The following is a 144,179-nucleotide window of genomic DNA, read 5'->3' on the forward strand; positions in this document are numbered from 1 at the left end:
TATGGATCATCTTTCACAAAAAAATACCGAAAGAATTGAGTATAATTTTACAATATATTCATCATGTCTAGTGCAAAAAATATTTAACCACATCTACATCATTGTGTCATCTTTTATCCCAATTTAATATTGTTACTTGGGAATTATTTTAAAGTGTAATGGCAACTTAAATTAAGCGGTATCCTTACCAATGGAAAAAGCTAGGAAAGCATGTTTTAAGATTAAGAAAACAATTGGATTGGATAATCCTTGTAAACTTTTAGAAAAACTATTTGATTCATTAGTAAATCCGATACTGCTGTATTGTAGTGAGATTTTGTGGTGTTTTTGATAATTCGGGAGACAATTCCATTTTTTGAAAAAATCCATATGAAATCATAAAAGAAATTCTAGGTGTTCATTGCAAAGCAATCAATACTGCTTTATTGTAGAGCCGAACTTTGCAGGCTACCGTTGTATTTCGTTGTTTATTCTATTTTAAACAATCTAGGATTTTCACCAAGTATTAAAGAACGAATTATTGATCAGTGCACACAGGATCAATCATCAAAAATGCACGATTCATCCAAACTAAAACTTTATCAACAATTTCATTATTCAAATCAGCGTAGTTCTTATGTTGATGTTCTAAGTAATAAATTAGAAAGGTCATCTCTGTGTAAAATAAGATTGAGTGCACACAATCCTGCTATTGAAAAAGATCGTCATTAAGGTTTACCCACCGATGAACGAGTTTGTAATGTATGTAAATCGGGTGAGGGTGAGAAGATGAAAATCACTTTTTACTGAAATGTGAAAAAAAATTTAACAACAGAATAAACTTTAAAACTATTATATTAAATATACTTCCTACATGTTGTAGTGAAAATCAGCTTAATATTAAAAGGTGCATTAATAGTAATTCTTTAAAAGTCCTGAAAGTGACAAGTTCTTATCTACATAAATATCTGGTATATAGAAATGTGAATTTGGCTTCTTTTAAAACTATAACATATTTAATTATGTTATAATGTACTGAAATATGGGCCTTTGCCAATTATTGTAATTGTGTTTGTGCCAATAAAGTATTTGTATTTGAATTTATTCTGATATATAAGAGCAAAGTCCTGTAAGACCCCTTTTAATATTTTAAAGAGTGATGATATTTGCGTTAAACCCCAAAAGTGACTCAGGAACATGCAGAAATATGATCACTTTTGTCTTTGAACCGACAGTAAAGTCCCTGTGAATGTATGGCGTTCTTTGGATGAACAAATACGCAGCCACGTCTAGTCAGAAAGGAGATTTTGCATCCTTTGTCTAGTGATGAGATAGAGTGCCAGGCTCTCTGCACGTTAATAACCCTTGGAAGAACTTCTCCTTGCAGGGTCTGGAGGTTGGCTGTTACAAGGCTAAATTTCAATTTCTCTATCCAATATACATAAATTTCTTTTCGTTATAAGGCGTAACGAATACCGTTATGCGTAGTAATTTGCACTGGTGGATTCACCCGTGCATACCTTAGCGGGAATTTAATCATTCGACGGTTTGCATTCAATCAGTCTACACGTTTATTTCAATTGCTGTTGAGATCTGTTTGACTTTTATTTTTTGTTTGTTTAAAAAGCAATTTTTGTTCTATAGGTACTGTCTTTCACACGTATAAGATTATTCTTATAGAATTGTACAATTCAATAGATGCACATGTATACTGTCCAAAGTTACAGTATTCATTCATTTACATGTAGTTGTGAATTGTTTCTAATTTTTGTAATAATATTTTGTAGATTGTTCAGGCTGTTGATCTTACTTCTAGGGAAGAGAATGTGATAAGGACTGTTTTTTTGCGTAACACCTGCCATTCTAATTTTTTATTCACATGTTGTTATTATGTTCCGAATGTATTATTAAAAGACTGGATGCTGCAAACCTACATCCCATAGTATATTTGTGTTTTGTGTTATTAAGCCTTGTATAAAAAAGAAATACTTTATGTTCGGTTGAACCCGTGAAAAAGAACATAACCTCATTTTCCAGTGTTATTTCAAATTTGTCGACATTGATTTCGATTAAAGACCTTCCCGTTGTATTAAATTATATAATGATTATTGATTTGATATCATCATGAGCATGCATGAAATATTTGATGCTGAACGTAAAACAAACCCCAATCAATTAATTTAATATTACTGTATCAGTGTAAATTAAATATACTTCTTCAAGTTCTGCTAGTGTTGTGTATGGCAAGCCGTTCTCGTCAAAACTATGTTTAAACCATTTTTCGAAAAATTTACACACTGAGATTTAAAAACTTCAAAACGCACATTGAGAATTGAGAATTACACACTGAGAATTTAAAATTACACACTGAGAATTAAAAATTACACACTGAGATTTCATAAAGACGCACTGAGATTACAAAAATGAAAAACGCACACTGAGAATTGAAAATTACACAATGAGAATTGAAAATTACACACTGAGATTTCAAAAAGACACACTGAGAATAAATAAACTGAAAACACACACTGAGAATTTGGAATTACACACTGAGAATTTAAAATTACACACTGAGAATTTAAAATTGCACACTGAGATTTGTGCGCACTTTTTATGCGCACATATCTAATTAGCATACTTAATCTGAATCTATTACAAGCTTAAAACAACAAGGGGACAAAACTCGTTAGTCCTTCGATTTGGTTCCAAATTATCAATAAAAAAAACTTTAGAAATACAAGAACAAGAAAAATACCCACTTACTCTTATTACAAAATATAACCAAATGGTGAAAAACCTAAAATTATAAGAAAACATTGGAACAATCTGCAAAAGAATGCAGTGAAATTTTTACTCAAGTGTCTATTATAGCATATAAACGTAACAAAAATATAAAAGATTAACTAGCGAAATCAGGGAAACAGTTGGAAAACTTTGAAAAGGGACACATGTTTAATTACTGGTAGTAATGCTCTGAATTATAGGCAACAAACTTATGAATATGAGCGATGTTAAGTCTTGAAATTTACTACGAATGTTGGTTGAAGGAATCGCGTTTCATTATATTGACAAGAGTTCTTGAGATCAAGATATAAATCTCATGAATATTCATTAGTAATTTGCATATTAATCTCAGTGCGTATTTTTGAAATCTCAGTGTGTAATTAACAATTCTCAGTGTGTGTTTTTCAATTTATTTCATCTCAGTGTGTAATTTTGAATTCTCAGTGTGTGTTTTTTATCTTTTTAAATCTCAGTGTGTAATTTCGATTTCTCAGTGTGTTATTTTAGGTTTTTAATTCTCAGTGTGTATTTTTTTCGAAAAAAGGGTTTAAACATAGTTTTGACGAGAACGGCTTGCCATAGTTGTGGGGGTATTTAATACAACAATACAATAATAATTTATTAACGTCTCACCATCAATATTACAGTATACACAATTTACATAATAAAAGGAAACCTTTTAAAATTATTAGTGCCATTCTTTTTAGAATTATGAGAGACGGATTAAAAAGGAACTATAGTATTTACAAGTTAAAAAAAACCAGCCATTATAAAACAAAAGTTAAATATTAAAACATATTTACATCAATTATCGGTATAAAACACGTCTTCTACGATCTTGTTAAATAAGTTTGCAGGTTTTGGCACATTTTTGTATCACATTAATATTGTCACTCGTTAAAATAAATGAAAGTTTCAAGGAATTCGGCATTAGACTAAAATTTTCGTTTTCAAAGTTTAAAATCTTATACAGTTCGTCTCTAAGATCGTCGTACAACGGACATTCAGTCAATACATGCTCCTCCGTTTCAACTATATCGTCACAAACAAAACAAGTTCTTTGATCTATTGGAAGACTCTCGTAGCGTCCTGTCTCAACCCGTATTGGGACAACACCACAGCGAAACTGAGAGTCAGTATATGTTGAACAATTGAAAAAATGAGTAATTACTAATTAATGAAGCAAATCTTGAAACACAAGAAAAAAAGATTAACACTAGTGATATTAAGGTTCCTCTATAAAAATATATGTGAATAAAATGCATAATGATTTTATGTATTGATACAAATTATAAAATACATTTACACCATGATTACATTGAAAGTATAAGGATACCCTACATTTATCATGATAATCATGTTCACTGTGAACGAAGTCAAATTTTAGAATGACCATCCTCCCCCTTATTACATCTCGTAAATTACTCAAATCATCGTTTTGCATTCATTATAAAATCATAGATAAAATTATATTAATTGTGTGGTTAACTTCTTTTAGTGGTGTCCAAACAATAAAATTTTAAGAAAAAAATAACCTAACAGTCATATATTTTAAAGAAATATAAGTTAATTTCCTACTTAGTTTAAATAATTTCATTTCACTTGTTTTTTATCGTTGCAAGATTAATACAATTTATTGTTTCCCAAATCAATATTTTATGCACTATCATTGAAAAAAGACAAAACTTTTAAAAGTGAATTCAAATTTTACAAACCATTTAAATCATACTTTCCTGCAATCTTACATAATTAATGTTAGCTGTTATTTAACTTAATTAATAAAGTAACATGGCATTAATTTTTAATTTAAAACCCGTTAGTGTACAAAGAGAAGCAACTTTAGTTGTTCTACGTAGGGGTAAAATCGGCAGGTTAATGGTGCAAAATCAGCAGGTGCCATATCAGCAGATGAGTGATCTAGACCCGTCTCAGTCTAACACGATTTTCTAATATAACATCTAGCAAACGTGAAATAAGGCAGAAGTGTCAACACATTTGAAACAATGCCAAATTTGCAAGAAACATGTTTCATTTATGTCCAATGTAAGTCCATTGAATTCATATCTTATCTTTGTTTATAACAAAGAATATCAAACATTGCTGCTGATATATATGATAACGTTTAAATTCGTACAGGTGTTTTTCATTTCTATCTAGACATACGGTTAACTTTTGTTTAAATGTTTCGATACTTGATTTTTATTTCATTTTTTGGTTCTGGTTTATGCTGTTGTTTCCCAAAGCAATGGGAAGGATGGACATACCAAACATCTTCTCACACACTAAACAATGGATCTGTCATGTATGAAGAGGTTCGTATATATATATATCATATATTTGTTGTTTATTCAACTGCTGGATAATTGAATGGCTGAATTTGATTTTTGGAAAGAGGACTGGGAGAATTCAAAAAACGAATATCCTGACATTAAAAGAGAAAACTAATATTCTGCAATTCGTAATGCATGACACAGATGTGTACAATAGTTAAAATTGTTTTTTAACAAAAGAAATAAGTGTGCGTAGCAACAAATGAAAGTGAATCAATGTCGAAAATGTCGAATTCTTATTATTTCGGCCTTAAGTGGCTATGTATAAAATAAAATTGAGAATTGAAAATGGGAGTGTGTCAAAGACACAAAATCCAGAACAAAGAGCAAAAACATCCGAAGGCCACCAATGGGTCTTCAACACAGCGAGAAAATCCAGCACCTGGAGGCGGGCTTCAACCGGCCCCTATAAAATAAAAAAATGTGTACTAGTCAATGTAGAATAAAGAAACACACAGCATTACTCACAGTAAAACTCAATTTAAAAGACATCCGAGTCCGATGTCAGAATAGGTAACAAAAGTAGCTAAGCAAAATGACAATGATACACAAACTTACAAACTAACAAAGGACTACTAGCAGTTACTGACATACCAGCAAATCTACTTCTTAAATTAGATTTCGAAAGATTTCTGCCACGGTTGCTTAAGATTTAAAGCGCAAAGTAAGTTTCAATAACTGCGAATACACTTAGATGAGTACATTGTGTCTTTATTATTTTGTTAGTTTGTTTGTGCTTTGTGTCGATCTAATGAGGCAAACCTTTTCAACCATGTTTTCAAATTGGAGTCTTGCTCATTGTCGATGGCCGTACTATGAGGAACACTTGCTTACATCTAAATAATTTGGTCTATGATGGAAGGTTGTCCAATCTTCAATCGAACCACATCATTTTTTTTTTAATTCTATATTAATGCTGTCTATTTCTACTAAGAGAGATATTCTGTTCCTGGAGCGTATTGTTTTAGTCAACTGTAAAGATATTTGCTTGACTATTCTTGATAAATTCTGCAGATAAAAATATAACTGATGTTGATGATTTTTCTTTTTTCTGCAGGAATCTAGGTCGGTGTGTATGAGAGGCCGATCATGTCAAAAACCCGATAAAGTAACGCGTTAAAATTTAACGCGATAAAATCACATTTGACGCGATAAATACAGTTTTAACGCGTTAAAACAAGATTTTAACGCGAAAATAAATCAAAATATCTAACGCGTTAAACTTTGCAATTATCAAGTTTGGGATTTATCCCGTAAGTGAAAATATAAGTTTATCGCGATAAAATATCCGTCGCATTGGCCACATGTGTCATAATAAATCACATTAACGCGTTAAATTCAACACAATAACGTTGCTACGATTCATTATTTCAACGCGTTAAAACATCATTTAACGTGTTAAAACATCATTTAACGTGTTAAAATATAATTTAACATGTTAAAATATCATTTAACGCGTTAAAACTTCATTTAACGCGTTAAAACATCGTGTCACGCGATTAAACATGGTTGGTTGGCGTTATGGAGTAATGTTGATAACGAATACTATATGATCTGTTCGCATTTTGTTGAGTAGCGTGTTGTCCTGCCTTAGGGTCATACACTTTCGAGTCAATAGTTATCAAAGGTACCAGGATTATAATGGATTATAAGGATTATATTTATAAAGCCAAACAAGTACAAAGTTGAAGAGCATTGAGGATCCAAAATTCCAAAAAGTTGTGCCAAATACGGCTAAGGTTATCTATGCCTGGGATAAAAAAAATCCTTAGTTTTTCGTAAAATTCAATGTTTTGTAAACAGGAAATTTATAAAAATGACCACATTATTGAAATTCATGTCAACACCGAATTGTTGACTACTGGGCTGGTGATACCCTCGGGGACGAAACGTCCACCAGCAGTGGCATCGACCCAGTGGTGTAAATAGTTATCAAAGGTACCAGGATCCAAATTTTGTACTCGTTCTCGAAAATCAACAAATTGAAATGCTGGATTTCTTGTTTCGAGCACGATTTTTATGCTCCGAGCACTTGGCAAAGTTGTATGACTTCAACCCCAGGACATTTCAGACGAGGAGGATAATGAAGATATTACATTTCGTCTTCCTCTCACGATTAAACCACTCTCCTTAACAAACCAGATTTCAAAAAAGAAAACACGGTTTGTTAACTGAAAACCATACAAGTTCTAATATCCTATTTGTAACAGGTATCTTGAACAATATACTATCAAAAACAAGTGCTGCAAATGAAAACATACCACCACAAACTAGAAACAATAGTGTAATATCACAACGTAGAAAAAAACACTTTCAATATCAACTGAAATGGTTTTCATCAATCAAATGACATATTACAAAAACTAATGAAGATACACTGAACGAATAAAGTTGCATTTAACGCGTTAAAGTTGTATTTAACGCATTAGAAGTGCATTCAACGCGATAAAGCTGCTTTTAACGCGTTAAAGTTGCATGTTACGCGTTAAAGTAACTTTTAACGCGTTAAAATAGTTTTAAACGGGTTCCTACGGAAGCGTATATTACCCTCGTTTTAATACTTATAATCCAAGATGGCGATATAACTTTTAGCGAGAAAATGCTTTATTTCTCATTACTGCGATTTATTTTTTTCGACAAAATGCCTAACAAGGCATTTAGGCGCTTTGTTTTTTATCGCCTTAAAAATAAATCGTTTTAAATAACGCGACATATTATTAAAACGAGAAAAAAAATTACGATTAATTTATAAGTCAATAAAAATATCATGCAATAATAATAAATTGCCTTTTTTTTCTTATTACTGCGATTTATTTTTTTCGACAAAATGCCTAACAAGGCATTTAGCCGATTTGTTTTTTATCGCCATAAAAATAAATCGTTTTAAATAACGCGACAAATTATCAAAACGAGAAAACATTTTAAGATTAATTCATAAGTCAATAAAAATATCATGCAATAATAATAAATTGCCTTTTTTTCTTCGATATATTGTTTTATAAAGCAACAAATTGGTTTAAATTAAGGCGAGCAACGGGAAAGTTTTCAGCTAAATCGAGATAAATATGGCACGATTTTAACCTGTTCATTTTCATTTTGATTTTGGAAGGACCAGGTCGCCATCACATTTGGGCATTTTATTTCAAGCAAATGGAGGTAAGATAAGAAACAATTTATTAAATGAAATATCGCCGCGATATAGCCTTGTTGTGCTCATGTGGCGTTAAACAAACAACAATCAATCAATCAATCAATCTTTAAGTTATTGTTGTAAAAAAACTTCTATAAAAAGGCTTTTACACGTGTCTGCCGTAGTATACACACGTTAGGGGAATTAAGTTTTTGGTGCATAAAAAACCCAACCCTTTTTCCCCAGCTGTGAAAGTATAATGGTCGCTTTAAAAAATAATCAGGTTTGACTATAAATTAACATAGGGTGTCACGAAATTTACGTTGAAGAGAGCCAGTCGAGTTCTAATTTTTTTAATTCACAGTTGCGGCAAAATAAGATCCTTTGATGTTTTAACTCTGAGACACCACAAATTCATTTGAACTATATAGACCCCCTCCCCCCTATATAAAGTTCCAATGACTGTTCTTGTGACTATTGTTACTTTGAAGTTTTCAGTGAGAAAAAAAATCTCGTGCAGTACTAAAAAAATGACGGGGCAGATTAATTATTGTTCGGTTAATATAAAAAAGAAGATGTGGTGTAATTGCCAATGAGACAACTCTTCACAAGAGACCAAATGACACAGAAATTAACAACTATAATAGGTCACCGTACGACCTTTAACAATGATCAAAGCCCATACCGCAATGTTTTTGTATGTGCAATACACAGTACAAAGACGACAAATTTTATCAGTGTTTCGGCTGTTTTCTGTTCTTTAGTCAGGTTGTTGTCTCTTTGACACATTCCCAATTTCCATTCTCAGATTAAGTAAACAAAAATTTCCCTCTATGATATATATAAAAAAGAAGATTTGGTGTAATTGCCAATGAGACAACTCTAAACAAGAGACCAAATGACACAGAAATTAACAACTATAGGTAACCGTACGGCCTTCAACAATGAGCAAAGCCCATACCGCATAGTCAGCTATAAAAGGCCCCGAAATAACAAATGTAAAACAATTCAAACGAGAAAACTAACGGCCAAATTAATGTACAAATAAATGAACGAAAAACAAATACTTGTAACACAGCAACAAACGACAACCACTGAATTACAGGCTCCTGACTTGGGACAGGCACATACATACATAATGTGGCGGGGTTAAACATGTTAGCGGGATCCCAACCCTCCCCCTAACCTGGGACAGTGGTGAAACAGTACAACATAAGAACGAAAGAACATGACACAGAAATTACCAATTATAGGTCACCGTACGCGTACGGTACAAAACCAATACCGCATAGTCAGCTATAAAAGGCCCTAAATGACAAATGTAACACAATGAACAAAACATAAATATGTAACACAACAACAAACGACAACCACTGAATTACAGGCTCCTGACTTAGGACAGGCACATACATACATTATGTGGCGGGGTTAAACATGTTAGCGGGATCCCAACCCTCCCCCTAACCTTGGACAGTGGTGTAACAGTACAACATATAGGAACGAACTATAAAAATCAGTTGAAAAAGGCTTAACACATCAGATGGATAGAAATACATCTAACAAAAACAGAGTGGCTCAGCACTTATATATCCCAACAACAAAAAGACTATTGGGGAATATTGTCCCTTGTACACTCACAAGCTCGTGCAATAATATTAAATTCTACTCCGGACAATTCCCCAATATTCATACAATAACCCTACATAATATAGGATTCGTTTTCTGAGACAAGTGCCTGTGCCGCCATATATACATGTCTGGATCACAGGGGCCGGTAACATACTGTTTGAAAAAAAAAATGTTTACACTGATATGTAATAATACGTATTATTATACTTTACTATAGTAACCACTATAATAAAATAACCTTCACAAATAACCCCTCTTTCCCGCGGGTAACTGCGCATAGGCAGAATAACTGTTAGGGAATATGCACGTTGTCAAAATAACCCCATATTTCCCGCGGGCAACTGCGCGTATGCAAAATAACTGTGTGGGAATGAGCGCGTAGGCAAAATAACTCATTTGGTGGCAATTTGCACGACGTCTTTCAAATAACAACTTAACGTTCAGTCCAGTATAATAATACAGTTATGGCCTTTATAAAAGTTAATATCCAAAATTATTAAATCTCGAAAAAGATTATTTTCCCTCGGTCCTACGGACCTCGAGGAAAATAACTCTTTTCTCGATTTAATAATTTTGGATATTAAAACTTTTGATGAAGGCCATAATTGTATATTATTACATATCAGTGTAATTTTTTTTTCAAACAGTATGTTACCGGCCCCTATGATATGGATCATGTGGATGATCGTACCTGGGGACAGTCAATACAGATCGTTTCATTCCCCTTTCACCGAATATTCCTCTGTGAGTTCCATCAAATGCGCTACAGTAGATATGTATAATCAGGTATATTTTAGTTACTATAAAAATAACAAAATAAATAACATATGTATATAAATTGAATATCCGAATATTTTGTTTTGTGAAGGAGGGCGCACAAGAGAATATATATATATATATATATAGTAGTATGATTTCTGTCTTTGGGGGCCACGGGGGGTAACTTCGATTTTATTTGGTAGGAGTGTGCCATTTTTGCCATTAAAAACTGTACCCATTCTTATATAGCATACACTGAAATTGGGAAAAAACGAATGTAAGGAAAAAAATCACAGGAAAAAAGTCACATACAAAAAAATCAGGGATAAAAAGTCAGAGGAAAAAAAGTCACAACTTTATTTTGAGATATTTTGTCTGCTTTTTCTTACAAAACTTATTTTATTTAAATTTCTTTTTGATTTTATTAATAAATAAGATGTTGTTCAACTTTGTATTCTTTTGTAAAGGGAAAAATTATCTTAAACTGAATAATTATAGCTCTTTATCATTTAAGCATTGTGATAAAGATTGAACTGAATTTTCTGCAATATAAACACTTGAAACTGCTTGAGAGAGGGAATTTATTTGCATCCCAAAAAATACAGAATAAGAAAAAAAGAATCACATGTAAAGAGAATAAATAATAATACATTGTGGCCTTTACATGTAGATGATTTCCAACCTTTTGAAATGAAGAAATACAAAAATTCTATTTCAATCTTTAAACAAAACTTATACACATGTAGACAACTTCAATGGGAAAAAAAACAATTCACCTGTACAGGTAAAGTACTGATGCAGGATAACATTTACACACCTTTTAAATAAATAGATAAAAAATAATGAAACTGATTAGCTTGACCACCAGTCCATGGTTTATGACCCCAATAAATGGCCAACATCCCAGGTTTTATGACCCCTCAAATAAATGGTCACCATTTGATGCGACTATAGCAGATGTTGACCATATACTAAGAGTTTGTTCCAGGTTGTACTCTGGGTTGTACTGTAAGAGGGAGGTAGGGGGTCTCAAGAATTTTTTGGGATGAGTTTTTTATTTTCACTTTTTGCGTGGTGGTTTATTTTTTGTGCACACGACCATTTATTTTCAACCTCATTTAAAACTAATTCCCCTCTTGTCATGCCAGATTATTTTTTTCCTGACAATTGGGGTCAAGTTATTAGGGCTACGCCAAAGGCGGGTCGCCCTATAGTGATCAGTCCGTCTGTCCGTCGTACCGTCCGTCCGTCCATAACAAAATCTTGTCCGCTCCATATCTTGAAAACCGTTATTTTTTCAAAGTTTATACTTCACATTTATATTGACCAACACCAGAGGGTGTGTCATAATGTATGTTCAACTTTGTAGGTCAAAGGTCAAGGACAAAAACTTAGGTTTTAGTATAGAACCCCATGTCCTATGGGAAAGATCCTGTCCGCTCCATATCTCAAGAACTGTTATGATTTCAAAATTATACTTCACATGTATATTGACCAATACCAGAGAGTGTGTCATAATGTATGTTCAACTGTGTAGGTCAAAGGTCAAGGTCAAATACTTAGGTTTTGGTATAGAACCCCATGTCCTATGGGAAAGATCCTGTCCGCTCCATATCTTGAGAACCATTATGATTTCAAAGTTTATACTTAACATGTATATTAACCAACACAAGAGTTGTGTCATAATGTTTGTTCAAATTTGTAGGTCAACGGTCAAGGTCAAAAATTTAGATTTTATTAAGGAACCCCATGACCTATGGGAAAGATCCTGTCCGTTCCATACCTTGAGAACCATTAGGATAAGTTTGTACTTGACATGTTTATGAAGCAACAATTTTGTAGGTCAAAGGTCAAGGTAAAACACTTACAGTTGGGAATCCCATGTCCTATGGTAAAGATTGTGTCTGTTATTGACAGCGGGCCCACAGTGATGGCTCCCAATGGCCATCTCACTGATATCTAGTTATTTTCAGCTTTTTTTCAGGACAAGTTATTTATTATTCAAAATCCTCCTGGCCCTCAACATGGTCGTCCCCTTAAATAGTGTTTGAAGGTAGAATTTGCTAGATATTTTAATTTTTCTAATTTTGCCTTTTATAAAGAACTTCTAATATGAAGCCTACATACTTTTAAGCATTTTATCAAATTACTTTGAACTCATTTTCAACTTAGTAAAAAAGCTTGAAAAGTTGTATCCCTGTGTTTAAAAGTAATAAAAACTTTTTAAATGCATTTTTAGCTCACCTAGCCTAAAAGAGGGACGAAAGATACCAAAGGGACAGTCAAACTCATAAATCTAAAACAAACTGACAACGCCATGGCTAAAAATGAAAAAGACAAACAGAAAAACAATAGTACACATGACACAACATAGAAAACTAAAGAATAAACAACACGAACCCCATCAAAAACTAGGGGTGATCTCAGGTGCTCCGGAAGGGTAAGCAGATCCTGCTCCACATGTGGCACCCGTCGTGTTGCTTATGTGATTACAAAGTCGGTAAATAGTCTTAATTCGGTAGGTCACATTCATGAAAGGGAAGGGGATTGTAGTTACGACGTAAGGAACATATCCGATATCATTTGTGAAACGGTTATTCCATAACGGTCAACCAACTCGTGATGGCGTCCGTAAAATTTACGAAGGGATGATTTCAACTTCACCATTTGGAACTCTTGGTTTAATAGCTTCCTTGTGAGCAGTAACCCTCTATCAAGAAAATCATGATAGGAAACGCAAGCACGGGAATAGCGTATCAATTGGGAGATATATACCCCGTATGCAGGTGCTGCTGGAATGTTGCTACTTAGAAATGGAAAGTTCACAATTGGAAAGCTGAAATCATCTCTTTTGTCGTAAAGTTTTGTTTTCAACCGACCCTCATTGTCAATTTCTAGATGTAAGTCAAGATATGAAGCCGACTTAACTGTATCTGTAGTATCCTTTATCTCCAATTCGATGGGATAGATAAGTTCCACATAGTCACCAAATTTTGAATTGTTTAGTGAAAGAACGTCATCTATATAGCGGAAAGTAGAGTTAAAGGATATTGCTAACTTCTTATCTTTCTTCCTAAGAAGTTCCTGCATGAAGTCAGCCTCATAATAATAAAGAAACAAGTCGGCAAGTAGAGGGGCACAGTTTGTTCCCATTGGGATGCCGACAGTCTGTTGAAAAACACGTCCTCCGAACGTTACAAATATGTTGTCAATCAAGAAATCAAGCATCTTGATAATATCGGTTTCAGAGAATTTTTTGTTTGAATCAGAGTGATTCTTTACAAAGTATGATTTATCCCTCCCTAAGACAAGATACTTGTATCTACGTTGGCCATTCTTTTTTATGAAGCAAAGTAATACCAACTCTTTCAATTTGTCTTTAAGTTTGGAATGTGGAATACTTGTATAAAGAGTAGAAAAGTCAAATGTTTTAATACTGTTACAAGATGAAAGAGAGTTAGATTGTATGTACTCTAAAAGATTAAAGGCCATGTGAGCTTATGCCATCACTTGGCGTCGTCTGTCATCCGTTGTCCGTCGTCGTAAACTATTTCAAAGATCTTGGATCTTCTCTGAATCGCATTTATCCATACTCATAGTTGACTAAAGACTATATTATCATACAAAAATCACGTTTCTATACATAGAAGTCCATACAAAAAGTATACCTGAGTTTGATTGCATTTTTTTAAGGACACAGAGAAGACAAAAATACCGTTAAAGATTTTTACGCATGACAGGAGGATAAGAAAAGGTGTATTTGCCTCTTCATTTGCAGATATGGTCAATAAATGTAAGTTTATACTGCTATGGTTTGAATTTGAATAGTAATAATAAACAAAACAAGAAGCTGGACATCCAGGGTGATGTATTGCCATCAACTTTGTCCTCTGTCCAACTGTCTCATCTGTTGCAAATTTTCCTTTAAAGAATTCTTCTTTTGTGAAACCTCTGAGTCCATTAAAAATACCTAAATGTAAAAATGCCCTACCCTACTAGTGAGGCTACCTAGCTAGAAAATAGCTGCCTACTCAAAATCTTTTATTGTCCTGATGTGAAAAAGTACACAATGCTTATTACCATTAAACACAGATCAGGTTCGAAATTGGAGAGTGTCACTTTAACTGTTACTGAGTTATGCCCCTTTTTAACATAAAAATTGCTAAATCTGTGGTTTCCAATCTCTAACGTTCTGTAGTTTGCCTCAACCAAATATTATGAAACTTACATACAATGCTTATTACCATAATACACAGATCAAGTAGTGCCACTTCTATCGTTCTTGGGTTATACCCACTTATAAACATAAAAATAGCTATAACTTTACAGTTTCCGATCTCTAACTTAAGTTTGCTTCAATCAAATATTATGAAACTTATACACAATACTCATTATCATAACACACAGATAAACACACAGATAAAGTTCCAAATATGTCAGTGTCAAATTTACTGGTTGGTTAGTTATGCCCCTTTATAAACATAAAAAAAACAAAAACAAATATATTTACATGTGGGGGCATCTGTGGCCAATGGACACATTCTTCCATTTTTTACAACTCTGTTAGAAAGAAAAAGGACACAATATATATAAAGATTGTCTTAAATTCTAATGAAACAATTATCAAAATCCATCTAGGATAAAGATTGTTCATGAAGTAAGTAAATTGGTAGGAGCAACACAGGTCCTGTAGCAGTCTGTCAAACTTAAATTACTAAATATTAAATGAGCATGTCATTTGTTTAATTTTTGGAATTGGGATCATTTGCTGTAATTTACATAATATAATCACATTTATATGAATAAAGTCATTTCTGTTTAGGTAAGGAAAAGTTTACTATTGCAGAGGGCAACCATATAACATTTGTTCTAAATGAAGATGGTGTGGAAATAGATGACGAATTTTTTTCAACTCTCACACCAAACACAATCCTCATGATTTTGAACGAGGGTGAAACATGGAACAAGCAGTTTGGTATGATTTTTAAGTTTTGTTGTAAATTTGCATCAAGATGGTTAAAAGGTTCAAAATGGATGTTATAATTGCTTCCAATGTGCTTAATTATAGCATGGAGTTGTTGTAAAGATGAACAAACACTAAAAGCATCCAATTCTTTATTTTGTACGACCATAAACAAATGTCCTTAGCATTGTTTATAGACTTAGGGGATAACATTATTGTATTGTATTTTAACATCAATTCTCTATAAGAATCAACCAACAGGTGGCCACCAAAAAAAATTGAGAAAACTTGAAAATGTATTTTTCCATGCAATATAGTTGTGTTATCACTAGAAATAAAGAAGAAAATTTGATTCTATCATGATTTCTTTGTTGTTGCTAGGGACAAATTTTACCTTAGCAACCAGCTAAAATATTTTACTCAAAACTGATATTCTAAATATGGTCAAACTATTTTTTAATTGCAATTAAGGTTAAAAACAGATAATCAGTGATGAACAACATGGTATTATTCGTAATAAAACATACAGATACTTTGATATTTGTGAAATCTTAACTAAGTATACATGACACAAAGTCAGGTCTAAACCGATAAGTTTAATTTGGCCGAAAATGGGCATGTTTTGACCCTTAAATATTTTTTTGCAGAAATGTAGACCATAAAGGACTTTAACTTCATTTGGAATCACCTTTTATTTACACATTTATTTAGAAAAATATTGCTAAAAAAGGTATCACAACCCCCCTTTTTCACACAAACATGATGTTATTATTAACACACTGTTTCACAGAGATCTGTAATTCACCAAATATTACTTCATGCTACTAACATTAATGAATTAATGGTTTAATTGTTGCATTAGTATGGGACTCTGGCCTAAGACAATGATATATTGCTAAATTTTAAAGGGCAGGCGGGCCAATGGTCGCCCTTAAAAGACCAGTATGTCCATCCTTGCCTATGTCCATAACACATCATGTCCACACGTATAATTACAAATTTTATACATTGCATATATATTTATTTCCACTAGAAAATGTTTTTTAATGTATGTACAACTCTGTGGATCAAAGGTGAAGGTCTAAAACTTCGATCAGATAAGAAGAATGAAACTAAATTACTGCATTTATGTTGCGATTAAACGTCGAGGGTTTTCATTAATGTCCATTTTCAGATTTTTAGTTTATTACCGTTATTTGTAAACATAAAATTTGTAATCAATTCTAATAGGTATTGATTGCGTTTTTAAGAATGTGATAGGGGGTAACCTGGTATATCCAGCTTAAAAATGAGCCCCAAATACCCTATGTTACAATTAAACTTTGGGGTATTTAAAAAATTTCAAGTTTTAAGCAATTTTGGTTAAAAAATATACTTTTACCTCCAAAATAACAAAAAATGACTACCAAGATTAGTGTAGCAATTTTAGTATATATATGATAGTGGGCAATTTCAGCTGTAAAATGAGCCAAAAAAACATTATGTTGCAATTAAACTTAGAGGAATTTCATAAATTTCCGGTTTTCAGCGATTTTGGGTGAAAAACCAGACTTTTACCCCAAAAATAACCAAAATAAAAGACAACTTGGCTAAATGGGGATTTTTACTATGTGATAGTAGGCACTGCCATCTTAAAAAAAAGCCCAAAATACATTATGTTGCCATTTTTTCTTTGTTCGGTCAGCTTTGGCATAAATTGACAGGACAGAAAGGATTGTTTTTGCCTGTAGGGCGTTATTAATAAGCACCATGTAGTTGGTTTCAGGGGTATTTACCCAAAAAATGTTTTGGTGAATTTGATAAGAAAACAACCTTTTCTTCATTTTTCATAATGATATTTGAGGGGAATTCTGCATTTGCAGTTAATCCCATATTCAAAATTATCAAAATTATCAAAATTCAACTATTTCTTCAGTTAGAAAAATATAGAGAACGGGCCTTAAATCTTATAATTAGACAGAAAATTTTATCAAATATGGTTTTAAGGATATATTACACCAATATTATCCACAACCCAACTTCTGTCGAGGAATTTCTTGTTTGTTTTAATTGTCTGATTTTATTCCTCAAATAGGTCAATTACTAGAATATATGCAAAAATACCTTTGAAACCAAGGAAAGTCTTGTTACCATGGCAACGAGACCACAGGGATGAAAATTTTGGTCAGATTCATGACCTTATTTATGGTTGAATACTTTAATTTGAACCCAAAAAGTATAATAATGAAAAAAAAAATGTGGCCAACATTTTTCATATTTGGGTGATTCTTACAGAGAATTATAAGATGTTTAAAAGCTCTGACAGCATCAATTGGGATTGGGAGTTTACTGGCAACATGTTAGCAGAGACATCCCCAATTGATGCCGTCGAGCATTAAAATACAATATTGTTATCTCCATTCTAATGAAACTGACAGAAATTAGCAATGTTAAATCAAACACTAAAAACTGTCAAATGCCGTCTGCACTTGCGTGACGTTTTCATAGCATCAATTTGACACTTTCTCATAATCTTTATTTTTTTTTGGGGGGGGGGAGGGGCAGCATGACATTAATGTTGGACGATATAATACGTTAAAGACCCCTGCATATACAGGTATATGTTTAAAAAACTGTTTTATCCTTATGCTACAATTAAAGCTTGTCCATATTTCATAACTTCAACAGATGTGTTGCACCAATAATCTGTCAGACTTAATTGAGCTGTGAGAATGTTGTGATTGTCAACTGTGTCACCACACAGATATATATATATATAGATAATAAGATAGAGTGGATAAGTTTATTCTCTAAAACCAAATAACAATTAAAGGAACAGAGAGGTACATACTGACTTTGTGGGAGTCTAAGCAGACAAAATTTTAATTAATATTTATTTTAAGCATTAAAAATGCAACTTTGTACTGATTGATTGAGAAACTCAGTTCATAACTGAAAATGTGTTAAATGTCATTACTGAAGTTGCCAGCTCCTGGGTACAGTTCTTGAAACTAAAAAGATAAAAAAACAAAACACGAACATCTTTGTCCTAAAACACAGTTGACGGGAAACATTCAATTTATTGTAGAATCCAGTGGTAGAGAGCAAGACACATCAGCACCAGGCATGGAAGGTTAGTGAAATATTTTTATACCCCCGCTTAAGGAGTTATTGCCCTTTAAAGAGAATTTTACACAATTTTGTCATCATGTTTGCTAACATTTAAAAATCTTCTGCTCTGAAACAACTTGGCTAAATACTTTGAAACTTTAACTGAATTTTCCTTAGGTTATTGAGTTTATGAACTATATCTGAAGTTTTGCTCATCGACAAACATGGCTGCCATGTCTAAAAAAAGAATATAAGGGTCAAATGCAGTTTTTGTGGCTTGTTAATGATTTAACATGTTTAAGGGAAATTATGCAGTTTTTGGTTATTGTCTAGAATATTGTTATAGATAAAGATATAAACATCAAATATAATCATGATAAAATATTTAAGCAAAAAATTACAGGTGAGCGACTCAGGCTCTTGAGAGCCTCTTGTTTCTTAAAATCCTAAAATATTTCAACAAAGAACCAATTGTAGTGCATTTGAATTAAAAATGTCAAAATATTGACCATTTTGAGCTGCTTTTTGGTTTACAAAATATGTCATTTTTTGCAAATATGGTCATTTTAATAGCCACTATATATTTTGAGAATACTTTTTAGCTCACATCTCCAAAAGAACATGTGATTCTGATGCATGTGGTTGAAATTATTAGTGTGCACCATGATCCGCAGAATTTTATTTATTCATTAAAAGAAGAGATGCTCCAACTAAAGTAAATGTTATACTTAGTTATTGTGATTTGTAATTAAATCACATTTTTAACTCCATTTCGTTTCTATTTCAGTGTCTACCTCAAAAATAATGGGTTTCATTGAACAAGCCAGAGCTTCAAAAAGAAAATGTGTAAGTTCTACTATATACTTCCGTCTGTCAGTCCTGTTCTTGTAATAAGGACATACTATGTAGATGTGCATATTGACAGCAAATTATGATCAAATTTTATTTCTATGAGTTATGCCCCCTTGAACCTTTTACCTCAATATACTACAGTCTGTCAGTCCTGTAATTGTCATCGTAACTCTTCTGAAACTACAATACAGAATTTCATGAACCTTTGTAGATAATAATAAGGACTTACTATGTAGATGTGCATATCGACAGGAAATTATGATTCATTTTTTTTATGATTATGCCCCTTTGAACTTATTGGCTTCAATATACTAGCTACTGCAACAGTTTGTCATGGCAACTTTTCATGAAACCACACAACCGAATTTTATGAAATTTTGTATATAATAAGGACATACTATGTAGGTGTACATATCGACAGAAAAAACAAAGTTTTGTGGAGTATATAGAAATAATTCTGTACAACCGTCCTCCCTTCTGCCTGTCCGTCTGTCTATCTGCCTGTCTATCTGTCTGTCTGTCTGTCTGTCTGTCTGTCTGTCTGTCTGTCTGTCTGTCTATATTTCCTAAACGGATGGACCAATATTGATGAAACTTTACACAGTTGTAGTACACAATGTAACAATGTGCTTAAAGTAAAAAATTTCTGGTCGAAATTGTTTTAAGGGAGATAATTAAATTAACTTTGTTTTTATATAGCCATAAATGGCAACAGGTCTTTTAAGCGCAACTACTCCTTAACAGATCTATCAGGGCCGTAACTGCCTATGAGGCAGGGGAGGCAACTGCCTCCCCTGAATTTTCTACACCAAATTTTTTTTATATAAATATTAATATAATGATATATATGTAATAAAATGAAATATTGACAATATGTACACGAAGAACTTGAATTTATATTATAAACAACACAAGTTTACAGTTTTAACAGTGTTATCATGATACGTGATATATCTGTCATTTTCTGGATTTTTTACCGAAAGTGAACCGTTTCAGTATTTTATTTTTCGTGTGGCCGTCCGTCTGTTTTCAGTATTCGAACGAGAACACATTTGAAACTTTGCTTTCGACAATTTTGAATAAAACTTAACTATTCACATTTATTTAGGGGCTCCATTAAGCAGAAGAAGTTCCCTTTGTATTGTGAATCTTTTATGATATTGGAAATTCGTTACCGGCTGAATCAGCTGTTGTGTCATTTTTTTAAAGTCTCCCGGCCGATCGTACGAGAACATTATGGTCCATACCTTAGTAGTTAAACACTCCCATTTTTTGAAGCAGAGACTTTCTAAACTAAGTATATACTAGTTTAGAAAGTTATACTAGTTTAGAAAGTCCCTGGTTGTAGTTATATACATGTCTGTTCAGCTTTCAACAATATTAAAAGTCAAGGTCCTCGACAAAAAATATCTTGCTTTCTATGATCTTGCTTTATATGTTTTTTTTAACTTACCAGTTTGATTTCTAACAAAAATATCTTTAAATACAGATAATAATTGTTTTTATAATAAATTGCTTCAAGGATCAATTGAGAACAAAATCCGCGGTCACAATGTATTTAATGTTAATAATTGTACGTCAAAGTACGGCCTTCAAGACGGAGCCTTGGCTTACCCCGAACAGCAATCTCAGTTTGTTTTTGCATAAAAATTGCTTCCAGATTCAAGCAATACTGATGTTTCTTAAAGTAAGTAAATCGAAGGAAAACGGGTCTTTTTTAGCCATTTTACTGCGAGAAAAAAATCTCTAAGGGGCCTCAATCGGCGGTCCTAAACCCCTGCCTCCCCTGAATTCGAACCCTAGTTACGGCTCTGTCTATCAATATTGAAATAACTTTACACTGTTGTTGTATACAACCTGAAGATGTGCATGAAAGAAGATATTTCTTGTCAGATGTTTACAAGGGAGATAATTGCGATTTCTTAGTTTAAATTTCACAGTATTTGGCAATAGGTCTTGTAAGCACAACTCCTCCTAAATAGCTGTAGCAATATTAATGACACTTTACACAGTTGAATACATGACCAGAGAATATGCATAAAGGAAGATTTTCTTTGTCTGAAGTATTTAAAGGGAGATAATTGAACTTACTTTATATAGATGTAGTTATATTTATTTCCACACACTACTTAAAATATGCAAAGATAGATTACTCTAATCATTATTAATTTTAAATGTTCTGTCAGTTTAATATAGCTATATGTAAATGTATGCATATTCCCTTTATTTAAAGTCATTAATAGTAGTGACACATTCATTGTGTGTCAGAAATCAATGATGTATTAATTATTTAATCTCAATCCAAATTCAGAGCTGTATCAAGCTTGAATATAGTGTAGTAAATATGCAATAATGGCATGGGGAGTATCCTTAGTGAGTTGACTAACAGTTTTATGCAATACCCGGGTACTCTCATAATGCATAATACTTTCCACACTCATCTGTGTCCACTCTTGTTTTTCTATGAGTTATGACCCTTTGAACTTAGAGTTTTGGCCTAAATATACAACTGCAACAATTTGTAAGTGCAACTCCTCTGAAACCACATAACAGAATTTCATGAAACTTTGAAGTTAATGCGGACATGATATGTTAATGTGCATATCCAGAAAAATTTTATCAGTTGACTTTTGTAGAGTTGTGAGGCTTAGTACTTAGGATTCTTGTGAGATTTTGTTTTTCCAGTTACAATGTAGGCTTGCTTTAAATTATAAATAATATAATGCCTTTGTAAAAAATCTTTCTTCTTTTTACATGATTGTTGATTGAATGTTTCATAAATGTTAATACACATTTTTATCCGGATTTTTGAGGAAAATAACGTTATTGATTTTGGGATGTAAGGCATGTGGTAAGGCTGGTTGCAGTGAAATGTTGTCCGTGCATTTACTCATAAACTGTTCAACCAAGTCTTTTGAATTTTAATATGTTGTTACTGACATAATGGAGGTAAAGTTCAATTATGACGATTTTGCTTTTACCGTTAAGGATCGAGTTACAGTTCTTGAAATATTGAAAAAATGGCGTTTCCTGTTGTGTGTGTGTTCATTAACTCTTGAACTGTTCAACCAATGTTTATCTAATTTTAATATGTTGTTACTGATGACTAAATTGAGGTCAAGTTTGATATTGGTGATTGTAACTTTTACCATTTAGGAGTTTTGGTCCTTGTGATATTGATAATTGCCAGGACACAAATACATGTAAAAAATCTGGTTTACCTGTCATTCTGATAGCTCTTGTTAAGTATAAATTTGCCAGATAAACATTTACCATTACTTTACACAAAACAAAGCTTAAGTACTAAAATTCTGTTAGACTGATATATTTTCCATTTATACTGAGTAAGGTAAGAATGGACAGTATATTGTTAACTCTTCTGCTTTTTAGCTCACTTGACTAAAAGCCAGTGTGAGCTTTTGCCATCATTTAGATTAGAAAAAAAATAGTATTCTCTATAACCACTGAGCCAAATGTTTTGAAACTTTAAAGTGATGATCTTTTTCATATCCTTTGCAAAATTTCCTAATTTCAATTCTGTAAAAAAAAAAACAATTGGTCACAAGGGCTAAAAGTAGAACATTGAGGTAAAATTAAGTTTTTTGCTTATAGCTCAATAAAACTGAATCGGATATAGTAAATCTGGCCTAGGTAAAAATGATTGGAAATTGAAGATCGGTCTACTTTGAAATTTTCAGAAAAATCGTATACTAAATGTTTGAGTTATTGTCCCTTTTAAAAATTTAAATTTTGACAAATGTTTGAAGTGTTTTTCTATTATCTGGAAAACCATAGAAGATAGATGAAAGCTATGAAATGCAAAAATGACCAGAAGGATACAATCTATCAACCCACTATCTTTCCTACAAATCAGACAACCCATTTAAGAGTTATTGCTCTTGAAATCACATTATTTGAGGCTTTTGGCTTTTATGTCCAAATCTATGGAAGATACATGAAATGTATGATCAACACAAAATTATCTGAAGGAAAAATTTATTTCCCTGCTTTATAATAGAACAATCTGTCAACCCCTTCAGGAGTTGTGCCTCTTGAAATGACATTTTCGTTTAGGTTTTTGGCTTTTATCGCCAAATCCATAGCAGATGAAAGATTGGATATTAAAACAAAAATGATAAGTTGGACAAAATTTTTCTACCTGCCAAATTGGAATTTAACAGTGAATGGCCCTGAACAGCCCTGAAAATAATGTTCAGTTTATCTTAAAAGGTGACATAAGAGCAAATTTACTTCGGATTACCCCCCAGTAGATGTAAAACCTATATCCCATATGTAGTAATGTCACATCATAAGCAGGTAAAAAATCTCTTAATAGTGTCAGTTAGTATTTATCTGAACTAAGTATCTGCACCTTTTGTCAGTATGAATAAGATGGACTAGTTTTACGCTGTTTGTTTTGGTATGAGATTAAAATTTGATAAAGCTAAATTCATGGTATGCCAGATTGCTTGTACTAAATCTACAATTTCTTTCCTGATGGTGTAATGTCCTGTAGCGTAATTATTGGCGGCATCTTCTTTTCCTGTAACCAGTTGCTCTGGGTGGAAAAGTTGACGGTAGGTACCAGTACGAACTGTGCAATGTTCATAATTTAACTTTTCAAACTGTTGTATTATCTATATTGTTTCAGACCAATTTACCAGGAACATCTGCACAGAAACTGCCAAAACCAGATATAGTTAAACTAGGTATCGGTTGGCAGCATTATTCCTATAACACTTCATCTTATCACCAAGTAAGAAGCTCCCGAAATAAGCAGATTCCATCACATGATATTAACCTGGCATATAATAAAGACTACGAAGAAACTCTTCAATGTTTACAAGACATTTTTTTCAAAAATGGCAGAAACTTTAAAGGCAGAATTAGTGAAATGGAGTTGAGGATTGGTAATAGTGCAGGGAGAGAAATCAGTAGGGATGGGTTCACTGCAAAACAATATTTTGAAAGTTGTCAGACACAAAAGAAACGAATCTACTTATTGACAAAAATCAAGGTAAAAAATATATAATTGTCCATCTTTTTAACAGGAATACAACATTGAATTATCACTTAACCATAATCAACGAGTGTTCAGTTTTATAGCAGTATTTGTAATTTTAATTTGCTGCAGAATATTGTCATAGACACATTTCAGAAAATTTATGACAATGTGATTACTACACTAGTTATTGTAAATACAAAATTTAATTATTATGAGCTCACTTCTTGATTCCAAAAACATCTATTTGTAGCTCACCTGAATAAAGATCAGGGTGAGCTGTTGCATGATCATTTGCTTTCAGATTCTGTCCGTTGTAAACTTTACTTTAAAGGTCTTCTTTTCTGAAACCACTTAAGAGATTGCTTTCAAACTCAATACACATCATCTTTAGGTTGGTGTATACTAATTTTGGTAAATTGATTACCACCAACTGTCATCTGACCTTGACCTGATTTCATGGTTCACTGGTTAAAGTTAATTTTTTGTGTTTTGGTTATTTTTTTCAAATACTGTATGCAATATGTCAACTATTTGTAGTGTAATAATATTTTACAATGTACATGTCAGTCTGGCATATTTTATGTGACCTTGACCTCATTTTATTGTTCATTGCTCAATGTTAAGTTGGTTTTTTTTGTGTCTGTTTTTTTAATACTATAGGCAATAGGTCAACTATATTTGGTGTATGGAATGATTGTAAGGTTTATATGTGTGTCTGGCAATTATCATCTCACCATGACTTCATTTCATGGTTCCTTGGTCAATCTTAAATTTTTCTGGTTATGTTAGTTTCTAAGATACTAAATGCAAAAGGTTAATTATATTTATAGCATGTAAAGTGTTGTAAGGTGCACATGTCTGCCTTGCAGGGTTCATCTGACCTTGGCCTCATTTTCATGGTTTATTGATCAAAGATAAGTTTTCCTGGTAAAGTTAAAATTGTTTCTTGGATGTGAAAAAGTTCAACTATATTTCAAGCATATTTGGTGTATGGACTATGATTGTAGGGTGTATATGTATTTCAAATTTGGTTTATCTGACCTTGACCTCAATTTCTTGGATCATATTTAGTTAATGTGATAGTATATATTTAGGACTATCAACATAATATCAATTAGTAGTAAAGAAGGCAAGACATTTCAGCGTGTGCACTCTTATAACAATTTCCCAAATTTTCGAAATGATTTTGGGAATATCATGACATCTGGTAGAGTAAGAGCCATAATTTTCATTGCAAATTGTTAAGCTAATCATGATTTACAAAGTGATTTAAATGTCAGATTTCTTTTTATTTAAGAAATCTTATTAGGGACTGACTTGATATCTGCTCAGATATTCCAGTTACAAAATGATATTAAACTTGTCAAGAAAATTACATAACTTGTGCAGTTATGCTTAAATATTGATGAATCAGCTGCATTTTTCTCAATCTAAAGAATTGAACTAGTGGTATTGAAAAAAAAATCATTTAATCAATAGGCATTTGTATACTTTATGCAAGCAATGTTTGCTGTAAATAAGATGAATATAACTTCCTATTTGTCAAAAAATAACTAGTGTGGCCAAAAGTATTCATCATTTTCAATTTTCACTATCTTTTTCATATATAAAACCATGTTTTTTAAAAAATCTGTTTCAAAGTAATTTCTGCACAGCAATAAACACATTCAATTCATTTCAAGAAATTTATAACAAACATATAGAAGAAAGTTAATGCATATTGTTATCTACTTTTTATCAAGTATCTTCCCTGAAACCATGGAAAACAATATGAAACCAAATTAATCCACAATCACTCCTGCTATACTGGATTTTCCTATCTGAGAGAAGATGTGCTGCATGATTATCCTAAATATGTGTAAAACTCTCAATTTTTATGACTGTAAACTAAGCTATAAGTATACAGATATAACAAATGAATCATGATCATGACAATAAGAGTGAAAAGGCTATGTTTCTTCCATAAAACAAGTAACCACTGAATTACATTTTTTTTTATAAGTTACAGGAAATTAAATTTTTTGGTAAACAAATAATTTGTTGAGAGAAAAATCAAGAATATTTGTTTTCAAACATTTTTTTTTTTTTTAAATGTTTATAAAGGAGCGACTTATTTGTGTATCTTTCACTTTTCCCATAGGCTCAGCACATAACAAGTCTAGATTTTTCTATTACTTCTGATTCTGAGGAATCATTGCCAGATCTTGGTTCCCAGTTTACAGAAAACCTACTTTCATCTACCCTGCCTACAGTAACATGTTCCACTCCTTCGAATTCTGCACCACAGTTCACAGCACATGTAACCTCACCTGCAACATCCACACCTATTTCTCAGACAAGCTCTAATATTTTTGTTCATGCAGGTACACCAACAGTAAGTATTTGTTACAATCACAAGAATAAATTCAATGTTTGTATGTTCTGCATCATTGCATGTTGCTTGGTGTTTTTATAGGCCTGTCTTAGACGGAACATATTATGGTATACCGTTGTTCATCATTTAATTTCATATTATGTGTTTTGGATTAATGGGACTTTATCGGACTATAGCTCAAATTCCTTTTAACCTTATATTTCCTCACATTATAATAACACAACATTAGGAATTACAGAAGAAAGCTCCCTTTTGATTTAGAAAAAGCAATTGCCGTGTTGTTTCAGAGTAATTAGAATTTTTAACAATTTGAATTCAGGCAATTTTCCCCATTTTTGTCGAGCCTGCAACTTTTGTTGCAGAAAGCTCGACATAGGGATAGTGATCCGGCGGCGGCGGCGGCGGCTACGGCGGCGGCGTTAGCTCACTTCTTAAAAGCTTTATATTTTAGAAGGTGGAAGACCTGGATGCTTCATACTTTGTATATAGATGCTTCATGTTACGAAGTTTCCGTCAGTCACATGTCCAATGTCCTTGACCTCATTTTCATGGTTCAGTGACCACTTGAAAAAAAAGTTCAAATTTTTTGTAATGTTGAATTCTCTCTTATCATAAGTAATAGGATAACTATATTTGATATGTGCGTACCTTGCAAGGTCCTCGTGTCTGTCAGACAGTTTTCACTTGACCTCGACCTCATTTCATGGATCAGTGAACAAGGTTAAGTTTTGGTGGTCAAGTCCATATCTCAGATACTATAAGCAATAGGGCTAGTATATTCGGTGTATGGAAGGACTGTAAGGTGTACATGTCCAACTGGTAGGTGTCATCTGACCTTGACCTCATTTTCATGGTTCAGTGGTTATAGTTAAATTTTTGTGTTTTGGTCTGTTTTTCTCATACCATATGCAATAGGTCTACTATATTTGTTGTATGGAATGATTGTTAAGTGTACATGTCTTGCGGGCTGATGTCATGTGACCTTGACCTCATTTTCATGGTTCAGTGGTCAAAGTTAAGTTTTTGAGTTTTGGTCTTTTTATCTTATGCAATATGCCATAGGTCAACTATATTTGGTGTATGGAAATATTTTATGATCTTTATGTCAGTCGAGCAGGTTTTATTTAACCGTGACCTTATGTTCACGGTTCATTGCACAGTGTTAAGTTTTTGTGTTTTGGTCTATTTTTCTTAAACTATAAGTAATGTGTCAACTATATATGTTGTATAGAAGCATTGTTAGCTGTACCTGTTTGCCTGGCATGGTTCATCTGACCTGGACCTCTTTTTCAAGGTTCATTGGTCTTTGTTTAGTTATCTTGGTTAATGTTAAGTTTATGTGACAGTTGTAATAAAGCTTAGCTTTATACTTAGGACTATCAACATAATATCAATGATGAGTATAGAAGGCGAGACATTTCAGCGTGTGCACTCTTGTTCACACTTTCTGTAGTGTTTCTAAATTTCCTGATTTCCTTGAAACTTTACATTACTGTTGGGATTGATATAATGAAGCTCCCTTTTGATTTTTTATTATTTATTTGTTGTTCTGGAGTTACAGGACTTAAACAATGTGAATTAAAGGAAATTATTAATGCTGTCTTTTCCAATTTCTATATGCGCAATACAGGTGTATCATGCACTGTAGGCACAGCTGTTTATTTTATTTACCTTATCATATGTAGTTATACACAAAAATAACATGTGTTTCTGTATTCTGTTTTGGTAATAGAAGATACATTTTGGTTGAATGCATTAGAAATGAACAGATAAGGGGAAATAACTCTGTAATTTCAACTTATTTGCTGTCCTTCTAACCAATTTTATAACTTATTTAATTATTATTACCAGACACTTCCAAACAAAAGACTTAACATTTCTAACTCAGGAGGTTATTTACTATAAAATAGTATACTTTTTTTCATCATGTTTCAATTTTTGAATTATTTGCCTGATTCTTCATAGACTGGCACTTAACATCATTTTTAATCTTATTTTAACAGGTAACCATGCAACTACCTAATACGGCGAGAAAATGTATCATATGTGCTGATCGGGAAATTGATGCCGTCATACAGCCATGTTTCCACAGCCTGTGTCTGGTATGTGGACTACAGATACAAGAACATGGCAGGAAATGCCCAATATGCAGAGGCAACATTGAAAATGTCCGCTCAATATTTTATTGTTAAATTCTAGATATTGGACACAAAACAATGTTTTTGAGAAATAATAATATGTAGTTTAAAGAGACCGGTCAAATTTCTCAAGGCATGGGACCGGTGCAAATTAGCATGGGACATGGACTTTTTAAAAGCAAAATTTCAATGGGACCAAGATTTTTTTCATCTAAGATCTGCATGGGACATTGACTTTTCTTTTATTAAATCAAATTAAAAAAAGTTCTGACTGTAAACTATGTATAATCGACTGCACAGCCACAAGGTTAAGGATAGTTCCACATATTTCTTTGCAAGGAAATGATAATCATGAAAACTCTCCCAATAAAATTCCTGTCTGGTTGAATTTTCAGTTTGCACAAAATTCAGATAGTAATTTTTTTTTAATTTTATAACTTTTTCAAATCAGTTTGGAATTCCATTTAACTTGACAGCTATAATCCCAATTATATACTGTCAAAGTAATTTGGTATTTGGTTTATTGCTGTCAAATCTATTATCATGTTTTAAGAAATAGTAAAAAAAACTTCAATTTTCAGTTCGGATTAAATACAGATGGTCACCTTTAAAAATATCCACAACTATGTCAAATCAACTTTAATTGTCATAAAACTTGCCTTTTTTCTATATTATATACTGTTCTTACAAATTACAAAGTTATTTGGAATTTGGTTTATTGCTGTCAAACCTATAATGTTTTAAGAAATAGGTAAAAAAAAGCTATAATTTTCAGTTCGGATTAAATACAGATGGTCACCTTTAAAAATTTCCATAACTATTTCAAATCAACACTGATCGTCTTAAAACTTGATACTGTTCTTACAAATTACAAAGTTATTTGCTTACATACTGTCAAATCTACAATATTGTAATAAATAGTTAAAAAAGCAAAAATATTAACTTCAAGTACCAACTAAATATAGATGTCACCTTTAAATATTTTTATAACTTTTTTAAATCAACTTTGATTTTCAACAAGCTTTACAGTTATTTTTTTTTATATGCTGTTCTTACAATTTACAAAGTTATTTAATATTTGGTTAACTTAATTACTGTCAAACCTATAATGCTTTAATAAATAGTTAAAAAAGCTAAAAAAAAGTACTGACTAAACACAAATGGTCACCTTTAAAAAATTCCATAACTTTGTCAAATTAAATTTGACTTTCATAAAATTTGATTGTTATCTTAATTATATACTGTTCTTACAAATTATAAAGTTATTTAGTATTTGGTTAATTACTGTCAAAACTATAAGGCTTTAATAAATAGCTAAAAAAGCTTAAATTTTCATTACAGACTAAATACAGATGGTCACCTTTAAAAAATCAATAACTTTGTCAAATCAACTTTGATTTTCATTAAACTTGAAAGTTATCTTTATCATATACTGTTCTTACAAGTAACAAAGTTATTTAATATTTGTTTAATTACTGTCAAACCTATAATGTTTTAATAAATAGTTAAAAATCTAAAACAAAATTAGTATGGACTAAATACAGATGGTCACCTGTAAAAAAATCCATAACTTTGTCAAATCAACTTTGATTTTCATAAACTTGATTATTATCTTAATTATATACTGTTCTTACAAATAACAAAGTTATTTAGTATTTTGTCAAATACTGTCAAACCTATAAGGTTTTAATAAATGGTTAAGAAAAGCAACAATTTTCAATACAGACTAAATACAGATGGTCACCTTAAAGAATTTCTATAACTTTTTCAAATAAAACTTGACATCAATGTTTTAATTGATAGATTAAAAAAAAGGTACAGTTTTCAGTTCAGACTTTATAATTCAGATTGTTACCTTTAAAAATTTCTATAACTTTTTAAAATTAACTTGGAGTTTCATTAATCCTTACAAAATATGAAGTTAGTTAACCTGTTAAACATGGCTGTCTTAAACAATTTTGCAACACATTTTAACAGCACTGTCATCACATCACATGTCAGTTTTATTTGAATGATGTATGCTGTCTGGAGCAAAAGACATCTTTGATATACTTTATGAATTAACATGGGACACCAAGTTTTTTTGTTGCAAAAAAGAATGGGACATCAACATTTTTTCATCTGTATAACCATGGGACTTCAACTTTTATTATAGCTCATTTTAATTTTGCACCAGTCCCATGCCTTGAGAAATTTTTACCAGTCCATAACTTCAAATTTGATTGTCATATTTTTCCTCATACCAAATACAAAGGCCTTTGTATTCATTTGAAACAAAACACCTTTAAACTTATTTTGTTGATTTTAAAAGGCTTCTTATTTGTATATGATTAATTTCTAGGTAATTTATCTAGTATAACATATCAGGAGATATTCTTTATTAATATCTTAGTCTCCCAAACAAAGTTTGATGACTTATTGTTTTTGCCCATAAAATGTTAGACTAATATGTCTAGGGGAGCTTCGTTTGTGTATTGGGGTCTATTTAGGGGTATTTCGAGGGGCCAAAAGATGGGTCCTTGTCTGTCAGGTATTTTAGCTCTCCTGGCCCAAAGGGCCATGTGAGCTTATGCCATCACTTGGCGTCAGTCGTCGTCCGTCGTGGTCCATCGTTGTCTGTGGTCGTCAGTTGTAAACTATTTCAAAGATCTTCTCCTGTGAAACTACTGGGCCAAATACTTCCAACTTTAATTGAATGTTCCTTGGAGTATCTAGTTAATTAATTGTATCCGAAGTTTTGATCCATGAACAAACATGGCCGCCATGGCTAAAAATAGAACATAGGGGTCAAATGCAGTTTTTGGCTTATATCTCAAAAACTTAAGCATTTAGAGCAAATTTGTCAAGGGTATAAATGTTCAATAGGTCCAGATCTATCAGCCCTGAAATTTTCAGAATAATCAAACAACCCATTGTTGGGTTGCTGCCACTTTTAATAATTGGTCATTTTAATGAAATTTTGCAGTTTTTGGTCATTATCTTGAATATTATTGAAGATAAAGATAAACTGTAACAGCAAAAATGTTCAGCAAAGTAAAATCTACCAAAAAGTAATTTGACCAAAATTGTCAATTGACCCCTTAAGGAGTTGTTGCCCTTTAAAGACAATTTTACACAATTTGTTCATCTTATTTGTGAACATTTTAAAATCATCTTCTCTGAAACTACTGGGCCAAATGCTTCCAAACTTAAAATGAATGTTCCTTAGAGTATCTAGTTTATAAATTATATCCGAAATTTTGATCTTTCTACAAACATGGCCGCTATGGCTAAAAATAAAACATAGGGGTCAAATGCAGTTTTTTGCTTAAAATTGAAGAAAATATGAAAGATACAAACTGTTATGTGTCAATTTTAAGCACTCATTGATATATATTGAAATTCAAAAATAATCATTGATGAAAGATTTAAGCCAAAATTTACAGGTGAGCGATACAGGCTCTTGAGAGCCTCTTGTTATTAGTTGTTTTAAGAATATTAATGATATTTAACTAATTCATTTGCACAACATATTCACTGACCGTTTATTTTGACATGTCACTTTCATCTAAATTTCATTTTTCATCAGATTCATTATATATGTACCTCTTCGATTTTGGACTTTTTTCACATAACTTTTTGAACTAATACATTATATTTTGCATAATTATTAGATAGCATAATGCTATTTACCAATATTAAACCATCCTTATCTATATTTCACACATGGTTATGTTTCAAATATTAGTTTGAACTTGTAAGACCCAATAAAATGTCTGAACAGTTATCAAAAATTTATTTAAAGCTGTGTATCATAACAACCACACATTTTGGTTTAATGAATGTTTTGTTCCTGATGAGCATAAGACAATTAGATTGACAGTTGGTATATATAAAATTAAAATCTAAAACAATTGTACACTAGGTTTTGATATCTACCAATATTCATGTCAAGTTTCTATTTGTAAGTTAATGTTATTGCTCCTCAAGCAGTCTCTGAATGAAAAAATGTTTTAAAATGTTTAGGGGATCATTTCTGGTTTCTTTTTTAAATTAGAAGTTTATTCATGTATTGAAAGACATTTTTGCAATATTTTATATTGTTCTCTGTTAATGCTTTGACTTTTTTGAGTTTTTAAAAGAAAAACTCCCCTTAGTGCAAGGAGAAATTGTCATTTATTTTATTGTTTTGAGACCACGATAATAAAGATATTATTTGTGTAATTTTATTTAATATGTATGTATTTCTTTCACTTAACAGGGTATTAATACTGAATTAAACTAAAGTCCCCATTCAGTTGATAGTACAATGGTTTATGTCTCGCCTACAATACATAGGACTGTTTTACTGACGATGGTGGTATAACTGTTGCATCTAATTTTATTGCTAAGGTCCATATCTCGTGAAGTATGAGGCATGGTCTTTAATATTTGGTATACAGATGCTCCACTAGTTCACATTAGTCTGACATGTGTCATTAATCCTTGACCTTTTTTCATAAAAAGAAGATGTGGTATGAGTGCCATTGAGACAATTCACCATCCAAGTAACAATGTATTAAAAGACCGACCATCTTACTTTAAGGGGGGGACAGGGGTATGGTATTTTCTTTATAAAAGATTCTGAGAAAATATTGAAAATATTGTGGTTAAGCAAGTGACAAACAGTAAATTCTGAGATCCTTATTTTCCCCAAAATAGGTGGGAAACTCGAGTTATTTGCAAAAATCTCAAACAATTGCATATAAAGGAAAATTGAGGAGACCTTTCTTTTTAAGCTTTACAATCTTTATTTGGGCCCGGTTCTATGATAACCCTTGTAGGAGTTATTAATCCGTAAACGTCAACTTTCAGGAAGTGATAAATATTTACTACAACTAGAGAACACTTATTTAGATGACTAAAACATAACGTCTCTATATATTACTTTATTAAGAGGTTATTATTTGACCATGATGTAGAAGGTTAAGGTTACACAAAGGTCATTTAAAGATGTCACACATCGCCTTATAGTCATGCAGCCGCACATTAAGAAGAAAGAAAAGAAGTTAGCTGTATCCTTCAACTTTACTTTCCGCTATATAGATGATGTTCTCTCACTAAATAATTCAAAATTTGGTGACTATGTTGGACGCATCTATCCCATTGAACTTGAGATAAAGGATACAACAGATACAGTAAAGTCTGCCTCATATCTTGACTTACATCTAGAAATTAACAATGAGGGTCGGTTGAAAACAAAACTTTACGATAAAAGAGATGATTTCAGCTTTCCAATTGTGAACTTTCCATTTCTATGTAGCAACATTCCAGCAGCACCTGCGTACGGAGTATATATCTCCCAGTTGATACGCTAGTCCAGGGCTGATGTTTCCTATCATGATTTTCTTGATAGAGGGTTGCTGCTAACAAGGAAACTATTAAATCAAGGGTTCCAAGTGGTGAAGTTGAGGTCATCTCTTCGTAAGTTTTACGGACGCCATCACGAGATGGTTGACCGTTATGGAATAGGCACTGGCTACGGTTACCTCCAGGGAGTATACTTTGAACATACATGTATATACTACGAATAAAGTGTATTTTCTATCTGATATCATTTCCACGGCGGTCACAGAGTTAATTAAATAGACAGGGTCTGTGAAATGTATCAATGACCGCCGTAGATCGATTAGTAAACTGAGAATTGAAAGTAAAAAGCAAATACACTTTATATTTATAGTAATATGAATGTTCATAATACACAGATATGCGCTAAAATTATTCATGTGATAGAATGCCCGCGAAGTCGCGGGTGTGTTCTAGTATTTCATTATAATACGTTAATTTGATCAGCAAACAGCAATCTCGTGTTTTTATAGCTGACAGGCTATGCGGTATGGGCTTGCTCATGGTTGAAGGCCGTACGGTGACCTATAGTTGTTAATTTCTGTGTCATTTGGTCTCTTGTGAAGAGTTGTCTCATTGGAAATTACACCAAAATCTTCTTTTTTTATAATTATTCTGAAATTAACCTTCATTTCAAAATGAAATGTAACATTCATGATGTCATGACCTTCCACATGAATGTATATGTAGGCTATTGGCTTCCACAATAAAGTGCACAGATAAATAAAAGAAAGAACCTGATAGAAATTGTACTTTCATGATCCGAGCAAAAAAAATGTAATAAGAAGTATTGAATGCTTTTTTTAGTAGTTCTATAGAGTTGTAAAAGCGTTGACCGTGCGCACATTTTTATAGAAGGAAGCGTGCTTCATACAAAATATACGCATTTTACAATCCAATGCATTTACAAATAGAAGCATTCAATCGTTAAGTATATTTATGGAAAGAGCATCGTCCATAGATTTCCAATAGTTATACACGTGTATAATAGTTACGCTGAAAGGTGCCCACAGGTCACCTCTGAAAAAGTGCTATTTGCGTAGTAATATTAAGGTTCTAAAAATAGAATTCTGCCGTAAGGTGACCAGAGGTAACCGATGTCAATATCGGTGTATTAGCAAGGGCAATGTAAAAAATAATCGGTGTTTGGAGATAACAGATAACCAGTCAATGTCTGTATATCCCTTTAAACGATAACCATTTTATCATACGAGAAAGGTATAACCAAATGATGTTTCAAAGTATTGATTACAAAGCGTCAACTAACACATACAGACTATGGTTACCTCTGGCCACCTTACACAGCTATATATTTATTTTCTTTAATTTCATCATATAAACAGCAAATTATTTTAAAACAACCATTTAACTTAACAATAAAGGGGGGGACTGGCAACATCTGGGCATCTGACACAGAAACAGACGATATATTGTTATGTCTGGTCTTATATCAAAACATCTTATCAAAATCTGGTTAAGTGATACATATATAAAATAAGATAAACCCTGGTTACTCAATACAGATATATACTTAGGTTACCTGTGGTCACCTTACACAGATATATACAAGGGTTACCTCTGATCACCTTTAACATATATATACTTAGTTAGCCCTGGTCACCTTACATGTATATCGACTATGGTTACATCAGGTAACCTTACACAAGTATAGACTTGGGTTACCTCTGGTCACCTAACACAAGTATAGACTTTGGTCACCTCTGGTCACCTTACACAGATCTAGTTAAAGAATCAGATATATACTAGGTTAACCTCTGGTCACGGTTCATAGAAATAGACTGTGGTAACCTCTGGTCACCTTACACATATATAGACTTGGTTACCTCTGGTCAACATACACATATAAAGACCTGGTTACCTCTTGTCACCTAACACGTATCTAGATAAAGACACAAGTATAGACTTGGATTCAATCTGGTCACATTACACCGATATAGACCTTGATTACTTGTGGTCTCCTTATTTGTATATAGATTTGGGTGACCAATGGTCATCTAACATATATATAGAAGGATTACCTCTGGTCACCTTACACTTATTTAGACTTGGGTGACCTCTGGTCACCTTACACAGGGTGTGTTTGGATATAAACCTGAGGCGGCCTATGGTTACCCATATATACCTATGGTTTGATATTTTGTGTATAAAATATCAAACCATAGGTACCAATGGGTAACCATAGGCCGCCTCAGGCGTATATCCAAACACACCCACAGATTTAAATATCGTTCATAGATATAGACTGTGGTTACCTCTGGTCACCTTACATATATATAGACTTGGGGTGTGTTTGGATATACGCCTGAGGCGGCCTATGGTTACCCATAGGTACCTATGGTTGGATATTTTATACACAGGGTGTGTTTGGATATACACCTGAGGCGGCCTATGGTTACCCATAGGTACCTATGGTTTGATATTTTGTGTATAAAATATCAAACTAAAGGTACTTATTGGTAACCATAGGCCGCCTCAGGTGTATATCCAAACACACCCATAAAGGCCATAGGCCGCCTCAGGTGTATATCCAAACACACCCTTGGTTACCTCTGGCCACCTTACACATTTCTAGATATAGACTTGAGGTGTATCCGGTCACATTACAGAGATAATGGGTGTGTTTGGATATACGCCTGAGGCAGCCTATGGTTACCCATAGGTACCTATGGTTTGATATTTTACATATAAAATATCAAACCATAGGTACCTATGGGTAACCATAGTCTGCCTTAGGCGTATATCCAAACACCCCCATTGACATAAGTTACCTATCGCAACCTTACATGTATATAGACTGGTTACATCTGGTCACCTTACACTGATATAGAATGGGGTTGCCTATGGTCACCTTACATAGATCTCGATACAGACACAGATAAATACTAGGTAACGTCTAGTCACCGTTCATATGTACCTTACACATATATAAACTGAGTGACCTCTGGTCATCTTGGTACGCTGACCAGAGGTAACCCAAGACTATATTTGTGTTAGGTGACCACAGGTCACCAAAGGTCACCAAAGACTGATATATGTGTACGGTGAGCAAAGGTCACTCAAGACTTATATCTGTAACCAGAGGTAACCCAAGTCTATATATGTGTAAGATGACCACAGGTCATCTAAGACTGATATATGTGTATGGTGACAAGAGATAACCCAAGTCTATATATGTGTACGGTGACAAGAGGTAACCCAAGACTATATATATTTGTAAGGTGACCAGAGGTAAAGCAAGACTATATATGTGTTTTGTGACCAGAGATAACCCAGGACTATCTATGTGTAAGGTTACAGAGATAACCCAAGTCTATATTACTGTAAGGTGACCAGATGTTACCCATGTCTATATCTGTGTGCAGTAAACAGAGGTAACCCAAGACTATATCTCTGTGAGGTGTTATCATGTGTTTATCTGTGTAAGGTGACCAAACGTAACCCATGTCTTTTATCAGTGTAAGGTGACCAGATGTTACCATGAGTATATCTGTGTACGGTGATTAGAGATAACCCAGGTATATATCTGTATAATTTGACGAGAGGTATCCCCAAACTATAGCTGTGTTAGATGACCAGATTTAACTAAAGTCTATATATGTGTAAGGTGACCACAAATTACCAAAGTATATATATATATATAAATAGGTTTGAACGTTGTTTTCAATTTAGACTTGTTTATATTTTTTCGTTTGGGCTTGTATTATATTTGCCTTCGGGTTTATATGATCCGTTCATCCTATTTTGACTCTTTCAAAATTCAAGAGTCTATCCTAAATTGAGGTAAGTTTTATGGCCTTCCAAATACCGTTTCGATTCCTAACATCACTGAAGAGACATCAATTGTCTAAATCCGGATATGGTGTACAAATTTTTGCACCTTATGTTTGCGGTATACCATCTTTTCCGCAAGTTTGTTGTTTTCTGTTTGATAATAAATTAATAATAAGATCCATTTTGTAACACCTGGTGATCCGTTTATTTGGAAATCGCCAATGGCAGTCAACAGAGTTTAAGAACATCAGTTGTTCGACCTGCTAGTCAAATGCGTTTTGTTAAAATATTCTTTCTCACTTTTTTGGTCTTTTGGAAAATGTTGTTTGTGCTGTATTTAGACCCCTCTACCAAGAAATTGTTTTACATGCACACGTATAAAAATTGCGGTTTTTATCCAACGCAATCATAGGTTTGAACGTTGTTTTCAATTTAGACTTGTTTATATATTATATATGTGTATAAGGTGACCAGATGTAACCCAATGCAATTGTAAGCGGATAGCAGATTTCAAAGTTTTCTAATTTTTACATTTTTTTCTTTGCAGTTTGAAACAATGATAACAATGTTTTTTAAAATGTTTTATGCACGAATATTGCAAAAATATCACTTTTATTCTGTTTACCCTGTATCAACTATATGTAACGTTCGTGAAATAATGTACTTTTTTCGCTTAGATATACATTTTCAACCGTTTCTGTTGGATGACCTAGCGTAACTATTATTCTTATGCATAGTTATAATGGTGAAATGTAATCTCTTTTTGGTGATACTATGGCAACAATCTACATCTATTTAATACAAAATATTGCAAAAAGGGGATGAACAAGTCTCCAAAGTGTGGTTCAAAGTTGAATTTCAATCCATTATTTAGTGATACCTTTCCTGAAACTATAGACATTTATTTACAGACGTGTAAAAAAAACTATACCTTTTTCCCCGTTTTTACATAAAATTGAATTGAAAAGATCGAGGGTCAAATTTTTGTTGAAAAATACTACAGTAATTTCCGGACCTATGGGCGGTACGGATGTGAAAATCAAAATAGCATATAAAACATGCTAAAACATTCTAGACATATAAACCTACTGTCAGTTACTGTGAGTACTCTCAGATCTTTACTAATGGCCTTTTTGTTTTTGGGATGTATAAGTGCCCAGCCACTATCACTCTTTTTTTGTTTTTTCTATGTGTATCCATCTGACGAGTTAAGCCTTTGTCAACTGATTTTTATTTTTACTGTTACACCACTGTCCCAGGTTCGGGAGAGGGTTTGGATCCCGCTAACATATTTAACGCCGCCACATTATGTATGTATGTTCCTGTCTTAAGTCAGGAGCCTGTAATTCAGTGGTTGTCGTTGGTTGCTGTGTTACATATATGTTTCTTGTACATTTATTTGTAGGTCGTTAGTTTTCTCGTTTGAATTTTTTACATTTGTCATTCCAGGACCGTTTATAGCTGACTATGATGTATGGGATTTGCTCATTGTTGAAGGCCGTACGGTGACAAATAGTTGTTAATTTCTGTGTCATTTGGTCTCTTGTGAAGAGTTGTCTCATTGGCAATTACACCATATATTCTTTTTTATATTGGAAGGCTATATTATTCTTCAACTATCTAAATTCAATTTTATTGTACAAAATCTTTTATGCTTACACATGGCCAAAATGCGAAACTAATCTTCTAACTGTGTATTGTTACCTTCACTGTTTAGTTAATTTTTGATAATGGCCATTTGACGTGGCTCGGTACTTATACATCCCGTCATATAGTGTTGTTGTGCTTTGGTGAAATTTGTATGCTTGTCTTTTTTGCTGGTGTGCTGTGTCTGTATGTCTTTTCCCGCTTCTTTGATGACATAGTTGTTTGTTTTTATAGTGATTAAGATTATAACACAATAATGACTGCTGTACCCCTATTTTGGACATTTTTTTCTTTTATCTCTGTTTGTTTTGATCACACATCGTTATCAATATAATGTAATTTCATGCGACTGTCATACAAGTGGGAGGTTAAGCAAGCTATAAAACCAGGTTTAGTTCACACCATTTTCTACATAAGAAAATGCCTGTACCAATTCAGGAATATGACAGGTGGTATCCATTCATTTAATGTGTTTTAGCTTATTATTTTGCTATTTGATTAGGGACTTTCCGATTTGAATTTTACTCTTAATTACACCTTATGTAAGAATCCCTGGGTATTGATTGTTTTTTGGACAATTGAAAAGTCTATGGTTTTGCAGGGGAAAACCCAAAAATTATTTTGAGCAAAAACAAAATAGGAGGTGCTCAATAGCATTACATCATGAAGAATCTGAGAAAGTTTTATCAAATAATATTAAGTGGTTCAGGAGAAGTTGCGGATACAACATTGGTACCCTCATTTTTAGGCAATGGCAAAGTCCATGTTTTTTAAATAGAAATCCCAAAAATTATATTGAACTAAAACGAAATAAGAAAAAGAGTGGCAAAAGATACCAAAGGGACGTTGAATCTCATAATTAATTAAAAAAAAAAAAACTGACAAAGCCATGGTTAAAAAAGAAGCAGACACAGACAAACAGACAAACAACACTTAACACAACATAGAAAAATAAAGATTGAGACACACGAACCCCACCAAAAACTGGGGGTGATCTCAGGTGCTCCGGAAGGATAAGCAGATCCAATAAGAGGTGCACAATGGTTCAAGTCTACGAAGTCTCATTCATGTTTTTTTTAACCATTTCATTGTCTTCTCTTCTCTTGGTATACAGTTTCAGCGTCATTTGATATTGAAGATTACGTCAACATTAATATATTACCTTTACAATAGCTTCACTGAGGAGTTACATTTCAGCGGAGGAAATGTATTTATATGTATCTTTGTGAATATTTGGGATCACGACAGATCAACCAATCAGCTGAATTTCAAGTATTGGAATTGTGTATTTTTAACGCTGTTTTTGCATACTTAATAGGATAAAAATGTAATGCTGTTAGTATACATAAAACAGGCAATAACTCTCGTTACTCCTGGGAAAATTGCCGGGATTTTGCAACCTAAATGGGTAATTTAAAATTAATATTTTTGTTTCGTCGAACTTTTACCTTACGTTCATGGTTCATATGCCAATGTTGGATTTCTTTGAATTGGTCTGTTTTTCAGATACTTTAGGATAGTCAAACTATGTATGGCGTATTTAATAATTGTAGGGTGTACCAATCTGTCCGGCATGTGTCATTTTACCTTGACATCATTTCATGGTTCATTTTTTTCTATGAGGTTTGTTTCTGAGAAAATTTTAGCAATATGCTAACGGAATTCGATGTTAGGAATGATTGTAAAGCCTACATGTCTGTGTGAAAGGGTTTAGTTCGACTTTAATGCATTACATTTATCACTTACATGTTAATTTAAAGTAATGCTTGAAGAAAAAAATCTTTTTTGTATTATCAACATAAATTAAAATGAGAATATTAGAACAGGCGACAAATATAAGTGTGTCCACTCTTGTTGCTTTTCGGTCAATTCCTGCAAATTGATATATATATATATATATATATATATATATAGCTATTAAAACCAGGTTAGCGATTCAGGCTCCTATGAGTAAAGTTAGATTACCGGAAATCGTTAAAGTGTGACCTTATCTTGGCCTCAATTTCACAGCCCAATAACAGAGATTCATCGAATGAGCGATTTAGACACCTAGTATATTGTTTAATTATATAACAATTTGTACATTATGGAATGTATTAGGCTGTCGTCATCACGGTCTGTGGCATAACGATAACTGTTTTGTTATATATTTATATGTCTTTATTAAATTGATTGCTGTTTTACTTACAGCGGCAAATAACAAATAATTTTCATAACGATAATATAAGTTTACTTAATTCTTCACTATTGAAAACAGAAATGTGGGTTGGTTAACAATTTTCCAAAATAAACTGATTTCTGATAGAATAATAAAAGTCGATACCCATGAATTCATATATATCTCGAACATTTTCACACGTTGATGAGAAATAAACTAAAATCAATAATCAAAAACCTAGCAAAACACAGCTTTCATAAACACTTTTTTTCAAAATAGTAAAGGTTTATGATTCGTATCTCAAGGGAGAACAGAAGTAAGCATACAAAATAGTGTTTTTGCTTCCTGTGGTGTGTCCACGACGTTGAAATCATCCAGATTCACACTTGTAATTTGCTGGATGAATTGACAGAACTCTTCTGAACAGCCTCTGGGCAGCATTGGTTTGGTGTAGAGCCTAGTAATGTCATCAAAGATACTTTCGTCACATGGTATGTCATAGGAATAGTCGACAGCGTCATAAAGTAGTGGCTGGTTGTACATAACATCCGGGACGCCATAGTTTTGATCAACTTGACGTTGTGACCGAATTCTATGACTATTCCACATATTTTTGAAAATATCTAAATGTTGTTGTATAACTGGCAGGAAACAAAAACGTACACACTCTAGATGAACTGGATTTGTGTTATTGAGCTCTCCGTTATCTATCATGTCTTTAAACATATTTCTCCAGAATGTGGTGAAGTAAGGACACAGAAAACTCCACAGCATCTCAATCCTTTGATTCCCAGTTGATCGCCCCTCAGAAAAACTTCTGTACCCTGACATGTTATCATTGTGAACTGCACGTAACGCTATTTGTATCGACCTTATAATAACGTTCTCCGTACCAGCATCTGACCGAACCAATCGTGGAACACGCTTGGATTGTCTAAGGAATTCTACAAAATTAAGCGCAACATTACGTGGGTTTTTATTCGTATGACTTGCAGTTAGCCAAATGATTTTTCGAGAAAAGCCATCGATTGCTCCATGCACTGATATTCCAAAGGGTTTGAGTTTATCATATCCATCTATGTGAATACAAAAATTTGGTCCTAGATTACAATATCTTCTTCGCACAAGTCGACGTCGAGATCTTGCAACTACACCATCATAATGTATAGCTTTCAGTGCAATTCTCACCGTTTCCTGAGTAGCATTGATGCCACAGCAAGAATTAAGTATTTTCCACATTGCTCTATATCCAATATTAGAGTATCCTTGTTTGTGCAGTTGAATTATCTTTTGAACGATATTAATCAATGGACTCTCTGCACCATATCTTCTCAGTCGAAGTCTTTTCATCATTCTGTAGACTGTCTTAACACTAACAAATTTATTATGAACGAAAAGTAAAAATCCAGCTATTTCTTTAGCCGTATATGAAGAAGTAAAATAATAAGCAACTAACTCATCCGTTGAAGCAGTGTCACCTGGGTAACGCAAAGGATTTACAGTGTCAGCCATTTTATAATATGTTCTGAAAAAAAAAGTAAACGGTTATATACTTCAAAAGCAAAATCGTAACTAAAACATGCTTATAATGAGGCAAGCATGTTGGAGGTCACAGATTGAGAATAAAGCCAGTTTTAAGTTCAACTTTTCATTCTATTTAAATTAGGGGTTCATATTGTATTGTACATTTCATGATGACTTTTTGTTGACGCAACTGCACGTACTTAAATACTTTCGTTATGACCTTGTTAATTTATCAGTTCCTTCTACATTACTATTTTCTGAATATGTTGCAGATTTCGCAAATTCACAACTTTTTTTGCAGAAAACAAAATATGAGCCAACGAACATGGAAGTTACCTTTTTGGTTTATTTACAAATTCAGCAAACATATCTACATACATCTTACAAACATATAGAAAAAATCCCTGAAGTTTAATACTACCAGTAAATGCAGTTGTAACTAATAAAGGAGAAACAATATCTTGAAAATCTGAATTTTAGATTATCATTCCCAATCCTACTCTGAGCAGCACTTTCATAATTTATTTCACGCTTTCAAAAATTGCCGTGAATTCTTTCAAACAATGCATTTTTGTTAATAAAATTAAAAAATAAGAGATTTCCTCTCTCCAAATACACACTATACACATATATATCTTTATCGTAGTGACCACAGATAAATACCCATATAAAAATATTTTCAAATAATTTGAACTTCGACAATTAAAAAAAAATATAAATGCAAAAAATGATATTTGATTCATATCATATGATTTTAGTATTTTGGTAAACATAAAAATATTGTTTGAACCATTCAAGTATCTGTATTTGCAGTTTTAGGACAAAACGACCAGCACTAAATGCTAGGATTTGAAGTAAGAACATAGGGTTGATACGTTTTAAAAGATAAACTTGTATCAACTGGTGCAAGAAGATATGTGTCTAAAAACGTCATAAAAAACATATTTTTCTACTTGAACCGAGTAGTGGCGTAGTTTTACTTATTTGTTGTCAAAATATGTCTATACACTGTACATATATAAACTTAAAGTTCATACCCTATATATGCGACAATATATAACTTAAAATACAGTCAGCTTCAATTGTCTTTCAATTGAAAGCTGTTGATTTACATACTGAACAGCTTGATCTATGTCAAACTGTGAAAAGAATGAAACATGTAAAAATCTAAGTTGCTCACATGATGATACAATCAAACAAATATCAGTAAACATAAAATAAATTTGGCATGCATCAAAAATGACAAGAAATTTGAAATTTCGAGACAAATCTGCAATGGTTGCAGCAGTAACCTTAGTGAATGAAATATAAAGGTGTCTCAGTTGTGAAGCATGTGACAATATTACTACTTGGTTATCATTTATTGATGTCCCACTTATATCAAGGGTGGTTAAATTTCGCAAGGACATTACAAATGCAAGATTGTTTAGCGGTGTTTCTGCTACATACAATTCTTGAATAGTAGGAGTAAGCTTTAGCATCAATTTGGTAAATCTGTGTGACCCAAAAGTAATATTTTGGTTACTTAGATTGAGACATACAAGCTGATTATTTTTCACGATCATTTCCATCATTGCAATGTCTATAGTATAGGAATCGTCAAATTCTACAATAGTCCACAAGCTTTGCATTTTTCGCACAACATCCTTTAGACCTCTGCATATTTTACAGACTGTATAAAGTAACTCCGACACAGGAATATAACTAAGTACCATTATCACTAATTCTTCAGGAAGGTCTAATAGACTAGCTGAAAATATTAAACAAGTGAATTATTGCAAACACCTATATTTTATAAATGTCATACTTATTTTTTCAAGAATCTAATATACTTTTATTCTATATGTACGAGTGCTCAGGTGAAGACCGAAGAGCGTTGTTTTGTTATATTTGCCATTTTATAAATTAAAACAAAATTAAAATGTATCAATAGCTTCAAAAGTTATAGATATATTTTGCCATTTTAACTGAGTTTACAAATGGAAAATATAACATAATAAAACCTCCAATGATGTTGACTTGAGTCTTTTTGTCGCTGTTTTTAAAAGAAGTAGAAGCTAGATATCTGCACTGAAATATATATCAAGCCACTCAGTGACTCACATAAAGTTTCAAGACACTTTATGTTAAAAAACTCCAATGATTGGAGACCATGGTTCAAAGGTAAATTACTCAGAAATGAGTATGCAACATTCACCAATTTTAGATATTGATAAATTAATTATGTATATTTTTCATGTTAATTAATTTTACTAATATTCCACGTTTGATATGGAAACAAGGTATGGGATACCCATAATTGCCACGTTTATTGCAAGCCGTTCACGTCAAAACTCAGTATGTTTAAACCATTTTTCGAAAAATTTACACACTGAGAATTAGAAAGAAAATTACTGAGATGAAATAAACTGAAAAACACATCCTGAGAATTGAAAATTACACAATGAGATTTGTGCGCACTTTTTCTGCGCACAGATCTAATTTGCATATCTAATCTGTATCTATTACAATCTTAAACAACTAGGAGACAGAACTCGCTTTTAATTTGTAGCCTGAGTTCATGGCTCAAATTGTTATTTCGATTAAGTTTATGTCATCAGCAGTCCAAGGTCTGTTTAAGTTACGATTAGTAAAGATGTGAAGAATTTCCCTAAATCTCCTGTATCTTTAATTGACATTATTAGGAAACTCGAGAGTTCTAATGCATCTGTATGTATTTAAAACTTTAAAAACAGGTTTAATCCACATTTTTTTACATTATAAAATGCCTGTACCAAGTCAGGAATATGACAGTTGCTCTCCATTCGTTTGATGTGTTTGAGCCATCCCCTTGTTTTTGCCATGTGATAATAAGGACTTTCTCTTTAGAATTGTCCTTGGAATTCGGATTTTTTGTTATTTTACTTTTTACAACTTGCACACAACATGTACATAAATCTCATTGTGTAATTTTTGAAGTCTCAGTGTGTAATTTTCAAAGCTCACTGTGTGTTATTTATATTTTTGTAATCTCAGTGCGTCTTTTTGATATCTCAATGTGTATGTTTTTATTCTTAGTGTGTGTTTTCAGGTTTTTTAATCTGTGGTTTGTTTTAATTCTCAGTGTGTTAATTTTTCGAAAAATGTTTTAAACATAGTTTTGACGAGAACTGCTTGCCATATACGATGATATAACGTTACCACATCTCTGTTCATACACATATTATACTTACAGTAATTGCAAGGGATCTCTAAGCTGACCTGTAAAATACAAGAACAGATCAAAAGATTTAATCACATTATAAAGTGCCATAGTTTGTCAGCTTGGCGTGTGACATCAAATTTCCCTCATTTTTTAAACTAGCTTATAATACAGACATTACAGCAATCGGACTTGAGTATGTACAGGTTCAAACAAAATCTTTTGTTAGCAACCTTGCTAGCTGAAGCGTAAAGTCGTTATTAGCTTATAAGGTTTACCTTTATTACCCTTATTTTGAAGTAGTTTAGTCCAAAAGACGATAAATTGATTAGTCCACTCTCAAATTAGGGTAGTAAAGGTAAACCTAAGAACGATGTTACGCTTCAGCTAGCAAGAAAGGTAATCAAAGTTTTTGATTGAACGTACATAGTCAAATCCGATGGCTGTAATGTTCAACATGATTAGACAGTCATTTATTTATTCCTGGTATGGCGGACTAAAACAGCTTATTTTTAATACGAAGTTAACAATACGTCATGTCAGTATTTATTGTAAAAAAAATATGGAAAATAAGGATAGATCATAGAGGGAAATTTTTGTTTACTAAATTTGAGAATGGAAATTGGGAATGTGCTAAAGAGACAACAACCTGACTAAAGAACAGAAAACAGTTGACAAAATTTGTCGTCTTTGTACTGTTTATTGCACACACAAAAACATTGCGGTAGGGGCTTTGCCCATTGTTAAAGGCCGTACGGTGACCTATAATAGTTGTTAATTTCTGTGTCATTTGGTCTCTTGTGAAGAGTTGTCTCATTGGCAATTACACCACATCTTCTTTTTTATATTAACCGAACAATTATAATTAATCTGCCCCGTCATTTTTTCAGTACTGCACGAGATTTTTTTTCTCGCTGAACACTTCGAAGTAACAAGAGTCACAAGAACAGTCATTGGAACTTTATATAGGGGGAGGGGGTCTATATAGTTCAAATGAACTCGTAGTGACTCAGTATTAAAACATCAAAGGATCTTATTTTGCCGCAACTGTGAATTAAAAAAATCAGAACTCGACTGGCTCTCTCCAACGTAAATTTCGTGACACTATGTTAATTTATAGTTAAACCTGATTATTTTATGAGGCGACCATTTTACTTTCACAGCTGGAGAAAAAGGGTTGTGTTTTTTTTTGCATCAAAAACAAAATTCCCCTAACGTGTGTATACTACGGCAGACACGTGGAAAAGCCTTTTTATAGAAGTTTTTTTACAACAATAACTTAATGATTGATTGATTGATTGTTGTTTGTTTAACGCCACATGAGCACAACAAGGCTATATCGCGGCGAGATATCATTTAATAAATTGTTTCTTATCTTACCTCCATTTGCTTGAAATAAAATGCTCAAATGTGATGGCGACCTGATCCTTCCAAAATCAAAATGAAAATGAACAGGTTAAAATCGTGCCATATTTATCTCGATTTAGCTGAAAACTTTCCCGTTGCTCGCCTTAATTTAAAACAATTTGTTGCTTTATAAAACAATATATCGAAGAAAAAAAGGCAATTGATTATTATTGCATGATATTTTTATTGACTTATGAATTAATCTTAAAATGTTTTCTCGTTTTGATAATTTGTCGCGTTATTTAAAACGATTTATTTTTATGGCGATAAAAAACAAATCGGCTAAATGCCTTGTTAGGCATTTTGTCGAAAAAAATAAATCGCAGTAATAAGAAAAAAAAGGCAATTTATTATTATTGCATGATATTTTTATTGACTTATAAATTAATCGTAATTTTTTTTCTCGTTTTGAAAATATGTCGCGTTATTTAAGACGATTTATTTGTAAGGCGATAAAAAACAAAGCGCCTAAATGCCTTGTTAGGCATTTTGTCGAAAAAAATAAATCGCAGTAATGAGAAATAAAGCAGTTTCCCGCTAAAAGTTATATCGCCTTCATGGATTATAAGTATTAAAACGAGGGTAATATACGCTTCCGTAGGTTCCAATATCTTTGAACGAGTTAAAGTTGCTTTTAACGCGCTAAAGTTGCTTTTAACGCGTTAAAGTTGCTTTTAACGCGTTAAAGTTGCTTTTAACGCGTTAAAGTTGCTTTTAACGCGTTAAAGTTGCTTTTTACGCGTTATAGTTGCATTTAACGCGTTAAAGTAGCTTCCACGTCATGTGCTGCTAATCTCAACATTATCGCGTTAATTGACGAAGATGTGACACATCCGGCCATTTCATTTTTCAGGTTTCGAGTAAAATCTGATGTCTTAAAATTTAGTTAAGGCGAAAGTAGAAAGTTTTTTTGTCATTTTTTGTAGTGAATTGCTTAACGCATTAAATTATCAATTAACGTGATAAAAATGATTTTAACGCGTTTAAACAACATTTATCGCGTTAAATGTGATTTTATCGCGTTAAATGTTAACGCGTTACTTTATCGGGTTTTTGACATGAACGGCCTTTCATAGGTGTCTGTTGACTATAGCAAAGGTTATTCATATTACAACCAAACTATCAATACCAACAGTGGATTGACTGAACAGATCGTCCTCCAAGATTTCAATAAGGTTTACTATCTTTGAAATTCATTTGTATTACGTTAAGTAAGATAGAAAGACGCTTTTGTAGAAGTTACTGTATATCTCATTTTATATCAATTAATTCATCTTTACACATGAGATAAACCAGCTGATAGAAGTCCAAACAGAGATAGAAAAAGACAAGTTACAATCAATAAATTTAAAAGGTAAAACACCAACACTTTAAATATTAAACGGATATCAAATATTACGACATGAAAGGTCTTGCAAGGTTTGTTGAAAATAAAAACGTTAAAATCACAAATTCATAGATCCAATCACAACACGTTTACCGTGGCAAAGTTTGTTTTGTTTCTTTATGAAAAATAAAAGTAATGTTTAAACGTCATAAATCGATTGAGAGAAAACAAATCCGGGTTACACACTAAAACCGAGAAAAACACCTCAACTACAAGAGGGAAAAAGGGAACAACAAGAACACTGAAGTGCAAAAAAAAATCAAACGCCAACATACATAGACTGTATTACACATTCTTCATATTATTTCTAACGTAAATGTATTTCTGAACAAAAGTATTGCCAATTTGATCATTGACAACTAACTTTTAAAGAGGGACTCGATGTCTACATGAAGATATTTTATCTTTTAGAATAAAGAGTACGTTATAAAAGATAATAAATGTATAACACTGAACCACACAACATCTGTTGAATTAGCATGTATACCAAGTAAGTGCAATGTAGATTTCAAGAAATTGAAAATATGATCGACACAATCAAAATTAAGTATTATCAATTGCTCATTCTCAGCAGTGATATATTCTCTATTCAACAGTATCAAAAGTGACTTATTGCAAAAGTCCGCAATAACTACTCGCTCAGGGTTGTAAAGACAGGTTACAAGCATTATGTTTGTCTTCTTTTTTTTATATCCTTGTCCTTGCAAGCTTTTTGTACATGCTTGAGTTTCAGAAACAAGTGCTTTTTTTCAAATCTTATATATTTTTAATTGATTGCAAAATGAATGCCTTTGTAAGATAACAAATCATATATTCCTACAATCATAATCGATTCAGCACTTATGGCTATTTCTTGGAGGTCAGTTTTATTGATTGAGAAAGTCGGAGTGCCCGAGAGCAACATCAAACGTCGACAGGAAAACTGACAATTACAACGCACCTGCCAATTCACAACCTCGGGTTTGACTGGCTTGTGATACTGTGGGTAAACTCCTTAGATTACTCGGCCATCGAGACCCCTCATACAAATACAACTATAAAAAGAGTTTTGATCATGGTTACTATCTCCCAAGAAGAAAACGAAGTCTTGTAAGTTATAGGCATATCCGACAGATTCAGTAGTTAAATGTACCACATGCTATTTCATCAGTTGTTCTGTCATGTTTTCTATTCCGAATACTTTAAAAGGTTGGCTTTTTCTTCGGAAATAATCCTTTTAAAAAAGTTGTCCAACAAATTGAATTACTTCAAATGACATTTTTCATCTGAATATGATGAATCATTTTTACTTAACTTATAAAAATCTTGTTTTTCCTAATTGTATTGACGAATGTTAACAAATCAGAGTTCACATACTAACACGATATATCTATTCATCTCTATATATTGGGGAATAATTATGCCAAGTAATAGTCACTAGTTTCTAACATGTACTACAGAATGTGATTTCTTGATTTTATTTCAGTGGGATATAAGATACTGTCAAGGTCATATGTTGGCACTGGAATGACAAAAGTTAATGCAACACTTTACAAGTATATGGATATAACAGGAACGAGATTTTTCTTTAAAGTTGTTGACGATGGCTGTATTCCTTTGATGACAGATACAGAAAGTCCAAACTGGATCGGAGGTAGAGGATTTACAGTATTTTAGAATTCTGTTTACATTTTGAAAATGAGTTTAATAAACGAGTGAATGTTTTGTTGACGATACAAGTGTGTGTATCAATAAAATTGGGAATGTTTCAAAGAGACAACAACCCGATCAAAGAACAGACAACAGACGATGGCCACCAATGGGTCTTCAATGCAGCGGGAAACTCCCACCTGGAGGCGTGGTGAAGCTGGTGCACACAAAGTCCGAAACTCCGAAACTATTTGCAGAGTAGAATATTCCGTAACTTGTTTTTTTAGCAAAATAATTATATATGTTGATTAATGTTAAACAATGTTAAAGAAAATTGCTAAATCAAATGCATTTGGTAATACAGATCAAAATCTTCTGTCACAGTACGCGATTGCGAAATCCATTGTGCTGAAATGGCATATAGAGACAGAGACAAGACTGATGTACACCATAGCCACAACAACTGTTTTAATAGCAATCAGAAACATAGATCGTATCGTACGTAGAGACAGACTGTTATAGGATAGACTAAAATTCTTATTAGGAAAATTCAATGAAAACCAGTGATCACTTTTACAAAAAATCTAAAATTGATCATAACGAATACCCCAGTAAATTCACAATCGACTTAAGTCTTAAGATGTTTTTGTGAAACTGAACACTGAAACTTAGATTGAAAAGGTTTATGAAAGTCACATGGTATCATATCACTAAGTATTTTTACAGAGGGAAGTAAGAAGACAACGGTAACTTACATGGGAATCACAAAGGGAATACACAACCCAACCGTATTCAATGTACCAACTATTTGTGTAAGTATTGCAGTTATGATAAAATGACCAACCAAAAAACACTAAATCGATATGTTTTGGCACATTTTATAAATATTGAATTTCGTTATATATCTCGATGCATACATTTTGGTAGGTGTTTTTTTATACAAAACATTGGCCACATTCAAAGTAATCTATTTGTACATATTGCTTTCATACAAAGCATCTGTCTTTAACAAATGCATTTCGCCTATGTGATGCAACCAAATTTTTACATTAGAATATGCATGTAACTTCTAAACAACAGGAGTTGTATATTATACGTTGTATTATACAATTACAAAACAGAAGCAATGTTAGTTTACTTTAAATTGTATAGTTTAGTTTGAGATTAGTGTGTATGACAACATTCAAGTTGAACGGGAAATTGTAAACGTATGAATGGTCCTATGTATTTATGATATCATTTGCGAATATCTAAATGTAAGGAAAAAGTAAAATCACAAAAATACTGAACTCCGATGAAAATTCAAAACGAAAAGTCCCTTATTAAATGGCAACATCAAATGATAAAACACACCAAAGGAATGGACAACAACTGGCATATTCCTGAATAGGTACAGACATTTTCAAATGTAGAACACTGTTGGAAATGCCAGCTTGTGCAACCATGAACTACTTTCCGAAAGTGACGAATTTGTTGATCAGTCTTGATGTTGAATGCCAAGGAAGTCTTAGATTTCTGTTTATTTAATTTTTGAAATGTTGCATACGATATTCCTTTATTCAAACATTCTATTTGAAATTTTTTTTTTTTTTATTTCAGATGAAATGAAAAACAAAAGTTGAATCTGTATACGATCGATTTTTTTTGGTAAAAAAATATAATATAAATTTTTCAATAAGACAGCAACAGATCAAATTAATACTTGAAGACACAATATCATAAGAATAAAAATAAAATATTGTGTTGTAAAAGGCAATGCATTATATTCATTACATAACATAAACACGTAGAAAAGCTAAAGCATTTTAGAAGTACGCAAGTGAATTTGGAAGACCAAGCTACATTTTTTTCATACGCTAGACCAAAGGCGTACAGTTTGTTTACGTATCATAAAGGTAGTGCGTAAACATAAAGTTATCATGAATTAGAGCAACACGATACACTATATTTGCGTACGCTAGCTCAACGCGTTTCAACTTACACGATAGCATGGTTATAGATCTTTTATATAGAAAATTTATTCCTGGTATCTATGATGAGTTTATTTACAACCACTGGGTCGATGCCACTGCTGGTGGAGATTCATTTCCCCGAGGGTATCACAAGCCCAGTAGTCAGCACTGTTTGTACAGACATGAATTATCATTGATATTGGTATATTTATAAATTAACTGTTTACAAAATTTAGAATTTTTTGAAATACTAAGGCTTTTATACCTCAGGCATAGATTACCTTAGCTGTATTGGGCAAAACTTTTAGGAATTTTGGTCCTCAATGCTCTTCAACTTCGTACTTTATTTGGCCTTTTTAACTTTTTTGGATTCGAGCGTCATTGATGAGTCTTTTGTAGACGAAACGCACGTCTGACTGTATATAAAATTTAGTCCTGATATCTATGATGAGTTTATTTATACAAGTTTCGTTGAAACAAGATAAATAAAAAGAAAACTGGCATACAGCTGCCATCGAAATGACCAGTTGCTCAGATAATTATTTCGGCAAATTTATATATTATCACGAAAAGTCGACATATTATCTCGATATGTCGACTTCATTATCTCAACAAGTCGACATCATGGAAGCATTAAATCGACTTGTCTAGATAGATAACACAACATGTCGACATACTTTTCGCGACTAGTCGACAAAATGTATCTTGGCAACTCGTCTTGAGGTCGAGATGAATGCACGTAACTGCCCTAGTCTTGTTGAGTTGTCGAAATAATTATCACAAGTCAGCTTTTTTTTCTTGACAAGTAGACATGCACAAGGTTGATCGAGACGAGCTAGGTTAAAATGTAGAATTCTTATTTTGTATCCAATTTCGATGGAATTTTATCATTGAGTACCTCTTGACAGGATTTTTATGCCCCAGTTATGGGCATTATGTTTTCTGGTCTGTTGGTTCGTCTGTTCGTTCGTCCTTCCGTCCGTCTGTCCCGCTTCAGGTTAGAATTTTTGGTCGAGGTAGTTTTTGATGAAGTTGAAGTCCAATCAATTTGAAACTTAGTAAACATGTTCCCTATGATATTGATATTTCTAATTTTAATGCCAAATCAGAGATTTTATCCCATTTTCACGGTCCACTGAACATAGAAAATGATAGTGCGTATGTGGCATCCATGTACTTGGGACACATTCTTGTTTCGGTATAATTCATGGGATTTCACAAATCTCTTTTGGTTTTCAAGATAAAAGGGGCCCATTTTGGGTTAAACCCCCAACAAATTACTTTTTTTATTTTAAGTCCGATTTTGCTAGTTTCTTTTTCCATTGAATTTTTAAAGCTGTGGTCACACCTTACCGGATAGTACAAACGGACGCCTTATAAACAGAAGAAAATGAAAGTTGTCCGTTGACAAATTTGTTATCCGTTGGGAGTCCGTTGATGTACTGACCAAATAAAAAAAAACGGACGCGTAACGAATGCATAACGGACACACACCGGATATGTAACGTACGAGAAACGGAAACGTACCGGACAGAACGGATGTCGAACGTACATCCAACGGACGAATACGTCATAAAACGGACACCTAACGAAGGCGTACCGGATAAAACGGATGAACAAGATATACAGAAAATTAAAGGCGACAATACTAATATATGTAAATTGCATAAATATTCAAAAAGTTTCTGTGTAACTGGTTTAAGTTTGTTCTTTAAAATCCCGCCAAAGGATAGTGTCTGGACTGAATAAGAACTGCTTGACAGTGAAGACGTGTCCTTACTCTAAGATCGATTATGAATAATAAAATTCATTACACTCAAGAAATCGGACATACCAATAATTGGCATTTCTGACGCGAAATTTTCAATTGGCGTTTATCCGTTTCAGATTCGTATATCATCCGTTTTATCCGTGTAACGTCCGGTAGAAGTCCGTTTCACATTTGTTCAACATCCGTTTTTTCCGTTAATCGTCCGGTAGAAGTCCGTTGGTGATTTTTTCTACAGCCTCGGTCACACTTAACGGATAGCTCGAACGGATGCCTAACGGATAACTTTTTTTTTTCAATCCGTTCATGTCCGTTAGACGTCCGTTCTTATCCGTTAGACGTCCGTCCATATCCGTTGCATGTCCGTTAAATGTACGTTTTATCCGTCGACGTCCGTTCTGTCCGGTGGAAAATTTTGAGTATGTTCAAAACTTTGAACGGACGTCCAACGGATGAAATGTCCGTTGAACTTCCGTTAGGCGTCCGTTTTGTACGGTACTCGTCCGTTTCGTTTCCGTTTTGTATCCGTTACGTGTCCGTTATACATCCGTTGGAGGTCTGGTAAGCCTCGATCACACCTTACCGGATAAGACGAACGGACGCCTAACGGATGAAAATAAAAGTTGTCCGTTGACAAAATTGTTATCCGTTGGGAGTCCGTTGATGTACTGACCAAATAAAACGGACGCTTAACGAATGCATAACGGACATGCAACGGATATGCAATGTACGAGACACGGAAACGTACCGGCAAGAACGGATGTCGAACGTACATCCAACGGATTAGTACCGCATAAAACGGACATCTATCGGAAGCGTACCGGATAAAACGAATGAACAGGATATACGGAAAAATTAAAGGCGACAATAACAATACATGTAAATCGCATAAATATTCAAAATGTTTCTGTGTAACTGGTTTTGGTTTGTTCTTCAAAATGCCGCCAAAGGGCAGTGTCTGGCCTGAATAGGAGCTGCTTGATTGTGAAGACGTGCCCTTACTCTAAGATCGATAAAACGTACGTTAAACGGATATAAAACGGATATGGACGGACGTCTAACGGACTTAGATGCATGATTTTTTTATTGTTTGTTAGTGGCTTTAAACTAGCGGTCGGTTAACTGCGAGTACTCTCAGATCTGTTCCTAGTGTCTTTTTGTTGTTGGGATGTACAATTACCCGTCCACGTCCACTAGTATTTTTGTCCATCTGATGAGTTAAGCCTTTTTCAACTGATTGTTATAGTTTGTTTTTTTTTATGTTGTACTGTTATACCACTGTCCAAGGTTAGGGGGAGGGGTGGGATCCCGCTAACACGCCTAAACCCGCCACATTTTCTATGTATATGCCTATCCCAAGTCAGGAGCTTGTAATTGTTTGTGGTTGTCGTTTGTTTTTGTGTTACATATTTGTTTTTCGTTCATTTTTTTTTATATAAATAAGGCCGTTAGTTTTCTCGTTTGAATTGTTTTACATTGACATTTCGGGGACTTTTATATCTGACTATGCAGTATGGGCTTTGCTCATTGTTGGAGGCCGTACGGTGACCTATAGTTTTTTTTCGTCTCTTGTGGTGAGTTATCTCATTGGCAATCACACCTCATTAAATTGAAAAAAAAGTAATCCGTTCGGCAACCGTTCGAGCTATCCGTTAAGGTGTGACCGAGGCTTTATATCAAGAGTGGACACACTAAATGTCTCGCCTGTTCTAGTGTTCATAATATAATTTTATAATTTATATTGAAGTATAAAAAAAGAAGTTTATACCACAAGCATTACATTTAACTAAAAATATAATTTTTATATGACCAATGTACATGAGATCAAGGTGAAAAAATCTCGAGAGGTCATACAATCATTCCATACAACAAATCTAGTTAACCTATTGCTAAAAGCACTACGAAATTAACCTCATAATTATTTTTACCTTGGAACCATGAAAAATAGGTCAAGGTCAACTGACACCTGCTAAACAGACATTCACATCACCTTACACTTATTCGCTACATCAAATATAGTTCGATCCCTATAGTATCTGAAAAAAAATAATCTGAGATCTTTATCTTTGACCAATAAACCATGAAAATGAGGTCAGGGTCAGATGTGTATAGCGAGACAGGCATGTACACCTTACACACATTGGATTCTTATAGTATCTGAGAAAAGAGCAAAACCCAAAAATCTATTGCTTATAGTTTCTGAAGTATGAATCTATGGTTCACTGATCTATGAAATCAGGTCGAGGTCAAGTGAAAACTATCTAATAGACATGTGGACATTGCAAGGTACACACATACCAACATACAGGTGATACATGCCGCCGCCGCCGGATCCCTATCAATAGTCTCGCTTTCTGTGACAGAAGTTGCAGGCGAAACAAAAATTCCTGCCTATGTTTTTCAATCAGATATGTGCTAGCTCCTACGGTGTTAAAGGGGTCAAGGGGTCCAAAATTTCAAACTTTTACATGGTACGTAGAATTTCAATTATTCATCCATTTTCGATGGATATTTTTTTTACCTCTCTCGTCTCGATCGACCCCGTTGCATGTCGACTTGTCAAGAAAATAAAGCTGACTTGTTGTGATAATTAATTCGACAACTCATCAAGACAATGGCAGTTACGGGCATTCATCTCGACCTCAAGACGAGTTGCCAAGATATCTTTTGTCGACTTGTCGCAATAAGTATGTAGACATGTTGTGTTAACTATCTAGACAAGTCGATTTAATACTTCAATAATATCGACTTGTTGAGATAATAAAGTCGACAAATCGAGATAATATGTCGACTTTTCGTGATAATATATCAATTTGCCGAAATAATTATCTGGGCAACTGGTCATTTCGATGGCAGTTGTATGGAAGCGCATATGGTACACCCCTTGTAAAGTTATTTTGTTGCTAATAAGTCGGAATTGTTAGTTATGTTGTGTGTTATAAGCTGGAATCTAATCAACATGTGGAGTCAACTTGTCGGCATGATGAAGAAATAATTGCATTAAAATGTCGACTTACTAATATAAATGTAATGACATAGTAATAAGAAGTCGACATGATGAATTCAACTTGTTAATTGATTAAGTCGACAACTTGTTTATTTGAAGATAAGGTATAAGCACGTGACTATTTTGGAAAAACATAGGTCTATTTATAAATTGATTTCCATATTTCGTTTGTTTAATATGCTTCGGTTGTGTGAGTTATTTTGTATGAAAAGGGGGCAGTCAAATATCAGAAAAAAGTACAAAAAAATAACAATATTTCGTACATTAGGGGATATACCCCCACCATTTAGTCAGGCCGTTTATTTTCCTAAGTTCTCAAATGGATTCAGTACTATACTAAATTCGTGAGATTCCCAGGAACCCTCTCTCTTTGCCTGAGATGGCTGTTGACTCTAAAAATTTCAAGATTTCAAAAAAAGATCTTTTCTGTAGATGCTTTATCTTGATCTAAAAGATAACTCATAAACAACGATACACGGTTTATAACATAAATGGAGATTTACAAATTCATCAGGACAAACAAGTTTTATTTGCTGCAAAACAAAACCCTCAGAATTGTGCTTCGTGTCTTTTTTTGTTGGGATATACAAGTTCCCGGCCATGTCCACTCTGTGTATTATTTCTATTTGTATCTATCTGATGCGTTAAGCCTTTTTCAATTGATTTCTATAGTTCATTCTTATGTTGTAATGTTACACCACTGTCCAAGGTAAGGAGAGGGTTAGGATCCCGCTAACATGTTTAACCCCGCCACATTCTAAATGTATGTGCCTGCCAACTGTCAGGAGCCTGTTATTTAGTGGTTGTCGTTTGTTGATGTGTTAAATTTAGTCCTGGTATCTATGATGAGTTTATTTACATATCTGTTTTTCGTTCACTTTTTGTTCATTAATAAGTTCGTCAGTTTTCTCGTTTGAATTGTTTTACATTTATCATTTCGGGGTCTTTTACAGTGGACTAGCCAGTATAGGCTTTGCTCATTGTTGAAGGCCGTACGGTTACCTATAATCGTAAATTTCTGTGTCATTTGGTCTCTTATGGAGAGTTGTCTCATTGGCAATTATACCACGTCTTCTTTCTTTATACTTATATGAAAAAAAGAAGATGTGGTATGATAGCCAATAAGACATCTCTCCAAAACATACCAAATCACTGAGAAGTATGCAGCTTTATGTCACTATATGGTCTTTAACAATGAGCCAAACCCCATAACGCATAGTTAGCTATGTAAGATCCCGAAATGATAAATGTGAACAAAAAAAAAAGGAGAAACATAACAATCTAAAAGACGCCAACGCCGACGCCATTAATACCGACGACTGAATAAAGATTTGCTTTGTCTCACTTCCTGGACATTTATGTCGCAGACTCGACACAAATCAAATGACTAGTACTTTATTGTCAACAAATGGAACACTTTTAATCATCTCACACTCAATTACAGGGAAACAACGGATAATATATGTTCCAATTGTCGTATCCATAATTCCTTCCGCTTTTTCTCAAGTATGACCTACCGCATTCAACCAAATAACTGGGTTTGTAAATTCACGAATAACACGACAGGTGACTCACTTTGAGCAGGATCAGCTCACTCTTCGAGATCATCGACAGATTTTGCTGAATTTATATTGGCCAGTAATACCGATCTATTGAGTTATCCAGCTACAGCTTATTTTTTATGGTTTTTGTTGTGCTGTGACACGGCGGTCCCAGGTTTGGGTTAGGGTTGAGCGCTCACATACATGTTTAACTCCGCCACATTCTTCATATGTCTGTCAAAAGTCAAGAGCCTGTAGTTCAATGGTTGCCGTTGGTTCATGTGTTTCATATTTGTTTTTTGTAAATTGTTTTGTTATAAATAAGGCCGATACATTTTTCGTTTGAATTGTTTCACATTTCCACGTGTTGGTCTTTTATAGCTGACTATACGATTTGTTAAAGGCCGTACGACTTCCTGTGATTGCTGACATCCTCTTTATCTAAACTCTGGTAGTTAGTTGTAACATCACATCTCACAACTTTATTGAGTAGTGGCGTCGGCGTCTTCGTCATTTAGATTGTTAGGTTTCCCGCCGATGTAGTTTTACATGTCATTTCGGATTCTTTCATAGCTTACTATACGGTAAAGGTTTTGCTGATCTCCTTATTTGTTGTTAGCTAGCGGATCCCTCCTCGTTCTCTTCCTTCGATATAATTTACTGCGATTCTACATAGATACTAGGGAACAGGACAATATTTTTTTGCAGTAAGTAAAACTGTTTTGTAAATCTCCATGAATTGTCATAGGAGTTAATATTTTAGATCATACAAGATTAAAAAAGATGTTTTTTTGTAGATGCTTTGATTTAATAGATCAAAATAAAGCATCTACAGAAATAACCACTTTTTTTTTAAATCTTGTATGTTACAGAAAAATTGCCTTTTTACAGTCAACATTACAGTTGTGCACTGACAGCGGCAATCTCATACAACAGAAGGTTCCGTTGAATTCTTCACGAATTCATCATTATACTGATTCCATTTGAGAACTTAGGAAAATAAACGGCCTGACTAAATAGTGGGGTATATCCCCCTTTTGTCCGACCTATTGTTATTTTTTTAGTACTTTTGTCTGATATTTGACTGCCTTTTCATGCAAAATAACTCACACAACCGAAGCACATTAAACAAAATGAAATATGGAAATCGATTTAAAAATAGACCTATGTTTTTCCAAAGTAGTCACGTGGTTTTACCTCATCTTAAAAAAAAAAGTTGTCGACTTATCAATGAACAAGTTGAACTCATCATGTCGACTTCTTATTACTATGTCATTACATTTATATTAGTAAGTCGACATTTTAATGCAATTATTTATTCATCATTCCGACATGTTGACTCCACATGTTGATTAGATTCCAGCTTATAACACACAACATAACTAATAATTCCGACTTTGTAGCAACAAAATAACTTAACAAGGGGTGTACCATATGCGCTTCCATACAGTTGTATGCCACCATAGAGAAAAGAAAACCATTGACTAAGCAACACGAACCATAAGACCTGTGTGGGTTCATGTGCTCTGGAAGTGTAATAAAAGCAGTTCATGTTCCAAATGTGATACCCGTTATATCAAGCAGACAACAAACTGGTTGCACTTTTCATTTTCCATAATGTTAAAATCGATAAGAAGAGAACAGAGTTCAAGCTTTAAAACATTATAACACTTCAAAATGAACTCATCAAAGATAAAAAAAAAATCTGTTCGCCTGTTGCGCGTTTTGTCTACAAAAGACTCATATATGTGGCGCTTGAAAAGGCCAATTAAAGTACGAATTGAAAGAGCCAAACTTCAAAAGAATTTTGTGAAATACAGAAAATCAAATTTATCTTTAAATGTACAAAGGATATATGTTATTGTTGCAACTTCCAAACCTGAAACGAAGCTATGAAATGTGGTGTCTTACACAGAACTTTGGAAAGTTTGGAGATCCATAACCATTGCTTTGGAAATTTACTTTTGTCGAACATATATGTGATTCTCAATACATAGACAATTTCCGACAGCTACATGTAGGTAAAAACGTACTTAGACGGTTAAAAAGTTGGAATATACTATGGTGGGTAATAATTGCATGTTGTAAGATCAAAACCATAACCTAAACATTCTGAAGCAACGGATGTGAACTACCGAATTAGACTATTTACCGGTTTTGTAATATACATGAGTAAAACGACGGGTGCCACATGTGGAGGAGGATCTGCTTACCCTTCCAAAGCACCTGAGATGACCCCCAGTTTTAGGTTGGGTTCGTGTTGCTTTGTCTTTAGTTTTGTATGTTGTGTCTTGTGTACTTTTATTTTTCTTGGTTTTTTTTTTTAATTTTTTAGCCATGGCTTGTCAGTTTATTTTCAATCTATGAGCTAGACTGTCCCTCTGGTATCTTTCGCCCCATTTCAAAATTTCCATATTTCAAAAGGATCTAGAAGGATTATTTTCTGATGTTATGAAATGATTAAAAATGGCATAAAAAGCCTTTTCCACCTGACGGACAAGCTATCGGGACAGTTATGAAACTTATATAAAAGATGATAATACCAAGAAGACAACCAAAACTCAAAAATAGAAAAGAATCGGACACGCTATGACTAGGAAACAAAATACGACGAAAAGATGAGTCCACAAAACATACATCTAAAGATTGAGCAACACTAACATCAATAACATTTGAGGGTGATCTTAGATGCTCCAGAAAAGTTAGCATTTCGTGTTCCACTTTTTGCTTTAGATTAGTACTGATTAGGTAACAGTCTCATTCGTTGATGTGAGAGAAAAAGAGGAAGATTTGTTGTTGAGGGTGGTAAAGGGCTATTCAAAAGACTCTTTCTCAACAGACAATCTGCAGTTTAACTTTGTCCCGAGTGGTTTTTTTTAGCGTTGCAGCTTTCATGTACAAATAGAAAAAAACATGGATTTTATTTTCTTTTAATTACCTTTTCGGTATATAGAAAATGTCCTTTCATGATAATAGATTATACAAATTTGGAAGATTATGTTGACTGCATCTATCCAGGCTGAACATGAATAAGAGACAAAGAAAAAACTAAAGATACAATTTCGTCTGTCTCGTATCTTGACTCATCTCTAGAAATTAGAAATGGAGGTCGGCTGAGAATTAATGTTTACGCCAAATAAAATAATTTCAGTATTTCCAATGTGAATTTTCCTTTTACTATGTTTACGTCAGTATAGCAACATTAAATCAGAGCCTGTATTTTGAATATAAACATCACATGGTACGGTTTTTCAGGGCTTTTTTATCATACATTTTTAATGGAGGTAACCTGCTTAAAAGGAAACTATAACACCCAAAATCTCGTATTTTATGAAATATCTGTGTCACAGATTACCAATACTCGACAAACATTTTAGTGTGTCAATTACATGGTGCCTCGTTATCGCAAATTATATATTATTGTTTACTAAAAGGGTATGGTATTACAGCCAAGCAAATTGAGTTTCGAAAGTCAGTTTAACTCAGATTACTTAATATGAATTTCGATCGACACATACCAAAAACTAGATACTTTCAAATAATCTTTTGATAATTTCAAATTTCGCTGGTAAATATCTGTCATCAATTCAAACATCATATAGTATAGTACCAGTCCGGGTTAATGTGATGAGTTTATATCCATCTTCGTTTTCGATTGTGACATGTTAGAATGAAACGTATTAGCACGAGCTACACGGCGGTTCTACGTTTGGATCAGCATCCATTTATTGCTAACACCTCCGGAACATATGAGTTCTTGGGGTTCGTGTAATGTTTTGTCATTGTTGTTTTTGTTATTCTTCGTTTGACCTTTGTGTTGTTTGTTTTGATTAGACTTAGGAACTTTGATTACCTCTCTTTTTGTCGGATATCTTATATTTACTACTAACTTCCGACAAGTTACAACCGAAATTTTAAAACTTTACATGTTCTTTTGTAGTAGCAAAGAAATATGATAACGTTTTAATCATGTCTTTCAGAATTTAAGAAAAAACGCGTAATCTTTCACAACCGAAACTATATTAGAATATTTCTTTCCAATGGTATTAAATTGTATCAATTTCGTCCATTTTACCGAGAATACAGAAGATTTAAAGTAAGTATCCATTTTATTTTAAACAATTCAATCCCATTTCGCTTCATCTATATAGAAGGAAACAGACTTTGAACATTTTTGGCTGAAATTGTGTCAACATTTGGTTAAGAAAACAGAATGAATAACATCGATAAATATATCTAATTTGACCCAAACAGTGGGGAACTTATGTTTCTTGTATAATTAATCAAGCATTCATCAACTTTTAAACTGATTACATAACTGAAACGTTTGTAGAGGTATTATATTAATAGATTATTTAACCTCTTTCCACTTTTACCTTTTCTTCATTGTTCATGAGTTTTTATATTTTTGTTTTATGTCTATTTCTCGGATACAATATGCAATAAATCAGTCTTTTTAATGAATAATAGGACTTAAAGTGCTCACTTCCGTGAGGGATGCATTGATCACCCCAGTTCACACTTGATACAAAAATTAACCCGGTTTGTGATTTTCAAAAATAGAAATGTTTATAGCGCAAAATTTATAACCCGTATCTGTCCACTGTACATATTTAGATGCATTATTTTTAAGTTTGATTTTTTTACTGCACTTCTGTGTGCTTTGGAGGTGTTCGGTCACCATCATGCAACCATGCACTTAGCTTGTTTGCAAATATTAAACGTCACTTGATCCAAATTGCACCCATTGTTCGCCAAAAAATAAGCGACGTAAATCATATAGGGTTCATAATTTGTCTTTATGCAGGCTTTTCAACTGGATAAATATACTTTAATATATCCCTTTTGCTGCCGCTAATTTTATATGAGTAATATTATTCATGACCCAGTGAATACGGTTACTGAACGTTTGTCAAAATATAAGTAACCTCATTAGATATATATTAGTTACGTCACATTGAAGACTTATTTTTAAAAGCAAACGTCATATAACAACAACCTCACATTAACTTCACTTTGGTTCACATTGTGAATGGGGTATAAGAGTCTCGGAAAGGGCGAGTAGAACCCGATACATGATACATAATATATATATTTTAAATTACTAGTATGTGCATATACAATTACAATGAACAATGGAGAAATTATATAAAAAAAAATGTGTAGTGTACTTAAAAATTAGAAGTAGTAGCAGAAAATATAAAATTCAGACTACCTAAAACAATAATAAAACATGCATTGTTCTGTGCAAGATTTCACATAAATATTTTGGATATTAAAAGGGTTGTAGAAAACATGACATTAAAATTGTATGTAACGTTTGAAATATTAATAAACGTTACTAAAATTCAATATTTAAGAAATCAGATACTAAGCTTAAACCTTTTTTCAAAACAGGCGGCACCGAATCACCCTCAACTAAAGGCTGCAGAATCTCAATCGCCGTATTTTTTGCAATACGTTTACCAGGATTAAAATGTTTAACAAACAAATCCTTGTATACAAGAGGAAGTTTGAAGTAAAAGCGATAAAAATCCATTAATATGAAAACAGGTATTGTCTCATCAGCTTCTCGAATTGCAAGAAATAAATTAAGGATCGAATCCAGGTAATCCACCGAAGTTGTACTTTGTAGATTAAAGTCTTTCAGTAAACGAAGAGCCTTCCATTTTTCAAGGTTGTTTCCTAGATAATGATGGCAGAGAAACTGTAAATAATACATTCGTATCTGCGGATGAATAATTAGCACGTCCTCCTCAACATTTGGAGTTTGAGAATCTTCTTGATAAAACATTATATGTGGCTTTCCTTTTGGGGTAAGATAAAATAAATCCGAACACGAATGCTTAAATCGCTGCACAAAATGAAATCCAATTTTTTCCAACATTTTACTACTGGAAGGAGGCTTCAAACCAGGAGTTATTATCTGAGGTTTGGTCGAACTTTTATATTGACAGAGTTGAATAATCTCAACAGCTTTTCTATGTTGTTTGCGTTGAAAAAAGAATTCGGCCAGTAGAAGCCAACCGGTATATGAATCAGAAAACGTACCTAGTATGGTATACCAAATGCATTTTTTGTAGTCTGGATAGAATGTTTTATTACATTTTCGATTTTTTAACTTTGTATATCTATCATGGCATATCATAAATGGATAATGCTTCGCCAACGATCCGCACAGTTTTGAAAACCAAATGAAGCATATGTGCTTTAAAAGCTTACATTTTCTAGGAGACATTATAAAATAAATCGGCTGATATATGGTATTACTACCTCCATATCCTATCCCATGCATATAATGTAAAAGCGGATAGATGATTAAGTCTATGTTACAATAGTTTAATTTGAACATTTTAGAAGTTAAAGGTGCTTCAATATGGTCAAACAAATGTGAAAGAGTTTGTATTTGTTTTAAGGAACCATTTCCATTAGTTAAAAAATTACTTAAAAGTGATAGTAAAAACTTCTTTTTAGGTACATCAATTTTACCTTCTATCAAATTGTTGTTTGGTATAAAATAGTTCGGAAGGATATTGTACTGTATACAAAATACTAGTCTTTTAATGCATGCTTGAAAGCATTCAAACAATTTGGAAGGTTGCCATTCGGAAATCTGAGATTCTTCAATCATCCAGAATAATACTGTTTTCATAAAGTATGAACACAAGGAATCTTTTATTTTTTCGTGAACTACTAGTACTTCTTTTAATGTATATTTTAGTAATGCATAACACATAATTTGTGTATGACTGAATGAATGAACAAGTTTTTTTTCCGCAATTGAGAAAGACATTCTCCATTCGTAAGGATTGTCCTTCTTGTTATTAAATTTACTTCCGATAGGAGCAAGTAAGACATTATCTCGTACTATATATTCGATCAATTCTGTTGGGGGCCATTCATAATTGCGAGGTCTTGTTATCCACTCTACAGCTATTGTCGGCCACAAATGACATTTGTAAGTAGACAAGAAATCAAACGATCCACGAATGGTAGAAGAACAAGGTCCATGTATCTCTGAAAAACTGTCCAATATTTTGCTTCGAGCTTTTGAAATATTCATGTCTTGTATTAAGTTTTTGTAGTGTTCATTTGATAATAAAATGTGGTTTCCAGAGGAAACATGATTTTGTTTTTTCCAATTTCTTTTTTTCAGATGTAGCTCAATATGCACATACCCCGGTGGTGTATTTTCGAAATCTAAAAAGAGTCCATATGGCAAGTCACTCGGTATTTCAGATTGTGTAGTGTATACTGTGTCCACCTGGTTGATATACATAATATCCAAGTCGCTCCCTGGTAAGTCTAAGCCTTCTGATTTACTTCCACTTGTCACTACTCGCCACTTAGGACTGTACTGTAAAGCATGATCTAGCACTTTAAAGAAAATTCGTCGTGCTCGGACGTCTTTTTCAGAGCCAACAATTTTGCAGAGAAAATCAAATAGTTCTAGTGAGAAATTTGACTTCAGCGGCGCGGCTGGAAATTCCATTGCTAAAAAAGAGTCATTGCATTATCACTGAATAATCAAAACAAAACATAAAATATGCTTTGGTTCAGTCATGAAATTGAGAATAAGTATGTTTAGACCTCTCAGTTAAGTTCTCAGTTAATGTATCATACATCATATATTATAAAGAATAAAAGAAAACATAACACATAACAGGCTATTATTTGAACTTGGAATTATTTTTAATTATGGAATTTGCATAATTTCTTGTGTTTAAATTTTTTAATAAATTCCAAGTTTTTTTGGCATTATGATCTTTTGAGCGGTTAATAACACTTTCCATACAATGTATTTTGGTTAGATAGTGTTGTGCGCGGCACAGTACATTCTAATGAAAATATACTATTTTCTTTGTAATAGAAAGTGTTGTGCGCAGCACAGAACATTTTAGTACAGAAAAGTATGGAATTTATTAAAAAATTTCAATAACAAGAAATCAAGCAAATTCCATAATTAAAAATAATTCCAAATTCAAATAATAGCCTGTTACATGTAAAAAATGTAGATACAAGGCAAGAATCATAAATCGTGCATCTAGAAACATAAGAACATCGCTATAATATAAACCAATAACCAACGAAATCATAGAAAAACGAAACAGTAATTATAAGCCACCTGGACCGAAACGGTTTACATGTTTAGGAATGTAAGGTATCTTCGGAAATTGATGAAAATTTACAGATGTAGAACAAAAAATCTTAGAATGTAGATGTAGGAATATATTCCTAGCCCTAGATGTTCAAAGGGAGATAACCGATGTTACTTAATTGGAATTGTTTTAAACGGCTTTGTTGGTATAAATTAAACTTTACAAAGGTGTACTGTACACAATGAAAGATTGTTTAATATATTTTTATAGACATAATACAACTTCTTATACCCTTTTGTGAGTTTACTCACAGTTCTTGTTGCTTCGAGTGTCACTGAAATAATAATTTTTACAATGTGTATCAGATGCATAAAAATTAGTTTGTTGAGTTTGAGATATATGCAGCAACCTACCACATACACTGATATCTTTAAATCTGTAAAGCTAGATTCATAGGATATTGCATACAAAGTTTTTTTTAATTATTTTACTAATGCATGTGGCATGTCTCCAGATGATTATGTTCTTATTTTCTGTCCTTGTTGGTTACTTTCTATTTTTCTCTTTAGATTTACCATATATAATAAAATGCTATAGTAATAATGAAAATGAAATTCTCTGCGCAAAAACGATTTAACAAAATATACAATGAAATAGTCACTTACTTCAATAACTGTATGCGTGCAACTTTACATGTTGACTGTAGAAATTGAAATATTTTGTACTTATATATACCCATGCACATTCAGTGTTGTTCATAAATTATGTGCATAAAGCTTTTTATCATTGTTAGACTTTTAGGTATTCATATTAGTCATAATCTATAAGATATTATTTCATTTACAAGGAAATTATCTTATCAATTGTGTCTTGTTTTTGTTTTTTTAATTCTTCCTTAAAATGAAAAGCCTATGTGAACGCATCGGTGGTCTCGTGGTATCTCTTGTTTCTGTGTGTGAAGAGGGTGGTCTCAAGATTGGCTTTCAAATATTCTGCTTTTGATTAAATTAATTGACATTAAATTTAAACATTGATGACGTGTTTTATTTATTTTTAAAGTTTGGATGTGTATGTTTTGTCAGGAAAGATTGTTAAAATTGTAAAAAATTCAATCTTACTGTAGGTCACCATTCGAACCAAGTGTTTTTGTACGTTTCTAGTTACTTTACTGTATGTAGGTAATAAAGCAGAACTTCAATTTTAAGAAAGATTTTAAAGATATTGCATAAGTATATTAAACTGCATTCTTGTGTGGGCACACAGCGCTATTGTGGAGACTTCGCCTGAATGAAATTTCAGTTTATCATATAATGATGCTGCTATCATTATTGTTTCTGTGTAAAATTTGATATCTGACAAAATCGTTTTTTAATGTGCATCTCAGTGAGCATTTCTTTAAATTTGTAGTGGATAATTCTATTTTAACACTTTGGTGTTGACATGAATATCAATTATATGGTCATTTTTATATATTTTCTGTTTACGAAACTTAAATTTTCGAAAACTATGGATTTTTGTATCCCAGGCAAAGATAACCTTAGACGTATTTGACAAAAGTTTTTGGAATTTTGGGTCCTCAATGCTCTTCAACTTTGTACTTGTCTGGCGTATTAAATTATAATCCTGGTTCCTTTGATAACTGTTACTATAATTTGAATAAAAAACATGTATTTAAAAAAAACGAATTAATCACGAGCCGGACAGGAATATAAACACAATAAATGAAATACATCTAAAACGCACTAAACTTGCAAGGATCGGTTCTATTGTTGGAGGTTAATTTAAAAATACATTTTGAGTGGGATTTTGACTTGAACATAGTTTTATTTCCATGTCTCACGGTAACATCTTTCTTGTCACGTTTCTTTGAAAAAAATTAAGATGCGTCAATTTAAATCAAACAAAAGGTACGGACGAAACAGTATCCCGTTTGAAATGTTGATTTAGAGATTCAATGTAATTATAATTTATATTTAGGGAAGTAGATAGTTTAACTTTTTTTAAAGTATGGAATAATTCGATTTCGCAGTATCATAAGATACGTCATCTTTGTTATCATCTTTGTGCAATTCTAGGGAAAATAAGATTATTTTTTCATCTCATAAATATTTGCTATTTTTAAATCATTTTCGAATACCTTTTTGGGTTTGTGTCATATAACAAATAATAAAGTACTTTTTGTATTAATTTTTTTCTTCAGAAAAGCACTTCGGATGAACGAAATGTTGTTTTCATTTTTTTCTGCACTGGGTCGTCGATATCGCTGCAGGTTGTCTATCAGTCTACAGAGAATCATTCGCTCAGTCATCAGTACTTCAGTATTGACATACTATATAACAAATTTGTCTGAAATTCTACTTTCATAAATGTATCAGAAACTAAGTTTTAAACTACCCTGGATTGATTCGACTATTATCTTAGTTATTTTAGGTCATACAACTATTCTTACACATAAATGGCATTCAACTTATTTATTCTTTTTTTTTCAAAAACTTCTTTCTAATATTTGATAGTTGATAGTTGTACATGTATAAAGCAATACGTTCTATAAAAAAATACAATAGTTCAGTAGCAAAGCTTTACAACTGGCATAACGTAAACAATTTGCACCCAAGCTAGCATTCTCCTGTTTCAATCTTGAGAGCTATTTTCTATAGTAATTTTTTTTGGCAGTTTGTCTGAGCTGTTTATAATTTGTCACTCTTTTGTGAAATGTTAAGCTTACAACTCTAGAAGATATCGATTAAGCTGATAATATACCCACTATAACAACATTTACCGACTACATGGTAGAGTTTTGGGTTAAAAATACTGCTTTTGATAGAGAGTTATAATTCCCGTTCGAATTGTTTAACTTATTGTAATGGTTGGAGCTTTTATAGATCACTATACGGTATTGAATATGTTCATTGTTGAAAGCTACTCGAAACCAGACACATATTTTATTTTAAACTGAGACCTGGCTGGATTGATAAATAAAAGACACACAATACTTGCCAGACTGATTAGGTATATACAGAAAAAAGTGGAACACAAGTTGAGGGGTACTTAAAGCCGTCAATGTCGCATGCATAACATAAGCAGTACCAGAGCTCAAAATGACTGTGTTGGATATAAAACTGGCTATCTCCCACGTTATTTCAGCCCAAAAGAACATTTAATGAAAAGAGACATCCTGAATATGAAATCAGCTTAGAGGGAGCTTGTGAAATAAGAAATGCTTTTTTTCATCTCAGCTGGCGACATTAATCTACCGGACTAGAATTGGTTTATAAAAGAAATGAAGCTGCATATGCAAAGTGTAGCAAATCAATAAAAATGTGCTGGCATATTAGGTAATAAAAGGGTGGCGCAACTTGTAAACAAACCCACTGGAGGGCCTCATTCACTTGACCTTGTTGTAATAAATTATCTACAAAGCTTCATGAAACCTAATCGGACAATCAGACAAAGACACCATTTTCGCAGAAGTAAATGTAAACTCCTAGAAATCTATCAAAAACCGTCATTTAAACCGTTACACAGGAAAGCAAATTATGAAAATAATAGTTTATATCTAAATCACTCTAAAAGAGATCACTTTAATAAATGAACAGAACTCGGGAGTAAATAGATTGTGGTTACATTCCCAAAAACTAAACTTTGCGAAAACAGGTCTGAAAAATACCAAAAAAGACTAGATCACAACTGGCATCAAACGTCTAATAAGAAATAATAATTTATGGTATAAGATAATTAAAAACTGGAAATTGAAAGTATAAACACAAATTACAGTATAACCATCAGACCTGAACAAACCTCGAGAAACCCAACCTGAATAAAGCAATGCTGGACATTAACATAGCACACAAGGTCAGATGAGAGTAAAATACCACCACTAAATTCCAATGGAACTTTACACTCAGAACCCACAGAAAAAGTAGATATACTATAAACAGAGTATCTCAGAAGTAATTTCAATCAAAACCAACTGTTCAAACACAGAATTTTAAAAGCGATGACGCCAGGTGGCAGACTATAATGACTCCCTCTGTTATCAGTTTAAATAAGGGTATCGTTTAAACCAATGATAATCAATATGACAGTTGTTGTCCATTTGTTTGATTTGTTTTATCATTTGATTTTGCCAGTCGATTATGGACCTTCCGTTTTGAATTTTTCTCAGAGTTCAGTATTTCTCACACACAAAAACACATATTCATATCCGAGTATGTGTCGTGCTATCCTGTTTGCCGTGTTCAACAGTTAAACCATTCATACTTTATAGTCAGCAATAAAGGAACCCAGCATAAAAACAAAAACAACAAGATTTAAGGAAAACAACCAACAAAATATTTACATATGACAGACAAAAACCATCTTTGGTTTAGGCACAAAAAAAAATGTGGAGGGATTAGATACGTTTGGTAACGTTCAATCTGCCACCTTTTAAGCCTTTTTGATAATGGTTCAGTCCTTGGTTTGAAAGTTTTTTCTAGATGTTGAGAGCATTTCCTCATATTATTTATACATTGTTTCTCCCGCTCACGTTAAACATGTCAGGGTTGATAGTCAAATTAAATATCGGATTATGGTCTAGATCAAACAATTTTGAAAAAATCAACAGTTATGATTTTCAGTAAAGTTCTATAAGATGAAGGTACATATAAAAAGTTTTATATCAAAGGTTAATATGTATGAGTGTGTTGGAGTTTTTTTTTCTCCACTTTAACGCTTAGGTCATTTACAAATTAATTCTAGTCAAAACAAGTTTTATTGATAGACAATTTTAAGAAGTATGCACACACATCTCTTTGCCCAAAGGATAAGTTATGGTATAGAAATAGGGTTGTCTAAAATCCTTACTTAAGACTTCTCTGTGCATGTTCGGGTTGTAGGAATACACGCCCATCTATATTCTGAGATAAGACTTTTACTCTGATGCCTTTATATGAAAAGAGCCACGCTCTCTGCACGTTGACTGACGATTGCTATAGCACGCTAAGAGGTCCGTTGTGAGCCTTATGCAAGGCTCAGTTCATGACCAATATTTAACAAAAAAAACTTTTCGAATATATATAGACCTTATCCTTTTGAATCATCGGAAGAAAGAATTCCTTTTCTTTGAAAAACAAAAATGCAAATATCTTTCTGCTATCTGGTCAATAGACGCTTCACGAAAACTATTACTAACCAACACCACTTCAAGCTATTCTGGACAGGATATATTGCAAGTTATCCTTCAGGATTTCACAATATCTTATTTTATTTCGAAAAAAAGAATACGTAAATAATTTAAGTGGAGGAAAATCAAATCAGCTGTTACACATATCACAAAAAAGAATCAAAAGGACTTACATGGTATGCAATGATAAAATTGGTATAAATTTAATATCTTCACTATGAACACTAGTAAAATAGCGATACAAAATGGCAAACGATAATCTTTCTATTCTAAAATACGTTATATTTTACTTTCATAACGAATGCATTCAGAATCTCGAGAAATATTTTGTATAATTGGTTAAAATCACAAGTTAAACCTACATATTGCTTTTAATCGCTTTTATAATAAATATTATCTGAACTTTTGTATTTGTAAATTTATTCTTATAATTCCTATTTTACGAGCAAATTATTTGTTATATCCTCCAAAAACAAAGTTGGAACCCATTTTCTGTTTGATCATTCTCATACAGGGAATACAGTATTTCGTATGGTAGGTGTGAGATAGAAATTTAGACTGCCACTGGACAGAGTAGTACAGATAGGATCAGAAAAATTGTCATGCAACAGGTTAACTACGGGGTTCTCATATATTTGTATACTGAAGTCTAACCATGGGGTCGTCATAATAAGGGATACCCTAGTCAATTATTATGTTTGATATTCAATAATAAAAAGGACATCAAGCAAGCTAAAATGAATCAGCAATGCAAATTCATTTGAATTTCGTTAAAGAAAAGCCTTATGATAATAGTTAGTCACAGCAGCAATCTATGTTACTTAAAAAAAAAACCGACACTACAAGAAAAAAGTTCAAGAAGAACAGACAACATTGCAAGGGGGTGGGGTGGTGAGGCACACAACAATTCAAAATAAAAATTCAATATTGAACAACAGTAACACCGCCGTTAGAAACAAATCTGACTGTTTCAAACACCGCCATCAGAAAAAGGTGCTACAAAAGTGTACACACCCTTCATAGTTGTTTTGTCAAAAAACGAGCTTGACAACAACTTTTACTTCGATGTCTAAAGATGACATTAAAGTGGTAAAGTGGTAAAACAATCCTTTATTGGTGCTGATTTGTCAAAAATAAAGTCTACACTGTACAGCTATCTAGATGGCCTTCAAACTGATTATATATATGTAGCTGATGATGTGTGTTACCTATAACGTATGAAGCATTTGAAACGAACGTCAATGGAGGTATTTATATAGGTCGGACAATTGAAATAGATATTAATCGTTGTCCGAACAATTGTGTGACTAAAGCTAAAACATAATTGACCCTTTTAACAATTTTTACATTTTTGACTTAAAATATACTCAGAAATAAAAATAGTTAAACTTAGATAATTTGTTTCTTATACAAAAAGGTGTTAGTACAGAAAAACATTAAATGTACAATGTATGAAGAGAATATACATCAAGGTTGAGGCCATATTTTTAGTAACATAATTCCTCAAAGCAAAAATATAGAATAGCCTATAAAAATATCAAAGGGATTAATCAGTAAGATGTCGGTAATTAGATAATTATTTTTTTCTCTTTTCAGTAACGTTATTTCTGTAGCACAAAGCGAAGTTTTATTAGAAGTTCAAATACTAAAAGCATAGATCAAAAAGATATTTATTATACACGGATGGCGATGGGAACAGAGACATATATTGGACTCTGGTGAGAACAAATGATTATTCTTGTAAGTCTGTCACTCAAAATTAAAATACCAAAAAAATAAATGTTTTATATATATTGACCTTTAAAATTTCATATTGACATTTACTTGATGATAATGACATAATTAATGATAATTTTTGTATAAAATGGATTCGAAATATAACACATACAGTATTTTGTGTTACAATTGCAGTATAAGGTTACAAGGGAATAACGAACAAATGCATAAATATGTTCAAAATTTTGTATATTTTCAGCACCTCTGCATATTCTATATAACTATATGTCTTCATTCTCGACTTTGAACGTTAAATGTTGCATTTTGTTGTAGGTGAGGAAATATTGGTAGTCGAATAATACCGAGGTCATATAATATTGGCATGTTTTAGTTAATAGACCACGCAATTAAAATTGTACATACATTTCTTCTCAATTTACAATTTATTTTGCCTTGAAAATAGAAATAAAAAGTATTCCCAGATCTCCGATTACGCAAATTGTTTTTTTTTTATCCATTACCAGAATTATAGGTTTCACCTTAGACTAGATTAATACGGGAATGTCATTCTTAAAGTTATGCATTGTAGTAAATAAACCCATTATAGATACCAGGCATTTTTAACGCCAGATGCGCGCTTCGTCTACTGTGACGTTGAATCACATAAATTTGAAGAACAAATAAAGTACGCAGTTGAAGAGTATTGAGTACCACAAATTCCAAAATGTTTTGCCAATTGCAGCTATATTCCTTGGGTAGAAAAACATAATATTTTGAAAATTCAATTGTAGACAGTCAATTCATAAATGCGGCTGTATCAATGACAATATATGTCACCATATAATTATAAGTGCTGACTACTCGTCTGGGATGCCGTTTCATCAAGCCAGTAGATAATATAACTATTGGTTTAACGAATTGACTTCAGATATGATTTGGACATAATATGCAGATCTATGAAGTTGTTCTAAGCTGAAAAAGAGACCAATTTCTTATATATTTTTCTTAAGGTATGAAAATATGTCCTGACGGAAATTAATAATATCGTCAACACTTTATATATATTCTTTTACATAGAGTAGTACAATGTGAATATGGGAGGTTAACCAATGACTTTTTATTATTTCCATCATTCTATGTACTTCGTAGCCCTTACTTTAGACGATCCGTAATTGTAACATTGAGAGTAAAACGCTGTGGGTGTAAGTTAGATCCTTAATTTTCTTTAATTTGGTTTCTTTATCTGTTTTATCCTATGCAGCTTTATTTAAGCAATTTCTAATGAATAGTTACAGACAATTTATTCTGATCTCTCTGATGTTACAATACGACATGATCGCAAACTGGTTTATGCAAATTAATACAGAATAGCCTTGTCGAAAGCAGAATGGCTTTTCTTATAATTGATTCTAATAATATACAACGTCAATGCTTAAAAGCGCTATTCTTTATAATTGACCTATTATTGTTACTAATTTCAATTGTGCTTTGAAGAGTTGTCATTTTATTTTTTTCTGCTATTGTAGTAACTATTTGATAACATATATCATTCGACTTATCCCTTAATGATCTGAGAAAGCCGGACATATGTCTTTGAGTGACATTATGTGTTTCTTTTCTTTTCAATATGAACAAATGAAAAGATAGGTGAAGCAGATGTTCTTAAATTGACCCTAATTTGAGAGACTAAGATAATTAAAGAGTAGTAAACCACTACTTTAGCTCATTGGTATTTGGGGAAATTAAAAAATAATGTTCTCTATTAAAAATATATGACTATCAATGGTTAAGATTGATACAATGTGGCAAGGGTTGATGAAAAACCTAATACCATTCATCTCTTCCACGAAACTTGATAACAAACGGTTTAAAGCCCAGTAGTCAACATTTCGGTGTTGACATGAAAATCAATAATGTGGTCATTTTTATAAATTTCCTGTTTACAAAACATTGAATTTTACGAAAAACTAAGGATTTTCTTATCCCAGGCATAGATTACCTTAGCCGTATTTGGCACAACTTTTTGGAATTTTGGATCCTCAATGCTCTTCAACTTTGAACTTGTTTGGCTTTATAAATATTTTGATATGAGCGTCACTGATAAGTCTTATGTAGACGAAACGCGCGTCTGGCGTACTAAATTATAATCCTGGTACCTTTGATAACTATTTACCTATCGTTTCCTACAGTTCTTCCTTACAAATAAGGAACTTCTAAGTCAAGGGATCACAAAAACATTAAAAATGTAACCTCTTCCTAATCAACAGCTGTTGTCCTTTACCTTTAATAGCAATGTCATGGGTTGCTGTCACAAAATTTTTACTCCATATTTTCATGTCATGAACGAAAAAAGGGGGACCAAATAATGATATCGTCCAAAAAATTGCGAAGAGAGATGACCTTTACCATTAAGAAACCCTTTATCAAACAAATTGCTTCTTTTTAAGCAGCAACTATTTATCAATGATTTCTTAATAAGAAACGTTTGTAACCAGAAGGTATTTATTCCATTATGCAGTTGCTTGCTAAATATTAACTGAAATAGAAATTCACAATGGAATCGTAATTATTAACTAAAAAAAGAAATTCACAATGGAATCGTAATTATTAACTAAAAACAGAAATTCACAATGGAATCTTAATTATTAACTAAAAAAAGAAATTCACAATTTCTTTTTCATTAAGTTTAGTCATTCACCTTTTTAAATTTCTAAGTGTCATCAAAATAAGCAGACTATTTGTTTCTATGGTATCTTTTATTTCAAGTTCAATTAGATAGATGTGTTAACCAATTATCTAAATATCAATATATTTTTATATTTTTGTTGCTAATGGGCAAATAATCCTTTCTATATATTTTCAATATCTATGAATAATAAGTTAGCTACTATTCAAAAAATATTCTTGATTTTAATAGACTTGTGGCTATTATAATTTATATCAAATAAAATTAATGGGGAACGTTACCAAATGCTAAAACTTTTCTAGTCATCTGGTCGGTACTGCTACCTATGTAAGCTATCAATCTTTCCTTTGGAAGGATCCTCGAATTGCATTTAAACACATTTTAAAATGTTTAAAACAACATGGCAAACTGACAATGATCCTTTCCCTCATATATGTACATTGATGGTGACATTTTATTAAAACAACAAACGTCATGTGACATTTTCCTTTTACGTCAGTTTCATGTTTGGTCAATACGCAATTTTAATGTCTTGTTGAATAACTTTAACGAGCTCATTACTTTTAAACAAACTACATTGATCAAAAATTAATCTCACAAAGTTTGTCATGCAGGCATAAACAAACTTCAAAAATCAATTTTGTAGATTCTTCAGAGTGGAACAACTGTATGACAGAAGAAACATCATTTTGGAACTACAGATTACCAAATGTAACTAATTAGATCGATATTAAACACACACCAGACGTGACAGAGTATATATATATACCCATAAAAACTAAAAAGACACAAAACACATAACTTAGAGTACTCATAGTTACTGACAGCTAGGTTAGTTTAAATCTAATAACTACTAATAAAATAAGCATGTGTAGCGGAGAGGGGTCCGGGGATTTAATACCCTTTTCTGACAATCAATGCTTTAACCTGGGAACATATGGTTGGAATATCATCTCTCTTTTACTCCTAGGTTAGACCCTCCTTTTATAAATGACTGGCTCTGGCCCTGACTAACAATCGTGCATTAATTTACCATATGAATAGACATTATTAAATTAATCTAACGAGAGCAATACTGTGTACATATCACAGACAAGCAGGAAGTCATCATCATCTTCCAATAATTGCCAAGAGTCGAAGATGACTGTAGATATTGAAGTCTATCATGATGTTAGATGTACTGTGCTATATACATTCATAAACAAATAGTGATGTTAAATGTACTGTGCTCTATACATTTATAAACTAATATTGATGTTAAATGTATTGTGCTCTATACATTTATAAACAAATATTGATGTTAGATGTACTGTGCTATATACATTCATAAACAGATAGTGATGTTAACATGTTAAATGTACTGTGCTCTATACATTTATAAACACATATACATGTTAGATGTACTGTGCTATATTCTTTCATCAACAAATAGTGATGTTAAATATACTGTGCTCTATACATTTATAAACCAATAGTGATGTTAAATGTATTGTGCTCTATACATTTATAAACACATATTGATGTTAGATGTACTGTGCTATATACATTCATAAACAAATAGTGATGTTAGATGTACTGTGCTCTATACATTTATAAACAAATTTTGATGTTAAATGTATTGTGCTCTATACTTTTATAAACACATATTGATGTTAGATGTACTGTGCTCTTTACATTTATAAACAAATAGTGATGTTAAATGTACTGTGCTCTATACATTTATAATCAAATATTGATGTTCAATGTATTGTGCTCTATGCATTTATAAACACATATTGAAGTTAGATGTACTTTGCTCTTTACATTTATAAACAAATAGTGATGTTAAATGTACTGTGCTCTACACATTTATAAACAAATAGTGATGTTAAATGTATTGTGCTCTATACATTTATAAACAAAAATATTGATGTTAGATGTACTGTGCTCTATACATTCATAAACAAATAGTGACGTTAAATGTACTGTGCTTTATACATTTATAAACAAATAGTGATGTTAAATGTACTGTGCTCTATACATTTATAAACACATATTGATGTTAGATGTACTGTGCTATATACATTCATAAACAAATAGTGATGTTAAATGTACTGTACTCTACACATTTATAAACAAATAGTGATGTTAAATGTATTGTGCTCTACACATTTATAAACAAATATTGATGTAAGATGTACTGTGCTCTATACATTCATAAACAAACAGTGACGTTAAATGTACGGTGCCCTATACATTTATAAACACATATTGATGTTAGATGTACTGTGCTATATACATTCATAAACAAATAGTGATATTAGATGTACTGTGCTCTATACATTAATAAACAAATATTGATGTTCAATGTATTGTGCTCTATACATTTATAAACACATATTGATGTTAGATGTACTGTGCTCTTTACATTTATAAACAAATAGTGATGTTAAATGTACTGTGCTCTATACATTTATAAACAAATATTGATGTTCAATGTATTGTGCTCTATACATTTATAAACACATATTGCAAAATGTATTGATGTTAGATGTACTGTGCTCTTTACATTTATCAACAAATAGTGATGTTAGATGTACTGTGCTATATTCTTTCATCAACAAATAGTGATGTTAAATATACTGTGCTCTATACATTTATAAACAAATAGTGATGTTAAATGTATTTTGCTCTATACATTTATAAACACATATTGATGTTAGATGTACTGTGCTATATACATTCATAAACAAATAGTGATGTTAGATGTACTGTGCTCTATACATTTATAAACAAATTTAGATGTTCAATGTACTGTGCTCTATACATTTATAAACACATATTGATGTTAGATGTAATGTGCTCTTTACATTTATAAACAAATAGTGATGTTAAATGTACTGTGCTCTATACATTTATAAACAAATATTGATGTTCATATATTGTGCTCTATGCATTTATAACCACATATTGAAGTTAGATGTACTTTGCTCTTTACATTTATAAACAAATAGTGATGTTAAATGTACTGTGCTCTACACATTTATAAACAAATAGTGATGTTAAATGTATTGTGCTCTATACATTTATAAACAAAAATATTGATGTTAGATGTACTGTGCTCTATACATTCATAAACAAATAGTGACGTTAAATGTACTGTGCTTTATACATTTATAAACAAATAGTGATGTTAAATGTACTGTGCTCTATACATTTATAAACACATATTGATGTTAGATGTACTGTGCTATATACATTCATAAACAAATAGTGATGTTAAATGTACTGTGCTCTACACATTTATAAACAAATAGTGATGTTAAATGTATTGTGCTCTACACATTTATAAACAAATATTGATGTTAGATGTACTGTGCTCTATACATTCATAAACAAACAGTGACGTTAAATGTACTGTGGCCTATACATTTATAAACACATATTGATGTTAGATGTACTGTGCTATATACATTCATAAACAAATAGTGATGTTAGATGTACTGTGCTCTATACATTAATAAACAAATTTTGATGTTCAATGTATTGTGCACTATACATTTATAAACACATATTGATGTTAGATGTACTGTGCTCTTTACATTTATAAACAAATAGTGATGTTAAATGTGCTGTGCTCTATACATTTATAAACAAATATTGATGTGCAATGTATTGTGCTCTATACATTTATAAACACATATTGCAAAATGTATTGATGTTAGATGTACTGTGCTCTTTACATTTATAATCAAATAGTGATGTCAAATGTATTGTGCCGTATACATTTATAAACAAATTTTGATGTTAAATGTATTGTGCTCTATACATTTATAAACAAATAATGATGTTTAATGTGTTGTGCTCTATACATTTATAAAGAAATATTGATGTCAAATGTATTGTGCTCTATACATTTATAAACAAATATTGATATTAAATGTATTGTGCTCTATAAATTCATAACCAAATATTGATGTTAAATGTACTGTGCTCTATACATTCATAACCAAATATTGATGTTAAATGTACTGTGCTCTATACATTTATAAACACATATTGATGTTAGATGTACTGTGCTCTATACATTTATAAACACATATTGATGTTAGATGTACTGTGCTCTATACATTTAAAAACAAATATGAATTGAAGATGTAATGTGCTCATTACATTTATAAACAAATATTAATGTTAGATGTACTGTGCTATATACATTTAAAAACAAATATGAATGGAAGATGTACTGTGCTGTAAACAATTATAAACAAATATTGATGTTAGATGTACTATGCTCTATACATTTATAAACAAATATTGATGTTAAATGTACTGTGCTCTATACATTTAAAAACAAATATGAATGGAAGATATACTGTGCTCTATACATTTAAAAACAGATATTGATGTTAGATGTACTGTGCTCTATACATTTATAAACAAATATAAATGGAAGATGTACTGTGCTCTATACATTTATAAACAAATAGTGATGTTAAATGTATTGTGCTCTATACATTTATAAACAAATATTGATGTTAGATGTACTCTGATCTACACTGTATTCACACATCATTGTAAATATAACGGAATTTGATGAGACTGTCATCAAAGTGAGAGGGTTAGCGCTATATAACCAGGTTTAATCCACCATTTTCTACATTTGAAAATGCCTGTTCCAAGTCAGGAATATGACAGTTCTTGTCCATTCGTTTTTTATGAGTTTTGTTATTTGATTTTGCCATGTGATTATGGACTTTCCGATTAGATTTTCCTCTAAGTTCAGTATTTTTGTGATTTTACTTTTTTCTATACATTTATAAACAAGCTAATCATTAGAAAACTTTCTCTTCCCTCTCTGGTAATCGAGGGGAAAATGTTTTCCTGTCACTAAGTATGGTTTCCTGCTGAACGTGATGTAAACCCGGAAGTGTATTGTATATACAAAATGTAAGGCTAAACTAAGAAAACATGTTTAATACTTAACGTTGAGAAATTAAACATAACACAATTGGAGTGGATAGATTGTTTTGAATACAACCAGTAATATTAAACATATCAAAATTTTAAATGTATCTGGCAGAAATATGTTACACTATTGGTGAATCTAAGACAAAACAATAAAATGTTTGCTTAAACGGAAAAGGTAAATTACCTATAAAACGGTAATGCAGACTACCTTTAGCGATTTCTGTTAACAATAAAAGGTGACTGTTTCATTACTTATCACGCACCTTATCAATTAACATTGAGATGTTTTCACTTACTTATGACATAGCAAACATTTCCTAATGAAACAATTACAATTCTTTGCTTTGTCACGATATGTAAACTTTATTATAATAAGAGAAAGGAGCTTTTGATGAAAAACTAGTACTAAGTAGGAGATATGATTATATCCACAACATTCAAGGTATTACTTACCTTATATATTACTTACATACAATAGTATGATACTAAACCCCTAACGGGAGGGATTGTACCTGATATTCATATGATGAAGACATAATCTTTCAATCAGTTTAATTGAGGTCTGGAGCTGGCATGTCAGTTAACTGCTAGTAGTCTGTTGTTATTTATGTATTATTGTCATTTTATTTATTTTCTTTTGTTACATCTTTTGATATCAGACTCGGACTTCTCTTGAACTGAATTTTAATGTGCGTATTGTTATTCTTTTACTTTTCTACATTGGCTAGAGGTATAGGGGGAGGGTTGAGATCTCATAAACATGTTTAACCCCGCCGCAATTTTGCGCCTGTCCCAAGTCAGGAGCCTCTGGCCTTTGTTAGTCTTGTATGATTTTAAATTTTAGTTTCTTGTGTATAATTCGGAGTTTAGTATGACGTCCATTATCACTGTACTATTATGCATATTTTAGGGGCCAGCTGAAGGACACCTACGGGTGCGGGAATTCTCGCTACATTGAAGACCCATTGGTTGCCTTCGGCTGTTGTTTGCTCTATGGTCGGGTGGTTGTCGCTTTGACATATTCACCATTTCCTTTCTCAATTTTATTACTAAATGCATTTGGTGTTGTCTATTTGTAAACTTGGGTCTATTTGACTCTTATGCACTTTTAAATAATTTATTTCGAGAGCCATCGAATAGAGATACTTTTTATGAAAATGCGCTTCCATTGCATTTTATCTAGAAGCTTGGTGATGTTTTTCAAGTTTTATTACCTCTACTAGCCATGTAAAACATGAAACGAAACGAAACACAATGTCCACGAGAAGTTAGCAAAAATAGTTCCCTAACTTAAAAAAAACATTATTACATTTGCCAAAGTAGGTTTCTCCCATTAAGCCCGGTATATATTTTTTGTAATATTTAGTAGACTGATCATTATTTGTATATAATCTCTCGCCCACGTGTAAAATTCACTACAGCTTAGATTTTCTATATATGAAAGCCGATATATAACTTTTACTTTGAATTCAATCACACGAGGAAAAAAGTAATATCCTTAGCCTAAGATCAATAGTCGGTCATATCTATTTCGCGTGAAAACAGTATAGGCAATCAATACAACGGCGGAACTGCTTCCCTGAGGAAACTATAGAACTCTTTTACACAGATGTACAACCATTATCAATAGTCTGATAGAAACGAAATGAATAAACTGTAAATCGGCCGGAGTAAAAACTTATTTAAAAATTGTATAATCCACTCTGGAAATTTTTGCTTATTCAAATGGATTTTGACGACATTGGAAAGTGAATTTCAGAAATAGATAGTAAGTAATTAACATGGGAAATACGAAGATCAATGGGTTAAGAAAACGATCAAGTAATTGAATTATAGGAAAATGAGAAATATTGATTCACTACTATTCCTTCAATAAATGTGAAATAGTTAAATGTGCTTTGTTTACACTTGCTCTTAATTAGCAACACGTTATAAATGTCAACCGATATCTATATTGAACAGCACTTGGAACGATCAATGTAAAGGCCGTGTTATATCGGAGATTGAAAAAACGCTGTTACCTATATTCAAGGTTAAAAATTGGAGATAAAAACTTCCGCAACAAATGTTCTTTTTGGAATATAGTTGTTCATAATATAATCATGAGTATCCCAAGGAAAACTTCTATTGACAGACGTGGAGTAAAATCTTTATTTATAAAAACTGTGCCGAAAATAATTCTTGATGGTTCCGAAACTGATGGAATTGGCTCTCAAATGCCGCATTCACGATCAGCAGGAGAACTAGCTATGTGCCTTGATTTTCCACCAGAAAGTAGTTTATCCCGTCAATATCAATCAAGCAGTGGTCTCAGTATGGAATCAAGAAATCAAATAGATATATATTGCTCACCACGAATGCACCGGAAAACTTTCAATATAAACAATGGTTACCAAGATGAGGACTTTTCTTGGTTGGATACTACCGATCCATCAAATTCACAAAATGCTCTTGGTGTAGGGAGCAGGTTAGGTAGTGCCCTTTCTTTAACAAGTGAGTATACTTCTAGAAGTATTGGACTGATTTCAAACGATTCATCGTCTGACAGTACACAATTTACTGACAAAATTGAACAAATTAAACAAAAACAAAGTCTTTTACGCCGCTATCTATCAAATCCCGAAAAACCTGCAGAAGACAAAGAAAATACGGTTCAAAGAAGTACACAATCAGTTAACAATCTTCACAATAAAACAGAACATTTTGAGGAATCTATAAGTGACGATAGCATGGCCGACCCTGTTCCTACTTCCGGCTCGGACAGTATACCGAATGAAGCGAGTGAATTAAGGCGCCAGAGATACGAAAATGCTTCAGATAGTAATTCTCATCTGGTAACTATGATTACCGATGATATACACGTCAAAGAAGGTAGGATAAGACAGTGGTTAACTTCAATAGGAAACCAGGAGTAGAATAAAAATGATAGACAAGGCAATCATGTGATCCTTCCGGTGGCTTCGGCTTTCCATTGTATAGCAATCAATAATGTTTGATTTGTTTGAGATACTATAATAATTAAACGTTGATTTTTATCGCTTTTCTTTTTTAATTTACTAAAAATAATCTATTGCATCACATCGTTTTATCTGAATTTTTAGTGCAGACTACCTTTATCGACGAGGCATGCTACTTCAGTTTTGTTTAATTTTTCAAAATCAATACATAAAGTCGATATAAATATTCACTGAGAAAATTCTTTTAAACTAAACAATAGAAATACATTTATTGGTTTAAACCTGGAATGTGAGTCATAGCAATATTTTCCATCACTGGGAACACATTTACGATATTTAAAAAACAAACAACGAAACTCTATATCTTCATCGATAACCTTAAAAGACCAACAACTTATTTTTATCGAAGTTAGCAACATTTGTTCCTAACCATTTGGTCTTATATCATCCTTATTAGCATATCAAATATTTGATTAACTGAATGAATTTTGAAATAGAATTTGATTTATGTCGCTTATCATAGCGGAGTATAAAATACATTTAATGTGTATGAGCATACAAGAGTTGTTTTCTTAGTTGTTCTGGCTTTAAACTAGCTGCCAGTAACTGCAATTCCTCTGCGATATGTACAAACTGTCTTTTTTGATGTAGGGATGCATAATTACCCTGCCATGTCCGGTCTATGATTTGTATTTGTTTTTTGTTTTTATTTTTTTCTTCTTTGTATCGATCTGATACATTCAGCCATTTGCAACTGATGTTCTTATGTTGTACTGTTACACCTCTCTCCCAGATGAGTGGAGGGTTCAGATCTGGGTTCAGATCCCACTAACGCCGTCACATACTGTCTGTGCTTGTTCCAATTTGTGAGCCTGTAATTCAGTGGTTGTCGTTTTTTGTTGTATATCATATTTGTCTTCATTCGTGATTTAATTTTTTTACATAAATCAGGCCGTTAGCTTTTGTCATTTTTACGTTTCTCATTTTGGGGGCATTCATAGCTAACTATGCGGTATTGGTTTTGTTCATATTGAAGACCGTACGGTTACTAATAGTTGTTAACTTATTCACCATTTGTTCTCTTGTTGAGAATTGTCTCAATGCAATTAAGCCACATCTTTTTTATTTTTACATTGAAGACTCCATTTTTGCTGAATATGCATTGACAACCTTTAATGAACAGTGAAGGAGAAATGGTTGCTTTCATTAATATTATAAATTATTTACTTGTCATTCACGGTAATTATATATAATGTCTTCAGACAGAAAGCAATATTTTGATATCCTTCTTTTGTCAAAAATGGTTTGTATGTAAGTGTTTAATAAGACCGACGTCAAAGTCTATTACAGATTCAAATCTGTATCTTTAAACATTGAATTATTAAGAGGGAAAATTATATTTGGAGAATTCTAGTAAGTAAAAAATGACTAACCAGTATTTGTTTATATCATATATAGCGAGATGTAATGGTGTCCTGTAGAGAATTAAAGTCTATTTACAGGGTATTATGAAACAGTATGAAACCCACTTTATACATTCCCCTATGGTAAACTCTGTATACAGAGTAAAGATTTAACGAACAGTCTGAGATAAGCAAGACCTTGTGCAATGAAAGCTTTCTAGTTAAGGTTAGTTTTGAGTGCCTTACATCTATATTTCTGACTTTTGTTCATATATATATATATATATGTATTTTCATAGTTTTGTAAAAAGTAATTTATAAACACTGATAGGACTGAGAGCATATGACTGTGGTCTAAGTAGTTCAAATACTGTACCCCTAGCAAGGCGAATTGGTCTGAGTAGTTAACCTTCTGTATCACTAGTGTGGACAAATGGTCTTAATAGCTAAATACTGTATCACTAGCTTGGCCAGGTGGTCTCAGTATTTAAACCACAGTATCACTGATGTGACAAAGTGGTTTAAGTAGTTTGACTTCTGTATCACTGGTCTGTCAACACTGAGGTTGTGTGTTTTAATTAACCCTGCAAATAGCTGGTGCGTTCAACTCCAACCGTTTTTCACTAAGATTACCGTCTTGCCTAAGCTCGGTGGTTCTCTCTGACTTCCACAAACAATAAAATATGGCCGTTGCGAAATAGTAAATTGTTTAAGAGCGTGGAAGAATACCATATCCATTTCGCGTGGTAATCCCTGTTGACATTTTGAGGTCAAGCAATTTATTTTTCTGCTGACGCGAAGATTTAAAAACTTCTTGATGTCTAATTCAAATCCGAATAATTATATTTTGGGAAGATAGTATGCTTCAATAAAGTTTTTTTTATGCATTTTACCTTAAAAAGTTAACTAATCGTTTTTGTATGTCACTATCATACAAGTATACTGTATCGGTTAAAACTTCATACATTTTGTATTTCCTTAAATCGTAAGATAGATATCTCGAACAGAGTATAAAATTCAAATCAATGTGTCACCTGTTTTCAAGGAGGGAATTAAACATTTGTATTAGTGATTGATTTATTTACTTTCATATTGTATTGGAATCTTTGTCATTTAACAACAACTTAAATGTTGACGATACAAAGCTATGACAATGATTTTTTTTTATTTGAAACATTTATCCAACAACATTGCACCAATCAAAGACGGGCTTCAGAGTTATTGTGAAACTGTCTATTCTAGAGGAGGCGTGAATCAGATATGGATACTTAAAAATTCAAAAGATCTTTTCGAGTACATACAATCTATCTCTCCCTCATCTTGCAATAATCTTAAAACATTTGACTTTTCTACACTTTACACAAGTATTCCACATTCCAAACTAAAAAGACAAATTGAAAGAGTTGGTATTGCTTTGTTTCATAAAAAATGGCCAAGTATCTTGTCGTACAGAGGGATAAATCCTACTTTGTAAAGCAGCACTCTGATTCAAACAAAAAATTCTCTGAAACTGACATTATCAAGATGCTTCATTTCTTGATTAACAACATATTTGTCACATCCGGAGGACATGTTTTTCAGCAGACTGTCGACATTCAAATGGGAACAAATTGTGCCCCTCTTCTTGCCGACTTGTTTCTTTATTATTATGAGGCTGACTTTATAAAGGAACTTCTTAGGAAGAAAGATAAAAAAAATAGCAATATCCTTTAAATTTACTTTCCGCTATATATATATAATTCAAAATTTGGTGACTATGCTGAACGCATCTATCCCATTGAGCTAGAGATAAAGGATAGTATAGATACAGTTAAGTCGGCCTCATATCTTGACTTACATCTAGAAATTGACAATGAGGGTCGGTTGAAAACAAAACTTTACGATAAAAGAGATGATTTTAGCTTTCCAATTGTGAACTTTCCATAACTAAGTAGCAACATTTCAGCAGCACCTGCATACGGGGTATATATCTCCCAATTAATAAGATATTCACGTGCTTGCATTTCCTATCATGATTGTCTTGATAGAGGGTTGCTACTCACAAGGAAGCTATTAAACCAAGAGTTCCAAATGGTGAAGTTGAAATCATCCCTTCGTAAATTTTACGGAAGCCATCACGAGTTGGTTGACCGCTATGGAATAACCGTTTCACAAATGTTATCGGATATGTTCCTTACGTCGTAACTGCAATTCCCTTCCCTTTCATGCATGTGACCTATCGAATTAGACAATTTACCGGATTTGTTATCACACAAGCAACATGACGGGTGCTTTATGTGAATAGGATCTGCTTACCCTTCCGGAACACCTGAGATCACTCCAAGTTTTTAGTGGGGATCGTGTTGCTTATTCTTTAGTTTTCTATGTTGTGTCATATGTTCTATTGTTTGTCTGTTTGTCTTTTTCATTTTTAGCCATGGCGTTGTCATTTTATTTTCGATTTATGAGTTTGACTGTCCCTCTGGTATCTTTCGTCCCACTTTTGCAATCATCTAAATCTGTCGCTTTTCTTTTATTAAGAACTGGACAACCACCATACAAATCAAGTTTGAATCAAACCTGTTATTTTTAACAAATGATTTCACTGGGTCGATGCCTCTGCGGGTGGACTTTTAGTCCCCGAGGGTATCACCAGCCCAGTAGCCAGTACTTCGGTACTGACATGAAAATACGGATTTCTTGTGTTATTAAAATTTGCTGTTACAAAATGTTAGATATTATTATAAATTAATGAATGTATCTCCCTTCCTTTCACGGATTTGGCTATACTTTTTGGACCTTTTGGATTATAGCTCTTCATCTTTTATATAAGCTTTGGATTTCAAATATTTTGGCCACGAGCATCACTGAAGAGACATGTATTGTCGAAATGCGCATCTGGTGCAGGAAAATTGGTACCGTTAATGTTATTCATGTATAAGGCAAAGAAAGAGTGATAAAGTATAAGTATGTTCTTAATTAGTTTAGTTAAGTTTAAGTTTTAAATAAAACTTGAGACGAAATATGTATTTACAAGAATATCGAACTCTAAAGTAAATAACAAAAGGTGGCAGTCCATAAAACCCGTCAAAATTACACGCTCAACTATATCAATCAGAAAGAAAACAAAATTCAAAAAATTCAAAAGGTTGATTAAGTTTTGTTTGATTCACTTGTAAATATTTCATGTATACATTTATATTTAGAATGAGGACAAATAAGGAGTAAATACTATAGGTAGGTTCTAAAAGATAAGTGCGAGACATGTACATTTTGAACGCCCCTTTTTTAAGGTTGAAACAGACATAAAATATATGCCTTGTAATAGACCTTGAGAGCACTCAGATAATTGTTAAAACTGTAGGGTAGTGGCTTTAATCGAAAGTGTGCGTATTTATATATCCAGCATTATCAAACGAGCTGCAAGGGATTTAATAACAGAGATTATCATGGTTTTGATAAATCACATAAAGGATGTAGCATAGTTAAATTGTTTTTAGCTATCATCCTCCAACTTAACAATAACTGTGGCAAAACAAGACTGGACCAAATATTGCAATGATATATGAATTATAGAAAATAGTGTCTATGATGAGTTTATTTACAACCACTGGGTCGATGCCACTGCTGATGGAGATTTATTTCCCCGAGGGTATCACAAGCCCAGTCGTCAGCACTTTTTGTGCTGACATGAATTGTCATTGGTATTGTTATATTTATAAATTTACTTTTGAATCTTTTGAAATGCTTATATTTTTCTACCTCAGGCACAGACTACCTTAGCTGTATTTGGCAAAACATTTAGGAATTTTGGTTCTCAATGCTCTTTAACTTCGTACTTTATTTGACCTTTTTAACTTTTTTGGATTCGAGCCTCACTGATGAGTCTTTTGTAGACGAAACGCGTGTCTGGCGTATATACTAAATTTAGTCCTGGTATCTATGATGAGTTTTTTTTATATAGGAAACATTCAAATTGTATGCCAACTCCAATGTCTGTGTTATCCAATCAAGGTATCAATATTTAATTGGTTTCTCCCATTTTCCCGTTGATTCAAACTTTCTTTGATACACGTATCCCATACCATAATTTATAAGAAATTTCTTGAATGTTTATGTCTGCAATTAGACCTGACGTAAATGTGTATCTATGCATAGCAAAACGGAAACTTCAGTATGTGTCTGATCAAAAAAGACATGACAGCTGTCTTTCTGTACCCTACCGAAGAATTTGAAAGCATTTCACCATGCTTCATTGTCATAAAATGCACTACAATACGTATTCATTCGTAATGACGCATTTCTTTGACTTAGTGATTAACTTTTTAATACGGAACGGACAAGAAATAATTATGAAGAATAAAAACATGAATTGAGACATGATAAATCATAAACTAATAGCTTAACGTTTCTAGTTGTGACGTATATTCAGTTATATTTGAATGTCTGATATATTTTATTGGCCATTTATATTCATTATAACCCATCCAGATTCCAGATAGTAATTTAATTATATCACAATATTCATTCTTTTGTTTTGGAGGTTGATCACTGATTTAATTCGTTACGCGTTTTGAGAAGCTATTGATTTTTTATGCTGAATCAGAAATTGATATCTCACTGATGTGTTGTTAAACCTATACAGATAAGTAATGAAACGATAATGTATCTAGTTTCATTTGATTTGTAATTCTATATACTGCTTCATAGCGTTACATTTAACTTTTTTTATATTTAACCTTAATTATTGTGTTGTTGTTCATAGAGTATTCAAAAAAGCATCCCTTATATCACCTTTAGGACAACAGAACATGTGCGACGTCATTAATTAAAAATGTCAACGTTTTGAAAATAAATCAATTGCCAATCATTTGCTGATTAGCAAACCATAAAACAATTAAGCAGTTTTGAAACGTTCCCAATATATTTGAAATGAAGGAATGATTAAATCTTGAACGAGTTTTAGATGTGTTTAAAGAGGACTCACTGTGAAATATTTCGCTGATGTAAGAGTATATCATGATTGGATGCTACTGTAATATAAATTAGAGGTATAGCTAGCTGTTATTACCAGGTTTAATTCATCCAATTTTCTACATTACATATTTTGTAAATACCTTGTATCATTCCCACTAAAGCATTAATATTCGACTACGTCAAATCTTATATATTATTTTATAACAACAAGAACTCTACCTCGATTATTTTATCAAGATTTACACCCGATAGTGATTTCTTGAGGTGTAAGGGTAATAAAAAGGCAGAGTCAAAAAGGAAGCAGATCACATATAAAACTATGTAGAGTCCGACAGCATCATTACATAAAAGTAAGAAATGTGTAGATTAATTAACAACAAAAACTACTGGCTCTTATTGTTTATGACAATGCTGTTTTCTATAGGTTGCATTTCTGTAAATATTGACAATGCATTTTCCCATGAAACCCCCTTTACGGCTAAAACTGTATCACTTCTACTATGAAGTTTTAAAAAAAAAATCATATCCTAGAATTGAAAGATCATATGCAATACTATTTTTTCAAAGATCAAAATATAGGGCTGTGCGGCATATTTTCAACGTTTATATGCCCCGATCTTCTAAGAGTTTAAACCAACACTAAATTTCATAACTACCCCTACCTCAACTGTAGGGTTACCACATATTTCAATATCAACAATATTCACATGTAAATTTACTGGTAACATTCCCAAGTTATGAGATGCAACCTACAGATCAGAAATGGGAACCAGTATGTAAACAAATTTAATTATCTATGAAGATTCTAATTCTCCCCAAAAGAGGCGTGGTTTGAGAAACAGCTGTATTTACAAAGTGCAACCTTCAATGTCTAGAATATACTTTGAGAAATCCAAAATTTACAATCCGTTGTTTAACAAATGTCTCACCTACAATCCAACCTTATCAAAATATTACAGACTTCAGTTCTGTGGTTTTATACCGAAATTATTCTTTAATTCTTTTATATCTTGATGTTTTAAACATGAAACATAATTTGAATGTTAACATGTCCCAATAAATATAATGGCTTTACACATTTGTACATTCGCGGTGTTACAGTCTGTCGATACTTATATTTGCATTGCACTATGTCATGTTTTTTGCCAACTGCTACACTAAATCCTTAAGATGTTGGATGTGAACTGATTGATATTTCAGTCATAGATACATGATTTTTTTATATTAGTTGTTATTAACTCTCAAATCTAAGCTTTGTTTTTTTTTCGGTGATTTTTTAAGTGTGTTATTTAACTTAAGATTCATGCTTGAATAAATACCAAAGAGATATAAATGAACTATTATTTTTATTGGCAAAATAAAGGCCACGGCTCACAAATTAATCAAACATTAATTTATCATCAATAAAGATGAAACATTAGCATGATCATGAGTCACAAATGATCAAAATTAACACATTAGCGTGGATCACTGTTGATCAGTTATAATATAAGAATGGATCACGATTGATCAATTAAAAACTTTAGCATGGATCACGATTGATCAATTATAACATTAGCATGGATCAAGAATGATCAATTAGAACCATCTGTACAAAAAGAGCACTTTATCATTACTGTCCAATACTGACATTGACTTTAAAAATACTGGCCCTGGGAACAGAAGCTCAGTAACGGATATTAGAGTCCATTATGTGAACATGAAGCAAGATGTTTGGCGTTGTGTCGCTTTCCCGCCAAATGTCTTCAGATAGTCCTTCAAGAAATTAGTTGAAAATTAATAGAATGAAAAGTTCGTTAATCCAACGCTTCTGTGTCAAAATATTTCAACAGTCGTCCATTAGTTAAGGTGTACAAAGTTCAATTATAGAATCACGATCAAAAGTTGAACGGAACATAGCGAATAAAATCTCATCTTGAGTCATCTTGGAATTTCTACACTTGGTGAGCCATGACGAATCATCATACAACATCGGGTGCAAGGAAATAAAATATGTCCATAAAACCTGAAAAATAAATCAAAACAGCAGCAGTATATCGCCAAAATACACGTTTTGAAATCAAGAGGTGGGAGGGTGGGTTTTTCTTACATTACATAGAAATATATTAATACAAAACCCAGAATTTACTCTGACGAAAAATGTCTGCCTTTTCTTCTTAAATCTCTGAACACCAATGCAGGCGATATATTGACGTCACAGACGATATTGGTCCGCTAGGCCACATGACCCTTTTTCGAGAAACTTAGTTTGATTTTCAGAAAATTGCAAACCTACATTATAAAGAAACTGTATAAAGAAAGGTAACTCGAATAACTGAAACGGCAGCTTCACGGAGTTAAAGCAATCTATCCCATATTAGGATAGATTGAATTAACTTAAGATTCATGCTTGAATAAATACCAAAGAGATATAAATGAACTATTATTTTTATTGGCAAAATAAAGGCCACGGCTCACAAATTAATCAAACATTAATTTATCATCAATAAAGATGAAACATTAGCATGATCATGAGTCACAAATGATCAAAATTAACACATTAGCGTGGATCACTGTTGATCAGTTATAATATAAGAATGGATCACGATTGATCAATTAAAAACTTTAGCATGGATCACGATTGATCAATTATAACATTAGCATGGATCAAGAATGATCAATTAGAACCATCTGTACAAAAAGAGCACTTTATCATTACTGTCCAATACTGACATTGACTTTAAAAATACTGGCCCTGGGAACAGAAGCTCAGTAACGGATATTAGAGTCCATTATGTGAACATGAAGCAAGATGTTTGGCGTTGTGTCGCTTTCCCGCCAAATGGTTGCATGTAACATGTTAAACATGCGACCACCGCCATGAAATAAAAGAAAACAACGCAACAAGCCGTGGCCTTATTGACTTGGTTGCTACATATTTATATTTATCCCTTCTCTTGCAGGGCGAAGCCTTTAAATAAACGAACGTCATAGCACACTATTGCAAGTGCACGACTTAAATCAACAAAACATTATTAGAAGTAACCACACAGTTTGTACACTAAATCATTATCTGTACATTTTCTTTCATTAGGAACTCTTACACAACTTCCTGAAGAAAACTTTGAATTCTATACAAAAATAGTTCATTTCCCATGTTTGAAAGAGGAACACCGTCCATGTTGAAAAGTCCCTTCTCATTCCATGTTATTTCAGGATATTTTATGTATCCTCCACCAGACTTAAGACATAACCAACCAGCAAAATTGTTTATTCTGACCGCAGCTCGGTTCAGAGACTTAATGTTTTGGCCATTCCGCCAAACTAGCCTTGGTAGTATCTGGGACCAAATTAATTTAGCTTTAGGGAGCAATTCTGAAACCTTACAAAGAGACGACTTAATTTGCCGTCTAAAATTATGTAACTTGCAGGAGCCTATGTTGTTGCCCCAACAATGTATAATTAAAAAATCTGGCTCCTGTTCAAATCTTAATAAATATTTTATCCTTGGTACTAATTCTTGCCAATTCATGCCCCCTTTACCTTGCCACCAAATGGTACATTTTTTCCGCTTCAAACCCAAATGGATGCCGTCATAAGTGGTGCGGGCATGGGTAAATGCATGTTTTACAATGGACGAGCCTATTATCCAAACAGACTTTTTCTCATATCTCTCAAGTATCCCTATTAAAACACAATTAAACGTTTAATAACATATATATACCACCTATGTACAGCTATATATAAACAATAATTGTCTTTATGTCAATAAATGACCACATCAAAATAAAATTTTTACAATCTGATATATGACCTATATGCCCCAGATTTCCATCGTCCTAGCTTCATAATTTCCTCATTAGAAATTCTTTTAGCAGAGGCTTCTGAAGCTGCCCCAATTCTGAATGAATGTGACTTGTAGCCACTTGAATCAATACCTATTACATTCAATGCTTTAGATAATATACCAGAGAACTGATAACGAGACACGCATTTTCCACCAAGGTGACAGAGTAAAGGAACATTTTTAATTGGTCTTACTCTTAGGTATCTTTTTAATAGCAGTATTGGACAAACTGTTGAATCCGTCTTCCTTATATCAATAGAAATACCCTTACCAGTTTGATCCCCCTTAGAGTGCGTTAAGTGAAGCCTAATAAACTCCCCTTTTGCTCCCCATAAAATTTGTGTACCGTGTATTGATATTATATTTTGCGCTTGGCCTAATTTTGTGTAAACTAATTCTCCAACTCTTAAAAAGCCATGAAAGGCGACTGAAAAAGCTGCCGCAAAAAGCAAAGATTCGTATGCTGAATAACAAACCGATGGCAACTTTTCAATTATCCTAGTCAAAAGTTCCGATGTAATTGGAAGCCTCTTATCCTTCGAGAACTTACTGCGTTTCAAACCCTCTAACATTTTTCGTATAATAAAATTTTGTGAATAGTCCATAAATTGAGACTGTAGAACCTTGCAACGAAAACCGATAGCAGTCACGTAACAGCTGACAGTTTTATGTGCTCTCCCTTTCAGTGATAAATATGCAATAAAAAGCACAATATGCGAGGGGGGAGGCGGCCACACGCACTCCATATTAAAGTCTTTCCGAAATATCTCGAAACTCCGCAATCCCGTTCTATATGTATCCTTCGTGTTCGAAGCTAGCGAGGCATCTACTAGACGATCAATTTCAGACCGGAAATCAGCTGCAGAAAAGTTTCTGGGATTGGTGTCGCCTCTGTCTCTGCTTGTGGTGCTACCATGCGGAATCTGTGCCACTGTTTACGTGAAATAGCATCAGCGATAAAGTTCGAACGACCTTCAATATGTACTGCTTTAAATTGCATATTAAAAAGCATTGTTTGTAATACAAAAGGCCGAACCAACTCCATCACCCGTCTCGATTTTGAGGATTTCTTGTTCAAAATACTCACAAGTGCCTTATTATCTGTATGAAAAAGTATTCGCTTGTTGTACAAATCCTCTTTGAACAACAAAATCGATAGCACAATAGGCACCAACTCCAAAAAGGTTATATCAGCCATAACGTCAGTGTTTTCCCAACTAGAAGGCCATTGAAAATAAGCCCATCGGCCTGAAAAATAAACCCCACAACCTAAATCTGGGTTACCAGCGCTATCTGTAAACAAATGAATTTTACTATTTGAAAGCCATTCGCTCTCACCAAAAGCCAAAGTACCATTGAAATTCTCGAGAAATGTAAGCCAAGTTTTTATGTCCTCCTTCATACCTAGTGTTACTCGGATAAAATGATTTGACCTTTGTATACCGCACATAGCATCACAAAACCTCCTGTTAAAAGCCCGAACTGACGGAATTGCTTTGGCACAAAAATTTAGGGAGCCCACTAAAGATTGAAGATCCCTTAGAGTGATTTTTCTTTTCTTTATAGTCAATTCCAATTTTCCCTTAACCTCTGTTAGTTTGTCTTGTGGTATCCGAATAACCATCTCCAAAGTGTCTATTTCTAATCCCAGAAAAGTCATAATACACGTAGGACCTAAAGTTTTTTCCTCCGCTAGAGGAACTCCAATATCGCTGCAAATAGTCCTAAAATTGTTCATGAGATGTAAACATTCCCCCGACCGAGCTTCTCCGGCAAGCAGGAAATCGTCTAAATAATGCTCTATTGATTCCTTGAGCGATTGAAAACGGACCAACCACTCTAAAAAACATGAAAACTTTTCGAACAGCGCGCACGCCGCCGAACATCCCATTGGGAGCGCTTTCTGGAAATAAAAGTTGTCTTGAAAGCGAAAACCAAATAAAACAAATTCATCAGGGTGCAATATTAATAATCTAAATGCCGAGACTATATCCATTCGTGCCATTTCTGCCCCCTTTCCTAGTTTACTAATAGTGCCAAGAACTTTGTCAAAGGATGTGTATTGCACAGTTGCTAATTGGGGGTCAATAAAACTATTAATACTACTTCCCAGTGGATAACTCAAATGTTGTATCATACGCCATCCGTGAATTTTAGAGCCAGGAGGAGGCTTTTTAGCTACAAGCCCTATCGGTGATAAGCGGAGGTTAGAAAAAGGTTTGTTTTTAAAGGGGCCCGCTATTCGCCCTGCCTGAATCTCTTTCGTAATTTTTTCCTCTAATTCAGACTCATGCTGCTTTGCCGAAATCAAATTCGAACAATTTACAGCTTGACGCGGACCCATGTAATTTACTTTAAATCCATTTGTAAATCCATCTAACAATATATGTGCATCAATTTTATTTGGAAAACTTTTTAAAAAATGTCTTAATCTTTCCACTTTAATCGGTGTCTTTCCTAATTCCGTTAGCCTATACTGGCTATATACTTCCTGGGACTGACGATGCGGACTTAAATCTGAATCCATTGAAATTGTTTTTATAGCTTTTTTCTCTCCGAAAATCACTCCGAAATGATTCATAAGGCTTTCTTTTCTCATTCTGACTGTTTTGTGTAGTTTTTAAATTGCAAAACAAAGCTGCATGAGCACCCCCGCATTTTAAGCACCTATGAAGATAACGACAAGCTGAACGGCCACATCTACCTTTATTGTTGTACAAGAAACATTTTCCTGCATTCATTTGAGATATTTGAGGTTCTTGTGTAGGAGTTACACCCTGGGAAATATACAGAAGCCATAACTCCATGTCTACACAACCCCAATTCATTGATGGGTTTCTGGCACGTTTTAGTCTAAATTGTTGATCATAGGTTAACCAACCCATATCAGCACATCTGCCTGCCCCCAATTTTACATTATAAATATACTTCAGTAAACCCGGGGTACTACTAGGATGTGCTGCTGTATAAATGCTAGTATAAATTAAGTAGCATCGAACCATGTATTAATGTCGGATATTTTCTTTCCGGATTTTGGTTTTAAATTAAGATTTCCATTATTATCCATAACTACTGCCCTTGTTTGCTCGGAATGAGAAATAAGCAATAAGTTTTCTAATTCTACATATTCCCCATTAATAATTTTGTCTCTCACTTGCTGTGAAATGTGCACCCCAAGGTCATCATTGAAACTTTTAACAGGGGCAATATTATCATTATCATTTACAAGTATGCTGTTATTAGTGAGATTTATACCTGACAAATCTGTATCTGGGGTTGAGCAGAGTGTGGGTGTCCTCTGGATAGCCTCAATTGCTTTAGCTATTTGGTCCTTTAATTCTGGCACGATGCGTTGGGTGACAGTATCTGCCACCTGCTCCAACTCAGGACTCAGGCTTGCGGTCGGTTGCTGCTGGGGAACTCGCTGAGTAGTGGCATTCACACTTCCAGTCCTCCGATAAATAACTGTTTCCCCATCTGAAGAATGGTGTGCGGACTTCCTGTTGGCAGCCGCATACGGGCTCCTAGTCTTCCGGGCCGTTCTTCCCATATTACTTTCACACAATCTGAAAAATCTGACGAAAAATGTCTGCCTTTTCTTCTTAAATCTCTGAACGCCAATGATATATCGCCAAAATACACGTTTTGAAATCAAGAGGTGGGAGGGTGGGTTTTTCTTACATTACATAGAAATATATTAATACAAAACCCAGAATTTACTCTGACGAAAAATGTCTGCCTTTTCTTCTTAAATCTCTGAACTCCAATGCAGACGATATATTGACGTCACAGACGATATTGGTCCGCTAGGCCACATGACCCTTTTTCGAGAAACTTAGTTTGATTTTCAGAAAATTGCAAACCTACATTATAAAGAAACTGTATAAAGAAAGGTAACTCGAATAACTGAAACGGCAGCTTCACAGAGTTAAAGCAATCTATCCCATATTAGGATAGATTGAATTATGTTTTGTATTTAACTGTCGTTGAATGTAGATTTTGCCCTACTAAAGTTGAAAGTGCTTTATCTTCAACGAGTGCAAAATGGCACAACACACAAGATTGTGACTGTATTAATGTTAAGATTTATCATTTTTACCTTTTAGTTTAAGATATTTTACATTTGGTATTTTTATGATAGTGGTAGCCCCAAATTATTTTATAAGTCTAGTATGAGATTGCATAATTATTGATTTGATATAACAATGATTTATAAAACGGGTTAAATACTGATAGCAAACTACAATGTGAAGAGTTAAAAAAATATATCGAAAATGATTTATGAGTCATGAGTAAATATGGTTTCTTTCTTGCTTATAACTACATTTTAAAATCACCACAGCTACCAGGAACACTGTAAAATATTCATAGAAAGAATAGTCTTTATTACAGCTCGTTATTAGCTCAGATTTCCTATTGTTTTAATCAATTCTGTTGTCACGTTGTGATATTTAAAATAGCGAAGATGTATCTATAGGTTTTATGGGATAACGTGGGATATTAATTCGTCCAGTAATTGAGCGATTATAATTAAAGGCACTTTAGTTAAAACACCAACAGTACTTTTTACATCTCATGTGTATAATAGAAAACGTGTTAAATCAGTGTTTATAATAAAATACACTCCGATTTTATAGTCATTGATTGAATGTTTTTATGTTCTGCCTCCAACGTGTCCAAAGACATGCTAGTCAATAGGCAGGTTTTCTAACAGAGGTGTAGCCCTCTGTCCAAATTATTGATTTGTTTCTCTAGTTTCGTTTATTTTAGTTTTTTTGTTCTTGTTTTTTCTGACTTATGCAAATGTTCTATATACCAGACTAAGTATATATTCCCTTGAAAGCATAGTCTTAGAATTTCACATCAAGTTTAAAGTACGAAATGGCGCTGTTAATGTTTCATCCCACTACTGGCTTGATACGAATGATGTTTAAGTTTTATAAACAGTTAATTTACAAAAATTGCGTATCAATGGTCATGTCAGTAATTGAGTGCTTATTGCAAGAAAAGTGATACTCTAGAAATTGGGACATCGACAACGTAGTTTGAAAAACTCATTAAAGATACCAGACTGATGAATAAATACACCAAATGGGCATTTTACCTACACAAGACTTATCAATGCTGCCAAAATCAATCATTCAAAAGGCATAAACAATTAAAATTGTTATACGATGGTGACTAATGTACCCATATTTTGACTATTTTATTTATTGTGTCTGTTTAGTTAACGCATCAATGTAAATATAACGGAATTTGATGATACTGTCATCAAAGTGAGAGGGTTAGCGCTATAAAACCAGGTTTATTCCACCATTTTCTACATTTGAAAATGCCTGTACCAAGTCAGGAATGTGACAGTACTTGTCTATCCGTTTTTGATGCGTTTTGTTATTTGAATTTGCCATGTGATTATGGACTTTCCTATTTGATTTTCCTCTAAGTTCAGTATTGTGATTTTACTTTCTTTTAGGAAGTTGAAGAGCACGTTAAATCAAGAAATGTGTCTAAGGCTATCTTTGGCTCTGTGCATATAAAAAACATGCTTAATTCCAAACTAGTGTTTAAAGTATAATAAATGTTTTGGATTTGAGTAATTTTCTTCCGCAAAAGTGTTATCTTAAACGTTTTAATGAGTTTTAAATCTGGTCTGTCTATCGTTTTATCACGTGTTAATAGTTGCGTGGAAAATATATGTTTCATTCCATTTCCTATTGGCGATTAATCAATCCATATAGACTTAGATTGTAAGATTTAAAACCAAATAAAATATACCGTTTATGGAAATACACTTAAAGTTCTCTTTATTCGAATCTTCCGACACAAAATCATTTTTATCTTGTCCAAAGTCAAACAATTAATCTCTTCTTATTTTCAAATAAAGGAGAATACAAGACAATCCATTCGTTTATAGAACAATGCAACAATTCATCATCCAAATTTGTAGCACACAATATCATATTCTTAATATAGCAAATGGCAATTATAAAGGTACATTTGCATACATCGTATTACAGATAAAACTTATCGTATTACAGACAAAACTTAACAATAGACAGTCTTGCCAAATCTAAACGATTGCTTATTTTGAGAAGAAAAAATTAACAGAGATTTTGAATCTTGGTGTTTACAAACCTTGGTAGTTTAAAGCATTTTAATCAATTAAAATAGTTTGCACCTCGGTGGATTTGTATGGACATTTATCCTGTTGAACCTTATGTTGATATTTTAATGTCTTTTTGGTAATTTTGTCGTTTGTTTGAATCTCATTGAAGAATACTCAACATATCTTTTAAAAAATGATGTTAACTTTCAGAGATGTTGATTAAATGTTTATTAGCATATTCTGATTAGATAATAATGAGTCAGCAACAAAAGACAATAAGGAACAAAGGAGACAATGTATCTTGCTGAGGAACACGAATGAATAACGAATCAAACATTATATTACATTGAACTGTAACTTACAACGTACTTCAGTAACCACTGTCCTTCATTTAAGTTAGATGAATATATAGTGTGGTGATATTTAACCTGAAGAAGGCAGAAATCTTTTTTGTACGTCCCTATTTAACGACTAGTCAGTGTTCGTTTTGTTTAAAGTATTAAAATAAAAATAGAAATAAAAGATAAACCAAGTGCTATTTTCATTTCAAAATTACATTTAAATTATTAGAAACCTCTTTAAAAAGTTGGAAAACGTTTAAATACGTTTGGTATCAGATTACGTTCATTTCTCCTTTTTGTTCTTTTATATAATGTTGATAGTGACTTAATTTTATAAGAAAGGCAGACATATTTTTTATGCTGGAAAATGCATTGAAACAACCAGTCTATCAACATGATCAAGGTTTCTGTGCTTTTGCTACTGTTAGTGTAACTTTAAACCTGTTCTCCGATTCTTAATGATACATGTAAAGCAAAATTTACTACATGCACCAGCTGTAACCAATAAATGACATAAAAGCTAGCGATGCCTACCAATAAATTACATCATGTGTTATTTTCAACTATTTTATTATCAAAAAGCTTCGATTTCAGGAAGACAGACCATTAAAAATATCACAAAGACATTGTTTGAATTGCGAAACACATGGCTTGATGCAATTGAATTGTAAAATAGTCGATTGAAATAAGCCTATATAAACCAGCATATTCCATAAATCCGTAAATTCTAATACAAAGAATACAAGAATATATTCCACTACTTGAATATAATGGCAACAACAAAAATAATAACAAAAATCAACAACACAACTTATTAACAAAGAGATAAAGAATGTAAGATGAACACATAGGAGACTACAACATTAAAAAGAGACTGGTTTTATGGAAGTTAATCGTTACAGTCTTAGAAATGATGACATGATGAATATATCAACTCATTGCTTACATAAATGATAAGACCAATGTTAGCGTTGACTTACGATGCATTTTTTAAAAAACGTTTATTATTATAAATTTAAAAACTTAGACCTTTCTGCAAGATCAATATGACCCACATCGTTGACTTACGAGGAGTTCTTTTTGTGGAAGATCAGAGAAGGCTTATTGGCTCTGGCCTTTGTAAGTCTTGTATGATTTTTAATTTTAGTTTCTTGTGTATAATTTGGAGTCTAGTATGACGTCCATTATCACTGAACTAGTATATATATATCTGTTTAGGGGCCAGCTGAAGGAAGACTTTGGGTGCGGGAGTTTCTCGCTGCATTATAGACCTATTGGTGACCTTCTGTTGTTGTCTGTTCTATGGTCAGATTGTTGTCTCTTTGACACATCCCCCATTTCCATTTTCAATTTTATTATTATTATGAATATACAAATTTGGACCTTACAGCAAGGTTGATATGAGTCTTAGTATTGACTTGATATGTTTTCTTTGTAGCAGTAGGTCATAGACTGTATGCTTATGAGTATTCTGAATTTAACACTTTGGATTATACATCAAGATTAATATGACACCTAACGCCAAATTGTGATGTTTTCTTTCTAGTGGTACGTAGTTCATAGACAGTCAGTTACTCAGTATTCTGAATTTAACAGTTCTGACCTCACGTCAAGAATAATATGAACCGTTGACTTACGAGGTTTTCTGTATATATAGAAGTGTTTAACGACCCTGACTCTGTATCGTTGTAGTTTAAGGTAGATAGGATTTTGAAAAAAAACATCGGTCTAGATCTTGAACAAAATGTGCAAATTTCGAAAGTAATATGTAATTTATGTGTAAGACTTTTCATTTAAATATAGAAAATAATGTGTTTTATCATATTTATGGCTGTATTTTACAAAAAAAACAGATTTTGGTTTTTCTTATACATTTTTTTTTAATTCTGACATTTAAGGGTAGAAAACTCAGATACAAAGGGAGATAACTGGATAAAGTGACTTTTGTAAAAGAATGTGTCATGAACTTACCTCTTTTATTATGTAGCAAGAAAACAAGTCCGGTGACCCCATTATTTCTTTTTCTTATCTGAAAGCATATTATTATCTTATCTTGACATTCTATGGTGTAGTTTTCTTTTTATGACCCATATTTGGGTTTTCCATGCAAAACCTATACAAAATCTGACAATTTTGCTCAACCCGTAGTGTGAAAAAGACACGGTGACCCATATGTTTTATTATATTTTTGACAAAAACATGATATAAACTTCATTTTGACAAATTATCAAAATATTCTATGGCTTTAAAACAAGACACCCCCCCCCCCCCCCACCCTACTACCTTAGAGACAGTCTATTGGTGTTGTTTTTTTACTTAACAGGTGATATTTTTTACCAATATGACGAAAGATAACCCAAGCAATGTAGTTTTTTTTGTTTGTAAACAAATCATATGTTTATTCCCTTGAAATTTCAGTTCAGACCACACAGCATTATTAAGACAGTCATTTGCGTCAATTTATAACTTAGTCTTTATCATGTCATTTCATAAAAAGTCTCTTGGAATGAACTTAACAGTATAGTAATTACAGCAAGATTCAAACTTAGCAATGACGTCAAGGTTTTTTTCATCGTTGTAGTTCATATAAGGACTATAATGAGTACTTAAATAGTGCTGAACTTACAGCGTTTTTCAGACAGTCACCACATTACATAGAAAGTTATTATTATTATGATTTGAAAATCTCAAACATTTCAGCAAGATTAGTATGGCTTTCAGCATTCAACTTTCTTTCGATGTATAATTTCTTTAATACTGATCGATAACTTCTACATATATATTTGAACGAACATTATAGGATTTAGGAGCAACCCATTAAGTGCACATTAAACTGATGAATGATCCTTTCAATGCTTAACATTCTTGAAGCTCGGGAAGGCTTTTATATGATTTAAAAAAAACCGTGTTGGATTGTGCAACAACCATTACAATTTAAAGAAAGAACAACATAAAAAGTTAAACGAAAAGAGGCATTAGCGGCTCTTTGTTGGAGAGTTATTTCCATATATTTATTGGTTATTGGCACTCAAAATTTATGATTTCAAATATTTTGGAAAAGAAAAGTGTCAAACACAGCTCGGCGTATGGCTTATGAAGGAAAAGAAAGTGAATAGATCTCAAATGTCGTTGTTATAGGTATTCATCAACAATACATGCTTCCTCTCGTCTTTAAATGCAGGAATCAAGTACACCAAAAACACATATTCAGTTTCCATATTATTTGAGATACTTTTGGTTAACCAACGATTCCATATCGAATTTTCTGTAGACTCGAAATTATTAATGAACTTAAGAAAATCTATTGAAATTATGCAACTAATTAAAGAAAAACAATTGTGAACATTACACAGCTGAGTGCTTGTCCTGTAAAGTATATATAATGTGGGTGTGGAGGATCACCAAGGGCATATAACTTTGATAATTACTTTAATGATTTCGTGAAAGAAAGATATGGCCCCGATACGAGCATATGGTGCGATTGAGACACAATTTAGAATTATTTAGACTAAGAAGTTTCAGTTATTGCTCGAAAACGAATTATTTCCTTGTCATATAAAAAAGAAGATGTGGTATGATTGCCAATTAATGAGACAACTATCCACAAAAGACCAAAATGACACAGACATTAACAACTATAGGTCACCGTACGGCCTTCAACAATGAGCAAAGCCCATACCGCATAGTGAGCTATAAAAGGCTCCGATAATATCCATATTCGAAATACCAGCTTGATTATTATATGACATTATCAGTTTGATAAATAGTTCTTCCAAAATATACCTCACAATTTGTTCCTTTTTAATCCATATTTTAGTGTTATATTTTACAATGCCATCAAAGTGCAAGGTTTGGCATGCCACAGAACCAGGTTCAACCCACCATTTTTTTCTTTAAAAATGTCCTGTACCAAGTCAGGAAAATGGCCATTGTTATATCATAGTTCGTTTCTGTGTGTGTAACATTTTTACGTTGTGTTTCCGTTGTGTCATTTGTTTTCTCCTATATTTGAGTGTGAATTCACATTACTATAAGACGTGTCACGGTACTTTTCTATCCCAAATTCTTGTATTTGGTTTTGATGTTATATTGGTTATTCTCATCGGATTTTGTCTAATGCTTAGTCTGTTACTGTGTGTGTTACATTTTAATGTTGTGTCGTTGTTCACCTCTAATATTTAATGCGTTTCCCTCAGTTTTAGTTTGTTACCCCGAATTTGTTTTTTGTCCATAGATTTATGAGTTTTGAAAAGCGGTATACTACTGTTGCCTTTATTTAGTACAGCTAGTTTTTATCATTATCAACAGAAATGTATTCGTACATTTATTTATAGCATTGATGAAGTCTAAAAAATTAAAAAAAAAGTTAATGGCAATTCAAGAGACATAAGAAAAATCCTGTCGAAAATAAAGTCTTGTACACAAACACTAGTTTTAAGTCACTTAGGAGTATTGATGTTCTCCGAAACTGTTTAGAAAAAATATGTAAAATATTGTTGAAAATATGTTAATTGATGTGAAACTCATCCTACCCACTCGATTTCAGTTATCTGTGTACTGTTTGTGAACTGTTGTTTGCTTATTTGCTTATTTTTCTTATGGTTATCATATTTTCTGCTTTTTTCAGCTTTGATTTAGGTTGCCCCCGCGCCTCTTGGTATTTTCTCTGATTATATGGAAGTGTACAATAAAAAAGTTATAACCAAAAAAATAAACAATTTAACCTAAATAATTTCTTAGATTGTTGAGTTCACATTAACGATTGAATCTCATTAATTTATAAATAGTTTATAAATAAATGACAAGAGCAAGTAATCAAAGTAAATGGCAGCGTGTACTGTTTCCTGAGATGGTCCTGATTCAAAACGAAAATAATTTGGAAAAAGAAGAAGTAATACACATCCATTAATATTTTTGTCCATCTGATGAGTAAAGCCTTTTTCAACTGATTTTTAGGTCGTTCTTATGTTGTACTGTTATACCACTGTCCCAGGTTAGGGGAGGGTTGAAATCCCGCTAACATGTTTAACCCCGCCACATTATTTATGTATGTGCCTGTCCCAAGTCAGTTACATATTTGTTTTTCGTTCATATTTTTACATAAATAAGGCCGTTAGTTTTCTCGTTTGAATTGTTTTACATTGTCTTATCGGCTTACTATGCGGTATGGGCTTTGCTCATTGTTGAAGGCCGTACGATGACCTATAGTTGTTAATGTCTGTGCTATTTTGGTCTTTTGTGGATAGTTGTCTCATTGGCAATCATACCACATCTTCTTTTTTATATATTCATTAGCATTAAGTATCGTTGACTAAAATTTCAGGTGTATTGATATTTGTGAAATAGTATCAGAATATTACAAGTATGTTATGCTGACCCATTAAAGATAGACCCAACAAAGTTTCATAAGCAGGTTCATTATGTTATGACGACCCATTAGAGATAGACCAACAAAGTTTCATTAGAAGTCGAATTTAAACCGCAAAATTGAACAAAAGTTGTTCAATTACCCTACCTGTTTTCTTCTATAAAAGTCTATTTTACTAACTTTTATACTGAAATGCAGTCGACTTTAGCGTTTGATGGTTCATTGATAACATTCTGGCGTATCACAAACAAACAACTTGTTACGTCTCATTGCATTGGCCGAAAGATTTAAATACAATAACAATGTAATAAGTGTGCACGTGAATTGACACAGGTGACCGACAATGGAATTTACTATGTTACTCAAACGTAAAAACAATGATGTCGTAGTTCGTAAAATACTGGCAGATGGATCTTGGTCATCAATTCTAATAATCTTGGATCGACCTTTCTAAACTTAAAAGTAATAAAGTTCACGCACACATATTGTTCCGATTGCTAAAGACTTTTGCATCCGTCGACATTATCTTCGATTAAAGTAGTATTGATCTGACAACCGCTGTGCATGTATACTTTAACGACCTTTAAATGAATGACAAATGACAACATTGTCATTTTTTGAATGACAATTAAATAGTGTTGGAAAGATAAAATAAATACACTTTTGTTTCTCGATTTTTTGTTTTGTGAAATCAATTATGAAAAACGAAAACACTTTTGTTTTTCATTTTGGTTTTTAAGAAATCAAAAACGAAAAATGAAAACACTTTCGTTTTTTGTTTTTTGTTTATGATATTTCAAAACGAAAAACGAATGGACGCAGATATACACGGACCCGGTGCCATGATTGGCAATCTCCGTTTTTTTCTTAACAAAGCATGGTTGGTTACATGTTATGAATTTACTTACAATTTCGGGATTTTTTTTTCTTCAAGTAAACGGAATCAGAAAAAAATCGCTATCCTATGTCAAATATATAAAACTAGAATATGAAGTGTTTGTAGAAAAGTACGGTTTCATTTTTCAAGTACAACGTTAATTCATCGAGTCCATTGAGTAAAAGAAAATGCAGGATAAGCAAGGGGGGAGGAATAAATGAAAAAATATGTGAATTGAGTTTTTTTTTATCCTACATTGAACTTTTGATGTCGTCCCTTGATCTAGAGGAGACATTTAAATTGAATATTTAGATGTGAAAACTGTTAAGATTTTAAAGTTTAAACTTTACTACCAATTGCAGAAAACTATAAAACCAATGAATTTCACATGAACATTTATAAAAGCTAGAATTGTGATTTGAATCATGTATGAGAATATGTCGATGGAAGCTTTAAACGACCTTGACCAGATATGTGAATATTAATCAGTCCATTCAACATTATAGTATGTGTGTTCTATTTTCGAAGGTGTGAGGTCGAAGGTTTGAATTGACCAATGGAAACGATCGTTCCTTAGAGAGTTAATCTAATAAAGTTTGTTTGACTGATTACGTCGCACTACCTTTCGCTAAGCTAAGCCGCATATGAGTGTAAATAAGCTTGATGCGATATTCTGTGGGTAGACAGAAAGTCTCATCTAATGTAGGTTATTCGTTATCTTTAATTTAGTAGATCTATTTTTAATAAAGATAAGAAGATAAAGATAACATTGATTTTAGTATTCTGAGTCACGTTCTGGTATATAAGATTCAATTGTAAACTTTCTTCCTTAATAGACTTATTTATAATGGTATCAGTCCCTGGAGACTTATTACACGGCTATAATCATGTCAATATATCTTTGTTATGGAAAATTCTGTCCATTTTCCTGTTGGTACCATTTTTGTTGTTATTACAGGTTCTTATGTACTTGAAAAAAGTTCTTGATTTTCTCTGCTTTATTTCTTCTAAGTTATATATACCTGTTACATATAAAATATATATATATATAAATGATGTGGTATGATAGTCCATGAGACAACTTATCACCAGAAACCAACACGAAGATGGTGTAAACAATTATTATACGTCACCGTATGTATACGGCCCTCAACAACGCTCGAAACTTATACCGTAAACTTCAAAGTGAAACTGCATAACATAATGTAAAACAATGCAAACAAGAAAACCAACTGCCTGATTAATGCAAGAACTAATTATATAAAAGTAACTGAGATAAAAAAAAAATTATTACAGATAGCAACTCAAACCAACTGAATAGTAAGTTCGGAACTTAGGAAAAAAACATACAGAATGTGGCATTGTTGCATATGGTTTTGAAACTTAATAGATTTTTTATAAACCGTGCATCATGATAACGACATTATATCTACATATATGATGTTTTACATTAATGCGATTTCTGACTTGACAACAACACTTTATAATTGTATGTATCCGCGGCGCTTTTACTGGATTAACTTTAATCAAGGTTTCTCAAAACCAAAGATTTGAAGGTCAGGGATGTAGAAGAACTAAATTAGTATGACCAAACTGGGTCTAAAAAAACAAGCCAAATATATCCAAGAACAACGTTGCATGAGACACATTTTAAAATCTATAAAAGAGGGGCGAAAGATAAAAGAGGGACAGTCAACTCAAAGACTGAAAATAAACGGAAAACGCCATGGCTAAAAAATAATAAAGACAAACATACAAATAATAGTACACAAGACACAACATAGAAAACTAAAAACTAAGCAAAACGAACCCAAACAAAACTGGGGGTGATCCCAGGTGCTCCGGAAGGGTAAGCAGTTTCTGTTCCACTTGTGGCACCCGTCGTGTTGCTTGTGTTATTAAAATATGGTAAATAGTCTAACTCGGTAGGTCACTTCGTGAAAAAAAGACGGGTATTATAGTTACGATATAAGGAACATATCCAATATCATCTGTGAAACGATTATTTCATAACGGTCAACCAACTCGTGATGGCGTCCGTAAAATCTACGAAGGGATGATTTCAAATTCACCATTTTGAACTTTTGATTTAATAGCTTCCTTGTGAGCAGCAATCCTCTATCAAGGAAATCATGACAGGAAATACAAGCCCGGGAATATCGTACCAATTGAGAGATATAAACTGAACGATGTAAAAATTATTTATTTACAACACTTCTGCGCTAATGATAAACCGAAAAGATTCCCAATTAAGCTTATTCAAGAAACATGTCATGTTTTCTCTGTAGTTGGAATTAAGGCGAATGTAGCTAACCGATATTTAAACTCGTAGATACATTAAGAATAGACATATAAAGGTACATTTGTAACAAACAAGTACTGAAGGAAATATACAAACTGATGGTAATCGTATTTTAATGATACTGATATGTTTAATACCTCCTTTTGTACAAGTTGTAACGAAAATAATTTCCAATCTGAGAAGAGAAAAAACTATCCATATGCATAGCAGATGAAATACACATAGCTCGTTTTTCTTCATTACATGACCAAATATTAAAAAATTAAGGCTCGCGAGAAAGAGACAAAAAAAACAACGCTATTCAAGATTAATAGGTAATAAATGGTGTAGTCTATGCGAAAAGAGTATCAACGCACTATTTTAATTATCTATCAAACTTGACCTAGAGTCTATGTAATTGTTAATGAACATTATTCTCAGATGAACTGACAATGTAGTTCAGTGCATCTATTAGGCCGATAGAAGAACCTAAAATATACAGAAGTATATCACACGATTTCGGGAATATTCATTTAATTCTCTAGTAGCTCAATTTTACACCCAGTGTCTTCTCGAGGTCGTATTTATACATGAAAGCATGCAAAGCAGAACAGTCAGAAGAGGGTTGGTAAATTCATTAATTACATAAAAATATGTTTTTGAGTTTTTATTTTCAGATGAAACCAAAGCTTGCAAGATTTTATTTATTGACACTGAACAGAGGAATATGTTAATTTATTTTAGATCGAGTAATAAAAAACCTGCTTCATAAACTTCAAGTCTTCATTAACAACTGCCTCAGGGTCATCCTTAACATCAGATCGCCTGAGAAGATACCAAACAAAGATCTTTAGGAAAAGACCAACCAATCCCTAGTTAATAAAGAGTTAAAAAAAAAGAGAAAATGGCGATGGATAGGACACACACTGATGAAGCCAAAAAATAACATTTCAAGGCAAGCCTTACAGTGGAACCCACAATGAAAGCGTAGCAGGGCAGACCAAGATACACCTGGAGAAGGAATGTTGCAGCCGAGATGGAGAAAGAAGGGTACAAGTGGCACGATCTGGAGAGGCTAGCAAAGAACAGAACAAGGTGGGGAAATATCGTTAGTGGCCTATGCCCCACCAAGGGGCAACAGGATTAAGCAAGCAAGAAAGCAATTGAAAGACGTTCAATTCGCAAACAATCAGTTGATTAAGGTGTTTTAGTAAGTTACTGATTTATTTTGATGTGTTTCATTTTTATTATTTTTTTGTTGAAAATGTGTATTGCATCTAAATATGGTCTGACCACTGAACAACTTGAACTTTGAAGTAATGTTCTTAATGTGTTTTAGCTTTTAAGCTAGATCTAAGCCAGAAGCCATTTGAAAGGAAATTCACTATTATATTGAAAGACAGATAAAGAAAATTGATGGAGGATTACATCGTTTGAACACCAAGAACCCTTAAACAGTTGTAACTAATACGTCTTAGCATCGATTAAATGGCTACGTTCACTGTGTTTTGCTATTCTTGAGACGTCTAAATGACATAAAAGAAAATCAATTCTTCCGTATTGAACTAACTACAGAGACAATTTTATTATATAAATTGAATGATTTGTACCATTAAAGTTGGTAAATAGCATCACAACAACTTTCCAATAAGTCTTCATTCCAAAGTAATGCTGCATAGGCCAAATTATTTCAATATTTTACTTAGATACATTGAACATATTTGTTGCATATAGAGTCAACTATATATGATCTGGAAGCTTGTCTATTGTTGCATTATGTTGACCTTTAGATGTCCTAATGGTTTTTGGTGGGTTTTTTTTTTGTGCTCGGTCGCTGAAACTTACGAATCTAATATTGCATTTTCTCAATAATATTTGACGACAAATAGGAAGTACTGATACTTTTGTCTATGATTGTTTATGAAACTGCATTTAAAACCACGAAGATTTTTCTGAAATGTATATTAAACACCTATTACATCATGATAAGATAAAATAAAATCGCTACTATTTTAAAGTCACTATTACATCATAGATGTTGTCCTCCATTCAATGCTTTGATTTGAAGATGGTTTCCTGAGCACCCAGTATTTCTTGATTCTAAGACTTTTATTGATTTTCGAAGAAGAAAATGCCTTCAGCTTCTGCAATCTGTTTACCTCAAACAGTGGTATGAATCTTGATATACATATTGCTTATTAAAGCAAATACCATATTTAGTGTTGCTGCTTTGTGCTTTGTGCTTATGACACATAACAGTTTTATTCCGAATATCAATTAACAACTGTCACCTTGATTTACCAGAATACTTTCCAAGTGACCTAAATTGTTAAATAATTTAATCTAAAAGACAAATTGTTCAAAATAATTACTCTGCATAATCCTGAGTCTTGCAGTGTTTTGTTTTCCTTCAATTGTGATAAGTGTTAACATATTTTTATTGATTGTATTTCTAAACACATACTTTGATCAGTCATATCTAATTCTCTCTTTCTGTTCATTAAACATTTAAACCCCTTTCAACTATTTTCGAACATAATCCAACAACACCATTGTTAAAAAAGAAAAAGACTAACAGAAAAACAAAAGTACAAACAACATAATCATTGAACATGGAAAAATAAAGAGAGAACAACATCCGCTATCATCTGTGAAACAGACATTTCATTATCGTTTGCATTGGAAGGTACAACCGATCAATTTTTCTTAAAATGTCATGTACCAAGTCAGAAATATGGCAGTTGTCATCAAATAGTCTGTTTCTATGCATTTTAATGTTTGTTTTTGTTACACTTTAGTGTTTCTGTTTTTCTCTAATAGTCCTCGGTTTTAGTTTGTAACCCCGTATAGTTTCATCTCAATCGCCTGATTTATGACTTTTGAACAGCGGTTTCATAATTGGGACGCTGCAATCATCTCTTTCGTTGTAAAGCTTTGATTTCAGCAGACCCCATTGTAAATGTCTTGATGGAAGTCTACGCGGTCATCAAGTCATTCAAATTTTGCATACCGTAAAAGTATCGTGAAATACAGAACATAACTCTGCCAGCAGCAATATTTTCTACACCAATGTAAAAATGTTATATTTATGTTTTGACTTCTGTATTAAATTGTGCATATTTTTTTTCTGAAAAGGGCTTATTGGTACCAATAGTTGAGGATATGTAGTACATCGATCGATCAGGACGAATACACAGTACCTGATGTTGTTTCTAAAGTTGAGAATGAATTGTGTTTTCGAAGGATACAGCTAAATGTAGGACGGATAAATTAATGACATATGTATATATAGAGTAGACTGACAAGAACGATAGGTTTCCTGCTGACTTATCCTGAAGTTGTTACTGACACAGACATACTAATAAATTGATCCAATGATGTTCTGGCAGAATAAACGGCTTTAATTGTTTTTTTTTTGCGTCCATCGTCTTAAGGGTGTACTTAGGTGAGGTTAGGAGAAAATTAATAAATTAAGAATTTAAAATTGATACTATAAGTTGGTAGAGCATTCTTTTAGGATGAAAATAAGCTAAAATATTGATAGGTTATGAACCTCCTTTTCGAGATATTTGAGATTTAAAATATGGCGGGAAAAGTCTGACTCGGACTTTTACCTTACATTTGCATTGGTATTATTTTGGTCTCAAAACAAAAGAAAAAAATCTTAAATTTTGGAAAAAAGACCTTTCATGAGCTATAAAGTCTTATAAGAAAAAATAAATGGGTGTTATGGGGCAAAATATTTTACATTGTATTGTATGGAAAAACACCAAGGAGTCCGAACATTTGACACAAATTCCAAAACCTCACCTTAGTACATCCTTATCTGTGTCTAATAAACTTATATGTACTGAATCGATTAAAGGCACTGACTTACTTATACATGTCATACTATTCTGGTATACAACAACTGTTGGGGAAATGATTAAAATAAGAGAATACTTTACATCAAAAACAAATTTATTTTCCTACGAAAGAACAGATATTCTGATGACATGAAATTATCTACTTTACACAATGTATTATATCAACTGCCTATTAAATTGGCCAGCTGTCAGACACATGGCTTTTTCTGTTATTTTAGGCCCTACTTGGAGATTTTCCTGACAGTTTGATTTCAGGAAAACGGTTGTGAACGGATTAAGTATTTGGTTTCTCAATGTAATCCATTTATTTTTATGCCATTTAAATCTGTTGAAAATGATTTTTTGTCAAGAACTTAGAGTTCTTAATGCTTTTAAAATCTGTGTGCCGAGGTATTGAATTTAAACAACCAACTTTCAAAGTAATTTAATTTCACACGCGACTTATTCAAAGCTGTCATGTCGAAAAGAAAGATTTTGTTTTGATTATTGTTATTAAAACCTACAAATACATGCCCATAAAATAAACATAACATCAATCATAAATAAAACAAAAATATGACAGAAAAATAATGAAAAATTTAAAACCAACAACGCACAATCGGAACTACATTTATACACAATTAAAATTACAAAACATGATAGGGATACAAGATACATACTTGTTTAAACCAAAAGTTTATACCACATGTTCAATACTTTAGTGGACCACGAAAATTTTATAAAATTGACTTTAAAATCAACGTGCACGATAACGTGGACGTCTTCTAGTGTTGGAAAATATCTACAGCTGAGAAAAAAGGTTTTAAATAAGGCGATTTATTGCATTTGTTGAAATGTGATTGTAGGTTTGGAAAGAAAATCTTAATGATACATCCAGTTATGTATACATCAAAAGTCATGTAAGTTTTTGTCAAATAACATGAAGATGATAAATAACAGGTAATATTGCAAGCGTGATGAAAATAAACATATGAGATCATTAGATCTCTACAAAATTAGGAAAAATACACTAAAATGATCCACTTATTCATTATGGTGTCCCCGTAGAATTAATGAAGTTATGGTCTAATTAATTTTAAGTTATTGAATATATTACTGCTAGTTATGTCCTTACATTGTGAACACGTTCTAACATTTCATTCTAACACAACGGGTACCACATGTGGAGAGGAATATGCTGACCCTTCCGTATCACCTGGTATCTACCGTATCACCTGGTATCTACCGTATCACCTGGTATCTACCGCATCATCTGGTATCTACTCGGGTTTTGGTGGTGTTTTTCATTCTTTAGTTTTTAATGCTGTGTTATGTTATGGGTGCTGTTTTATTGTTGATCTTTTGTTTGACCAGTACGTTGTTAGTTTTTTTTCGACTTTTATTAGTTTGAATTTTCAATTGGTTTTTTTTTTGCTTCTCTGTTGTATCAAACGATATTTGAAAGAACAGATATGTTTAAGTAGAAAACATGCTACTATAACCTGAAGATGAGGTTGAATGTAAGAAAAACCGAAGTCATACAGTTTGCACAGTTATTGATCTTTTTGTCACAATAAAACATATATCTTCTATGCAGCGGGTCCAAAAAACTAAGACAAATAAAAAAATGCACCATCTCTATTATGAATAAACGGGGAATCATCCCTCTTTGTGTGGAAAATTTTCACTAAATGATGAAAAGGCAGACAGGTTGATGTTTATGAATCATTTATCATGGTGATGCAAGTTTCATCTTTATATAAGCTTTGGATTTCAAATATTTTGGTCACGAGCATCACTGAAGAGACATGTATTGTCGAAACGCGCATCTGGTGCAAGGAAATTGGTACCGTTAATTTTATTACACTTGATACTGAAAAACGGTCGACAGTTTGCTGTTTATGAACAATCCCTCCTATGGATGCAAGTTTTCATTAAATAAATATAGAATATAGACAATATATTATATATATAAGAATAGTATTCAGTTTATAAATCATCCCTCAAGGTGCTACAAGTTTTCACTGAATAAAGATAGACAGCATGGTATGCATGAAATATTTCACATATGTGTATCGAATTATCACTTAATACTGTCAACAGATGGACAGTTTGCAGCTTATTCCTCATTGTGATGCAGGTTTTAAATGAATAGAACAAAGATCATCAGCATGATAATCATTGAACTTTCCACATATGTGATACGAATCCCAATGAATAAAGACAAAAGGAAAACCTTGTGCTGTTTATGAACAACTCTAATGGTGATGCAAGTTTTCACTTTATAACAAGGTAGACATTATGCTATCCTCATATTTGATGCGAGTTCTAAATGAATGAAGATAAAATATGTTTGCTGTTAATGCACCATCTCTTTAATGTGTTGAAAGTTGTCACGTCTGAATAAAGATTCAATGTAGACAGTGTGTTGTGAAAACACCATTCCTCATATATGAGACAAGATCCCAATGAATCAATGAATAAAGATTAAAGATGCCAGTATACTGTTTATGCACCATCCATCATATATAATGTAGGTTTCAACTACGTAAAGATAAAAGGTAGACACCATTACATACTATGCATCATCCCTCATATGTGTTAGTACATGCCCTATTTAATATACTCTTTCTCTGAATTAAAATATAAATACAAGGGTAAACGGAATTGAAATAACACTGTTAAAACCTCCGTCAAAATCGTAACTAGGACCCACTCGAATCAAGAACTATAAATGTCAAATACACAAAAGCGGGATGCCTAAATATCGGGTCACGTCAAATGTTTTTAGACCTTAAGAAATATAATAGCACGAACACAAATAACATAAATATGCGAAACAATAAAGTGAACTAAAAAGAACCAAAGAACCACAATCTCTCTACTGAGAATATAAAGTCCATCAGTTATCATTTGTTATGTATACTCTGATGTTCTTTTTTTTTTTTTAGAAAAAGGACGAGACGTTCTTTGACAAAACCCTGGCTGATTAAGTTTTTGTTCAGACATTGATGACGTTTTACAAAGTCTGAGTGTCCGCCTAAAGCTTTTCAATTTCATATGAGTTAAACATAATATAATATCATAGCTACGACAATAATGTACTTAAGCAGTGTTGCATTAAATGATCTTAAAATGTTATGACGTGGTGGTAAAGGCTTGTAATGAGTTTGATGATGATGGTAATTTAGCTGTCAGTAAGGGGATATTTATGAATATTCGAATTAGTTTTTCTTTCTATTATTAAGGTTGATTGTAGTGAACTCAATACTATTATATTATGCAACGATAATGCATTTGCTGCCATCTCATTATTTCCTTCTTCTTCTAGACAACGTAGTATGAACAAAAGTTGTGATGACAGTTTAATCGATATCGATATGTCATTATGGATGTGATATTAAATATATAAATATTATGAGATAATGGGCTTAATAGACACGATACAAATATAAATTAAGTTTAATAGCTCATATGCAAACTATATAGAAAGAAAAAAATCATTAATGCTCTGAGAGTTACTGAGAGTCTTATTTAGACGAAATGTAAGTCTGACGCATCAAGTTGTAAGCCTGGTACATTTGATAACTATTTACGTCATTATTTTATATAATAATCTTAGATCGTTTGAGTAAATATCAACTTACTGTCATATTACGTTTAAAATGAACGTTGAATAGTAATCTGAAACCATTAAATGAACCCGAATATTTGTAATAGCCTTAAAGTTTAGATATCTTTTTAAAGGTTTATGACCGCTTTTGAATTACAAATATTTTAAAGTGAAATTATACCAAAACAACAAAAGACAATAAATAAAAGAGATGTGCCATTTTGTTGTTTTGACATATCAAAGAGAAACTTCGTTTAAAGCAATAACAATTATTGTTATATTGCATTTTTGATATTAAACATTGTATATGGGGATTTTGTGGCAAGTAAACCCAGTCTTTAATACAAATTTCTTATAAATTTTCGTTATTAAATTTGAAAACATAGCTTACTCACTTGTGTGTCTATAATGTGCTTGCGTTTATCGTTTACGAAAAATCTCACACAACATTCACATTCCAAAATACCTCGAGCAGAATCTCTTTAGCCGGACACACTCTAGAAGGTGTACTTGAGTTGTGCTATATGTATATTTGTTTGAACTACTATCTTAATTTATAAATTTATTATAAGAACATCCTTACTAGCACTGCATGCAATTATCATCTATTTATAAAGCACCGAACTGACAAATATTAGAATACAAGGGGAAAGGCTGTGATTTGTCTATGAAATTTCCATACGTTTAGCATTGAAACAATAAAAGCGTACATAATCCTTAATACCATTTGATCAATAATACCAGACCGAAAACTTAAATGGCTGTTGTTTTTTGTAAATACCTTTTTTATAAATGATGTAAATGACTAACCCCTTACAAATATAGATTTATTTCGTCTTCAAGCCATTGTTCAACTACTAAATTGTCTATTCTTCTTACCAGCACACTTGGTACAATTAAAAACCTGATAATAAATTGTTCAAATAAGGCCTTCGAAAATAGTGGAATAAATTACTTTTGGAGTGTCAAGAACTCGTTGGAAGTACTTGATAAATTGCATGCTTATATTGGTGATTTTGAATCTGTTCAAAGTTTTGATTTTTCTACCCTGTATACCACATTGCCTCACATTCTCATTAAGAAAAAATTCACACACCTAATTAAATGGGCATTCAAAAAATCAGAATGTGAATATATATGTTCAAACTCTTTTAGGTCATTTTTTAGTAGCAATAAACAAAAAAACTATGTTAATTGGACATGCTTTGATACTATATATACTAGATAACATTTTTGTTCGCTTTGGGGATTCCGTATATCGTCAGATTATCGGAATTCCAATGGGGACTAACTGTGCACCACTTATTGCTGACCTGTTTTTGTATTGTTATGAGTTACAATTTATGACAAAAATAAGCAAAGACCCATCGAAACAACATCTGATAAACAAATTTAATAATACTTTTAGATATTTGGATGATATTTTGGCTCTCAATAATGATGACTTCAGTATGTATATTAATGAAATTTATCCTGTTGAACTTACTTTAAATAAAGCTAATACTAACAATGACCACTGCCCTTTTCTCGATCTTGATATCTATATCACTAATGGAAAGCTGAATACTAAAATTTATGATAAAAGGGATGATTTTTCATTTCCTATCGTTAATTATCCGTTTTTAGATGGTGACGTTCCCTTGTCACCATCTTACGGTGTTTATATATCTCAACTTGTACGATTCGCTCGTGTATGTAACAATGTTTTAGATTTTAACGAGAGAAATTTATGTATTACTGAAAAATTATTACACCAGGGTTTTCGATATCACAAACTAGTAAAAACATTTACTAAATTTTATCATCGGTATAAAGACATCATTCGTAAATATAGCTCAACATGCAGACTTCTAATACGTTCAGGTATTTCACATCCAATTTTTTATGGAAATATTCTTTATAAAGCACAAAGGTGTCAGTATTCACCTCAGAAACTTACAAAACCTTTGAATAGACTTATTAAGAAGGGATATAATTACGATACTGTTGTCAAGTCATTAAAGATTGCATATTTTGGCGTTAATATTGAGTCACTGATAAGGTCTTTGCATCGGAACTAAACACATTTATTCTAAAAACAGTTGTTGGCATGACGCGGGTTACGTTCTTCTCATATATGTTATGATGATATGATACTAAACCCCTAACGGGAAGGATTGTGCCTGATGTTCATATGATGAAATCATAATCTTTCAGTCAGTTTAATTGAAGTCTGGAGCTGGCATGTCAGTTAACTGCTAGTAGTCTGTTGTTATTTATGTATTATTGTCATTTTGTTTATTTTCTTTGGTTACATCTTCTGACATCAGACTCGGACTTCTCTTGAACTAAATTTTAATGTGCGTATTGTTATGCGTTTACTTTTCTACATTGGTTAGAGGTATAGGGGGAGGGTTGAGATCTCACAAACATGTTTAACCCCGCCGCATTTTTGCGCCTGTCCCAAGTCAGGAGCCTCTGGCCTTTGTTAGTCTTGTATTATTTTAATTTTAGTTTCTTGTGTACAATTTGGAAATTAGTATGGCGTTCATTATCACTGGACTAGTATATATTTGTATAGGGGCCAGCTGAAGGACGCCTCCGGGTGCGGGAATTTCTCGCTACATTGAAGACCTGTTAGTGACCCTCTGCTGTTGTTTTTTATTTGGTCGGGTTGTTGTCTCTTTGACGGATTCCCCATTTCCATTCTCAATTTTAACAACTAACTGCTGAAGTGAATAATACCATCAGCATCAATATACCAGCAGCAATTCTGAACCAGTGATTAAAAGGAAAATATCACTGTATTTAAAGCAAACCGGGGATTATCCTTCATCTAAAATAATCATACCGAAAACAATTCAAAAATTTGAAAACCAAGGATATATAAATACTTGAATATTTGAGAGAAGATGTGCTACTAAAAAGGTTATTAAAAGAATAGCCAAATCAACATATGTTAATTCTACTGCTTTTTTTCAATTCCAAGCAATTAACCAACAACAAAATGATTTCTCGAAAAATGTGATGTAATACTTTCGACTAAATGTTCGTAAATTTTGAAATGTGCTGAGGTCATTGATTTCTCAACTAGAATTATTGTTCTGTGATTACTTTTATCTTTTTATTGTGGCAATTAGCTTACTATGGTACATTTTATCAGTCAACAATCACAAGTGTTCAATACTTTATAATTATCTGAACGAGGTCTATATTTTGTATTGTTATTTTCAAATATCAAGAGGATTATTTATTCAAAGTAGGATGTTCATTTTTATTGTTTAGTGGTAAATAAATAATGAATAACATGTGCTAAGATCAGCTGTGTTTTCATTCCCATAAACGTCAACTATAATGAATGATAAGTTCAGGATGTTCATCACAATAACTTGCCCAGTTACTGCATTGGCCAGTAACTGCTACTTTCATTAATTTCCTGTTTTTTCTAATAAATCTTAAGAAAATGTCTGTAATAAGGTATAAGTTGAATGGTTATTACATGTCGGATTGCATCGGGTTTCTTTATTTCCTCGCTTTTACCTGTGGTACTGACCATCTAAAGATACATCTAAATGATTATAATGTGATTGTCCAGGAAATAGTTAAAATCAACTCAAATTTGTTAACCGTCTAGTTTTACCCAATCACAAGTAACGCTTGTTGTTATCCATTCGTTTGATGAGATTGAGCTTTTGATTTTGCCACTGCTATTTGCATTGTGTTTCCGTTGTGTCGTTTGTTTTCTCTTATTTTTGAGTGTGAATTCACATTACTTTAAGACGTGTCAAGGTACTTATCTATTCCAAATTCATGTATTTGGTTTTGATGTTATATTTGTTATTCTCATAGGATTTTGTCTAATGCTTAGTCCGTTTCTGTGTGTGTTACATTTTAATGTTGTGTCGTTGTTCTCCTCTTATATTTAATGCGTTTCCCTCAGTTTCAGTTTGTTACCCCGATTTTGTTTTTTGTCTATGGATTTATGAGTTTTGAACAGCGGTATACTACTGTTGCCTTTATCTATGGGACTTCCTCGGAATTTTTCTCAGAGTTCTGTATTTTTGTAAGTTTACTTTTTATCCCCATGTCTTATAGTTCAATTGTAATAAGAGGTATTGGTAGTATACTGAAGTTAAAATAGTCTGATTGGTTGTTGTTTTTTTTTTGGGGGGGGGGTCAGCAGTTTTGCAAGAGACGAACCTGGTCACGTCCAGTGAGACTCCGTGCGATTCTTTAACTTTTTGTTTTGACTTGGTTTTTCTGCCTTATCTTATTATGAGATTTGAACATCTGGCACAAATTTTTGGAATTTTGGATCCTCAATGCTCTTCAACTTTGTACATGTCTGGCTTTATAAATATTTTGATATGAGCGTCACTGATGAGTCTTATGTAGACGAAACGCGCGTCTGGCGTACTAAATTATAATCCTGGTACATTTGATAACTATTAGCCATTTGTTGTCTCAATATAATTTTATTTTGGATGTAACATGTCTTCTGATTGACTGACAGTGTTTTGTTTATCATTTCATAGACATTACACTGTCATGTGACCATGACGTCATCAACGTTTTTTCATGAATTGGAATTTAGAATCAAATTATAAGAAATGACTGTAATATTTTTCTGTCTATTAAAAATATAAAAAATGTGGTGCTCACTTTAAAGTAAACCGCTACGCGGGTTATTCAGTGGGCATCACATTGTTTATGATATTTCTTCATAGACAGAAAAAATATTACAGTCATTCCTTAATTAACACAAATCAAGTAAAAACAAAATGCTGAACGCATTGCATGAACTCCGAAAGTAATGACTCCGGGTGCGTCGACAGGGTAATCATTTTCTATTTAATAATTGTCATTTGTTCAGCTTTGTTCATGGTTTTGATAATTATTACATGTTTTATTTTTAGAATCGTTTGACAGCAAATGAATGAAAAACAGGAGATGATTACTGTGTCGTAGTACCTGGTCTTACTGTATTTTGAGTTTTTATATTGTCGCTTATTTTCACTTTAAATGTAATATTGTTTTGCTTGCTTTAATCCGAGACTGACTGAGCAAATCTACTTCGATTTCATGTAACTTATTTACGCTTGCAACATGTATTTAAAAGGAGGTATCACTATATGGAAGATATAATTGAATGTGAATAATACTATGAAGATTTAAGATAGTCTGAAGGCCGCCTTTAAGACATAAAATTCAACCAATTTGCAATTGTTTACTGGTATACATATTATATTGTGTAAAACATATCCTGAGATCTACCCCTGGTTTTTGGTGGGGTTCGTGTTGTTTATTTTTTAGTTTTCTATGTTGTGTCATGTGTACTATTGTTTTTCTGTTAGTCTTTTTCATTTTTAGCCATGGCGTTGTCAGTTTGTTTTAGATTTAAGAGTTTGACTGTCCCTTTGGTATCTTTCGTCCCTCTCTTAAAAGAGTTAAACTTAAATGCTGGTCAAAATACTTAACACATATTTTTTACACAAATAAATGAATCCATGATAACAATGCTTGTTGACAGCAATCAATACTGCTTTTTAGAACTAATGAGATATAATACACTTTAATATCACGTGATATATTGTTCAAAGATACTTCACATATCATGTTTCCACAAATGATGTTGTAGAATAATGATTCAACATGTACTGCAAGTATATATGTATATATAGAAAATTTTTAGGGGAAAAAGTCATTTAGTAATATAAAATGGAAATATGAAGTTACGCTATTGTGATAGCCCTCGAAGATGAAATTGAATATGAATTTATTTCTTAAACAATTTTGAAATGTTGAATGTACAAATTAATATTAAAATGTCGAATGTGAAAACTAATTTTGAAATTTCCAATGTTCAAATGTCGAATTCTTTCAAAATAAGATCATATAGTGTATATTGCTTAAACTTTAATACCAAATTAACATTTATGTTTTTCTTGTACAACATTATTCGGGTATTATCTGTTTTTTTTTTTTTTTTTGCCAAACTACTTAATGAATGATAGGTTAAGTGTTACCCATGTCCGTTTCTTCATCCGTCCGTCCTTTTATCCGTTTCTTGACAGCATGAAGTTGTATTAATTTGTTTTTTAACTGCTTACTACATATGATGGTAAACATATGTAAGATAAAATCCTAAAGACGACCGTAAGTGACGTTGTGTAATTTCATAAATCGGGTTTTCAAAAAACGAAAGAAAAAAAGAGAAACAAAACAGCACGTAACAGAAAATTAAAGATTGATTCAAACGAACCTCATCAAAAAGATGGGTGGGAATTCAGGTGTATCGGACAGGTAATCAGTTCCAGTTAACCATCCGTATTAAATGCGGGAACCAAGTCAGAATATAACAGTTGTTATCCATTCGTTTGATGTGTTTGAGCTCTTGATTTTTCAATTGAATTAGGGATTTTCCGTTTTGAATTATCCTCGGAGTTCGGTATTTTTGCGATTTTTTCTTATCAAAACATTGAAGACTATAATTTGACCTATAATGGTTTACTTTTATGAATTGTGACTTGCATTGAGAATTGTCGTATTAATATCCATACCACATCTTCCGATATCTAATAAGTAACAAAATACGGATAAGTCACAATTGGAAAATTAATGTCAAAACTTGAAAACCGTTTGAAACACATTTTTCTAACTGATAAATTTTACAATTTCCAGCAATATTTGTACTGTAGAATATCTTAGAATAACATACGTTAGGAGTGAATTACTTTCTGTGGGAAATGTTTTGTTGCTTTACAATTATTATATATGTCTTTTTGATTACCGTATAGATGTGCTGTTTATCATACTGGTATTGTAGACTAAAAGTATGTCTATTGTACCGTAGTTTTTGTACAGTTTTATTTCGTTTGATTGCCGTTAAACGAAGTTGAACGTATGGAGGAGCTAGAGATAATAAATAGTTTAACATCTTAATTGAAACAGGCAAGAGTCAGCGAGTTCGTCAATTTTTGCTTTAAGTTATAATCTGAAATGCGACGTCCGGACATTCGATATGTGTTATACATGAGTTTTTGGATATTAAGAATACAATTGTATAACGATGAGGCATATTTCACATCTTCATTATCTCCCCTTTACCACAAAAATATCTGAGCTGCACAATACCTCAAAATTTACGAAACGAGCTTATTCCATATATTCCTGTTAGTTATTGATCTCCATTATTGTGAAGACAATTCATGGTTTTACATAGAAAACAATACATATATATATGCGCATCTGGTGCAAGAAAATTGGTACCGTTTATTTTATTACATAAGTTAATAGAAAACACATTAAGAAGAAGTAAAATCACAACAATACTGAACTCCGAGGGAAAAAATCAAATAAAAATAGCAAAATCCAAAGCTCAAATACATCAAACGAATGGACACAAACTGGTATATTCCCGACTTGGTACAGAATTTCCTGGTTAGCTATTTTTCGTAAGTTTCTCTGTCCTATATGTTCTCTCATTTATTTGTATTGTAGTCCTTTAATGTAATGCAGTCATTTTAATGTTATATTTAACATTGCCATAAAAGCGGGAGATTGGCATGCCACAAAACCAGGTTCAACACACCATTTCTTTTTAATAAAATGTCCTGTACCGGACAGGAAAATGGTCATTGTTATATTATAGTTTGTTTCTATATGTGTTACATTCTAATGTTGTGTTTCTGTTGTGTCTTAGTTCTCTTCTTCTTTCGTTTGCATCAAACCCGGGGTTATGGACCAGTACATCACTCCAGTCAGATATATTAAAGTTATAAAACGAAATAAAGTTGTAAGACGATGTAATGTTGTTTGATGATTTTACGCGATGTCGGCTTTCCAGATATCCCCCGATGATTGTCATATGACATGAGGCCATACAAGCATATTTAGGTCTCAGAGCACCAATTAGTCTACTCTTATTAAGAATGTTAAAAAGTAGCTCTTCCCTCATAAGTGCTTTTGATGTCAAAGCTAAATTCGTTCATTCTAACAAGACTTTAAACAGTAGTTGGAAATTGGCATCTTGAACTGTGAAACATTTTTGATTCAGGATACAACTGGTTTCAGTAAAATTCAAATGTATAATATTTAGAAAGCTGTGAAAATTGAAAAATATGGTTGGACAGATAGGTATTTTGAATTGTTGGTCTAACACGTTAAGTATTTTTGATGAAAATTAAGTTATCGCCTTTTTTAAACTTCTAAACTGGGTTATTTATTTGACTGGTAATCTCTAAGTGAGACAAACATTTCTTTTTCAAGGATTTACTTCATACTCAGGTTTATTCGGGAGCCACTTGTTGAGCAATATCTTCTAACCCTCCGGAGTACTTGGGGTTATCCCTGTTTTGGTATGTGTTAATTTTGTTCAGTCATTGAGTTTCCTATGTCGTGTTTTGATGATAGTTGTTTTTTTTTGTGTCGGTTTTTTTCCTGTTGTTTTTTTTATTGCAATGTATCGGTTCACCAGTTTATTTAATGACAGCATTGTTAGATAAAAGCATATTATGCTACCTACAGGGACCATATAAGATCATACCGTAAACTCAGGATGAATGGTCAACCTAACACAGTCTCGATGATGTAATTTTGAGAGAATGGACATTCGTATTCAAACTATATTAATGAAATAAAGATATTTACCAGGCATGCGTTCCGTATACGAATATGACAGTTGTTTTACATTCGTTTGATGTGTTTTGAGCTCTTGATTTTAACATTTATTGAGGGACTTTCCGTTTTGAATTTTGTTAGGAGTTTAGTATTTTTGTGATTTGACTATTTTCTGAAGTTAATCTCATTGAAATTTTTCTCATTAACGTTTACCCCCAACTTTCTGCGTCATAAATTTGTAGTACAGGTGAGCATAGTAAACAGGCAAATGAAACATACGGGTCTCTTTAGGGTTATAACAGGATTTCCGCATTTAAACTTATCAAAGAAGTTCATCAACAAATGCAGATTGAAAGAACGCAGATGTACATTTTGTATTAACTCATCACTTTGATATAGAAATAATATCATCAAAATTTGGACTAACCACTATGGGTAAATGAAAATATCTATTATTATACAATATCCCAATGTAATTCGTTAATCTTATCATTTTTTCACCAGGATTCAGTTTTGTGTTTCAGCTCAATTCGTCAGTTAACAGATATCACGATTGGAAGAAAGCAAAATCAGCTTTTTCAACTATAGATTATTATCAGTTAAATACTTTTTTACTTGTTCATATAATTATCATTTAAACTATTTGTATTATAAGCAGTATATTTCTTTGTATAATTCGAATTCTGATTCTTTTTTTTTCTCATTCTTAATCATAACTCCTATTATTGATAATATTTCAATTATTATTATTATTATTTATTATTTATTATTATTATTATTATTATTATTATCATTATTATTATTATTATTATTATTATTTCAATTTTCTCATTCTTAATCATAATTCCTATTATTGATAATATTTCAATTATTATTATTATTATTTATTATTATTATTATTATTATTATTTTTATTATTATTATTATTATTAATATTATTATTATTATTATTATTATTATTATTATTATTATTATTATTATTATTACTAATTATTATTATTATTATTATTATTACAATATTATTATTATTATTATTATTATTATTATTATTATTATTATTATTATTATTATATTTATTATTATTATCATTATTATTATTATTATTATTATTATTTATTATTATTTATTATTATTATTTATTATTATTATTATTATTATTATTATTATTTATATAATGAATACTATCTTCTTCTATTTCTATAAATGTACTTAAATTTAAAGAGCCCATTGTTGCATATTCGTCATCATAATGAGTATGTTTCTGTTAAAGAATGCATCGCTAACGACTAAATTTTGAGTATGTCTATTATACATAAATAGAAATGTAATATTAGTTAAAAGTTTGCATTTGAGATGAACCATATCCTTGGACATTTTTCAAATCGGACACCAGCTTTTTTATATTCCAAATTATACTTTTTAATTCATATAAAAATTTTAAAATGCGACTTTAAATTATTGCGATTATAACCTGTCGCATTTTTCGCAATAATAAAAACATCGCAATAATAAAAACATTGCAATATTTTCTGAATGTTCAGTACTTTTCCCAAAGAATGACAGGAAATTGCATGACATTGTGCTAGGAAACCCTTAATGGAACCGTATCGTTGTGTGACTTTGTATCCTAGCCGTGGTCATCCTGATATTTATCAATATTTTCTCGACACTTGGTTTTTTTGTTTTGTTTTTTTTTTGTTATTCCTTCCTATTGACATTTTATTCTCATGTACAGTTATTCTTCAGTATATCACATCTGTAAAGGTAACATACCAATTCGTACCCTCTGTCTTTGACTTGATTCTGCAAAGTTTAGTTTTAGTGATTTTTCACATTAATATCTACTAAGCTCTCAACAATATCCTGTGCTATTGCTGCTATTTAGGAATGAGTTGAACTTAATGGATTACGTAGTAGCGTGGTCTGCTTGATGAAATTAAAATCAATTTGTTGGCTTTCAAATAAATTACATGTTGTTCTACAGCTCAGCTTAATACCGGCAATGAGATTTTAGTAGATGTGGATGAACTACAACGGCAATATAAAATCACTTCCGGTGGCAATGAATGCTTTTCTAAAGAATTCCAAGCATGGAAGGTAAGGGCAACTTATATGGAAGTTCGCAAAAATACGTAAAACAGTATGACTTTCCTATCAGTCAATACCTTTCGTATCTTTGAATCAATATCATTCGGAGCATTTGAGAAAATTACGGATGAATATTCACTATTTTTTTATATTGAAAGTTTATATTTATATAAACTTGTATTATAGACTCATAGCGTAAGTTCCTTTACATTTTTTCTACATTTTTAACAACCCTTATATTCTCCAACTTATATATCTGTGAAATAACTGTTTTCCAGTTAAACACATACGATATAAGAGAAGCATTTAAATTAAAATCCTGTACCAAGTCATGAATATGACAGTTGTTGTCCATTCGTTTGATGTGTATTATTATTTGATTCTGCCATTTGATAAGGGATTTTCCGTTTTGAACTTACCTCGGAGGTCAGTCTTTTTGTGATTTCACTTTTTAGTGATTGAATTTCAAACTACTCTTTGGCACTCATACCACATCTTCATATATCTATTTTCCCGTATTATATTCACATTTCCTCTACAGTTTGAGCGTTAAGTCTGACATTTACAAATAGTTATTCTAATCTAGTTATAACTACACTGATCAGTATTACTTATTGTCATTAATCGGATATAAGGTTAATGTTAGATACATAGAACAGTCTTTAATACAAGACCATACTTTGAAATTGGGAAAATGGAGAGTGATGCACGTAAATCCGACAGCTTATGTGTCATCGAACTCAAAACTCCTACTAATACCCATAAACCCTAACTCAAAACATTGTCCTTATTCATATTTTACTTTCCTTCTTTCATCATTCAATATATGCATATATAAAAAAATGAAGATGTGGTATGATTACTAACGAGACAACTTTCCACAAGAGACCAAATAACACAGAAATTAACAACTATATATATGTTATGTAAACAGCACTCTCACAAGCAACAAAATTGTAAACACAAAGGGGCATACACAACAGGACAGTGCAGTCTGTCTATACCTGGTGAATGTCTCTGTCCGCCAATGGATTCGTTTTCTATTACTACATCAAACCCATCCAACAACAGTTTTACAATATTGGTAAAAATAACTGTATCTTGAAAGAGATTTTTGTTGTATGAACACAATCAACATGAATTAAATAAAAACATCCTTAAACGAAAGAACTATATTTGATATTACAATAAATTTATTGTTGCTAAAATAGGCTTTAGACTATTAAAAAAAATCCTGCCATACAAATTACTCGTAAGTCATGAACATTTTAACTTACGATCGATTTTAGTCGTAAGATTTTTTTGTGAAAAAGAGCCATTTGTGATTGTAACATGTGGAACACGATCTGCTTACCCTTTTGAATCAACTGATATATCCCCCGTTGTTTTGGTGGGGTTCGTGCTGTTCAGTTTTTAGTTTTCTGTGTTGAGTTTTGTGAACTGCCGTATGTATTTTATCCTTTTTCGTGTTTTCTTTACATGGCAATGTCTGTTTGATTTCGGCCTCTGAGTTTGATTATTCCTTTGGTATACTCGCTTGTCTTGCTCCCCAGTCATTTGTGAGTCATAACAGTTTTGTCCACTTGAACTTACGGTGAACAAACTTATTAGAGGAAAATGTGTATGTGGTGACATCAAATATGTGTAGTATGCGGTAAATATCGTTATTCTCCCCACACTAATTATGTAATAAAACATAGGCTTCTTTTAAAGGGCAGTCATATTTTTTTTTAAATAAATATATAAAATATTGCTGTCATTCCTTTTAATTTTCAAAAGTCCTTATAAATGTCTAAACTTCAATTCTGAAACAAACAATGTTTCTAGTACCGTTCTAGAGTTAACTATTGTATTAAAGATTTTTATAATCAAACATTTTACATACAATTTGACTCAAAGACTCCACACACAAGCCGACTGAACGGTGGTTTAGATACAATTTAAATCCGATGAGGTTTTTTTATTGTTTTTTTACGCCACTTTAATTACTCTTGCCTATAGCATGGCACCCCACGTACGAGGTTAATACTCGTTCAATGTTGATCGTCTGTTACTACTTGAGACAAACCAATTAAATTAAGGGATAACTGCGACTCCTCGTCAAGTAAATTGAAGAAATATCTATCCTGCAACAAAAAATGATAGAACATGAATTGTCTAGTGAAATCATCAATTATCATTGTCAATGATGACTGAATTGTAAACCCAAAATCTCCCTACAATGATGATTTAAAGTCACAATTGCTTTTCTTTTAGATGAACCAAAAGAAAAAAGCAAACACTGATTATCTGTGTCTAGCGCTTGTTGCAGTTGTCTGTTGTTTTCCATTTGGACTTTGTGCCACATACTATGCAGACAGTGTAAGTACTTTATTAAATTTTAAACAAATCTCGAAGTGTAATATTGTAAAATTTTATTTCATAAAACGAATAATCAAAATTAATTGAATAGATGTAGCATATGTGTTTTTACACGTTAACAATGTGTCTGTTGTAATTGAATTTACTTTGATAGGATCACTTAAACAATTTCTGAACAATCTAATCTCTTTTGTCTCAATCTTCCTTTTTAACATCAACATGAGAGATGATTTCGTCTAAACAATTACAATTTGTGTATACCAAGAAGGCGAAATCTTTAGTAGATGCTTCATGATAGTATATTGAATCAATTATGTGATTGAGTTTACATTTTAAGGTTTTTTAAAGTTTCAATGAAAAGAAGCTCCATCACTTCGTCAATGTAAAACATCAAAAGGTGGAATAACCTATGTAAGCATATGGTTAAGGTTAATAGGGCAAAAGTAAAATCAATTTGAAAGTTAATTGAACCAAACAATTATTTATAGGCAAACAAGGACAGGAAAAATGGAAAATATGAAGACGCAAAAGAGAAGAATCAAACGGCTTTTGGTTTGATTATTGCAGCGTATAGTTTTGGAGTTATTGGTGCCTTCATAATAGGAACAATGCATCTCATATAATAAGGACCATCAAGTGGAGAAAACATCAACCTATATTATATTACTATTTTTTTATTTTTGTTTTGAATACTTCAGTTTTAATTTATAAATATCGTTTCGCAGATGAAGTTGTTCTTGATTATTATCCATATTGGAGCATGAATATTCAATTATTGTTTTTAAATGCATGAAATTAAAAATGTGTTGTTTTTATTTTTTAATTGTATTACATCGTTATATTCAGTTTTCTTTATTTTGCTGGTTTTTAATGCTCAATCACTCAGATTTAGTTTTCAGACACACGCCAGTTTACTCCATTTGATCTAGAATTGATTGATTGGCGACTCTTTTTTAATCTCGTCAAATTACACTTATGTTCATATGGTTAAAGATACACACAGAAGTGGTTTTGAAAGCGTGTGAAATGTGATTCCTGCATATCATAGGATGATTATGAACAGGTCCATTCACCCTGCTTTACCTCTTACAGTTGTTTTCCTATTATACCTGCATTATAACTGAACTTTTTTTTCACTACACATAAATATTTATATGTGACCAAATACTTTGTTACAGCGCTAACGAAACATACCGTTAATATTGATATTGCGACTTCATTAGTTCTAAGACACTGAAGAGAACATGACTGATAATGGATTTTGTAGACTAGGAATTGCCTTTTTCTAAAGTTATATCATTAAAAATATCCCAAAAAACAGACAGATAATATATTTTGATGTTATGGCTTTTTAATGAATCTTTTGATAAAGATACTTAAATATTCTAAAGTTCTTTAAATCTTTAAAGTACATACCATCAAAGACTCTTTCATATTGCACTTTACACATGCATGCCATATTCAAAAACATTAAAGACAAACAGAAAGAGTTGGTCCTCCTTTGATTCATACATAAGAATGCCCAACGAAGATACAAGTCTCTTGTCTTTGGGAGAAATAAATATTACTTCGAGAAACCAAAATGACTCTGATTCAAACTGATAATATCAAGATGCTTACCTCTTTCTTCTTATAGATCTGTAATCAAACGAGGCGGAATTCGTACATCCGAGGAAATGAGGAAGGGATTGTCACAGTGTGGGAACGGAACTGTACGGTTTTCTACTAATTTGGTTATTCGGGAGACTGTCAAGCGGTGCTCCGACATTTGAAAAATAACAAGTTGCTTGATGGAAACTTTGACGAACTCTTATGTTCCTTTATAACGTTTCTGCTACAAGTTTTGATAGCTAAAACATTCTTTATTTAAATATGAACCAATAAAATAATAAGAAAGGTATATGCATCCACACGTTTTCCTTAGAATGGTGGAGCTCCGTGTAAAACGATCAAAACTGTCACACAACAGCGATCAAAAATGTCAAATAAACATCGAAAAATCAATGTTTGTTACCGGAATTTTCACATGTACCTTTTCTGATATATAGTCTTACCTGTCTGAAAGTTTAAAAGCCATTGTCCCAGTAGAAATCTAAATATATTCATTTTCTCCATCTCGGATATTTTTATTGACTGTACAATCGCTTGCAACTTTACTGTAATATCACACGGAGCCTTCCTGTACAATCGCTTGGAGCTTTCCTGTAGAATTGCTTGGCCAAATTTATTAAATACATTACATATGCATTGCATTGGTTGTTTCTTGCTGTCCTATCAAATTCATCTATGGTATTTGAAATGAAAATAAGCATAAAACCAGTCATTTTGACAATCAAGATTCTATCAAGGAACCCTTTTAAGGTGACTATATCAGAGACAAAAACAAAATGTGTATAATAGATATAAAAAGAAGGTGTGGTATGATTGCCAAAGAGACAACTCTCCACAAGGGACCAAAATGACACAGACACAAACAACTATAGGTCACCGTACGGCCTTCAACAATGAGCAAAGCCCATACCGCATATTAAGCTATAAAAGGCCCCGATATGACAATGTAAAACAATTCAAACGAGAAAACTAACGGCCTTATTTATATATATATATATAAAAAATGAACGAAAAACAAATATGAAACACATAAAAAAAACGACAACCACTGAATTACTGACTTGGGACAGGCACATACACAAATAATGTGGCGGGGTTAAACATGTTAGCGGGATCCCAACCCTCCCCCTAACCTGGGACAGTGGTATAACAGTACAACATAAGAACGAACTATAAAAATCAGTTGAAAAAGGCTTAACTCAGCAGATGGTCGTCAACAAAGAACAAAGCCCATGCCGCATAGTCAGCTATAAAATGCCCCGAAATAACAATGTAAAACGAGAAAACTAACGGCTTATTTATGTACAAAAAATGAACGAAAAACAAATATGAAACACATAAACACACAACCACTGGATAAGTATACAAGACGAAAAGAAAAGGACAGTACAAAATATGTTAAGAATCTAATTTTAAAATAAAAATGAAAATAATCCTCGTACAAAATAAATATTTATGTATACCGAAAAGGTGACTAGATTCTCTGGAAGGGTTATTAGCACATTTTGAATTTTACTTAATATATTATTTACCAGCAATTTAAAAAATAATAATAAATACATATTTGAACAATACAACAAAGAATTTTTCATCACTGAATCGGGATATTGTAACTTGACATGTACTATAGTTTGTTTGATTTTCCATTGAAAAAGTGTGAGGGTATCGACACATACACCACAGTTCAATATCGACCCTCTGATTGGTTTACCATAAGATTGAAAATGGTCATGTGGTGTATGTTAGATATCTCATACTTTTAGCCAGAAACTACAATGTAACACGTTTTCTTTCCTGTGTAAACTTGTAAACTTTGACACATGTCATTTAACAAATAAAAATGTGATTGGGTATGTGTAGATACACCATAGGATGAACTAAATTTCACTCGAAAGCCTTTGCTTTCGAGTGAAATTTAGTTCATCCTATGGTGTATCTACACATACCCAATCACATTTTTATTTGGTAACTATAACAAGGAATTCGAATGTGGAATGGTGGTAGCTTACCACTGATCCAAGAAAAGACACGTATATGTCAATAAACATGATATTAAAATAAGATGTGGCATAATTTCAAATGAGATGTCTGTTTATTACAAGCTATAGCTACTGGTAGAAAAAGCTCCAGTAAAATTAAATCATTTCATCAATGAGGGAGAGGACTTGTTATCTGTAAGACAGAGAAAACACAAAATCCTTCAACATGATTTTTTTTTATATCAATGTCACTGTTCAGGAACTTTTCAATATTCCCAACTATAGCATCCGACAAACGAACGAAACAGTTGTTTGCTTTTTTTAATGAGAACAACATTTTTATCAAACCACATTTATATCTTCAATATAAAAATAAGGAGATGTGATATGATTGTCAAAGTTCAAAAAATAAATAGGTTTAAGCAATTATAGTCGGCTATAAAAGGTCCCGACATGAAAAATAAGAATCAATACCTTTCGAATTTAACTGACGGCTTAATTCATAATAAAACAATTTACGAAAAACATATATGACAGAAATGAACCAACGACAACCACTGAACTACGAGCTCTTGACCTCTTGACTTGAAACAGGTATATAAAGAATTTGGCAGAGTTAAAAATGTCTGTGTGCGCTCATTTCTCCCCAAAACTAGCACATTACAAGACCAAAATATAAAAAAAATCAGATGAATGATCGGATCCTCATACTATCATTAACGATATCAGACCAGGTGGTGCAAAAGGGGGATCAAAACCACGGAACACCCTGAAACGTCCACAAAATTTTTAAAAAAATCGGAAAAAATGGGGTTTCAACCACCAAAACTCCCTCTCCCCGCATACTGGATCCGCTAATGCAGGCTGCATTCATTCAAATAAAAGCTTCAAACATCAATAACACTTTTGAGTGTGTAATTTAGGTTTAAAAAAATGATAACAATACCAAATAAGTAACTGTTATTAAATCGTAACAGAAAAAGGAGAGAAAAATTATGCCAGACATATATTGTATTGGATTGCAGTAGTTTTAATTAATATTTATATGACAAAAGTATCATGGAAAACATAAACTGATCCTGAATGTGGCAGAAGAGATAGTAGTAAACATTATCTACTTAAGAGTTATAATTAGTCATATGCCACTAGAAACTGTAACAGCAAAATGCATTAAGTGTGTAGGAAAAAGTAATTCCTTTGACTAGCTAGCTTGCTTGCTAGCTGGACCGTGAAGTCACAACAAGGTAAAGTAGGTTACCCTTTTTTTCGGAGTAGTCTAGTTGGCCAAACGATGAAAAGAAAAGCTCAAAGCGATTGTACAGGAAGGCTCCGAGTGATATTACAGTAAACTTGCAAGCGATTGTACAGTCAATAAAAATATCCGACATGGAGAAAATGAATATATTTAGATTTCTACTGGGACAATGGCTTTGAAACTTTCAGACAGGTAAGACTATATATCAGAAAAGGTACATGTGAAAATTCAGGTAGCAAACATTGATTTTTCGATGTTTATTTGACATTTTTGATCGCTGTTGTGTGACATTTTTGGTCGTTTTACACGGAGCTCTACCATTCTAAGGAAAACGTTTGGATGCATATATCTTTCTTATTATTTTATTGGTTCATATTTACATAAAGAATGTTTTAGCAATCAAAACTTGAAGCAAAAACGTTATATAGCAACATAAGAGTTCATCAAAGTTTCCATCAAGCAACTTGTTTTTTTGCAAATGTCGGAGCACAGCTTGACAGACTCCCGAATGACCAAATTAGTAGAAAAACCGTACAGTTCCGTTCCCACACTGTGATTGTGGTTACGTTATTTGAAACATAATCGTCGTAATCAAAAGATATTCTTTTACTGTCAACATACTCATGACGACGTTCGTAAATAAAGTCAGCATTAGCTAACAACTGTTTAAAAAGTAAAATCCGAGAAAAATTGAAAAAGGAAAGTCCCTAATCAAATGGTCAAAGGCTCAGACATATCCAACAGATGGATAACAACTGTCAAATTCGTGAATTGGTACTGGCATTTTCTTATGTATAAAATAGTGGATTCAACCTGATTTTAAAGCTAGCTAAACCTCTCACTTGTATGACAGTTGCATTCCATTATATTGTGAACAAAACAAACAGACATAATTGGTCAAAATGTCAAAAAAAGTGGTACGCCAGTCAACATTTTGTTTTAATCTTAATCACTATAAAAACAAACAAATTAATAAAAACGGAAGCACAAAATGGCACATAGACCAAGCATATAAGCAAAAATTAAAGACGACAATACAAAAATTTACCATAGTACGATTAAACAATGACGGGATGTACAGAACCTAGTCATATAGTTTCAAAGAAAAATAATAAGGCATATAGAAAATGCAAATTGGCAAACATTAAAAGACAAGAATAATAGAATTATCATAGAATAATAACACAATGACGGGATGTACAAGTAACGAGCCACGTCAAATGAATATCAATAAAAACAGACTAAAATAGTAAAAGTAATATTCATAAAGACAAATAAAAGGATAGTTTAACACGTTATAAAGATTATAAAAAACGGCAGTACCCTGAATTTATATTTCAAGACAATCGTGTATTATTTCTGAAGTTGATACGGAATATTTATCAACAAGGTCTTGGTACCTTCCGATGATTTTTTTTAGGATATGGTACATGAACTTACGGCTCAGACACTGGTGACGTTTTACAAAATCTTAGTAGAAGAGGCAAGCCTTTGAATACAGAACAAGTTGCATTAAATCTCAACCATACACTTTTTTTTTATCTCGATTGTGTAATATATTATTTTGTTTGTTATAGCCGAATGCTTTCATAATTCCGCTTCACCGAAATCATAGAGTGCACATAGAGTGCAAAACTATTTTCTTTCAATATCAACAAACAGGATATCGAATGTTTCAGTTGAATATTTTAAAAATTGTCACCTGGTTTGATGGTAAAGATATTTCTAGTTTCCTTGTATTCGATTGTATGCATTTTTACAAAACTTGCTTTTAATTTTTCTATAAAATTCAGAATTGAATTGGGGAATGTGTCATAGAAACATCAACCCGACCAAACAGCAGAAAACATCGGAAGGCCACCAACGGCTCTTCGACACAGCGAGAAAATATCACACCTAGAGGCTCGCATCAGCTGACTCCTAAACAAATATGTTAAATGTTTGGAATATCTACATTAACGACTACACACTAGACATATCCTACAATATAGGGAATAAAGTTTTGTTGTTACCTATTCAGATGTCTTTTAAAAGAGACATACCCTGATGAAAAAACGCGTTATATGTTTTATCTCGGTCGTTCTATGTATTATTTCGTGTGTCATACCCAAATGCTTTTACAGTTATTAATGTGCACACAGTACAAATACGTATTTATTTCAATACCAATAAACAGGATATCAAATTTATCAGTCGTATGTTTTAAATAGTGGTCACCTGGTTTGTTGTTTAAGATGTTTCTAGTGTCCTTATATTCGATTTTATGTACTTGCTTGGCTTTATAACTGTTTTGATCTGAGCGTCACTGATTAGTCTAATGTAGACGAAACGCGCGTCTGGCGTATTAAAGTATAATCCTGGTACCATTGATAACTAATTATCCCGGCAGCATTTTGTCGCCTGTCCTAAGTCATTCTTGATTTTTTTTTTTTTTTTAATTTTAGTTCATTTATATGTTTGGGAGTTTGTTGGGACGTCCGTTTTCATTTAACCAGGACACCTTTTGTTAAGGGTGCGGGATTTTCTCTCTGTGTTTAAGACCCATTCGTAGCTGCTTTCGGCTGTTTTTCTGCACTTTGGTCAGTTTGTTGTTTCTTTGTAGCAATCCTTTCATTCTCAATTTTATTTCCTCGTTTTAATCTTCAAGCAAACAAAATTATAAGACAGAAACGTTTTGTTTTTTTTTCTTTTTAAATTAAATATCTGCACAAACGTTATAAATTGGGTTTTTGAAAAAAGAATATGTTTAGTAATACTCTCGTTATGACTCAATTATCATTTTGACTCTTAACTTACATGACTGTAGCATCAGTTGTTACATTGCTTGCATTTGACCATTTGTTATACATTTTTCTAGCTTATATTCAACTTAGATATTAAGTTTCAGAAGGATAACTTATATCATGTGATATCTAAAACTATAAATACAGTTATATTCGATATAATTCTTATATGTTTATCTTACGTGTTCGAGTAAAAAACAATTCCCTTCTAATATAAACCTTGCAAGTCCACTGGACAATGCCAGTAAGAGATGGATCTTAATTGTGATACATTATTGTCAATACATATTGTCATATATTGCAAGATGATAAATTTAAACATAAGATCGACGTTGTGCAGCACAAACAAGATTGTGTGAAGAAGAAATGTGACCTTGATTTCATCATATTGGTAGGTTACTGTATCACTGATATAAACCCAAACATTTGCCCTTTATTCACTGCGTTCTTTATAATACAGGTGAGCAAAGTGAGCAAAAAACCGAAAAAAACAACAAACAGGTAATATCTCGAGTTTCAAAAGAACTTCCTTATCCGTATGTACTAAAGAAGTAAAACCCAGACTAGATCGAAAGAACGTGTATGTGTTTCATCCGACCTTGATATATTATTCTATCGTAAACATTAGGATTTCACACTATGGGTAAATACATATGTAATTATTAAATGATATGGCAACATTAATAATTTATTTCATATAGTTTGTTTGCAAAACTAAAAATATTGGTTCTCACTTATTCTTTATACATTCATAATCAGAGATGTAAAAAGTAAAATCACAAAAATACTGACTTTCGAGGAAAATTCAAAACGGAAAATCCCTAATCAAATGGCAAATTCAAATGATAAAACACATCAAACGAATGGACAACATTTGTCATATTCCTAACTTGGTACATGCATTTTCTAAATGTAGAAAATATTGAATTGATCCTAATTTCAGTGTATGATTCGTCTATCTTTCGATTTAGATTTAAAATGACCATAAACAAGGTCACAAATTCATAGAAAAAAGTAAAATAACAAACATACTCCATTGGAAATTCAAAACGGAAAGTTCTCTATAAATTGGCAAAATCAAATGTTCAAACGCATCAAATGATTTGGAACTTCGACAATTGTCTTGTGAAAAAAATGTCAAATCACAAAAATATAGGACTCCGATCTATCTTAATGTATTTCATTATCTAGCAAATGGGGTGTCGATGGAAGATATTCGAAGGATTCTGTAAACTTGAGTCACAACTGAAATAGGCAGAGGACAATTCATAACTTAAAATATTGTATAAAAATCTTCTTCTGTTAAATACTGTATGTTGCCTTCTATTTTCTTTTTAAATACTTTTTATCATTGGACTGTTGTCTAATTGATGTTGATCCCACATCTGCTGTCAAATACTCTATTTTCTGTTTGTAAACTTCATACATATGCAAAAGAGAAAAATGCGAAAGTGATATACCCTTAAATCGATAACAAACTGATGATACCATAGCAAAAAACGAAAAATAACAAAATAGTGCTTAAGTGAAGGGGAAAAAAGGTAGTAATACGCTTGCTTATTTGTATTGTTAGACACATTCAGGTGTAAAGAAACAACTACATAACAAAATTACGGTACAGTAGAAGTTCCTTAACGAGAAACCGTTAAAGTTCGTGTCTTTCTTATCTTTCTTACAAGACGCGCGTCTGGCGTACTAAATTATAATCCTGGTACCTTTGATAACTATTTACACCACTGGGGTCGATGCCACTGCTGGTGGACGTTTCGTCTCCGAGGGTATCTCCAGCCCAGAGTCAGCACTTCGGTTTTGACATGAATATCAATTATGTGGTCATTTTTTTTATAAATTTCCTGTATTCAAAACTTTGAATATTTCGAAAAAGTAAGGATTTTCTTAACCCATGCATATATTACCTAGGCTTTAGTCTTAAATCCTGAAAATTATATTCATGCATTAATGTTAATGGCTTAACGGAATTTGAGAGTAATTTAAAAGAAACATACATTTTGTAAGTAATCAAATAATAAAAACTGAAGTTTGAATATTAACTAAATGAAATGAAATCATTACTAAAATATTGATGCTAAAAAAAATCAATGAGTATATGTAAACTTGTTGGATAGTTGTCTTTTTTGCAATCGCAATACATCTAGATTTTGACTTTCATATTGATAGAAACGATTTTATTGATTTTTTTGGTTACCATTTTTAACAGTGGTTTTTTTTCTAATATGACAAGAGGTTAAATGTATATCGTACTAGAATAAAGTTGAATCATGATCCAACTCGTTTTCTCTTTTTTTTTTTCTTCACGATAGACGAATTCCACAAACAAAACGACATCAATAACGACCAACATTTTCAGGTTTTGGACAGGTTTGTTTTCCACTGAAAATACCGTCTGATTATTGACAAATATATTAAATGAGTCAAAAAGCACTTTCATTCTCTGAAATTGTAAATTTCGCTGGCTGTTTTTCCCCAATCATATTTTGGACCCCCTTCTTCTAACAGGGCGTGTCTAATTAGTCATACTCGATAACATTTTAGCAAATTAAACCTCAACTTAGAGACCTACACAGGGTTAATAAGTTCGAGGTACAATAAGTAAACAAAAGATATCCTTAATGTAACGAGATCGTCCGAGGTATCTTTAATAATTATTTTGCGTTGAATAACAATGAAAATTGCAAGAAAAGGTTCGTAATGCACAAAATAATATATTTTATGATCAACACCATTAGTTTAACCATAACCTAGTCCCCACCAAATACTGTTATTGTGTCAAAATGCTGAAGTATCTGTTGTTTTTCCAGCTAAGTTGATTATCAGCAAAGAAATTATAGTAAATGTAGATGAGCTACAACGACAGTCTTCGATCAATGCGAGTAGCCATATTCGTTATGTTGACGTTTTAAAAACAAGCGAGGTAAGCTTATTCTAAGCTCACAAAACACATAAAAGAAGAAATCTTTCTTTAATTTGTGAAATTATCTCCCATTTATGACCTTTCAATATGATCACTTAAAGTGATTTTTCAACATGTTCAAGAACATGTACATTTATAGAAATTATACAATTGCATTTTCTTGTATAAATGATTCAAATGATAAATTATATCTCCTATTTGTTTTTAACTCATATTTTATATCAAAATTAAGGCGGTCAGTACAACATTTGAAATAATGTGATAAATAAGAGAATAATTGCACGTAAACTCAAATAAATCGACAAGAGGGAAATAACTATTATTCATATTTTGTCAATCAAAGACTATCTAAACAATGTGAAATCCCATTTAAACTACCAGTGTTTTTATTTACACAACAGGAATCGGAACCCGTTGATTTTATATGTCCTTCTGGTCTTGCTATTTTGTGTTGTCTTCCGCTTGGAATATGTGCCATGTTGGCTGCAGACACTGTAAGTATATTATTATGTATCAACAATTTAATGTATCTTAAACTCTGTTTTTGCAGAACGACGATCAAAATTATATTAGTTAAAAAAATGACCAGGTTTAAAAGATATTCCCGTTACTCTTTGGATTTATAACGTATGTCTAGTTACTTATATGAATTAAATCCATTAACTCTTCTATGGCCGGATTTTCATTGTTCTTTTCAAATTTTCAAATTGATGTAAGTCTTTATCAATTAAATCAAATCATTATATCGGAAGATAATTAATAAAAGAGAGGCGATAAAAACCAAAAGGGATATTCAAATTCATCAGTCGAAAGCAAACCAACAATGCAGTGCTAAGAGGGTTCAAATAATGGAGGAGAAGCCGACAACGCCTTGGCAAAAAGATGAACATCTTCGATTTGAATAGAAAAATAAAAGAATACATTAAAAAAATATAAACATTTCTATGAACAGTTTAATAAAGAGTAAAATAACAAAAATACCAATCTCCGAGGAAAATTCAAAACAGAAAGTTCCTAATTAATTGGCAAATTCGAAAGCTCAAACTAAACAAACGAATGGATAACAAATGATATATTCCTGACTTGGAACCGGCATTTTCTTATGTAGAAAATGATTGATTAAGTTTGTTTTTTTAATCAATCATAATGATTTTTGTAGATTCTCAGCAAATGAATCGAATTATATGTTTTACAAAAGCCTAGATTACAGTTTTCCCCTTTTTTTTAAATTTCCCAATGATACAATCTATTATCTCTTAAACAGATAAAGGATATGTAATGAATATTTCAATAATTAGTTACCAAACATTGATATTGCAAAAAATATCCTGAGAAAATATACCACGAATATCGTATAAAACGTATATGTGTGTGTTTGTGATAATGATGATAACGCATACAACGAGACAATCATTTCATTTGAGTTATTTAAAACTTCATGTTTGGTATAAGCTAAGACTCCTAGTTAAATGCCCTAATTTGACCTGTAATTATTTACTTTTAACACATTGGTACTTGGATGGAGAGTTGTCTCATGTATTGTAGGAACAACTTTAATTTGGAGAATATGAACTCAAATTTGGGTCTCCCTTTTTATCTATAGTTATATTCCCTCATTTACATCACAATCAAACAAACAACAGTATATGCATACTACTTTGATTTTTTGGGTTTTTTTTCTTAATTTTTTCGGGGAGAGGGGTTTCGTGTTTTAATTGCACCAGGCCGTTGGTGCATTCATAAGATACACCACTTTGACAATTTATCTCCAATAAATATTCATAGACTTCTAGAATAATTGAAGCAAACCATTACTTGTAGGCAATCAAATCCAGAGCTAGTGGAGATCATGATAAAGCTAGAAAGAAGAACACAGTAGCATTAGTGTTGATAGTTGTTGCGTTGGTGATTGGATCATCGGGTTTATTAATTTACCTCAGTCATATCTGACAAAAAGTTATCTTACAGCAACTTATTTAATTATAGTGTGTTGTTATGTTATAATAACCTTAGATAATAGCATTATTTACTTATTTATATACATATATATGTCCATGTGTAGTTGACTTTATCTTTCCTCCTATACATATCTAGGAATATGATTGGTTAAAAGCGTCGCGTGCAAACCGTGTATATTTGATATTAGGTTAGTAGGGAGTCGGGGCTTATTTCATACACGGTTAGTTGTGGTGTTACGTCCCTTTATAAAAACAAAACGGTTCTGAAAAAAAATCTTAAAGGTTTTCAGCAGACAAAGAAATTGATGATTAAGATGGAAATAAATGGAAATAAATTCATAAAACACATTTAAACCTTACAAGTTGTTATTGTTTGCATCTGTTTTTGAGAGCGAAGCTCGAATCCCCATATGGAACCCATATATACCGTATTACGTCACTAGCACACTATGTATCTAATAATATCTCTTAATTAAATTTGGATATCAAGCAATATAATTCTTAAATGTGATCTCGTTAGAAGCACTAGTGAATATAACTTTCGTCTGTAGTACTAATCATATGTGTGTTTTCTTTGATAGGTTTTGAACTTGCTAAATGTCGAGTTTTTTTTTTTTAACTTAATTCAATTAGGTACACTCTGACCAAAACAAGTCGCTTCATTTTCATCAATATATCTCTATTTTGCGTTGTTCGTTAGTTTCTTCATTTACTCATTTACCACACACACTTATATATAGTAAACAATATTAATTTATTGATGGTGTTAGCCACCTATTTATATATTCGGTAAAGTTTCGAGACGAAACCGTTGATTGATAGCATATAACAATGCTCTTTAATCTCGTTTTCAGATGTATTGATGATTGAATGTCACCCAATTACCCCATCCCATTTCTGTTTTGTTTTTGACTGGAATATTTTTTATTGGTTTTAATAACTATGCATCCTCGCAAAAACAAAACAAAAGAATAAAGAAAAAAAATTCAAGAAGAAAAGAATAAAGAGGGGAAAATAAGTCAAATAAAATGAGATC

General features: G+C 32.4%; 6 protein-coding genes and 1 long non-coding RNA gene across 7 annotated transcripts in view; 5 read left to right on the top strand and 2 right to left on the bottom strand.

Moving 5' to 3' along the window:
- Positions 1 to 4,778: 4,778 nt before the first annotated feature.
- Positions 4,779 to 52,881, top strand: LOC143084461 (ependymin-related protein 1-like). Its single transcript, XM_076260815.1, has 7 exons — positions 4,779 to 5,075; positions 6,151 to 6,162; positions 49,183 to 49,281; positions 49,905 to 49,983; positions 50,959 to 51,126; positions 51,849 to 51,934; positions 52,722 to 52,881. The coding sequence occupies exons 1-7, from the start codon at positions 4,944 to 4,946 to the stop codon at positions 52,728 to 52,730; spliced, it is 585 nt and encodes a 194-aa protein (XP_076116930.1). The 5' UTR covers positions 4,779 to 4,943; the 3' UTR covers positions 52,731 to 52,881.
- LOC143082552 (uncharacterized) lies at positions 10,341 to 24,303 on the top strand. Its single transcript, XR_012980415.1, has 6 exons — positions 10,341 to 10,638; positions 14,305 to 14,404; positions 15,434 to 15,586; positions 18,642 to 18,686; positions 19,452 to 19,510; positions 24,168 to 24,303. It is a non-coding gene; the product is annotated as an uncharacterized LOC143082552 (long non-coding RNA).
- LOC143082553 (uncharacterized) lies at positions 41,974 to 48,123 on the bottom strand. Its single transcript, XM_076258272.1, has 3 exons — positions 48,080 to 48,123; positions 46,731 to 46,758; positions 41,974 to 43,519 (listed from the first exon to the last, which is right to left on the bottom strand). Exon 3 carries the CDS (start codon positions 43,504 to 43,506, stop codon positions 42,295 to 42,297), a length of 1,212 nt encoding a protein of 403 aa, XP_076114387.1. The 5' UTR covers positions 43,507 to 43,519; positions 46,731 to 46,758; positions 48,080 to 48,123; the 3' UTR covers positions 41,974 to 42,294.
- A 30,543-nt stretch (positions 52,882 to 83,424) lies between the features above and the next one.
- On the top strand, positions 83,425 to 85,040 carry LOC143082554 (uncharacterized). Its single transcript, XM_076258273.1, has one exon. The coding sequence runs from the start codon at positions 84,108 to 84,110 to the stop codon at positions 84,918 to 84,920; it is 813 nt and encodes a 270-aa protein (XP_076114388.1). The 5' UTR covers positions 83,425 to 84,107; the 3' UTR covers positions 84,921 to 85,040.
- Positions 85,041 to 92,669: 7,629 nt separating this feature from the next.
- Positions 92,670 to 98,745, bottom strand: LOC143082555 (uncharacterized). The gene has a single exon (XM_076258274.1). The coding sequence runs from the start codon at positions 95,891 to 95,893 to the stop codon at positions 95,096 to 95,098; it is 798 nt and encodes a 265-aa protein (XP_076114389.1). The 5' UTR covers positions 95,894 to 98,745; the 3' UTR covers positions 92,670 to 95,095.
- A 27,727-nt stretch (positions 98,746 to 126,472) lies between these two features.
- Positions 126,473 to 131,427, top strand: LOC143084462 (uncharacterized). Its single transcript, XM_076260816.1, has 4 exons — positions 126,473 to 126,611; positions 128,161 to 128,273; positions 130,521 to 130,625; positions 131,114 to 131,427. The coding sequence occupies exons 1-4, from the start codon at positions 126,608 to 126,610 to the stop codon at positions 131,246 to 131,248; spliced, it is 357 nt and encodes a 118-aa protein (XP_076116931.1). The 5' UTR covers positions 126,473 to 126,607; the 3' UTR covers positions 131,249 to 131,427.
- A 7,318-nt stretch (positions 131,428 to 138,745) lies between these two features.
- The window catches only part of LOC143082556 (uncharacterized), a 7,826-nt gene continuing 2,392 nt past the window's right edge, over positions 138,746 to 144,179 (top strand). The window contains exons 1-4 of the mRNA XM_076258276.1: positions 138,746 to 138,896; positions 141,073 to 141,185; positions 141,587 to 141,679; positions 143,007 to 144,179. The exon at positions 143,007 to 144,179 is cut by the window's right edge and continues 2,392 nt beyond it. Coding sequence (XP_076114391.1) covers positions 138,893 to 138,896; positions 141,073 to 141,185; positions 141,587 to 141,679; positions 143,007 to 143,135 — 339 coding nt within the window. The 5' untranslated portion in view covers positions 138,746 to 138,892 and the 3' untranslated portion in view covers positions 143,136 to 144,179. The remainder of the gene's footprint in view (positions 138,897 to 141,072; positions 141,186 to 141,586; positions 141,680 to 143,006) is intronic.

The sequence above is a fragment of the Mytilus galloprovincialis genome, chromosome 7 (genome assembly GCF_965363235.1).
Source record: "Mytilus galloprovincialis chromosome 7, xbMytGall1.hap1.1, whole genome shotgun sequence".
In the NCBI taxonomy this organism is placed as follows: domain Eukaryota; kingdom Metazoa; phylum Mollusca; class Bivalvia; order Mytilida; family Mytilidae; genus Mytilus; species Mytilus galloprovincialis.

What these genes read in the sequence shown, in the direction of transcription:
- LOC143084461 (XM_076260815.1), top strand. Translation starts at nt 4,944, where the DNA reads ATGTTTCGATACTTGATTTTTATTTCATTTTTTGGTTCTGGTTTATGC. An exon ending in TGAATTAGCATGTATACCAA is followed by an intron (nt 49,984 to 50,958) that starts GTAAGTGCAATG and finishes ATTTTATTTCAG; the next exon opens with TGGGATATAAGATACTGTCA. An exon ending in AAGTCCAAACTGGATCGGAG is followed by an intron (nt 51,127 to 51,848) that starts GTAGAGGATTTA and finishes GTATTTTTACAG; the next exon opens with AGGGAAGTAAGAAGACAACG.
- LOC143082553 (XM_076258272.1), bottom strand. Translation starts at nt 43,506, where the DNA reads ATGGCTGACACTGTAAATCCTTTGCGTTACCCAGGTGACACTGCTTCA.
- LOC143082554 (XM_076258273.1), top strand. Translation starts at nt 84,108, where the DNA reads ATGAGTATCCCAAGGAAAACTTCTATTGACAGACGTGGAGTAAAATCT.
- LOC143082555 (XM_076258274.1), bottom strand. Translation starts at nt 95,893, where the DNA reads ATGGAGTGCGTGTGGCCGCCTCCCCCCTCGCATATTGTGCTTTTTATT.
- LOC143084462 (XM_076260816.1), top strand. An exon ending in AAGAATTCCAAGCATGGAAG is followed by an intron (nt 128,274 to 130,520) that starts GTAAGGGCAACT and finishes CTTTTCTTTTAG; the next exon opens with ATGAACCAAAAGAAAAAAGC. An exon ending in CCACATACTATGCAGACAGT is followed by an intron (nt 130,626 to 131,113) that starts GTAAGTACTTTA and finishes AATTATTTATAG; the next exon opens with GCAAACAAGGACAGGAAAAA.